Genomic DNA, 121,896 nt, shown 5'->3' on the forward strand with positions numbered 1-121,896 from the left:
ACTCTGTAGCCTCCAGTAAATCCCTGTCCCTGGTAGCGCAAATAGTGACTGCAGCAGTGCAACACGGACGTTGCCTTGAACAGCTTGGCATCCACTGCGGTAGATAGCACACACTGGAATCTGGGATAGTGCAGTATCTCCCTGCTGCATCAGTGCAGGCTAATTGCACTATCAAAAATAGTGCAATATAGCCAGGGCTGCCTCTTTATTTTGTGACCGTTGAATTCCCTATTCAGGCTGCAGCACCGGAAATGTTACTTCCTTTGATCCCCCACAGTATTTATTTACTTTCTTTGGTGGAACAGAGCCATTATTCTTTGCTCTAGGCATGTGCTGACACATTTAAAAGATACATTTGTAAGAACAGAGGACATCTGTAACTTTCTTGGACTAATAATCAACACATACAATAACTCAGAAGCTAAATGAGTATTTAAAATCTTTATACTCCCCTAGGCCATGCTATTGGGGACTCCCCCCACCCAGAGCTGTGGACTACACATCCACCTATTCTATCATTTGGTTATTTCAGCATCAAGATCTTTACTGTAGCTCCCAGCATGCATCCTTTGGAGCTTGAAAGATTGTCTATTCATAAATATACCTATGTTTCACCTAGGGGTAGTGCTTTGATCTAGCGGGAATGCGGCTATTTGACTGCATGCCTTTTCTTTAATCTTATGGTTACCACGTTCTTTCTTGCCTTCCTCAAGCTCCTGATATATCTATGTTTTGTTTCTAGCCCATGTAAAGAGACTTGAACATTTGTGTGCTGACACTGTATTTGAAGACAGGCTGCTTCATGGTGTGTATTTACTTCTGCATGCTCTATGCTCGCCTGGACCATCCAGGGTGCAGTAATGCCACCGCTCTGAGGTCCTGGTCCCGGAGCGAGTTCAGCATCTTTCGGAGTCAGAGCCTTTAAGCTCAGAGAGAGTTCTGGCTTCTCTGGCTTGTTTATTTTTTCCTGTTGACACAATTTTACATGACGTCAGTTCAAGGATAGTGTTTGACAGAGAAAGTGGACAAACTCAACAAACTGCATCGAAAAGACAAAAAGGATGCTTTATCACACAGTTATTGTCTTCAACCATTTATATTCTCTAAATGTCAAGAACTGCCACTTTGGTTTTCCTCAGGAATAACCATTTTCGTACTCACTGACAGTTTTATATTCTTTTTCTTTGTCTCAGTGTAAGGTTTGTCTTACAGGAAAGGCAAGATTGCCTGTTTGCCAGGCAAGATTAATCTGATCCAATATAGACATCTGTAATGAAGACACAGCTGAGCTAATTGTCTAAACTCTCTTTAAAATCAACCTAGAGAAACGTGCACTTCAGGGAGGCAGTTGAGCTCATCCTAAAGTTGACAACTAAGACAGATTAGATGAATTGTGCCATAGGATTGCTCTCTGTCGTGAAGGAAACTAGGGGTGACTGGCACAGGCATAGACGTCTACATAGACATTGAAAGTTAAGAGAGACAAAGCCCAGCCTAGGTGTCTGCTGTGTCCTGGGGGTTTGTGTAATAGCATAGCAATGGCTATTAGTCACTCTGTGTTGGTCCCCTCTTTTCTCCACAAAAAGAAAAGAAGTAGCCTCTATACAAGAGATACGTGAGACCAGGATCTTTGTATATTTCCAGGGAAAGAGGATACCCAAAATACTCTGCAGAAATAAACAGTGTGATAACCATCTCATTCCAATGGGTACCACAGTGAAATGCTGGTGGGTTTTGAGACTCTCAAGGCACGCATAACTGATTTATACAGTTCCGATGATTGATTTGAGGTGAGGATTCTTTGGTTTCGTGCACGGCCTCCTTTTGCGAGTGCTACTAATAGCCAGTTCGGGGGGGCTGCTTATTTTTCTGGCCCTCAAGAAGTTTGTCTGTGAAGGCTTCCTAGCACTCAGAGTTGGTATGTGTCTGTACAGAGGGGATGAGTGTGGAGATGGAGCATCAGCACAGCGTCTTAGACCACAGCCCTGACCTCCGTCAGAGCCACAAGTTCCTCCTGCCCAGTCTATGGGAGGGCTGGAGATAACCCTCTGCTCCTTCAGCAGTACAGCTGCGAGGAGGATCCCTCACTGCACACTGACAGCCTTCGAGAAATTCTTGTTCCCTAGTAGGAATAAAATACAAAAAGCCTAGGATTTGCCCTAATGATTTTGTTGACTTGGACCGTTGGAGTTTTATATTGCACTGGCCACACTAACCTGGGAGAAGAAAAAGTCCAGGGAATTGTCTTTTTCTCTCTTGCTCCCCACCTCCCCTTATTGGAAAATCTGAACCTACTGCCATAATGTGCAACTTTTCCTGGATTTTATTTCCCATCAAACTGTATGAAATGAAGGAAATTAGCCAAATATTTTTACACTAGAGTTCTGGACAGGCAGATTGAATTCATGGAATAGCAACATGGACTCTCTAAAAAGAAATCAATGCAAGCATGACCTGTTGGGGCAAGTAGCCAAACTCAGGATTATTTAATGTACCAATTACTTGATTATTGGAAGTGCTAATCAGCAACATAATCTTTGATGTTAAAGTTTAGTCTCTCCATCAGGATGTGGACTGTGAAGCTGTTATAGCTCGATGCAATTCAAACAACCAGCAAAAGATGTCTCAGTGCCAAAGCCTCACTATGATACAGGAATGAAGCTAAGAAGAAGAATATTTTCTTGAATGTAATTGTTTCAAGTTTGAGCAATGTGAGTTTTCTAAAATTAGCTGTGTTAGTGTTGCCTGACTGCATGCTCTACATCCAGGCAGGATCAATTTTAACCCTCAAGTTTTGCTGTCAAGGTTTTTAAGGCAAGTAAGTCAAAATGCTAAGGGCCACTTGGCTTTGACATAGTAGTTCTGGTAAAATGAAGTAGAAAATTAAATGGCACATGCTAAACTGACAGCTAGGTTCTGTGCCTCTGGGGGTGTGTGTGTGTGTGCTTGAATGTGCGTGTGTTGACTAGTCCTATGTTGAGGGGAGAGGGATAAGAAAAGGAAGGAGGTTTTTTGCCTGTGTAAGCAGAATTTCTCCCAGAAGTATGGAATAGTAGGAATATGGCCACCTACTGAGCCAACCCATATGTCCTAGGGTCAACATCTGCTGAGTTACAGGCCCAAACCTCCAGCTGTCTAGTCCATACATTGTAGTCGTAAAAATATACAATCTGCAGAATGCTCCAGTTCAGAGCAGAAGTAATATATATCCCACTGTGAACTCCCCAGCCCATAACAGTCCAGCACAAAATTTCCTGCTCTGGTCAGGATTCCTGAGGAAAGGAGAATAGCTATTAACCTTCCTTTCTGTCTTAAGAGTTTTTATAGCTCTTGTGTCACTGTAGCATCTATCTACTAGCATCTTACCCTGCCCTCATTGCTCTGATCAAGACAGAATGTGACTCTACAGGTGTACTTGAAAACAGTTTTATATGTTTACACATTCTATGCTACTTATCTTTGTCGATGCAGTGCTATGGGCCAGAGCTTTAGCTAATTTTAACTGGATATAGTTCCATTGGTGCTAAATTAATTTAAATCAGCAGAGTAATTGGACTCATACACTTAACACCTACTCTTCTAGTTCAGAAGTTTTCCTTCACCTGGCTTCTTATGAGACTTCAGAAATTTTCCATTTATTCTAAGGGAGAGAGGAGAGACTGTTAACACCACAAAGCCTTAAACACATTTGCTTGGAACTGAAGCTTTGCCCTTGAGAGCTGCCTGGCACTAGCAGCGTGATCTTACGTTTCAAAATTGCCTGGGTAGCTTCTCAGATATATTAAATTAGAAAAAGGGTTTCCCAGAAAAAAAACCAGTTCTCAAAATGATGAAGTATAAAATGACATACTTCTAGACTAGCTTTCAGCTCCCGCATCTTGCTGCCAGGGTGTGGGAGCGCTAACTTCCGTCTCAATGGCAGTAAATAGCAGGCTTGTGGTACGGTGCTGTAGATGACTGTACATGCTTTGAAATCAAAAGAACAAGTGCTAATTTCTGATAGGATCCTTCTGCTTTTCCATAAAACCTTCCAGGGCATAGGTTTCAAATGTGAAATTTGGTTCCTGAATCCATTTAAAAATAACTATACCTGGTCTGATTTTCAAAACTGCAAAGCACTGAGGGCTCTTTGCAAACAAAATACAGGGCCAGATCTTCAGCTAGCAAAAAAATGCTATAGCTCCACTGACACACTCACAGAAATTTGCAGCAGGTCTGGCTCCTGGAGACTGTAGCCTAAACGGTACCTCCCAAGGTCTCGAATCACCGGCTTCAGAGATCACTTTGGCACTTGCTGGCCCTTACTAGTTTTAATTGTCTTGTGGAGAGAAAATCATTTGAAATAAATATCTTATCCATGACATTCCTTAGGCTGATACAACTCACATTCATATTGAAACAATAGGGCTACTCATAACTGTGAGGCTTTAGAGTCTGACCCTGCACTTTGAGAGATACAAGGCCTATGTTCCTCTCATCTAAGTCAGCATAAAGCAGATTCAGCTGCATTCAAAAGTGTTAAGTGTAAAATGGGCATATAAGGAGATTCTAGCTCTTCATCACATCAGTTTTTTCTTGTGCTATTGTGCTACCAACATCAATGTTGCAGGGAAAGTTTATGGGAAAAAAAGGTGCAACTCATGATTAAATACAGAGACCATAACAACAAAGACCACAATAAAACAGATGAAGACCTTGTAAAAACATCATCAGAGACAATGGTTGCCTTTACATTCAGAGGATGAGATCATGGACAATATGTCTCATTGCCACTGAAATCAGATAAGGATTTAAGCACCTAATTGTCTTTGTGAAGCTTGACCCTGAAACAGCCATGGCCAACTTCAGTGCTGAACTGTGAACTCGGAAGAACTGTGAGGAGCTTATAATTTTAAACTATTTCTAAGTATTAGGAGCAACTCCTGAGAGTGGGCCAGAAAGGAGCAGAACAGTTTTGAGAACTGTTGCTGTGAAAGAGTTGGACATAATCAAGCAGTGAGCAATAGGTTTTAAGAAAAAATTACATTCCGACTAAAAAAGGTATAGGAGAATCAAGCAAAGTAGAAGCAAAGCCATCTGAGCCAGAAATCAGGAAGAAATCTCACTATGGCAAATAAGACTTCCTGAAATATTTTTTATTTCCAGATTACCAGCTGAGTCTCTCCCTGCCTATTTTTAGGTCCCACACAGCAAAACAGGCAAGTTAAGCACATTCCTGAGTGCCTCCATCAATCAAAGCCTCACAGCTCAGGCCTACTCATCATTATGTTTTTGATAACGAGCTGCATTTCACTCACATGACTAGAGGTTGTGTTTGGAAGTGTGTGTGATCATCTAATGAAAGAAGGGGATCAAGGTAAACTCTGACATTTTACGGCACCCTCAACTATTCAACATTTGGATCTACCCTGAAAAATTCAGCTCATTAAATATCTGGGCTAGATCCTGTGAAGTGCTGTGTGCCTTCAACTATCAGTGCCTCTAATGAGAGTTGAAAGCACTCAGCACATTGCAGAACGAGGTCCTGTCTCTGACTCGTTTGCATGGCTTTGCTTCCCCAGACATGATTTTGGTATTTGAAAAGAATGGTATTCCTGTACAACATGTGTCTCAATTTGTAACGATATCCTCCCTGCAGCTGGCTTACTTTTCCAAGTGTTTCTGAAACATTACTGTCTTAAATTTGAGCCAACCTACAATAACAAATTATGTAGACTCAAAGAGGCTGAACTGCATTTGTTGTAAGAACACCCCCCTACCCCCCACCCCCCACCCCGCTACATTTCATCTTCCAGTCCTTGTTTTGGACTTTCGGGCTGTGTAATATAATCATCTCTTATGGAAGCACACATTTCCAAAAAAACAAAAAAAGGATGTAGAGATTGAGTGGTGCAGTATGAAACAACTATCAAGTTCCAACCTCTCTGGGAAGATCTGCATCCCTGCATCCCATCATCAGCCTATTGATATTTAAACCTATGTTTGGAGCAATTTTCAGCTATTTATTTGTAGCCCACATGGTTAAATGTAAAACTCTGTATCATTATGATCTCTTGCATGCTTATGCTTCAAATATTTATAAGCTTTCACGAACCACTTGTGCTGCCACTTTTAAGTTTCTTATCCAAAGGAGGAAAAAAAAGCCTTTCCCACAGGAATTGAGACAAACATCTCTGACTGAGAGATGCTTGAATGTTAGTTATAGAAGAAAATATACATGATGAGATCACTGAAAATTTGAATTCTGAACCTAACTTTCTGAGTTCAATTAAAATGCCAATTCTGTACTATTTGCAACAGTTTACCAATTATTATCGAACCAGTTCTCTTGATGGCAAAAATATTGTTTCTTTTTTCTTGAGGGGGCTGGGATGTGTGGGGGAAAATTCTAAAATATTGACTGGTGCCAGTGTAGTTTGCTTAGACTGACAGCGCTGGGGATGAGGCAGAGACACCTAAGGCACCTGGCACTGCATCTCTGGTATATTCTAGGTCCAACCCACTTGCTCCTTGTATGTTCTGGGTTGATTTTTCCTCTTCCTTCTCTGAATAGTATAATCTGCCTGACATTTTGGCCACCTGAGTCCCCCCTCTCCTTGCCCTTGAGCCTTGAAGCTGGCTGAGTTTGCATCTGCTCTTGTTTGGGTTGAAACGAACCCGAATGTGGCTGTGAGACTCATGGGGACTCCATGCGGATGGTGTTGGACCAGTGTAAAATCAGTGCCCTCCTTGAGCACGATGGGGTCTGACCCGGCATCTGGGGCAGCAGTGCCAGAGTTGGCACCTGTGGAGGCTTTGGGAAAGGTCCTGGGAGCTGCTGGGCTGGATGGGGAGCGATGTGATCTCGGCTGCTGCCCTGCGGAGGGGGAGCCCCAACCCCACGGGGGGGACAAGCTCTCCCTTCCTCAGGTGATCCCCGGGGCCTCGCTGTGAGAGGGACAGTGTCCTCTGCTGCCCAGGCTCAGCTCCAGATGCCGCTGGGACCCAGACCTGAGCACCTCTGCCTCCCCCAGGGGCAAGATGCTGCCTGGCAGCTCAACCATGGCAGCTTGTTGGCTTGTGAGGCAGCATCTCCCCGCTCCTGCTGGGTCCCTACCAGCACATTCAGTCTCAAGCTGGGGAAAAGAAAATATAATTGCTGATTCCTGCCCTAGGACAGCATCCTTCAATGGAAACGCCCCATCTGCAGACAGAGTTGGGGCAGAGTAGCAGAGGAGCGGGCCCAGTTTCAGCCCCTATCATGCCTTGACCTGGTTTTCTGCCTTTTCTTCCAACAAAAGAAGTTGGGATTGCCATATTTGCATATAACTCCAAACTTCGGTTTCTCATATGCCTGATAGGTCTGGAGCGGCACAAAGCTTGACAGGAATAGCCAGGCTGAGGGCAGGCCAAGTGGTCCTGAGCCAGGGGATCTCTACAGCCACCATGGCCCCTTCCTCTCTGCTCCTGCCGCTTCCCTTGTCCTCTCCGACCTGGGACGTGCAAGAGCTGAAGTGTTCGAAAAAGCCCTTCAGCCCCTTCTGCCCAGGCTCCGCCATGGCCATGCTTGGCCTGAAGCTCAGGTCAGCTCTGAACAGAGGGAGTTTTAGTTGGAAAATGTTGATTGCTTGATGATGTTGGACTCTGAAACCTTTCACTAAAAAGTTTCAAGGCAGCTTCAGCAAAGAAAGGAAGATTATTATTTTTTGGGGGTCCACAATGGAATTTCTGATGAAAATGTAAGGCCCATGCATAACCCTTCTGCTCTCCAATTCACCTGAGGAAGAATACAGGGGAAGTATGGCATTCATGATTACCATTGACTCTCCTACAGGTTCAGAGGTAGAACTTCCAACCTGGGCTAGTGTCGCAGCTACTCTGCCTTTTCCCTGCCACTCGGAGTTAATATGCCTGGCTATTTAACTAGATTAACCGGAAAGATCAGCTCTGACAGGAAAACTGAGAAGCCCCTTGGAATAGCCAAAAGCCTGATGGTTTGGACTCACAGGAGGTTGCGAAAATTTCAAGCTAAAGTTTCTCTTCTGAATCAGACAAAATCAGAGACTTTAAGAAGGGCTATCACATCCCCATGGTTTCCTACTTTCAGGGGAAGGCGAGGAGAAATTGTCTGCATTTGATTTCCCTTCTGTTTTAGTTTTTCTGTTTTGTTTTTTGTTTTTTTTCTTTGTTTTTGCAAAAAGAACCGTGAAAAGTTTCAGCTTTATCCCAGAGCAGAATGGGAGAATTAATTGAAAACTTGACCCCTGTTGTTTAATGAAAAATCCTGTCTTCTGCCAGATCTGTATAGGAGGCACTGTGGGGGGGCAAAGCAAAGCTCTTACAGTTCTGCCAAACATGCCAGTGCTGCACTTGGTGCAGGGCAGTCTGCTGCCTTGCTGTTGTGGAGATACGTTCCATCACCCCCAAGGTAAACCAGGACAGGATCCGGCCCAGGCAGGCTCTGTGGTGTGCTGAATGGTCACAGGCAGAGACAGCATGTGGTACAGCTGAGGTTAGAAGTCTGGATTGGTGACAGCATTTTCCACTTTGCAGGACTTGAGTATGTATCTCAAAATGCCCCAAAGGGTAAAGCAGAGAACCCTTGTCTCTGTCTGGGGCTGGGCAGAAGGAACTAGTTGACACGGGTTTTGTCTTTAGTTCAGATTGAAAATGAAGGCAAATTTCATGAACTCATTGAGCATTTGTCCTATAAAGAATAAAAACATGAGGGACTTCTTTGAAAGGGTATAACATTATATGAAAAAAAAATCAGAGTGGTTCTGGGGAGACTGCTACTATACAAAGTGGTATAGCTGGAGAAGGATGACACCAATAAAGAAGCCTGAGAGCAACACTGATGCTGAAATCTGGGGAACTGAACCCAAATGCTCAATTTAGCCTACCGAGAGTGGTCTCCTCTGCCTCCCCCTGTGGTTGGTGGACAAGAGGCTCTTCCAAGGTGTGTTTCAGAGCACCTAACTCCGGACCTGCTGGGCTACTTGCTTCCTGGGAAGGAGCACAAGGTCTCCCCAGGCTGGAGTTAGTGAGCCCTGGTGAATGCTTGCATCCACCGCTCCTCTCTCAGAAACATGAGGCAAGGTAAGGAGAAAGCAGTGCAATTTAGTGTGGCATTGCCTTCACAAAAGGCTGAACAGTGATAGTGACATGGAGCAATGGAAGTTTAAAAATGATGGAGCATGGGATCCTAGTGGCAGTAGTTTTGCCAGGAAAATGTAAATCCGAGGGGAAGAGTATGTGCTCTGTCCTCTGTGTCTGTGTAGAACAAGTCAAACAGCAAAGTTGTGTTGCTGCTTTATGATGCAGGAGGGGCTCTACAGCAGGCCCAGGCCACTCATCCAAGTATGTGGCTGCTCACTGTTAAATTTAGGGAATCCTATTTCCACTGGCTATGAAGAATTGCTGCAAGCTTACCCAGGCCAACACCACTCTCATTTTGGAGGCCCTGGTTGTATTTGGCACCGTCTTTATGGAAATGCATAATGGGGCAAAGAGGCACCTTTTACCTTTGCCTTGTGCTGTCTCTCTACAGCAGATCCTGGCTGCAGGAACAAATGCGGTGAAGAGCAGGCTCTAGACAGCCAGATTTGAAAGACTGCCACAGATTTTGAGTACAGTGGAAGGTTGGATTTGTATCTCATTTCTCTCCAATATCACTGGCAGCCTGGTAAATCTGGGAGCACTGAGCCTACATCCTGTTGGTCGCTCTCTGAGTCTCTTCCACAGTGATGATCACTTTGCTCCCACTTTTTAAGAAATGCATTTCATCTGTGATGTGCAGGAGCACAAAGGAGAACCTGGAACTGTATTTCCTACATTTCCTTGCTACAAAACAAGGGCATGGTAACATACCTCCCTCTTCCTAACTTCAGTAGCTAGTTTCAGGGTTCAATTTAAAGCATGTTGAGAAAGTTTAGTGAGAGATGGTACTAAATGTGCCAGCAAGGGGCCGAATGTAGATGTGAAATTCAGGTGCAATTTCCCTGAAGACTTTTCTAGAAATAGATGCAGGGAAGCAGGAGTCAGTACACAGCAGTCCTTGTACTTTCCAGTTCATGTTTCTCCCTCAAAGTCCTTCCACAATTACAAAGTGACTCGATATGATTGCAAGTGTGGCCTCTAGTGCCTCCCCACCATCATTCAGTCACACAGTCAGGGGATGGCTAAGCTGTCCCCAGCATTTCTTCTGCCTAGACATACAAGGAGGACAAATTCCAAGCCTCTTCCCCAAAGCATTCCTTGAAGTCACAATGTCTGCTCAGATTACATCTCTATTTTCGGTAGGCAGGAGAGCTAGAGTTGCATATCTGACCCAAAGTTAAGAAGGATCCGTAGCTTGCAGGGCCAGAGGAGGAGGAAAATACCACCTTAGAAATCAAGGGAAGTTTGCCTGGAAAGGGACAGTGTATAAGGAGCCAAGTTATTATCCCATTCATGCAAAAGGCTTCTCCTGACTCTTGCAATGCGGCATCCCTTCAGTTAGTTTATGCAGAGATAAATCATTAAGTATTCAGAGGGGAAGGTTCTAATGGGGAAGCCTGAACTGCTTTAAGAATTGCTAAAAAACCAATTAAATTACAGAAATATTACAAGTAACAGATGACTCTAGAGTGTTTCCAGGGCTGAGCTTGCTCCCATGCTGACTTTAGCTGCACTCTTGTGGTTTATCATCAGTGTAGCTTCCCTGAGAAAATAATTGCTGTGTTTTTACTCCAGGGCTATGCGTGTCCCAGGTGGACTAGGCATTTTCTAGCACATCAACAGCTTCAGTATTCATTGTCTAGTTGAATGAAGTGCTGTGCTAAATGATTGAAAACTCTGCTGTGCCAGCCCACATCAACTGTTGCCTCACCCCTTCCCACCCAGTCTCTATATTTTTTCTGAACAATATGTTGCAAATCTGGAAACAGAAATATTCAATGGAGAGAAGAATGAGAGTAACCATGGAAAAAATTGTGCGTGCACACATGCGTGTGTCCAAAGCCATATCAATGGCATGGCACTTCTGAGAAGGTAGGACGTGACTGGGGGAAGGAACCGAATCAAAGCAGCTATTTTCGGGTGTTGTCTCTGCCAGCAGGAGCGTGCTGCCAGCATAGTAACACCCAGCCAGCGGGGCAGTGCTAGGAGTGGAGATGCATGGATTGGTGCTTGGGTGTGTGAGATAAGGAGAAGGACCTACCCTCTGAGGTGAGCTATGCAGCTCCTTGGGCACGGAGGCATGAAGCAGGGAGTGGAGCCTGTTAGGAGCACTTTTAGCAGATGGCTCTACCAAACCGGGCCAAAATTCCTGCTGCACCAATCCCAGGGGCTGCCCAGGAGGGAGGGCTGTAGGTCTGCAGCAGCCACTGCAACTGGAAAAGAACTGGGAAGGTGGAGAAAGGGAAGTGGAAAGCTTGCTGGGGAAGCTTTGCCACAGTCATTAGTGTGCCTTGCCAATCTCTAACTCTGTGGTGTTTTGAGCAAGACAAAACCATAAGTATTTATGTAAGGATTTAAACCTTACGTGTCAGGGCTGAAACCAAAGAGGAAGCTTTCCATTGGTGCAGCTTGTTTCACAGCTGGCTATTGCTCAATTTATGACTAGCAGAGGGCATTAGTGCAGCTCTCACCTACCATTCAGAGGTGCCCTGTGTCTGTATCTAAGTTGCACAGGTGAACCTCCAAGTTACCTGCCTGCACCAGGTCAGCGTTCAGCCAAGTTACTCTCCTCTTTTCCCCTGCAATAACACTGAGGTGGAAAGGAGCCTTTCTACTTTTTTCTCTTCTTGTCATCTCTTCCACGCCAACCTCTGACTTCTAGGTGATCTTCCATCAAACCCCTCTTTAGCTTTGGAAAGCAGACAAAACCCGGTGAAACTCACAGAAGCTCAACTCTATGACTTTAGAATTATGAAAATTACTCTTTTGTGGTGATGCAATCTTTCTGTCTGATAAGCAACGTTTGATGTGTGTTGGGTGCAAGTTCAGCTGGGGTGAAGAGCTCATGTTGCTCTCCTGAAAAGTCATTTGTTTCTGTGGGGAGATATAAATAGCTGACTTCATTGTGCTGGTCGTGCATGCTGGTGTTGCACGAGGTGTATGTCTAACTGTGAAGTGGTGATGACTACAGTGTTCTCATTTCTTTCTAAAATTTTGAATGCTATGCCTGATATGGGTTTTTATTCCTTCACTTCACTACTACAAAGATACATTCATCAAACAAGGTGACTGACATATGGACCAGTCATGGGGGAAGATGCTTCTCTCCCATCTGCTCTGCGTTACCCTGAGTCTATCTGGAGTAGGAGAAAATGGACGGGTCTTACAAAGCCAGCTAACTGCTCCAAGCAGAAAGCATGGAGGGCTAGTAGACATCTTTACGTCCTCCTCCCAAACGACCTATCGCTCTGTGCTGTGCCATGCCATTTGAGACTGATTAGTGAAAGATGGAAATTCATTACTGTTGATGTATGGAAACAGAAGAACAGTCCAAATACCTGAAGTGCAGACTGAGGTTTTATAGAGAGACTGTAGATTTTTTTCCCCTCTGCTTCCCTTTGTAGTTGACCTCAGAACAAGATTTCAAGCTAAGAAAGTGACAGAAAGCAGTCGTATATTTTGTGGGAAGTGCTCAGGAAGTGGATATATCCCATTTCTCAGTCTAGTTCTTGTCAACAATTGTCTCTGTATGCACAAAGCTCCTCATTCCTCTGGGCATATTGCCCTACATTCTAAATGTTAATCTTCAGCCTAGATATAGTGGCCTCCATGCTCTAGGAGTTCACGCTGGTCAACATATTCAATGTGCCTCCACTTTCTGCTTGGAGAAGAGTGGTAGTTTGGCAGGGGATTACAAGCACAGCAGTGAGAGGGATCAGAAGGGAATCAGTGTGAAGGGAAGATCACGGAGCAGACTGAGAAGGATGACATGACCCAAACCTGGCCAAAATGAAGGCTAATGCTGTGCTTTGGAATTTCAGTTTGTGACGTTAAGGGACAGTGGACTCCATCTCAGGAGACAACATCCAAAGCATGCTGCTTGGAGACACAGGACAGTCGCTGGTGGCAAGCTACATGGTCAAGAGACAAGGAAAGCAGGAGCAAATGAGTCATGGTATATCACCCAGTAGCTGCTATATAGAAAAAGGGGTTATGAATTAAACTCTTTGCCTAATTCTGTGATCTGCTCTAGCAGTGAAGGGTTCTGTTCTCTTCTTATACATTGTCCACAGAAGTGCACGCATTTACCACTGAAAGTATCAGATCTTGGTAGCACTCTACCTCTGTGAGAGTAACACTCAGTTCTGATTTGGGTCCTCAGATGCTGTTATTCAAATTCTGTTTGTCAGACTAAGCAGTGTCAGTCACGGTGCTTTGCTGGTTGTGATCCTCCCCAGCACTGCAGCTGCTGTCCTGCTGGCATAAGTGGGAGGAGGCCAGTTGCAGGCCATCCCAAGAGGGGGCTGAGGTTTGGGGAGCTCAGTCCTGACCTCCCTCATTGCAGCTTGGATATGCTGATGCTGAGTATACCTCACTTATCTGCATGACTAAGGATTTGGGGAAAGGCCATAGAGGGATATCTTCAGTTTGTATGCATGGTACACACAGGACATAGCTGAACGGAGTTAGCTCTGTTACTGGAGGATGTGTATTTGCGTGAGAGTGGAGCTGTCTCCAGGTATTGTTCCCAGTTTCTCAGTGAGAAGAATTAGGACTGTCTAGCTGTACTACTGATGTGGCTCTGTTGTGCCTGAGATCCCATCCAGCTTGTCCAGCGTGGGTGTCTCTAGCACCCTGGGATGCGCAGTGTAGACATGCCCTCTTCTGCAAGAGAGGTGGAGGCCAGGCTGTGAGGAGAAGTTTTCCAAGCATTTCTGCGATGCTCCATGATAACTCTAGAAACCTTTACTGTTCTGGGAGCAAAAGTGCACAATTATCTTAAATGACTATACAGCATACACACAAGATGAACAACCAATTTGAATGTGAATACTGATGGTAGTGATGCTGGGAGCAGTCCTCAACAGAGAGCTTAGTGTTTCAGTCAAAGCAAAGGAAAGAAGGGAGAAGGTAAACTCCATTTGTTATTTAGGGGAACTAAATGAAATCTCAGTCCGCTAACTCCCTGCCACTTGAACTGCACTACAGACAGCTTTAGAAACATATAGAGCATTGGAATAAACTGCAGTTTTAATATTCTAAATGCTATTTTCAGCTGCCTTTAAAGGGCTGGAGGAAATCTGGCTTTCTGGGAGGCATCCAGGTCTAATAGCAAAAGCAAGCAACTATGAGTTGGGAGACTTGTGTGCTGTTCCCATCCTCTTACCATCCCAGGTGCTGTGGGATTCTGGCCCAAATGTCTCTCCTTCTCTCACTCCATTTTTCCACCTGGGCAGTGGAGATAGTGGTACATCCCAGATTTGTAACACATGCTGAGATCAAGGGGTGAAGGGTACTGTATAATTGCAAAGTATCATTATTCACCTGTGATCTTGTAGGATGAAAGGCGCTCTATAAAACACAGAGAATGAACTATTATTATATTGGTTTCCAGCTTTCTGTCACAGGAATTCCTCCTCCTTCCTTTCCAGCAGCCTCGCTGCAAAGGAGGCTTCATTTGCCAATGGTCCTTTGCAGCAAGAGGCCCAGCTGAGGCTGAAGCAGCAGGGCCATGCCTGTGCCCAGCTGTCCGTGCTTCCTGGGCTCATGCCCTTGCCCACGTCACCTGCAGTGAGCCACCTCCCACCATCTCTGACCCGCTCTTCTTGTCTGCTCTACAGGAACACGCGCTGACAGGGTACCTTGCATGGAGAACGGGAGCAGAGCAAACCACATCACTTCACCGACTGACACGAGCTGGGCCGTTCACCACCCCCTCCGGCTCCAAGTCCAGCAAATCAAGCTGCTTCCCGTCATGAAGTCCCTCCGAGGAAGCCTCAGTCCCACGGGTGCCTTCGACCCAGAAGACAGCACAGCACGGACCCCCGCCGCGTGCTCAGCATTCCTGCCACCACCCCCTCTTCTCCTCCAAGGAACGCTTTTTCCACTTGGTTTCTTACTGGGGGGAATTTTTCACCCTGGTTTCAAAAACCACATGGACCAACATAGGTACTTTTCCCTCTCTGACTTCAAAGTTCAGATATTTGAGACTGGACAATGATACGGATCTTTTTGTTTGTTTGTTTTGAAAAACTGCTGTGGTTTTGCTGCTACACTAAGAATCGTGATTTGCATTGTATGGTTTTGGACCTATTCAAGTTTTGATGGGGGAAAGGGGTAATACTGGAGTAGCAACACTTCAGAGTCATCTCTGTCCTACCCATGATGCACTTTTAAATGAAGAGTTAGAATATTTTATTGGCTAATATACTTTCCTTGTTATTTTTACAAAGGCCACCTTTATCCTTTCTAATGCCATATTTTCAGTGTTACACTTTTATGGCTTTTAATTTTTGATTTGACAGATGTAAGAAGCAGCATGAATAGTTTATACTGTGGTTTTTCAGAGACTGAATGCCAAGAGAACTCAGTAAATGTTTATTCTTCTCAGCTTTCTCTTTTAATTCCCCTAAATAGCGCCCCATTTGGGAACAGAGCAAGAGTGTTGAACTAAAGACCAAAATTCCCTCAAGGTGTAAAATAATCTGAGAGGAATATTTGCTGGGCGTCACAAAAGACTTGGATGAAATTTCAACCCTGATGGTTTTCAGTGATCCAGGAAGGCAGTGAGACAATCTCTCCATATGCATAGCCCTTTCATGATAATTAGAATGGTATGGACAAACCAATGAAAACAAGGGTAAAGTGAGAAAGATCCCCCATGATTCTGTTTCACTGTTTGCTTTCTCCTGTCATGGTTAAGAGAAATGTGCAATTCGATCCTCAATCAGTGGGTGGAGGATAACAGGGTAGAATTTACTTGTGTGCACTTGTACAGTTGTAGCCAAGAGTCCAAAAGTACACTAGAGCATGTTATACTGGCACTGAATTGGTAAGAGAGTCGTGGAGTATCCCATTCTGACAAATACAAAAAAAAAAAAAAAAAAAAAACACACGAAAAATCCCACAAAAAAAATCAAAAACAAAAAAAATCCAAAAAAAATTCAGATCACCTTGTGATTCAGTGTAACTGTTTACTAACTCGAATAAAGCAATTGTTCACTCTCAAGTGTTCAGAGTACACCTTTTCTATAAGGCTGCTGCTGGGAAGTGAGGAGCAGTTTGCAGAAGCAGTGTCTCTGATAGTTTCAGCGGTATTGGGAGCAGGGCATCAAAGTCTGTTGAACCAGAGCCTTGTAGTGATGGTGCACTATGAGCACTATGTATATACTGTATTTCTATATTTTCCTTTGTACAGATTCACTTAAGTCAAGCTACTGTTTTACAGGTGCTCCTTATTTATTAGAGCTGTGAAAGCTTGGAAAACACACCGGGCGAGCAAGCTCGCTTTTTAAAAAAAAAAAAAAAAAAACCCAAAAAAACAAAAAGGGGGGGAATCCAACAACTCCTGAGCCTAGGGAGAGAGTTCAAAGAGATCCTGATGAAACATATTCTAGAGAACAAGCATTTGAAGCACCCTCGGTGTGCTCTGCTTTCCTTCTGGGCTCACAACACTTTTCTCTCTCCCTGACTGGTGTCAGATTTATTAAAAGAAAATAAATCTCCAAGAAAAAAAATGCACTTAAATGTGCTGTTGTTTTATTTTTTTTTCCTTTCTGTGCATGCAGTTATTCATTCCTCTACCTGACTGGTCACAGATCAAACAAAAGCCAATGCGGAGTCTCGGAAAAGTGTGTGTAAGTGTTCTTGGAGGCTGGATCTCTGTTCCTTGTATATTCTCTCCTTTCCGATCATCTCTCAGCTCCTGCAGTGTCCAAGGGGTGCAGGAGGCAACCCACAAATGGCGGAGCAGAGTTAGGCCCTGATCTTAGAGGGGAGCTCCATTTGCGCTGGCTGGAGCTGCATTCACTTCAAGGGGATTGGGGCGAGGGCGGTTTGCCCGTGCTGCCTTTGGGGCCTGCGTGTCAAGCCCGTGTGATGTGCCTTTCATAAGGATGTGGTTTTTCTGTGCCTGACCTCCCCCCTGAAATCAAGCCCAGGTTCTCTGAAGCACATAACTCCTCCCAAATGCCCCCAAACTTTGTAATAGCAGTATATTCGCCGGTCCTGGGCTCTGAGCTATACCACGCAACAGCGTTTGCTTCCCAGCTCTTGGCCAGCGTGGCCAGCGCTGCTGATGGAGGGTTTTGAAATGTCCAGTGAGCTCTGTAACTTTTTGACTGATTTCATTAACCGATCATGTAAGGAAAACAACAACAGCATACGCATGCCTGCTTGGAAGGGCATGTAGAGCAAAGCTTGTCTCCCTAGTAAACAGCTTGCTGCATCTCTATTTATTCATCTGAACTTGGCTGTAAAATGAAGGCCGTGTGTATTGATTTTGCTTTTGTCAGTGGTCCAGAATTGTTAGCACACATTTTCACTCTTCTGAAAAACAACAGACTCTTTAGAGAAATCTTTTTCTCTCATGAACTGCTTTTTCCAGAAATGGAATCAGCTTGTCAAAAATCATAAGGACAGCAGAGGTAGAGAAAGAGATTTAGGCTGAAGCTGGCTTCACACATTTCAAATGATCGCAGGCTTACCTTAGCTTTCCTGAAAATTTGCCTGCATTACGTTCCCTCAACAAGTTACCCCAAAATTTGAAATCTGAACAACTGATTTGGACAGTAGAATCAGCTCATTGTTTGCTATTTTAAAAATATCTACAGCTGCATGTCTGTGGAGAAATCTCCAAGTACACATAAATGTGTAGCAAAATGTAGACCAAATGGTATGATACATTATGCAAAAGAAACCTGCTTTATTTTTTAGGCCAAATCCATCCCTTGTACCATGCCAACAAAATGAGTGGATTACACAAAGGATATAATAAGGTCCTTTGCAATTAACGGGAACCCAGTGAAGGGTTGCAGAACGGTACTCACTCACTGCTGACATTATTTATTATGCACTAGGACACAGCAGTCAAGCCAAACTCTTTCCTGGAGAACGTACTGTCAAGGAGCCAGACAAAGAAAATCCAGATGCGCTGGGACATACACTGGAAGGTCCCTGTATGCGACAGAAATCACTCCAGTAATATTGCACATGTGCAGTTTTGGGATGCAGAGCATGTCTTCACGAGCAGAGAGGCGGCTTTGCCTCCAGTCTCCAAGCACTTGGCCCAGCGTGCATCCCTTCACGCCTTCAGGGCAGAGGGGGAGGTTGCCGTGATCGAGCCACATAGGTCCCTTCTGCTGGCACCGATTTCTTGCTGTCAGCAAGAATTTTGCCCTTGTGATAAGAGGGGGTCTGCGTGCTGCAAACACTCTGCATTAATTACCTCCTGTGTTGTCTTAGATGGTTTTGAGGGCTTTATTTTTTTCAGAAGAACTACTGCACATTTCAGTATTTGATTAGCCCAATTCCATGAATAAGAAAGTCCCATAAAATGCAAGCCTTTCATGCTTTTTCCATGCTAAATGATAGAAATAAATTTGCTTTGTTCAAATAAGCGCTGTGCGCCAAATTTGCAAGGATGCTTATCCAAGTGAGATATCCCATTCTGAGGTCCATATTTGGACACTCAAATCAACATGCAGCCAAACACATGCATGAGGCATTTCAGTGCCATTTGGAGTGTCCATATATAGAACTGGATGCCCTAACCTCATTGCCTTTGTTTTAAAAATAGGCCTGGAATATGTAAAGGCATCATTTAATAACAACTATGACAAACACGTTGTGCTCAAACTCAGAACAAACTTGCTTATGCTGCTGCAGGTTGATTCCACTGGAATCACTCTGGATTTACTGAGGTATAACTCAGAGGAGAAATGGCCCCTTAAATTACTTTGCTTTCTGCTCTCACCCAAACCTGGCTTCATCCTTCGGATCTGTAAGTACAGGAACATTGGATTTAGGCTTCATCTACACACACACACACACACGCACGCACACACATCGGAGAGAGGGAAAGAGAACGAGAGTGTGAGAAATTGAGTTCACCTGCTTCATACCGAATGTAACAATTGGTCAAGTATCTTGAAATGGGCGGAGCAGCCTTATATTTGCTCACATACATTTTACTTGCCATTTACGTGGCACAGGACAAAGAAATGCAACGCTATGGTGAGCACCCCTGGAATAGTTTCCAAGAAGTATAGGACACGCCAGAAAAATAGGGACCCAGAAGGGCGACCACCTCAGCTGAACAACGGCCCCTGCCCATTTGTTTCCCACGAGGGTGGGAACACAGCCCCTCGGAGGCGACGGGGAGGGAGGCCCTCTTTGCACACAGACACTCCTCATCCCACACCCAAGGCCTGTGGGGACGTGGGCTTCTGCACCACTGCAAGGAACTGATGTAGCCACTAGGAAAAAAAACGAGTAATTTAGGCTGCCAACAGTCTCTTTTCTTGAAGCTGTTCCCTGGTATCGAAATCTTTATCTATCTACCAGAGCAAACGAGTGTCCCAGCCACTTCACCTGTTTCCCTCCAGGACCTGGGAATATTTAGCTCCTTAAGCCAAGTTAAGCACTACTGTTAGGAGAGGACATGTGACTCAAGATCTTGGGCGCAAGGATAAAACTATGCTTTCAATTTGCTATGGGAAGGAAAGCTGCTTTACAAACATAGTTTTCCAAGGATGTAAAAGACTGATAGACAGGTGGCCAGGTACATTGACAGCGATCTTCCCAACAAATGATGTAAGCACCTAAAAGTTGCACATCCCTACATCAAATGTCCAGGCACCTGAGTTTTGTGGGAGAAGCAGCAGCCTTGCACGTGCTTCCTGCGCGGGGCTTGGTGTGGGATCCCAGCAGCCTGCACTACGGGTGGGACGCTGCCCAAACTGAGAAGCAAAGCTCAGGTATGAGTAGCCAATAAGAAAACTGAGGACAGAAATGTGTTTCCAATCCCCCTCTCAGCACAGCTACTTTTTCTTTGAAAGACCTCACTGGACCTATTTAGTAAAAGAAAACTGTTTGTGGAAGAAGTAATGTTGCCTTCTTTTCCAGAGAAGCTTTGTGGTTAGACTTGCTTGCTGAGGGACTGAGAGACTCAGGTTCAGCTCCATTCTCCAGCTGAAGAATTCAAACCCACAGAGACTCATACAAAACAAGGTGTTGAGAGAGACTCTCATCTCTTCCCATGTCCCAGGTCAGGATCGATGAGATTTAATGACCTTCCCAACAGACCACGTGCTATGCCCACAAGGGCAGGAGAAATACTCTCCACTCCTCTCGTTGAAAGATATGAATCCAGCATCCATGGGGCCAGAGAAAGAGCACAGCCCTCCGGTTAGTGTTTGAGGCACTCTCCCGGAAAAGGGAGATTTGTTCCTGCTCCCAAAATGAGCAGAGCTGCTGTAGTAAGCACTGATCTGTTACAGAGCCCATCTTTGAAGCAAAGGCCTGATACAGCCTCCCCCCAGCCAGCTCACGGCCCTAAACACAGAGTGAAGCTCACTTTCCAGTCTCATTCTTTGGCCCAACAGTAGTTCAAATGGTTTCTGCCGCAGGTTTCATAGGGCATGCACAGATTTTATAGGAAGGATGGAGAATGTGAGCTCCCAGCCTCAGTAGGCGACAGTCTGGTCACTCAGGAGCACTGGGAAGGGAGACCTGTATGGGTTTCATTCCCCTCACAGAGAAGTAAAGTCAGCTTGGCTCTCTCGTTTGCTATTATGACACTAGGCTATGAAACAAAAGGGTGGATCAGGACAACTTCAAGAATGTACGGAGGAAGCACCTCTAAAAGCCTTATTTTTTTGCAGACACAATTTTCTGTATAAGCACCTCAATCCTACCCACCAATTCTCTGTGAGGCTTTGCCCTGCCCAGCAGCTTCCAGAAGACCCTTCCTCATGCTGCCACTTCTTCCTGGGCATTGTATGGGGGGCCTGGTCCCCGTCAGAGGGCTGAGGGTCCTGGGAGACATCTGGGGACCTACATGCTCAGCAGAGCACTGCCACCCTGCCTTTCCAGGATAGAGGCTTGTTTCATCCCTGCAGTCCTCCTTGCTGCCATGGGGCACTCCGCAGATGAAGGCAGGAAAGAGCAGGCGGTCACAGAGGTAGCTGGGGCCACAGCGCCAGCAGTGTGAGCTGGTCAGTATTGGAGACCCGACTGGGTCAGGACAGCAGGATTGCACCAATAGGCCTGCTAGGCATCTGCTGGGTTTTGCCAGGCCTTTATATTATCTGCAGTCTCCTTCTGGAGCACCTCAGGAGACACAGTCTTCAATTCTTGGACCTCAATGGAAGAGTTTCTGTGACTTCAGTTAAACTGAAATGGGTTAATAAGCAGGAATATATTCTGGCAGAAATGAATACAACACTTGCTCCAGCTACAGCGAGATTATAACTGCTTCCTCAGAGGAAACTGAGGCATGGACAAGCAAAGCAACGGACCCACACCACCTTGGGAGTGCAGGGCAGGACCAAGGACAACTGACTTATTACCTCCCAGTTGTGAGTGTGGTCCTTGGAACAACACCCCATTGACAGGCATTAATATACACATGAAACGTCACGCTTTGGTGGGGACGCGGGAACAGCCCTCTTTTTAGCTCGCAGGTAGGATTTTAAGCACAAGCATTAGCAGGCGCTCACGCGCCCAGGTGCCTCTGGATGCCGGGGAAAGCTGGCTACTGCCGGCCGGCACGCGCGATCCAGCGAGATGATTTATAGGCAGGGTCAGGTAGAGGAGCTGACACAAAAGGGTCGAAGAGGAAGGGTGCCAGGCCACAGGCTTATTGCCGGTCGACATCTAGAAAACGGGGCGGGAGCGGGGGCCATGAGCCGAATTCCTTAATAATGCGAATTATAAAATCATTTCCTGTGTTATGGGTTAGGAAAGAGAGTGAAGGACCCAGAGATCTTCCAAACAGAAAACAGCTTTTGTTAAGGCTTTTGGCCTAAGGAGTTTGGGGGGGGTGGGGGGTGGGAAGGGAAAGTGCTGGCACATTTTTGGCTTGAAGCCTCAGACAACATATTTTTTATTCTAGTCTTTATTTTTCAAAATAAAATCACTTCAAGGCAGCAACAAAGAGGTGGGGGGAAGAGGATGAAATTAGGGGGAATAGTACCCAAGTATTTCCCCCTTCTTTCTGTTCCTGCCATTAAACACACAGTGTCTCCTTTATTATATACAGTAGCTGGATTAAGCCAGCAGCCCAAAGGCTAGGAATGTAACAAGATACTTTTATACTTATTGATCCTTTTTTAGGGAGATTGTTTTCATGAAAGTTTAATTCACCTTTTTTAGCTTTTTAGTCTAACTGCTACACATTTTATCCTGCTTCTTTGTGAAATGCTAAATCCATCGGTAGGTTTTAGTTTTCCTGGTGTAACTTTTCAGAAATTGTATATCTGCATAGCAACCCCACTGCAGGCAGCTTATGTCACGGTATCACATGTCAGAAAGATGAAAAGAACTCCAAATCTGAGCTGCTCTACAAACTTATGCCCCTGATTCTTGGACATATATCTTCTGTACTTAATGTAAGTGTCAGGAAGGCAATTCCAAGGCCAGGGAGGTGCAAACTTTTATTTTAGAGATGACAAAAAAAAAAACAAAAAAAACACGTGACCCCAGTTCAGCCTTGTGTGGACAATCAGACGAGAAACAAAGATTGTCTTTTTCCTCCTCTGCCCACTCCCCCTAGCCCCCACCCTCCCATGTCCCTGTTGTCTGCTTCCAACTGCAACCTGAGCCTGGATCCTGAGCCCAGTGTCCAGATTAGAGATTGTTGACTCAGATTTAGTGGTGAAACTTGAGCCAGACCCTGTTGATGGCATAGGCTCGAAGGAGCAGGTTTACTTAAAGCCAAAAGAGAGATTACATGTCAGACGAGAGCCTGGCTTTTCTTTATCACAAACTTCCTGATCTCCCTCCGTTTTAATAGTTTCAGCTCTCTCCCCCGCCAGTAATGTGCCCACTTTCTATTCCTTCCATAGGGTGTCGTAAATCAGGATATTAACAAGTGTGTAGCTGGCCTTTGCCACAGGCAGAGACAATGAGCCTTCTGTGTTTTTAACCAGTGGGTAGCACTTAACATAATCAATGGAGAGCTATGTGCAGAAAGGATGAAAAATTGGGGCTTGGTCTGACCACTTACAGGGTATTTCTCATCACCCAGGCAAGCTGCTTTTATGAGAATATGACATGCCCTGGAAGCTTGCTCTCCATTTTGCAGGAGAGTCATTATAAGAAATCATTACATGTTTTTTTTGTTCCTTGGCACACACGCTGCTTTTCCTTGGCTTCTGATTTCATCCATCTTTCAGGCGCTTCGTGCCTTTAGTAATTTATGTGCAAGATTTTTCCAAACCTCCAAATGTTTTTCCATTTGGCAAACTGTGTCCTGAAGCCTCCACAGAATGTAACTAACTGTAGAGTTTCCTTGTACTTCAAAACATGAGCCCTGTTAGCACAAAGATGCATCTAATACTTGTAATCCTGTACATAAAAGCTATAAATTCATATAACACAGTCACAGGCATCATTCCTTCTTGAGAGTCTTTACCAGCCTTGTTGCTGTAACCCCTTACTTAATACACAACAGAAGAATTTCTCTATGAGCATTGTTGTTTTCTTTAACTATAGCTTTTGGAAGCTTTAGGATACCATATGGAGAACTATTTTATTCTGCTGCTAGTGGCTTGCTCAATACTGGCTATAAATTAGATAATTTTCCTTGTGTCTGATAGCCATACACTACCAGTCAGACACGTTAGCTCTTACAGGAAAATCCAGGAGAATGCAACAGAAAGTGATAACCTTTCCATCACATAGAATTTAATAGAAAATTCTGTCCCTGCTATAGGACTTCAAACGGTTGATTTAAAAAAATCATGATTTTCACTCCCCACTAAATTCATCCGTTAGTAGACTCACTTTTATAGACATCGTCCCACCTTGCTCCTGTGCAGTTTCCTGGGGTTCTTCCCAGAGGGATACCCATTTGCAGATAGCCTGGCAGGGTTTTCTGAAGGCTCCCAAGGGTATCAGGCACTCATATATGCAACTAATATGCAATTAAGGAGAATGGGCATATATGTGCCCTTGAGAAACTCGCCCAGCAGGATGAGTACTGACTCAAGAAACAGGTTGATGTGAGCTGTAATCTGGGTTGCTGTGGCTTTCTTCAGGAATGTAAACCCAATGGGAGACTTCATGAAATGTTTTCCACGATGTGGTCCGGTGAGTGACTTCCCCAAAATGGCAGGGCATGTGACCAAAAGAAAAGAGATCCTTCTTCCACCATTCACGCTCACAACAAATTACCAGGCGCTGAGGAACAGAGATAGTATCTCTCCTTGTATTTATTTTTGAAATCCCTACATAATTTACAAGGTTGCATTATAAAACACTTCCATTTGTTGAATAATCCCAACTGCACTAAGTTCCTGAACAAAGAGTCTGTTTTGCCAGTGGAAATGGGTCCAGATCAGGCCTAACATATTATTTTCACTGAGTTGTGCTCCATCACTCTTTCTCGGCATGTGCTGCCTGCTTGCCCTGGAAATAAATGCTCAGTGAGAATATAGAATAACCAGTGGGATAATTCTCTTCTGCAGTTGTTCACCCAAACTACTGCATCTAACTAAATTTACATGGAAAGAACTGTGCATGTTTCATTTAAGAAAGGCTAGATTCTGCTCTTGGCTATCACAAATCCGCTGGCTTCTCCAGAATCATTTGTGACTTACCCTACTGTAGGAGAGAGGCAGATCAGAGCAGCGGTTGGGACTTCATTTTTAAAGAAACGAGCATGAACGCTGAGGGCTCTGACAATCCAGTCCTGCCTCCCTTTACGTCTGTGTCAATCCAAAGTAACTAGATGGAAAGGTCAGTGGAATTCTTCAAGCTGACACTGCTGTGATGGAGAACAGAATTAGTCTTTTATTTTACACGTTTCATTCCTCAGCCTGCCGAACTATGGTGACAGTTCTCGGAGATGCACGACCTCCACATTAACAGCAGAAGACGTCACTGTGATCAGGGCTATTATTGTGAATTAATTGCTATTATATCACTTTAAAATAAACTATTCCCTGACTAAATCAAATTAAGGGTACTTTATCAGTGTAGGCGTGAAGCACATTTTCTTCTCATAATTTACTTCCTCTTAAGTGACTCTAGATTTTTGTTTATCTTATTGGGTTGATAAAGTAACCCACTCAATTGTCAACATGCATTAGAAAATAATATCTAGCCGTCGAGGGAGAGAATGTGTGGGAAACACCAAGGACACTGGGATCACAAGCTTGTGCTTTGCCTAGGATATCAAGCTGCAGCATTTTACTATTTCTACAGCTCTTTTTTTTTTTACCTTGTTTTTATTTTTGACTGGCTGAATGCTTTCCCTGCTTTCTCGAACTCCTCCGCACTGCATCCAGTTTGCTCTTCCAGAACTGATCGACTCGTGCAGCAGGTCACCATCCCAGCTGAAATCAGCCAACAAGCCGACCATAACCCCAGCAGATGTTGGCGGTTTATAGGCCAAATGAGAGCCCTGCAGGCCAGCGAAATACCGGCACCGCAGATGTGGAGCCTGGCCACTCGACGCGAGCAACACGCGGCCCCGTCCTGCCCAGCAGGGCTGGGACTTCCAGAGGAGCAGAAGGTCTGGGAGACTAATTAGCCTGCAGAGCCAACACACCGGCCTCTGCTCCATCATTCTGATGTGCGCACAGCCCTTCAATGAAACGCTGCATGAGCGAAGTCAGACGAGGCCCTGCTGTAACTTCGCCTCTGAGCCTGGCAGTTGCTGGAGCTGGTGACGTGCCCTTGGTGTGCCAGGCCGCTGCGCGGGGGGATGCTGCCGCTCGCCCGGCCGGGCCGGGGGGCTCTGCTCATCGCTGCAACCCGAAGAGGTCCCACACGCCAAATGCAAAACCCAGGGCAAGGCTGAAGCTATCAGCACAGCGCAGCAGAGAAAAATCTTTTGTTTTGTTGTTACAGATACTCCTAAATAATGATAAAAAGAAAAATGGGCAGCTCTCAGTAGGACAGCAGAGAGATGGCAGAGCCAATCCCCAGTGTGGCTCTTTTGTTCAAAGCACGTTATTTTTCTGCTCAAGAAGCCAAACACTGCTTTCTGAACCGGACAAGACGGGTAGTTTCTGTCTTTGTGGTTAACACCAGCACCCGAAATCCCCGCAGCTTGCAGGCTGCCTTGCAGTAGGGACAGCCACGGAGGTGCCAGCAAGGTGCGGTCCAAAGCAAAGCGGGGGAAAGGCAGCGTTTTGGACACATGGCCATGCACAACTGGGCCTTGAACGCAACTCCGTGCGGCTGCTGATACAAAGCGCCATTTCCCCACGTGCCGCTTCTGCTGCTGAACGACGCAAGGCGAAATACGGCCTCTCAGCTGCGCTGGGGCTGAACGGGAGACTGGGATGGGGATGGTTTTTCGTGAATGCCGGGGGGCGCCGCTTCCAGCTCGGGGCAGTCCTCTCCCGGAACTGGCTGCGCTGGGGGCCTCCCCGGCCCGCTCCCTGCGGCCCGGCGCTGGGGGCTGCAGCCGAAAGCCGGGCCGGGCCGGGCCGGGCCGGGCCGCGACCGGGCACTAACCCGCCACTCGCCGCCGGGCCACGCCCTCGCCCTCCCCGGCGCAACCACCACCTTGGCTCCGCCCGCGCCTCCGAGCAGCCGAGCCGGGCCGGGCCGGCTCCCGCCTCCCGCGGCACCGCTGCGGCCGCAGCAGCCGCCAACAAAGCGGCGACGCCGCCCGCCGACCCCCGCGGCCCGGCCCGCCCCGCTCCGCGCCGGCGCTGCGGCGCCACCTGCCGGAGCTGTCGCAGCCACCCCGCCGGTGCCCTCCGCGGCCCGCGGAGCGCGGGGCAGCGGGCAGAGGCGGCGCGGGCTGCGCCCGACATTAAGCTCATCGCGGCTCCGGCTCGCCGAAAGCCGCCGCCGCTCGTGGCCCGACGCCGGGCGAGGACGTGCATGTTGCCTGGTCGCCACCAGGTGTCAGCCGCGGGCCGGGCAGGTGGCGCCCCGCGCTCCCGGGCCCAGGCGGCCGCGGGGGCCCCGGCCCGCCCGCCCGCGGGCTGCGGCGGAGGAACCGGGCCGCGGGCGGCTGCTCGTCCCGCCGGGGCACTCCCGCCCCGCGGGCGCCGGGCGGCGGCGCCGGGGAGAAGATGGCCGCCACGGCCTGGCGTGGGCGCGGGCAGCCGGGGCCGCGCTCCTCGCCAGGGCTCCGGCTGGGTGCTTAAATCCGTAGCGCAGGCAGGTTTCACGGGAGTTAAGTGCTTTAGTACGAAATCAGGCCCTAAATATTGTCAGGGAGGAGGCATAAGTGATGCAGGAGCAGGAAGCAGCTGAATCTCCTGCCCAAGGCCACGCTGCCAGCGCGCTCCAGCTGACACTGGTGACCTAGCAGTCCCGCCGAGGTCCCGCCATGGCGTTTGGCTCCCTTCTCCACCGGGAATTCCAGCCCGGACGACGGCATGCTGGCTCCAGCCGCTCCGGCAAGCCTGGGGCCAGCGCGCCGGTGGACTTTGTTAATGTTACCCAAGTTCTTTTTAAAAACCGAGGTGCTCCGTTGTGGGCCAGCGTGCATAATAGTTAAAATAAGTCTTCTTTTATTGGTAGGAGACAGGAAACAACAGAGTGATTCACTTATTCCTAAAGTATGTGCTTAACTCATGGAAATAAATTAAGCTTTTTTTTTTTTCCCCTGCTCTGTGTAGTTATTTATGATGGCTAGTGAGACGCCAGGTCCCATAGCAGTATTCCTCATCCCCTAGGTAAGGAGCAGGAAAGTGGTTTCTCAGCTGTGCGTTATGAGCTCTAGAGCTCATTTCAGATTGACATTTACCTCTGCTGTCGGTAAACCTGGGGCTGCCCCTTCCAGGGCTATGCATGGCTAACCAGTGCTTTAGAAAACACTGTCTGCATCTAGAAATGCAGACCCTGGAAAACAGGATGTGTTTTAAAGGAAACAGGCCCAAATCTGAGAGATCTTACCTGAGCAACAAATGCTTTGCATATGTTGAAGGTTTGTTAGATTAGATCTGTTAATCCCACATAATTTCCATGTAAATTCTCCACTGTTCTTTTGCGTGTGCTTTGTGTTTGTGTTGCAGGAGATGAAGGCTGCTTCCCCCATTTACGGCCCGTCATGGCTAGAGAGCTGAGGTAGTACTTTTGGCTAGGGAGGCCCCACTGCCATCAACAGTGAGATTTCCCCCAGTTTCAGCTGATACCAAATCAGACTTTTATATAATTGTGTTTGCTGTGTTCTCTAAAGCATCTGTGCACATAGAATGCCTCACTGAGGAAGTTTCCTTTTACCAAATAAAAAAGCATATACAGATTTCCAGCTGAATACATCGTATAGAAACGAATTTATAAATAACCTAAATTTAATGTAGAAAACAACTTGAAAGCTAAAAAATAAACTCAAATGCAGTATTTCTTTATCTCCAAACAATTATCATTTCAAATGTAAATAGAAAAAACCCAGTTATTTCCACAGCTCTAATAAAACCACAGAGGGAACATAGGTCTTTATGCAGTAGGTCCTATTTAATTCTTTGGGATGGTAAAAACTGCTATAAATTTTCTGTATATTTAATGGTATTCCTGCTTTAAATACCAATGGCATTAAATTGACTTTATTACAACTAATTAGCTTTACAATTAATTCACTTTATTAGAATTAATTAACTAAACACCAACAACCATTATCTTTGGGGAGAAAAAAAATTAATGCATGAAATGAGATTCCCAATAGGGAATTGGAAGAGTTTCATGCACCTTTTTTCTCCAGGAATCCTTACAAAAAGTCCTGTTAGCTTCATTGCTTTCCCTACCTTTTTCTTACTAACGGAAGAAAGGCATCTGATATGGTCTCAGGACTACACTAGGCAAAATAATGCCATGACCCATATGCCATATGCACAAAAGTGCATGCATCTTTTTCTGTGTTTCTAGGACAGGCTCTGTTTCATCTAGAACATACTCTTCCTCAGTAGTTGTGAAATAGCTTCAGAGTGCTGGCATAGAGCAGAGCTAATGAATTACCTGTTAATGCACCATCCATGTCTATGACAGTTAGTAAAGGCCCAGGTGACAGGATGATTTTTAATAGGATGAATGATATGTCAGAATACTAATAGGGCACTAAAAGGAGTGGTTTCCAGGGGAGTCACCTCATTGCTCAAGGGAGTGGGGAGGCTTTTCCCTTGGGCCCTTTCCTCAGAACTCCCAAGAAATGTCACATATAATGATCCAAATCCCATACCCTCTTCTGAACTATTGCTTAACTGGGTAAGGGGCTTCAGAGCAGAAATGAGTCAATCCTACAAGCTTCTGAGCTCCCCAAACCTCACTGAGTTTGACTTGCTCAGTTAGACTTGGGGGTATTCTGATTAATGGTTAATTATTTATATTACTTAAATAACCTGTACCAATGACTAAGCCCCTCAGGGTCAGAGACCGTACAAACAGTGCAGAAAGGCAGTCCCGGCTCCAAAAACCTCATTGTCATAGCATAAGATGCATGGCATCCCCTACATAGAGACCAGCAAGAGAATACTCTGAAATAAGAAGTCCATGCTGCTGGGGAGGTGGACCTGCTCACCTGAACAGGGATTCTGGGCTCTGACTGTAAGCTAAACAAACTGCCTTCTCACATAGGCGTGAGAGAAAAAAAAAGGTAACAAAGACAGGTATGAAAAATGATTAGAAGCATGAGCAGGCTTCCATATAAAGGCAGATGTAGAAGAACGCGACTTTGGTTTTAAAGGATGAAGGGTCATAATAGGAAAGAAGCACGAAACAATGGCATAGAAGGGGTAGGTGAAATATCGCTACTTATACCTCACAATACAGAAACAAATTAAAAATCAGTACTAGGTTTTTTTAGCATTACTTATCATTAACCTAAGCATTGCCACAGGACTTTGGAGCCAGAGGAATTTTTAAAAGGATGACACATGTTTACACAGAGAAGAGCATTCAGAGTGATATTTTCCAGAGCAGAAGCCAGCTGTTAGCTGATAGTGACTCGTAAAACATCTGGATATATTCAGGGTCTTTGCATCTTCTTGTGAAGCTCCTGCTGGGTGCCAGCGACAGAGATGTTACAGGCTGAAATGGACTTTGGGCTGCTAAGCAATTCTGCTATAAGACCACTGGCGTGAGCAAAGGCCAGATCAATTAAATCCTTTGACTATATAGTAATAAAACCCAAAAATACTTGCACTCACTTTTTGGCATCTCGTGAGCCTTGTGCACTTATTTTTAACTCATCAGTGCAGTAAATGCAGGACGTGAAAAAGAATGTTAGTGGTATAATTATTCCCTTGTGTGACAGTAAACCCATCAGAACTTACCTGTTGGCAATAAATGTATCAAGGACTACTCCACTGAAAAATGATGCCCGCTATAGATCACTCATCTAACAATAAAAAAGGAACATACTGAACCCTGAGTTTGGAAAAGTTAGTATGTTTTACTTCAAATGTGCCTGAAATATATTGAAAAAAAAATATGTCCTGGTCAGATTTCTTCCAAAGAAACCTTATAGTCTTCACTCTTGCAAGGAACCCCACCAAAGTCAAAGGATCTATTCACTCTTAAGACTTACTAATGTGAGAACACGTTTGCTTTGCAGGAAGCAGCCTCTAACAGTCTTCTCTTAACAACTGAAGATTTATCTGCCTAACAAAGGTTTACTGCTCTGAAGCTAGGGTTGAAGTATGTGCGTATCTGTATATTTGTATAATTACAGTATGTGTCCTTTCAGTTGTTTCATATATATAGGTATGGTGATGAGCTTCATACCCTTATGTCAGGGAGATGTTGTAAACTGATCCTTTAAGAGCCTTTGTACTTAAATGTAATGTTTTTCCAAGAATGTGTCATCACTAATATACCTGTTTTTAGTATTAGTATCATCCTGGTCACAGGTAGGGCTGTTAAACAGTAGCCGGTTGTGCTTTCGCAAAGGATAATTGATTTTGATTTTTTTTTTAAAGTTTCCCTCAACCACTGCCAGCAGCCCCAGCTGGTTGTTCCTAACTGCTCCTGGAAGCTTGTAGCCCTGACTTGGAATAGCTCTGCGAAAGTTGCTTTTGCTATTTGGTTCATCCCGGGGGAGGAAGGGATTTGGAGGAGGCAGGGAGGCAGAAGGGGAAGAGGCAGCAGCCTTGCTCAAGCAGCTTCTGACACAATAGAAACTTTCTCCACCAGTGGTGGATTTGCTGTCAGAAGATCCCCTACTCATTCTTTCCCATGCTGGAGCATCCCGCCCCCTCAGTTAGGTTGGATGCCAAACCAACTGTTTATGTGGCAGTCCTCTAGCTGTGGGGCCAGAAACCTCCATGTGAGAGGAGAGGAGGAGGAACACACAAATGAGCATTGTTTTTACTGCTTTCTTCCAAATCAATGAACAATAGCATTTACAGAGCAAAACTAACAACTGTCATCACAAGTCTGACTCAGACTCCTGATTGATAGGCACCAAAAATGTATGTATATAGATATATATCTACACTCTATGCCCAACACTCTATTTATACAGGGACAAGAGTTACACAGATATATAGGCAATATACGGTACATGCATTTATTAAAATACAAGGGGAGTCCTGGGCAACATTGGGCCTCAGTGATGTTTAGGGGCCAGAGGGCCCAAAGGACAGTATTTTCTCCTGCTCTTCCCCTCATTAGTAGAGTTCCCAGTATTGTTTCCAGTCCTGTGGTGAGATGATATTTTGCCAACCACCTGCTTTCCAACAGGCCTGGTTTTACTTTGGACTTGATAGTCACCCCGAGGCTGTGATGTTTGTACAAATTGCTCTGTGTCTGTATGGCAGCCATTTAGTCCTGGAAAAAATTTCATATTCTGAAGATGGTGAGACCAGAAATTAGTGGTAATGGCTGCTCAGCCCTCTGTTTAGTTCAGGGCTATGCCTGCCTACTTCTGCTTTGTAGTGACTCAGGTATTCAAAGGTATTTATTGCTCTTCTCTTGTGCTGGGAGACCTAAGTTGTTGGTTAAGCCCTACAGGAGGTCGATGCAATGTAGGGTACCCCTGTGGGCAGTCGTGTGTGAGATCTGTCTCCCCACCAAGCTAATCCAAAGCCACATGGCCATGACTGATCCTGAGAGAATATACCCTGCCCTATGATTACCTGGCTTTTGTCTGGCTCTGAAAGCAGGCAGAACAAAATCATATTTACTGCTCCATGTTGTATAGCTATATAGGCTCCTAGCACACCCAAATACCACATTCCAAATAGCTTTGGAAGGTAAGACTTGGGGATAGACCCAGGGCATCCTCATTAGGTATAGTAGCACTCACTGCTACACCATGCGTTTCTTGCAGTCTTATGGGAACGTAGTGATCTTTGAGGATTGGCACCAAGACCCTATGCAATGCTTAGGTGGACCCTAAGAGAGGGAAGGAAGCTACCCAGAATGTACATGGGGCAGCTGCCTAAACTCATCCCTTGGGCATGTTGGCACCCAATGTCTTCCACCCCTTAGGCACTTTGCTAGCAGAAAAGTGTGCTTTCACTCTTCGGAATCACAGTGCTCTGCTCTCTCTTGAAATTAGACACATTATAAGAAAATTACATACATAATAAGAAAATAATAATAAAAGACCTTTTCTTTAGCAACGTGAAGATGAGCAACACTGAGATCCTATAAAAATCTGGGCCCAAAATTACTGAATTTAAGTGATGAGTAGTAATCCAACATCTAGATTGTACGTGAATGAGACTCTCAGGTAAGAGAGTCACAAGTGACTCAGAAGGCAAGTAGAACACTGCTAAGGTTTTGCTCTCATTGGAGACCAGTGGGATAGCATTGCAGAGTTTCAAGACATTGTATTGTATTATAACCAAAAGCAAATTCTGCACTGAGCTGCACTGAGGTTCATGCTCTTGACCTTGCCTGAGCTGTCAGGGAGCAGCATGAAGGGCTGCTCCATGAGGGAGGGTGAGTGGGAAGCCGAGGGCGATGGTGCTACCAGCCAAGGTGATTTTTTTGGGCCCAGCTGAGCATTCAGCAATTTTGTTCACCACTTTTTGGTCGAAGGAGGCTGTGTCCGTTCCATGGAAACTTGGCAGGTAACTGGACAGCAAGTCCAGGGAATTTGTCCAGAGTAGCCCTGCTGGTATTTGGGGAACACGGACAAGATTTGCCGTGAAACAGGAATGCAGAAAGCATTCAGGGCTCGGTCGCTTCCCTGCTCTGTGCCTCTCACTTCCAGACAAGGCAATTAAACTCTGGGCAGAAGTAACTTTCCTCCGATTTTGTCTAGCATTACATATTGAAGTCCCTTCTGATATTGGGTGTCTAGGAGAAAACCTGAATGGTACAAATTATCCCCTTGCCCATGAAATGCCTATCACGTGACTATAAAGAGGAGATGGGTGCTAACTCCCACTGGCCTGGAGCTGGAAAGCTGGTGGGCAAGAGCCTGAATCAGAAAAGTGGGAGCAGTCAAGGTGCCGGACGTGCCGACTGTACAGCGATTTCTATCTCAGCGGGCTCAGGCAGCCTTTAAACAGCGATTAGGTCAGGAAAGGCCCTCTTTGGGTTAATGTGTCTATCCCAGCCTCACTTCAGGAAAGTTTTCATTAGAGCAGGAGTGTTAGTGACAGCTACAGCTAGAGCTGCCAAAGTGTTTCCATTATGTTATATCTCCCTGTTCTCAGTCGCTTGGGACTATCCAAAAGTTTCACCTAAAAGGCTGAAATTTTCCAGGCCTCCTCTCTGCCCAAAGGTGAAGGTTTTTTTTGGAACGCTGGAGCAAAATAATAGAGAAAAAAAACAGTTCATCTCTTTTTAAAAGAGCGCCAAATGTAGATGCTATGATTTTCTGGTAAGCGTGCAAAGCGGAGAAATCTGAAGCTAAATAGGCTATAGCAATTAATCATGCTTTTTAATTCAGTTTACTTCTTAAGCTGGAGACTCTCTTCCCTGGGTTGTTCATTTGGAATTGTTCCTGAGCTGAGCATGGGTTGCGGTTCTAGGTCTACGCAGCTGGTCTATTGAGCTATACAATTGGTTAAAATGAGCGAGTTTGCATCTGAAAACCCACGCTTCACAGTTCTTTGCAAGAAAAACTACCAGTGATCTCACTAACATTTCCAGTAGATGCTGAAGGAAACCCAGAGTAATCCATTCACTAAAATGGAGTTGTTTCTTATGTAACACACTAGCTTGGCAGTTCGCCTCCACTTTGGACAGTTTTTCTCTGGAGAAGGTAGAAGACGACTGCTGCTCATAGCCGTTGGTGCTGCTTCTCACACTCAGGCTGTAATGGGATATGGTTTTGGCTGTGAAGGACCCATTCTCGGTCCCTGCTGATGACTGATGGTGGAGCCAGCAAAAATACCCAAGGCAATAAAATAGTTTCAATTGGATAATTAAAACACAGGAGATAGACAGCTTCACCTGCATAGAAATGGAAAATTGGTGTAAGAAAATTTAGGAAAGAAAAAGGCTAGGAAAAAGCCATCTCTTTCCTGCCTCCCCCCACCATCCACTGTGACTACACTGTTTTCAGGCAAGGGCTTTCTCCCAGCTCACACTACACTTAGCAGACTATATTACTGCTCAGGAGGAGATCTGTAAATGACCTGTTACATTACAGTACTCAGAACTATAAGATCTAACTTTATGTTCCCAGTCACTGCACAAGAACCCGAAACCCCTTCATTTGTGTGTCTATGAAAGCAGAGATACCTGAAGCTTGCTAATACTATAGACAAGGGAAAACCTTAAATTTTATGCCCCTCCAGAGTGGATGAGTTTTATGAGCTGAAGGAGGTGATTTATTTCCATCAGGACTCACAACCTTTTCCAGGGGCTGAAGCTTGTTCGATCAAAACCTGAAAGAGCTCAGTCCTTTTGAAAGACAACCCAGTGACATGGGGGCAGGTCTTTTATTTGGCAGGTCAGTGGCTGAATCACTCGCTGAGGCGAGGGAATAGCAAGATTAAATTTTCAGCCCCAAATGAGGTGATTAAAATCTACATCTCCCAGGAGAAAGCTTTAAAAAATCCTGCCTGACCAAGCCCTGAGACAAGATAAGGCAAAGAATACTTATTTTGTGGATCTGGCAGGATTTCAGTACAAGTAAGGTGCTGAGTTTCACCTCTGTGAAGGCTTAGGCACTGCTGGCCATGCCCAGAAATAAACTGTTAGGGTCTCCAGGGAATTTCGCTGGTGAAAACTGAGGTACTTGCGTCAACTATTGGTGGAGGTGGCATTAAAAGAAAGCTCTGAGGATCACACTTTTGGACCTTCATCCCTAAGGTAGAAGTAGCTGTTCATGGCAATGGAGAAATCAGTCATAAAGACAGAGACGCTGGCTCTGTTGCAGGGAGAGGAACCGTTTTATCAGTGTGAGGACTCCATACAGAAAACTTGAAGGAATTCAGTGCCCTCCAACTAAGTTTTGCCAAGTGGTCTAAGGGTTAGTGGGAAGAGGGAGCACAGAAGGAGACAGAAAGCAGAAGAAAGAAGAAAGAATGAATGCTCTCCGTTCCTCAGGAAACCAAGCTGAAACGAATTTCATTGGCATGTGTGTGATTGAACCTCTATTTGTGCTGTTGCACAAATGGAGACAGTAGTTTAGGAGACCTCAGCACCTAATGGATCACCTCCAGGGTACTCAGGGGAAGGCAGTTATCCCCCACAGCTGCGAGGGGTGGCCATGGGGGCCAGTTGTGCTCTCCTGCCCCCTCACAGCTCATTATTTAGTCTTGAAAGACTTCAGATATGGAACAGGTTCATCCATGGTCCTTTGGTTCACCCCCGGTCTTTCGGGAATGTGTAGTTTGCCATATATGGTGAACACCACTCTGGGGCCAGGTGCAAACAGGCACTCATATGTATGTGTATATGAGGTATGTAAGACTCAATTTGCACTGCTTCACTCGGCCCTAGTCTTAGTTTATAGCATCTGTGACTTCGGGTGGATTCCAGTACTTGAGAAATAACATTTAAAAGGCTTAGTCAAGAGAAAAATTGTTCTTAACTCCCCTTTGCAGGTGGGTAGACTGAGGCAAAATCAAGAAACGTGACTGTGGGAACATCGAGCCTCCTTGGCAGCAGCAAGAGAAACACTGAGAATGGCAGCCGAGGTCACTGGCCTGCTCTGAGGACCACATACCCTTTCATGTTGTACAGCTGCAGCAGAAAAAGCGTTTCTGGCTTTCCAGACCTGCTCCCTGGGACTTGAATTTCAGGTCTGTCGGTATTTCCCAGTTTGATGCAGAAATCTCCCAGCTGAAATCGTGTTTCCTAGAGACAGATCCTGAAAGAAAGGCCCACTCGGAAGTGTGTTTTTCAGGTGGAAAACAAAGTTGTAAGAGAAGAACCAAACTGTTCTAACTAAGGAGAGGGAAAGAGAGGAAAGTAATGATTAAAACAAGCTCAGCAGCTAAGTGAGGGAAGGGTACAGAGGTGCAAGCAAAAATGAAGGGAGGGAAAAAAATGTGGAGAAAATGTAGCAAGTAGAGCACAGCCAAAAAATACAAAGTTCCACCCAACAGGAAACTGTACGCAGCTCTAAGACATACCATTGAAGACAGAAGGTGTATTAACAGAAAAGAAAGCAAAGAAAACACCAGACATCACCGGTCGGCATCATCTTGAATAAAAAATTCACAGGTGAATTTTTCGGTGCTGAGAAAACACAGCAGCAGGAATTCAAAAGGCAGTGGGGTATCAGGCTCTGTCCCTCTCATCCCGTGCTCTTCTCACCTTCCTACGGACACTGCTTACCGGCGCAAAGATATCGTGGTATGCAAAGCATACTGCATATTCTCCTGGGTCACATATACTTCTCCTTCAAAACAATATTTTTAGCTTTTTTCCCTGTGAGGGAGTAAGCTTCCCTTGGACCCAAGCACAGTGTTTTCCATCTGCCGCCCATGCACCATTACACCACCTCTCCTTCCCCAGGGGACCATGTCTCCGTGTGTGGCAGAAAGCCGCTGCAGCGCAGGCTGGGAGTCAAACGGTCTTTCGGTCCCTTGCACAATACCCCACCGGTGCCAAGGCCGAGGGCCTCCTGCCTGCCCCCACCCCAGCATGGAGGCCAACGATTTGCTTCTGAGCCAAACCAGCAAACGCGAACATTAAGGGGGATTCATGGTTTCCCCTGACATGTGTGTGCCCATAAGTGTGCACCCTACACAGACATATTAGAGCAGGGCAAAATCCTGCTCTCGCTGGTAGCAGAACAAATCTGGAGACTCTGCTGAAGATAGTAAGGGGGCACCAAGAGAGCAGAGGTGCAAAGGCAGCAAACTTTCATATGAAGCGGTTAGCAGAAGTGAGGCTGCTGCGTCTCTGCAAAGATCATTCGGCGCTAAAGGAAGGAGCTTTGTCTAAAGCAGCTGAATGTGTATAGCTATCTCTGGAAATGCAGATAAAGAACATTTCATACTGGAAGAAAGCCCTGCCTTCTAGTTAACTATTGGCACACTTCCTCTTCTATTTTCAAGGAAGCGGCCGGATTCTGCATTCAGTGCTACCTGGGACAAGGAAGGCAGTATGAAATGGAGTGGTAATCAAAGAGCCCCTCCAGCTTTCTATTCATAATAAAACAGTTTCTTTTACTCTTCTTTGGATACTTATGGCAAACATTCTGCTCTCCAGTAGGAGAGCTGAAATCTGGAATAACTATTGCATCAGTGGAAGGAAGCCAGATTTGCAGTAGTGTAAGTGTGTAAAAGATTTGGCTGACAACCAAGATGCAACACTGTAATGAAACTTCTGGTTTTTTTCTTTTTTAATTTTGTCCTAGGTGACTGGTCCACGTTCTGATTTCACTTATATCTGGCTGGATCTGACTTTAGGGTGGCTGTCATGCAGCAGCAGTGCGCCTGAGATCAAAGCTCAGCCCTCTAGGTTTCCATTCCCCTCCTAAATATAAATTTCAAGATGGTAATAAATACTGTAACAAAAAAGATATATAATTTTAGTGACAGAAAAGCAAATTGAGGCTGAATGCATATGACACTTTTTCAATTTTCCTCTTGTTTTTTCCTGATGGTGTTTTGTGCTAAACATTACATTTGCAGATGCAAAATTTAAAGAACACTTTATCTTCAGCACTGAGAAACATAACATGTAATTTGCGGCTTCAGCCAAGAGTGATGGCCTTATTAGTAATGGGAATTTACTGATTAACTGCTGTTAGCAAAACATCATCTTCAAACCCATTAGTCTGAAACTGGCAGCCGCTCTGTCGGCAGGAGCTTTTTTATTTCATCTCGGGGGATTTCTATAGAAATATTTCTCATTTAAACAGCTTTAGCCTTGGCCTTTCAATAATTTTTATGGCCTCAACTAATAGGTTAACAATTAGTTAAGAACAACTATCAGCTTAATGTCAAGTCATTCACGGGGAAAAGTTGAAGGAGAGAAGTAACGGTATTTCAAAAGATGGTTTATTTTTCTAAGAAAGCGGTCAGATCATTCTGAAAAGCCAGGGGGATAAAAATGAACATTGGAGAGAAATCAGTAATTGGGAGGAAAGGCCTCGGGCCCGAGTGAGGCTGGAGAGGGGCTGCAGGAGAGAGTGGGGCTGGCAGGAGGCACAGCGCAGCACTGGGGGACCGTGCTCCCGGGGTGCCCTGCCTGGCTCTCCTCTGCACGGGCCATGGGGCCAGACCTGGCTGTTCCTTGCTACCCAATTCACCCCTCACGGTTGCTGTTTTTGGGCCTCCTTGAGTCATGCTGAGCTTGCTCGGAGCACGTGGCCAGTCTGCAGCGTGGCCGGGGAGCAAATCACAGCCTCTTCATGTTCAATGCCAGGCTCAAATTATGTGCTTTTTCCTTGCTATTAGCTCCTGAACATCTTGTCCTCACTCAGACCACGCTCGCCTCCTCTCTCCTTGTCCCTAATTCCTTCACCAGCTGGTCCCAGATTTTCTCTTCTCATTTTTTTGTGTCGCCTTCTGCTTACGATTCCTCTCTCTTCTACGTTCTCCTGGTCTCCATCCTCAGTCAATGCCATTTGCCTTCCTCCAGCTCCCAGTCTCTGATTTATCTCCAGGCTTTTGTCTCAGTCTCCTACTCCCTGTGTCCCTCAGACCCAGATGCCCAGGATGCTTCTTTCTCCTCCGTGCTCTCTGGGCGCTAACAGGCATTGAGCAAGTATACAAGAGATTTATATATTCTTCCTCCTAGCTTCTGTGCCAGATGTTGCAGTGACTGACAAAGAGCTGGGAAGGAAAGTCCTGCTCAGCTGTGGGTGGCCTGTATGCAGTCAAGATGGCACTGTCAGGCAGCTGTGTTCATTAGAACTAGTCTCACTGCCAGGGCATGAAGGGAGGGTTTGTTTTTTTGTTTTTTGCTTTTTTCCCCAAAAGCTCACATACAGGCATACCTTGGCGTTATTTACAGGGTTGAAAAAGTGCATATCATTGCCTCCAGAGAAAATCTCTGCTAAATTGCAGCTCCCTGGTCTTTCTCGTGGATGTGCAGAGTAAGTCAAGGGCATGTGAAGCAACTCCTACCTCCCAACACCTTTGCCCAACTTAATTACTCACTTTGGCTAGAAAAATTTTAATCAGAAGTTTTGTCCAAAATGCAGGCAAATGAAGATCCTTCCTGGGCATGGTCAGTGTAAATGACCATGGCAAAGGTTGGCAGGCTTTCCTTGCAGATATCTGAACAGGCTCAAACACCCTTGGCACATTACACTTCGATTTTATCCAGGAATACTATGGGGTTTGCATAAAACTTAATCACCTGACATTTCCAGCCCTTGGAAATCAGGTTTCTGACAGGTGTGTGAGAGGGAACAGAGCAATAATCAGCAAATGCCTGACTGCTCTTACATGGGAGAAGTCCTTATACAAGGAAGAGCAGTCAGGCTACTGCTGCCATCACTCCAAATACACAGGGAAAGAAAAGAGCCTGCCGTATTTTCATAACAATTGTAAAGTGCATGCAAATCTTCTGCTTGCTTTGGACTACCAGCTCAATCACATAGTGTCTGTGTGTGTGTCTGTGTGTGTGTGTATGTATGTATACATATATATGTGTATGTATATATACATATATTTTTTCCATGAGTTGCCAGAGGTCTAAATCATGACCTGTGAGCTGTGCAAGGCAGGAATACTGGTGTCTTATTTCCTGTGTGATTCCTAGTGGAACTGGGACATGAACCCCAACTGGGATCTTCAGACAGAATAGCAAATGAAACTGCCACATAGCTCTTGCTATTCAATGATCTTCAAGATCAATGCAGGCTTCCTGAAGTCTAGTCTACTCTAAAGACTTCTTATAATCAAAGGAAGGTGCTTCCTCCCTCCTCGCAGTATTTATTACAGACGATGTTTGAGCTTCAAACCAAGGCGACTGAGTGCTTTGCAGACACATAGACCAACTATGAAGTTAAATGGCTTCACCGCAGAAACTGGGCTCTAAACGACTTCAGACAGCTTCTGCATATAATCAGTGAGATGTAAAACTTCCTTCTGGCTTTAAAGGCCAGAGATCAAAGAACTGGCTGGTGAAAAAGGCCAATTTCTCATAGCCAGAAGAGCCAAAATGCTGCAGTCTTTTGGTTAGGGGCACAAGGAAGGTATATGACTGAGGTTGGGCTTGATGTGTGCACATGGTGGCAAAGCAGTGACACACTGGTAGTGTGAGGACCCATGTCAATGGAAAGGACCCTCTGGTCATTGACAGGATTCGGCCCAGGGCATCATGCTGAATTTGTCAAGGGTCTTTGCCTGCTCAGTGCAGGGACATGTAGCATGTACTTTCCTGCTCTCTTGTCCCTTGAAGGGAGGCCCAAGTGACAAGCAACACCTGGAAAAAACATCATTGGAGCAGCTGGGTTACTACATGTCTCACAAGCCTTCGTTTTTAGTCTTCATGTGGAAAGGAATGGCATAAGGAAAAAAAAACTTTAAGACATTTTTTAAGGTCTACCTTAAATTCAGGATTCATAAAGAAGGGCTGGAGTCAGTGAAATCAAGGGATGATCTGAACCCGCTTATTTTTAGGGTAATTTCTTGGACAGATTCATCTACCTTTTCTGTAATGCTAGTTTTTGCAGCTGATTTCTATCAGATGGCAGAGAGCAATAACAAGATAGGACCCAAAGACTATTATCTGGGGGCCTATTCTCACTCTCACTGACGTGGATGGCAAATTGACTTCAAGGGAAACTTCATCATGCTGTAGTGTTGATAGCATCGTAGAGGAAAGTGTAATTAAAGGGCAAAAAAGAGGGAAATCATTCAATGCAATGTATTTCTTGGATAGCTAGGGACGACTCTACATAACAGGGAAAGCATTTCTTATCTTCTAGGGGAAGGTTTTTAACGGTAGTTGAGCTGAGATTTTTTTGGCTCTTTTTCAGGCTTTTATTAAGCCATTGCTAGAGTATTCCACTAGCTGCCAGTGTGTAAAGTCGGCAGATCAACCCTGAAATATTATGGTCTTAGGACAAATTTTGCTCTTGTTTTCTCCCCAGTGTAAATCCAGAGTAACAGTAATGGCTTCAACTGACCCAGGCCAGTTTTACATGAGCATAAATGAGAGCAGAGTCTGTCCACGTAGATGCATCCTGAGGGATTATAAATATTCCTGTGCATTGCACCCTTGCTTCAAGTTGACACCTCCACCCTTAATTCAGTGGAGAATCAAAGAAACCACTTGCCCTGCAAATGAGCATCGATGCTAATGTATTGCAGTGGAGATTTATCAACAGGCTGACACCTCGGTATCCATCTCTTATTTGCATACTAGAGAAATGTGAATAAAAATGTGAGATTAGCTCGGCACTGGACAGGATAGGGGTTAATTCTGGCATGAGTAGAGCTGCAAGCTCAACCACAGGGAATTTAGTAAAAATGCTTTGTGTGTCTATGAACACTGCAGGTGTGTAAAGACTGAGACCAGGCACTTACTTAAAAAATACAGTTTATTAGAAAAAACATACATAGAACCAAGTAAATCCAATTCTTTATTAAAAATACAGAAATCATTTTGCAATAGTAAAAGAAAGTACCGGCTTCTTCTATGAAACATAAATCTGGAGGTTTGGGACCTTTGTGCTTTATCACAGCTGGTCCCCCTCTATACTACATTCTTAAACGTACTGCATCGAATTGTGAAACCCAAGCAAAAGTCCATTGTACAAAGTTAAGAACATTAAGACCAGTAATACTCACTCTAATTAAGATGCAAACAGTAGCATACAGCACACAGAACAGTCAATATACAGCTATACATTAAAACATGCCTCTAAATAGTGACAGAGAATCCACTGGAAGGAATAAGTTACAAATAATAAAAAACCACTGTCTGGAGAAGTAAAAAAAGAAGCACAGTTTGACACTATGTTCATTACATGGCAGTGTATGTGTTGAAACACTGTATATATTAAGAAAGGATGTATTGGACCCACCCATACAGAACATGCTAAACTGGAGATTTTTATTTTGCTTGGAAGTGTGCATATATGATACATGTACATATAGAGGGCAGGTGCATATCTGTGTGCATACATTAGACCAATATGTACCTATACCTGGAAAGGCACACACCTCCAAAGCTGAAGACAAATCACTTCAATAAAACTGTCTGAAGCAGGGCGAGAGTATTACTAAGATGCCGTTTGTCATAATTATGCTGTTCCTGGGATTTAGGACATTTTATTCTCATGCAATTCTCAGCCTATTCAACTTCCAGATCAATTTTTACCTCAGCGCTCCCTTATTTGCATATTTGCAAAGTGAATACAAAACTGTTCAATATAATGCAATGTTCACTACTGGAGATGATTTGTTACAGGAGGTTTTAACATCTCAAAAACAGGGAAATGTTAGAGTCGGCACTGCATTTCCAATGAGTGGAACTAAGGGGCAGGTGTTCTTTTCCTGATTATTGTTATTATCATATGGTAACCCTGGCATAATTAATTATATATGCTATATATCATCTTTAGTAACTATTCCTGATCAAAAATGGAGAATGCTTGCATTAAGAAAAATCATGGGCATCTACGTTGTTTCTGTAACCTGAAATTATTTGGCACCTTCTGAAAATATTACCAAAGTAAAGTAATGCTAAAATATTGCACTCACTAAAATGAATGAACAGCAAGATAAATGTTAAGTGAAAGAATTACTAAGGCTTCACAGAAGTAGATATTACCCAGGTTTAGAAAAGCATGTCTAATGGTCACGGAAACAAAGCTCAAGACACACTGATGTCGATGATACATAGGTGCATGCGCAATGTTAAATGTCACAGAAGGGCCTTGCTGGATTGGGACCTTAAAGAGTTCACAGAACAAGACACTTTTTTGTTTCTCTGTCTTTCATTGAAAGAAAGCAAAACAAAACAGTGCTAAGGCAAAAATGTATAAAATATGAATACAGAAATTCTGACTTTTCTCTCATCAGTGAGTGTGCCATCTCATTGACTCTAGTGGCGTTATTCTAGATTTATACCAATGTGAGAAAAGAAGCAGCCTTGGGAAGGTTTACACCGCAGAACATGAATGAAGCACCCTGGATGGCCATATGCACCAGGGATGGGGGCAGGAGGGACCATCTGAGGGCTGTGGTTGATATGTCGAGCGAGGCATACACTGAGTTTTCTTACTAAGTTGGATAATGTCATAGCCCATGGTGCTACCGTAACAACTTTATGCTCCCAGTGAAATAAATCAAACTGCCTTTCACCATTAAGAAGAGAGCAGGGAGCCTGGTGACACCAGTGTGGCAGCATGGAGTGGAATAAAACCAAGCAGAATGATGAATACGTTTAGGACAATCTGACCAAGGACTTCCAGGATAAATTGACCTTATGTACACCTTACATTGAGCCACAAGACCCAGTACTGCAGTATCATTCAAGCCCATAATCTCACCACTACAGCAAGTTTCTATTGAAAAGGCAATCTCATTATTTACATTTTGTTTTTCATACATACATTAATTGATCGAAGAAGCCTGGTGAGCTAGTGTGCATTAGCTGATTTCTCCATTTAGAGACCAGTCACAGAGGAGAAGCCTATGGCACATGTTGGACAGGCTCCAATAGCTCTTGTGGGGTTTGGATGAGAGCTGTCATAAATGTATTTTTCTAATGATATGAGATGTGGAAATGTTGTGCCTAGGTGTAGTAAGTGAAAGGGACTTTAATAAATTTGGAAGTAACTGAGTGTAAGACTGTGAGTCTAAGATCTTGATTCTAACCAAATTGTTTGTGTATTTAGTTTTTTCCCCCTCCTCTGGCAGATTTCACATACACTTGAAAATCTAAAATAACTCTCTATATATTCACTTGATATCTGATGTCCCTTACCAAATGGCTGTTCCTAAGGTTGTACAGTACCGGGAAAGAGAAGATGTCATTCACCATTCAAGATGGACAGGGTTAATATATATTAGGTATGTAAAGAAGTCCAAGATTGTAAAATATCTGCATGAAGTGATGAAACCAGCCTGGCTTACCCAGTCACTGCAGAATCTGAGGCTTATCTAGCAAATTACAGTACATTAAAAATCAGAACTAACACACTTTGAGCCCAATTAGCAATACAAAAACTGATAATTGCATATACATCAAAAAAATCCAAAAAACCTGGAGCACACTTCACTGGCTTTGGAAGCTACTGCTGAGGAATTGGAAGGGAGCTCAGAGCAGCATTAAAAAAAAAAAGTGTGAGCAGGAGTTGTGCTATTTTGTGGCCTGATTTAAGACTGCCACTTTCCAGCTGGATAGAAACTGTTCTGCTCTCATCCTTCACACTGTTTGGAAACAGAGACCCAGAGCCAAAATCTGATCTCATTCCTGTTGTAGAAGTATGCAGTAGCCCCACAGAAGCTACAGTCATTACTCTAAACTCACACTTGTGCATCCATGTGTGAATCTGCCCTGCGTTATTGCACGTATTTCAGCATGAGGGATGATGCCATTAATATTGCAATGCCAGTTGCCACATGGATTTTCTCACAGTGCTTAATGCAGGCTTATGGACATGGCCTTCCCTCACGGCTGATTTTGTCCATCCCACCGCTTCCCAGCTAGCCATTGCCGCTTCTCTCCCTTCTCCAGCCCAATGGCTCTTTCCCACTTCCCATTGTCCTTATCGTTGGCATGGCCCTGGGGCACCTCTTCTTTCCAACCAACTTTCTGACGCTGGTGGCTGTGTGCTTGGCACACATAGATGCCTGCACCTGCCTAATGGGGTGCCGTTCACAGGGCCAAGCCTGGCCTGTGTGGCCTTGATGTGCACCAGCAACGAGGCAGGAGCCAAGGGTTCATCCCAGTGTGCAATGTAATGGGGACCATTCAAGCCCGTAGGCATTTAAACAACTTGAATATCAAGAGGCAGTAGGGAGGAAGATGGAAGGAGGAGGGGGAAATGGCATTCATCCTGTGTAAAAGTGCTGAGCCTTTTAATGAGGTATTTATTGCAAATAGTAATTAGCCAACCAGTTAAAAACCTTCCTCACAAAGTGCCTTTCATGCTGGTGAATGAAAGCAGTGGAAGGTTTTCTGTGCAAGATAAAGAGGAGGTCAAAAAAATATAGACAACCTAACTCAAAGATGTCAGTGGGGGGTAGTCTTTGTCACAGCAGAACTGGTGCTAGACTTGAAAGGAAAGAAAGGTTTGCAGAAAAATGTAGAGAAAGAGAAAGGAAAAGCAAAGACGGAGGAGGAGAAGAGCTGAGAAGAGACAGAAGATCTGGAAAGATAGAGAAGGATTTGCAAAAGGGGTAAGGAGGACATATATTGTCACTGAGAGATGGAAAGGAAGGAAAAGAAGAGGGATGCTACAAGAAAGAAACTGAGGAGAAAAAAAAGAAAATAATTACAGTGGGGGAATAGGAGTGGGAAGTTCAGGGAGAAAGACTAGAGAGCAGAGGAAAGCCAAGAGGGAAATGAATGAGGACAGGATAAAGGACTAACTGACCTTTCAAGGCCCGTGGTGGCCCTAGCCTTCAGGTTGTGTCAGGTAGTAAGGAAGATGTAGGCAAGGGTTGTGTGAGGAATAAGTCAGATGTGGAGAAAGGCTGGAATACTGTGGCAGCAGGTGGTCTTGTGGATAAGGCACTAGATTAAGACCGAAGGTCTGGGTTCAAACTTCTGGCTTCGCCAAAGGTCAGGATTAACAGAGTTGCGAGGGAGACAATTGTTAAGATTTTCCTGACTGTTCTGACCAGCGTACAGAATTTCCAGTCTTTTCAAAAAAAGTTATTTCTGTGCTTTCATAGACACCCCAATGGAAGTTCTTCTTGATTTTTCTCAGTGTTCTGCTATTTTTCCCTCATGTAGCCATGAGAAATTCATGCAATGGACTTCTGCAACCAGGAAGGAAAACTGCCACTAGGAAACCCTTCTCCTCCTGTTGTTGCTTTTGCCCCATTAGGCTGTCTGCTGTCAAGGGTAGGCTGAGTGTCCCTTGTAATACATCTGCACAGGCCAGCCACAATCTCTACATGCCATTGTAGCACAGTGGTGGATTTCAATACTAGCAGCCTAACATGTCTGTATTTGAAACATTAGTACTAGCAGAGGATCAGTCAGATACTGAGCTTACTGGCAAAAATATGGAATAACTCTATTAAATTTATAGCAGTGAAAATGGAAGACTGAAATTTAGACTGGCTTCTTATATGCATGTGGACTGGGTAAGCAAGAAACTTTCTTTTACTACTGAGTTTCTATGAGGCATAAAAGAAAAGTCAGCATATACCAGTATTGACCTGCTACACAGCTATGGCTGTAGCTGCTCTCTGAACTTTTTGTGCCACAAGAAAAAAAAAAAAATCTTTAAATACTGACTCTTACCAAACTGGTTAGAAGCCTTCTGGATGCTACAACACATTAGGAATGCCATGGAGAAGACAGATAGGTTTTAGAGACAGTCATTTGGTTCCAGTGGAACCTGGACACATGGATCAATTCACAATACTGCCACTGCAGCAAATGTGCAGGGCCATAAAACACATTACAGATCAGGAAACCATCAAAGTGAGGAATAAAATTAATCATTAGTCTTTCACTGGCTTGGATTGACTGCAGTTCAAGAGTCCTTTTTCTCCCTTCTCCTATGTTTCAGCCAAAAGACACTGAGAACTGTGAAACTGCTCCATTCTGCTCATTCTTGTACCACTCGGGCTTGAGGTTTTTCCCATTCCCTGCTCTTTTAGACATCTCTGATAATACAAAGTCAGTGGCCCATATTTCATGTTCACAGAGAAAAGGGCAGCATGATCTCAGTCCTTCAAAACACCAAGGGAAAACTCTGGTTAATAACGACATGCTGCTCTATGCAGGGAGAATTCAATACACACCTGGAAATAGGGCACAAACTACGAGGGACCGCCAGTGAAACCTGGGACTTCCCCCTCGTTGAAGCCTGTCCTTCCTAGCTGCTCTGCCTGGCATTTATTGTACTTGCTTCACAGCCTGTCTGTGCGACCAGGCTGCTTTTTGGCAGCTGTCCATTAACCAAGAGGAGAAAGACGACAGAGTCATTTCTGAAGCCCTGTCAGCTCGTATTGTTTGACCATGACACTACCAAGAGACGCGAGCGTTTGAAGTATGATGAAGTGCCGCGGCTGCTAGAGGAGCCACAGTGTACAGGCTCAGCTTGCTGCTAAGTAAAAAAACCAAACTACCACAGAACTCACAACCAAAATACAGAATTAAATGGAGAAAGCGTCAGAATCGGGTGGATCTGCAGCTAGTAAAACCCTCTACTGAGAAGCTAGTGGGTTTCCTGGGAACGGAGGGAAAGGGGCTATCCGGCAGGCGACTGTCTCCATTCCTTGTAAGGAAGGATGAAATAGCTTGTTAGGTTTTAGTTACTATTGGACATGGCTGAAGCTTGACCTGTTTTATGAGCCAAGTCCTGGTCTTATGGATTCAATAATAAAACATACGTGGACCTCAGTGGGACTGGGGTTTGGCCTGACATGCCTTATTTAGTATCTTATGTGAGGGAAACATTTTTCTTTAGATTACAGTTGAAAGATTCTTGGGTTTCAGTTTAAGAAATATGGTGGCAGTGTATTACACCCTAATATTTCTCTTTTTTTTTCCTTTAAGAAATCATATTTCTTTTGCGCTTAGCCTCTGTAAAACCCCCTCTGCTTGAACTGCAGTGAACCTAACCGGTCAATGGCATCTCTGCTGAAAGCACCCCCCTCTAACCACACTGCACATGCACTGACTTATCTCCAGGGTCCCATGTCCCCACCCAGCAGTTTTGCTCCAAGCACCTGGTGGAGAGCTGACACTCTGGGAACAAAGGGAGACAGAGCCTGTAAATTCAGATTTGCATAGTTGTAATTCTGAGTCAAGGGAATTTGCTGGAGCTGGTGCCAGAATGAGCGAGTTGTACTAGAGTCTATCATATTTGCGAAGTACATATGTGATAATACCACTGCAACCACAAAAGAATCTGCAACAGGAAGCAATGCAGCTGGTGCTTATTAGCATTAGTACAAATTACACAAAGCAAATTGTTAGCAGACATGTTTCCATAATATTTAACTCATGGCAGTGAATAAAAGTGATCCGTTTTTCAAGCAAAATTTTAGATTTCCAAGGGAATCAGTTTCCAATTGTCCATGAAGGGAGTATGGATTAGAAAGCAGCATGTAACTATTGCAAGGAATCAAAGGCAATGTGTGACTTGCCTGCTTTCTCTGGGAAAGATGTGCAAATTTAAGACTGTATTTCTTAGGAAGAGAAGCAAAATTCATACAGCTCCGTATGGCCTGGTTACCAGTGACAAGGGGAGCGATGGTGTGTGGGCCCCGTTCTGGAGCCGCCTTACTCATGTTCTGCTCACAGAAGTGCTTGGAGAGGGACAGGGGCTCTTGCTGACCTGCCATTTCCCTGAATTTTTGCCTCCAAAGTGCTGATTGTGAATTATTTTCCTAGCAACCCCAAGCCTGTTGATATGGAAGTAGCATGAGCCAGCAGAGCAATCCCCTGACACCACGGGCCCGTTTTTCTCTCTCTGGAAGGGGCTGCTGTGTTACTCAAAAGGACACCTGTAACTATCGGACTCAGGGACAGGCTTTCCATCCTTTCTGACTATAAAACCATGTACCTGCTCCTAAACTGCCATTTTCATCTTCCCTTGCATGAGCGGCGCTAACTGAACCAGGATGATGGTTTATACTCCTGCTGCTAATCCAGCAGAGGGCCCTTCTCACGCCAAGAGTTCGTTGACTATTTTCTTATTGTTCTCCTGATTCTTACTATTTTTGTTAAAAATGTTCTCCTTCACTTTTTCCAGCTATTCTTTCTTTAAAAAAAAAAAAGACGGGTAACTCCTGGAGCCTGCTGCCAACCTACAGAAATTCAGCGATTGGTTTAAGGGCAATAGCAGCCCAGAGTGATGCTTTTCGCGCCAGTCTCAAGGGCGCCTGCTGGCTTTAATCATGCTGGACAGCTCTCTCCCTACGTCTTTAGAGTTTGCCTTTTTTTTTTTTTTTTTTTTTTTTAAAGCAAATTCTTAAGAAGCATTGAAACTACCTGAAGCACCAGAATTGCCTTTTGATCCAGCTATGAGTCCTTAAAAAGAGAAAACAGACACATGTATTGCTCTTAAGGGTATGCACACCCACCCACTCATTTGGAACAGTTCAAAAATGCAACATGACTGGCTACAATCCGAGGGGAGGGCTATGAACAGAATGGCAAGCAAAGTAATTTGTACAAGCAATGTCGAAAATAGCAGCTAATTGAGAAACGAGTGGCATGCATGTTCTGACTCTTTAGTGCTTGTTCTGGGGAAATGGTCTGACACACTCTGCACAGCAGAGCTGCTTAACTACCCTCACTGACAAGACTTGAGAGGGAAAAATTAGTTATAATTACAATATTACTGCCATAATTTTTGCCTCCTAATTGCCTTTCAGTTGAAAAACATACAACGAGGAATTTTTGTTATAAGCTTTACTTATATGTAAAAAGAATCCACTAAAAGCCTCCCCTGTAAAAGACAGAGCATTAAATATCATGGCTTGAACAGTCCTGTCATACCTAAAAGTTTAATATAAAATGAAATAGCACCACTGACTGTATGTATTAGACCTGTACATGAAAATTATTTCAGCATATTAAATGTAAGAACATCGCTGCCTCTTAAGAGTATATAAATACTGTGTAGGTATTATCAAGCTTCTCAGCTGTAATGTCTGGAGTAGGGGGGATGAAAGAAAGAGAAGGTGAGAGGTAGAGCTGAATGGGAACATTTCATTTTCAGGAAATTCTGTAGTTCTGATTTTTTTCTACTGTCATCAAAACGAAAATGTGTGGCTACAAGATCTCCAGGCAAATACAGTAAAATAAAAAATCATTTTGAAATAAAAAGTCCTGTACCCAAAATATCAAAATGATGTTCTGACATTACCGAAAAGGTAGTTTCAGTTAGATAGGATTTTATGTTCGAAAACAATATGCTTTTATGAAAAGTTTTGCTTTGACAAAGTGGTGTTTTCCAGCACTGAAGCCATCTGATAAATTCTAACCAACTCTGACTACTGATATACTAGAGTGAGCTGGGTTTTAAGTGGAGGAATTAAAATCACCTTTGTGGAAGAGCAGTTAACTATATTCAGAAGTATGTGGAAAAAAAAAAAAAAGAAAAAGGTTGTTTGAGGACTTTCTGAATGTGACATTACTAATACAGCAAGTTTTTACATATTTAGGGGCTCTTTGTGAGGAAAGATTCATTTTTAAAAAACGAGTGAAAAATGAACTGTACAGTTTTCATGTTGATGTTCCCATCACATGGGTACAAACTGATGCAGATGGGTTTTAAGTTCTAAGAATCAGCATGTTTAGGGTTCAGTGTATTATGTCACTTGATATTATAGGACTTCTCATTTAACACACTCATTCGGCTATTCATTTTAGGGGTGTTTCGATGTGCAGACAGGATTTGCTGAAAGTTGGTCAGTCATGTGAAGATCCAATTCTGCAAGCATATATGGACAAGTTTATTAATTTGGGAGAGTAGTCCCCAAAAGTTTAGTGAAAGTCTTGTGGAATGTGGTTACTCATATTCTTAAGTGTTTTCATGATTGGTTCTTGAACTGATGTCTTTTTGTAGGAGTTTTATTCTAGCAACGTACATCAAATTGAATGTTATTCCATGAGGTATTTTTGGTAATATTCTCTTCTCCACAGACAGAGTCAGATGGTATGGTGCCTTGCATATTATCAGGACTCCATTTCCCAGTTCAGTCAAGGCTTGCTCTAAAATAATCTACATGACTTATAAACACTTGCTACCACTCCTTGCCACCCACTAAGGGTTTAAACTGAATAACTGGGTGTGCCCCTTCATAATGCTTATTTCTGAAAGATGAAAATGAAGGTATACCCCCCCCCTCCACAAGTTACCTCCTTGGCCTAAGACCTGCCATTCTCCTGGCCTGGCTATGTGGAATATCAATGAGCACATTTTGGCTTTGCGTAAGAGGCAAAAGGATATTATTTTTTAATCCACTTGAGACTTAAAGCCTGGTGCTTCACCCTCTGCTGCAGCTCAGCCAGGGAACAAACCCGGAGCATCCATCTGCCCTGGACCTGACCGCTGTTGCAAACGTACAATGTGCCTGGTAGTGCCAGCTCCTTGCGGGGGATGCTTCTGCCCCAGTCTCTTGCTTTTTAAAAACACGAACAAAAAACAAAACCAGAAATTCCATTTTTTTCTTAAAGACCGCCCCAAGCTATATGGCAGAGCAAAATGGCTCAAGGAAGGACTCCAGCACCTGGGAACACCAGCCACGGTGGGAGCTGCCAACTCCTCTTCAGCTTAACGGGAAACATCCTGTCAGAGACGCTTTCTGCTTTTGGGCTTATCTTGAATTAGTTATCTGTAAACAGTGATGGGCTCATCCGGATGGGAGCCTGCGATTCTTTAGTAGTATTAGAGATGTGCCAGATGTGAGAATCATGATGGCCAAAGCTCCTCAGCCAGAAAGCACCGTGTCCTCAGAGCTCCAGCCTGAAGTCTGTTAGGGCTGCTCCCTCTAGTGGGAAGAAGAGTACTTTGGCTTGCAGAAAACCTTTTCTTTCCTCCATTTTCTTTTTTTTTTTCTAATTTTACTTTCTTTTTTTCTTTTTTTTTTCTTTTTTTTTAAACTAAAGAATTCAAGTTTTCCAGATAGTGCAAGACATGGGGTAGTTCCCACGAGACAAGAGCTGACCAAAGTCCGGACTTTTTCCAGGCCCTGTGCATCAGTGGTGGTGTCGGCATTGCACTGTCGCCACAACCCTGCTGATGCAGGCCAGCAGTTGTTCCTCAGAGACGGATGGATGGCAAGTGAGGGACTTTTCGAACATCTTCCAGCAGTCCTCACTATATGCCATAGCTGCATTCGTTTCTGACTTCCCACTTCTGATTACAAAAATAGGACTTACTATAATCATAATAATATTAATGATACAAAATAATTATTGTAATTATATACTTTTTGGCAAATTGTTAACACAAAGCAGCCCGAAAGACCTCATTGGATTAAAAAAAGGTGAAGATGCACAAATGTTAAAAAAGACAAAGTCTCTGTTAAAAAAGAGGGAAAAACGATCTGCAAATGAAGGCATGTATGTAAGGCAACATGTTACCTTTAGTTTGTTGTCTGGATTTAGGTCAGATTATGCTGTTGTTCAAGAACTTGTTAGAACTTGGCTTGCTTGAGTTTATCAATGTGGTAACAAAGTTTCAATGCTGGTCCCAGTTTCAACCCCAGGTATTTCATGATCATGTCACTTTTCAGCAGCAACAAAGCATTGCCATCAATCTCCTGGTTTCAAAAGAGAGAAAGAGAATCAAAATGTGTTAACCCCAGCCGCAACCAGTGCCACGAAAGCCAGAGAGCGGAGCTGTGTCCTGATGCATTAAACAAGGTGAATCAGATACTGCCTTTCTTTTAGACTAGAGCTGGCTGAAATGTCATGCATTTTGAACTTTCATTAAAAAGGTAGGGAAAAAGAAAAATATAAAGGAGGTTTTAATCAAAATTATTTTTTATTTTTCAAGCAATCATAGAGTTTGACTGTTTTCAATTATTCTGCAATAAAAACATGTATTTTTAAACATCTGGGTTGCTGTAAGCCCAATTCTAATTTTGAGAAGAGCAATTTGACCTTGAGAGAAAGAAGGAGAAAGATCTGAAGAGCGAGAGAGAGATGTGGCCTTATGAACCACTAATAATGGACTGCCAAATCTCCATTCCAGCTTTGTCACTAACTGTCTGCATGTTTCATGTATTCCCAATTCACCTCTGTCAAGTAATACATATCTTTGTTTTTGTTCTTAAATTGAAGATAACAGCTACTTACATATTTCGTTGGATTTATTAGTAAAATTTATTCAAATTTAATTTAACCGCCATCTAAGTGGCAGAAATTGCCATCAAATTCAGTTTTTTTATCCCAGACCTGTTAGCTTGAAAACCTTTTTGAAATTACAGGGTTGCTGTTCTGAGCGCAGAATAGCATTCGTTTGCAGGGAAATGAACCTTTTCTTTCACCCACTCTCATACGATTAGAAAGCACACAAGCTTTCAGAGACATTGTCCTTCCTTGGATCCCAAACTTGTCTGTTTTTTCTGACTGTATCAGTGGATCTGCTAAAAAATACTGCCTCTCCCCACAGTCCTCACTTACATTCTTGGACCATCAGAGCTAGTGCTGTATGCGCATGTGTGTATACACACACACACATATACCCACACAACAATGTATTATATATTGTATTCTATGTTTCTGATGGTCAGATCTTTCCCCTGTGATCCACTGCCTACTAATTAAGCAATACCATGGATCCTAATTTGCCCTGATCATCATTATTCCATTCAGTAGGTGATTTAGCTGATGGTCACTTTCTGATTAACTCAATCAATTGATGCTCTTCATTCTGCAACCCCCACTCCATCCATAAAAGAAACTCTCTTTCCCCCTCTGTCTCCTTCCTATCTTTTCAAGAAAGCTGAGGGAAAGGAATAGTAAGTGTTACATATAATTAATATTTGTATAAGAATGGAAAACAAACTCCTGGAACCATGATGCTATAGGGTAAAACCACTGTCAAGGGTCTGGTGCAAATGCAACTGTTTCTAAATGTTGAGTTCAGCATTTTATTATTTCCTTTGTTAGTACTTTGAGGGGTCAAAATTAAACTCCATGACAGGAGTATGCCAGAGGGAGCATTCATATCCAATTAGGTGTCCCACATTAGCTGTGTCCCTGTGCAGCTTGCTGGCTTGACTTCTCTACAGCCCTTTAAAAACATTTTTTTTAAAAAAGGATTCTACAGGCCCACAAGTCTGCAATAGTCCTATCAGAAGATCTTGAACCAGATCTGGAACTGGTGAAATTCAGTGCCATCAGTGCCAGCAGGCCCTAAGCAAACCCTATGCAATGGGACAAGAATTGCAGCCAGCTGTGGATGTCTCCCAGGATCAGGCTTTTAATGAGTAAGATGAAAGATCCTTATAGGAATTTAAGCACCTAATTTCGAGTGAAATCAAAAACTTGAGGATCTGTACAGCAAACAGGAATAAAACCCCCTCTTTTCCACTCTGCAGTCTCATGAATAGGTACTAAGCTCCTGATCAGGCCACCACCTGCAACAGAAGTGCAGCAAGTGGTCACCTAAGGGGACAATGCTAAAACACTTGATATGAAGAAGATCTAGGAAAAGATGCATACTCATGTCTAGCATGGGCAGAGGCAGTTTGTTATTTGAATAAGTGGGATTAATTACGTTAAACTCAAAGGTTTTCCTCTCCTTCATACATGCATTTGCCAATCACTGGCCATAATTAAACTGTCAGACCATAACATTGCTTTGATCCCTTCCAGCTTGAATTTTCTACCTTCTAATTCTCCTTGCAACTCTTTCTCCTCCTGTTTTCCTTACCCAGTCTTTCAATCATCACTTTCTTTTTCCTGAGAAAAGGTCTTGCCCTAGTGGTGCTATGAGGTCTCTGCCAGGCTGATGGTTCCTTTGTGAAAGTCTAAAAGACCTATCAAGTATGGATTAGGCTTTCCTTGGCCCACGCCCCTGCTGAGGGAATAAGGAAACAGCAGGGGGGAGGTAGTGGGCGGTTTCACGGTCTTTGTGGACTCTCAGGAGCTACCTGTGAGAGCTCCTTGGGTGTCGTGGCAAGAAGGAAAGCGTCTGCTCCTGGTGAGAAGAGCAGAGCAAGAACCACAGTGATCCTGTAGTGCATGTTGCAGCTATGGCCTGTGCAGACTACAGCTTTCTACTGCACATTGGGAGACGCTGCTCAGAGACTACAGTCAACACCCAAATTCTAGTAGCCTTTGTTTAATATAATGACATGAAAGAGTACTGTCCTCCTCCAGTATCCCTGTCCCTTTTCTTCCTCGTGGTCCCACCACCCTCTCCCTCCCAGTGTCATAGCTCAGATTAGCTGATGGCCAAAGCAACAATTTCGGGTGATAGCTGGACCTGGTCAATGACAGTAAGTGCTTCTAAGTAAATTATGCACCTGCTTCGTGAAAAGATTGAACATACAGGAAGATATGGCTAAGGTTAATGGACTAATCACTTGTCTCTCACCCCTGGGGTCTCCATGCTAATCCAGATGAGATTTGAAGGCTGAAAAATTGCAGGGATATATATAACTCGGAGGCATAATTGAATTGAGTTGTGTGGTAATTTTACCCAAGTTCTCAGACCTACTGCATATTTTACAAGGAAACCAATGATAAGTAGAACCAGTAGGTGCTGGGTGTTTCACAAAGGATGACAGGGACAGTCTTTAGTGGCAATTTAGCTTGGTCTCTTTGGTCACAGATCATCTGCAGTATTGTGGCATGCTTCAGTGCAACTGGCCCAGTAATCACATAGAGTGTGTCACAGCCCTGGTGCCATATAAAAAGCATGCTGTGCTGTCCTCTGTTAGAAATGCAAACCACACAAACATGGTACTTTTGTGCTGTGTGTATCTTACAACTTTACCTGTGAACTCTTCTTTGGGAGGCATCTGCAAGCCTTGAAGACGACGATAGTTCTCTCTCCCTCACATGCAGATTGTCTCCTGATGCACAGGCTCTCCTGACAGTCTTATGCCAAAGCAAGTTTCTTTAAATCTCCAGATGCTCAGTTGTCTGCCTGGTGTCCTCATGGCCAACTTACGCCACATTTTCATAAGCAACTTACAAGGCAGATCTGACTTATCCGCAGTAGGCAGGGAAAGTAGGTTAGCACCTGACCCATAACCACAGGTTTGGTCCTGGCATACTCGTGCCTTCTTTTCTCACCCTACTGAACTGCCTGCAAAATGGCAAATGGCCTTGAAACCTATGTAGGGTTTCAAACAGACTTGAAACCTATGTAGGTAGACATCAAGACTTGTGTTCATGAGCATATCTTAAAGTCCCTCTGTCCCTGCTCTTCAGCCACACCCGCTCCTCGTCTCTGGAAACCCTACATGGCTGTGTAGCTGGGTGTCCTCAGTTGTCTCCCTAGGCTTTTGTCTGCAGCTTCACCTGCCCACCAGTCTATGCTGGCCGAGAGGGCAAGGAGTGGGACCTGGCAATCAAACCCTCTTGCTTGCTTTACAACCTGAAATGCTGATTGGGGTCAGAACTGGGGAGCTCTTTTCATTTAGAGCAAAGTCCAGACACTTACATCTGAAGGTATGACCTCCAGGTGAACACAGGTGAATCATTTTTAGGGTAAAATCCGTTTTCAGAGTCAGACTGAATTGATCAAGGAGGCATGAGGGGAAGTGTGAAGATACTATTAGATGCAGCAGTGCCAACTCTATATACAGCAACAAAACAAGAAACTCCTGATCAGATGTATTTTTACAGCTTTTCCCTTTACTAACTGAAATGCTAGAGGATAATATCATTTCTACTACTGGAAACTGCCTAGCGAAAGCAACTGTCATATTCTCCAGTGAGTCAGTAGGTCTGTTAAATTCAGTTATGCTGTTATATAATACCGTGAAAAAAACGAAAAGCTTGTCTCTTTTGGGTTTCTCCTGCTAAATATCCAGAGACACATAAGAAATGCTCTTTAGAGGAGAATCATGGGTGCCCTGAAAAATAACTGTCACCAAGGCAAGGCTTTTTGTGCCAATCCAACATTGAAAAATGAGCACCAGATCCTTTGTACTTTCTCTTAGGCTTGGCACAGAAACAATTTATGCTGGCATAGATAGGAACAGATAGTAAGCATTTTCTAAAGACATGATTAGGGTTTTCCTATTAAAGGATAAGTGAACCTTTCTTCACACCAAACCCCACAGTGGTGCTGAACTCCTTGCACAACCTTGTCTTGAACCTGGCTAAGCACAAACACTGCCTACTGCAGCCCAGGGCAGCTGAGGATGAGTGTGTGATGTGTGACAGCCATCTCTTGGGAGTGCATGGGTGCTTGGCATTAATTATGCAGAAACGCAAAGGGCAGCCTTCTACATACGTGTTTTCTGAAGAGCTCCACGTGGGGACCTAAAGCATGAGGGTCTGCATCCTTCACGAACCAAACCACATCATCCACAGTCCAGGTCAAAGGATTCTTGCTTGATGGCCGAGCCGTGTCTTGTCTTTCAGGTGAAGGACTTGAGGCTATCGGTATAAAAAGGCCCACAACAGCGCATTACAATGGCATGCGGTGGTTTCCTTGGTTTGTGAGTATGCAGTGGTACAGCAGCCTTACACTGCCGTGGACTTCGAATCTGCATGTGTGGGTATTGGCCTGAGATGGTGAGGCGGGCAGAGAAGGGGACTTGGCAGTTTCCTATCTAAGCACTTACCAGGAGACACGATCCCAGCTGGTGAATTGAGTTAGAAAACATGAAATCCTTAGATTCCTGCTGGGGAAGCAAAAATGTGCCAGCTGCCAGGCTCTTAAACTGAGCTGCCCCTGCTGTCTGATCTGCAAGTAATGGGGATGTTGGCTCAAGAAGACACCACCCTCCCACCTGGAGAGAAAGCACTTGGGCACTAAACAAAGGAGATCACCACTGAATGCAAAAACTAGAGGATAAAATGGGAATTTTGGAAAGAGTTTTTCTCTTAGCATTCAGATTTTCAGACTTATCTTGGAGCTTAAAGGAGCGTTTCTAGTCAATATCTGCCTAATCTGAGGCTCTCACCAAGCTGAGGGTCCCCATTGAATGCCTATTTGGAGAGCTACTAAAACATGCTAAGATGAACATTGCACGTGTGACTTTTTAATGGTATGAGCCCAGCATGATTTAAGGTCACTTCAGCTTGCTGTAGCTTTAAATCAAGGGAATAAAGGCACATTGGAATGAAAGTGCATTTATGTTTTTATTCTTAGTCTCTGCAGAATTATAAATCTCAGCCTCTATGTGTGTGCAATTCTCTCCCTCTCCCTCCACAACGCTGCTTCACTATTACAAGAACTGTATTATGCTAGGTTTCAGGAAAGCTGTTTACATTTGTTTATATCTACACAAAGCAAACTTTACATTAGCAGAAGGCAGCACACATGTATAAAATGTTATTTGCCCGGACCTACTCATCTCTCTTTGTTAAGGCACAATTTTTAATGAGAGATGCAAATGGTAAGAAACAGACACTGCAGAAGATGATAGAAAAGAAACAGAGGAGTGCAAGTTGAGGGAGATCAGAGATACCTGACCAGTTACAAAACTGGAGCCTGGAGAATCCCCAAGTAGCCAAGAGGGAAATTAGAATGGCTCAGAGCTGACCTCTCTGCGCACAGCCTGGTCTCTGCAGAAATACTGAGCTTATAAAGATAGATTAAAATATATTAGAATACCATGAAGGACTCAAAACATCATAATATATGTGAGCAAATGCACTGGGCCAGGTTTGTGACTTATGTAAATTGTCATTTCAATGACTTCAGTAGAGCTGTGCTGATTTATATTATCTGAGGATTTGACCATATATGCACAATAACTGCTTTATGTGCATATTGGTCCTTTTTTTCTTGCCACCATCCTCATCTTACAGTATAATGTAATGAGGTATATTTTGCAATTATGAAGGATGAACTCCAGTAAGCAGCAGTGCTATGAATGTGCAAATCTGGTCAATGGGTTTCATAATGGGATGTGATGTAAATATGATAATTACACTCTCATTTGCTAAGTCACTGTTCTGGATATAAAGGACAAGGAATAGCCACAGGTCCTCTTAATTAGACAGCTAGGATTGGTGTTTGTACAGAGCCACGCGACCCTGGGCGCCGCTCGCAGAATAAATGCAATACACAATGGTAAAGAGACCATCTGGAGTCTTTGGCATGCAATGACGAAGACAAAGAGTGCAAAACGCACAGGCAATCTCAGCCAACCCCTGGATCATCAGTAACATTGAGCAAGTAAGTTTGTCGGGGCAAGTGGGAGAACTGAGACTTCTCTTGGAGGTGGTGGCACAAGCACCTTGAAAGAGGGTCTTGTGGGCTGGCATGGTAACAGCAGTGTTTCTCCCCCACCAGATCTGCTGGTAGTCCGGATGCCGGCTGATGTGTGGAGATACTGCCCCTGGGCAGCTCAAACCAATGGGCAGGAAGAAAATCAGGCTTTTGCAAAACAGTGGGAAAATAGAGGAGAGGGGGAAGGGCTTGGCTGTGCCCAAAGGATTGCAGAGGCGAGTTTCTACGCTACTGCCATGATACGGTCGAGGAGATGTTGTGCCCCTGCAGAGGGTCAGGTGTTTTCTCCTGGTTTCCTGTTTAAGAGAGAGCAGTCCTTAGCCCCGTGGCTCTTGCCTGAAACACGCTGTTTCCAGAAATGCCAGGAAAGGGCAAAGGGGAGCAGAGAGCCCCCTGAGAGCCTTTACAGGTGTAGGAATATCTGCACTAAAAGGAAGCGGGGTGAGAAGAAAAGGTTGAAATGACAAGGGAATTCTATTCACTCCTTCGCAGTCTAACGATCAATAGCATAAATCTGATTTTTTAAAAGACAAAAATATAAATGACCTTTCTAAAGAGACCACATGGCTAGAACTTTTCCAGGCCCCAACAAGTTAAGATAACCCTTTCAAATCTCTATCTGAGGTATCACGTAGTGATTTAAAAACAAGAATTATGCATAGATATTAACTTTTCAAAGATTACCTAACCTTCATTTACCTATCCAGATTAAATACTGGATTCTCTGCTGCTTTTTCATGAACTAAGATGTGTTATTTTACTTGTGTGTACATGGCTATCTTTAAATTTCATTAGTAAAAATGGGATACCATCAGTTTGCAGACAAATGTCTTGAACTCGGTTCCTAGTCTGAAAACAATCTGCTTTTCCATATCTTTTAAAATGTATTTTGTTGTTTATTTTACTCTGGCTCAGTAGCTTCTTAGTTTACACATTGAAGTGGAATCTGTTTATTTACAAAAGAAAAATAAATCATTTCACATTTACACAAAGGCCTAAGTTTTATGTTTCAATAGCATCACTTTGTTAAAAGACTCCTATATTAAGCACTGAGTGTTTGGTGGCAGTGGAGCAAGTACTATACATTTTTTCTTATCTGAAGGTATTCACACTTAACCTAAGAATTAGATAAATGAGGAAGCCGCATGTCTCCCGGGTATCCTATGCCATCCTGTCATCAGAATTAATCAAGATGATAATGAATACTCAGATTACAAAGAGATGGGAGTGCTCAGGACCAATAATTATTTTTAGAGATCGTAATCTAGGTCAAATCCAATATCCTGTTTCTGACAGGTGGCAAAAAATTTGTTGAATTAATGAAAGGGGATATGGAAATCTAAGTAATCAAAGGGGAGCACTTCTCTGTCCTGCCTAAAAAGGTGCCTGAGAAAAAAGGGGGAGCAGGTTATCCTTGGGGGAGGCTTCATGGGGAGTCCTGATGCCTTGGAAATAGTGGCTGTTCCCTGTATGGGAACGGGAGCTGCGTCTGTCGGAAAGACCAGCTCAGCCCTGAAACACCACGGCCCGGTGAAGCTGACAGAGAGACGTGACTTGGCTTGGTCTGAGCTGAAGGCGCCTTGTCCCATGCAGGTTTTCCTCTGATCCCAAGCTCTAGCTTTGGAGCTGTCCTGAGAAGGAGGCTGGAAAGAGCTAAAGCCAACAGCCCAACTGATGCAGGGACATGCCAAGGAAATGCGATGCTAAAATGGAGTTAAACCTGTGAACCGAGTAAAGATAAATAACAGACTCCTTAAATATGTTCTTGGCAAACAAGCAGTCCCCAGAGGGAGCACGGTCATTGATAGCTAAGAGTGGAAAGGGAGTGACAGATGAACTTTAATATTGCTGCAGGCCTAAATGATTTCTCTGCCTCAGGGGAAGGGGGTGGGAATGAAATTTTAAATGGTTCTCTCTGATCGCACTGGGGCAGATAATAAGGAGAAGCAGATCTGCTGAGAGTAAACAAAACTAGCAGGCCCTCAGAGGCGCGGAGAATAGGAAACTTTACCAAAAAAAAAAAAAAAGATCTCTCTCTAAACAGGGACAGGAGGAAGGCTTTGTAGGAGAGACTTTCCTGAAAGGATGGGGCACAGCAAGCAGAAAAAGATGGTGTCGCTAGCAGAGAAGGCATGAGAAAATTGGGACTATGGGAGACCATAATTACAGAATAGGTACAGGCATGGCGAGATTTGCTAAGCTGCAGTCAGCAGAGAGCTCAAGGTCACGTCTGGTGTGTCCGTGATGCCTACGCAAGCTGGTGGCTGGTGGTTCCTGCAGATGCCACGCGGGGCACGGTCCCTTGGCGCGGGGGGACGGCGGTGGCTGGCGCTGCAGCCCTGCAAGCAGCCCCAAGTCTGGCTGGGGGAAATGCCGCTGTGAATCGACATGAAATAGTCACTTAGGCTTTTCTTTTTTCACCTCTCTTTTGTAGAGAGAAGAAAAAAGGCACCTCACTGAAGTCATCCAACCTTTCAGGCTGTGTATGGCCTCCAAAACGGACATTTCTGCATTTGCTGAAGCAGCAGTGCCCAGCGCTGAGCCCAGCAGTGCCATTGGGACCTCCTTGCCACTGCCTCAGGGAGGTGCTGAACCTGGCCCCTATAACATGCTCGCAGCCCTATTCTGCAAAAAGAGAAATTTCAAACCCTGCACCCCAAAATATTTTCAGGAAATAAATATATTAGAAAGTTGTAATGCCTCGTTGACAAAGGTCCTCAGGTGATAATAATTAACTGCTAATATTGGATAATGAAATCTAAGTAAAAACAACAAGCTGCAGGACAAGGTTAAGGTTATTATGTTGTGGTTAAATATGCAATTCTTCACACTTGAGAGTAAAGGGTTTGTTTGTCTATTATGTAAGCAGGGCTTGGAAAGGTTTGTGATGTCCTTGACTATTCTTTCTCTGATTTAAGAGCTTCAATTTGGCAAATGATGAGAGGAAAGTGCATGGTTATCTGTTAGCAGCCCAAACTGGCTTTCTGAAATGAGATTTTTTTTTTTTTTTTTGGTTTGGAATTTTTTAGCATAATCACAGAGAATTAGGCATTGAGCTTCCGATCGCATTAATGAGAGCTTTGAGGCTTAATCTCATCCATTCCGCTTGAAAAACATGTTCTGCTAGGCACCGCAATATGTTTTATAGTTATGATTTTTCCATGATATTTGCCCACCATGATAAATAAGGCATGCTGTTTTTCAAAAATATCCATAAATAAAGAGGATTGGCTTGAGGTTTCAGAGACAAATTCTTTCTCTTTTTAATGAGCCCTGCCCATCCCTGCCTTGTAAGTAGGCAAACTGAGAAGAACACATTTTAGCATGCACCAATTACTCATCTTTGCTTGCTTATGATTCAGCAGCATATAAATTATCTCTAGAAAGAAGACATACACATGCAGAAGCATCATAGTGAGAGCACAGATTTCTAAGACCTTTGCAGGAGAGATTTTGCAAAGACAATAATCAGACTCTCACATAGCTGCACTAAGGCAATTTCAGAAGGATGCATATTTTAAAAGTCCAGCATTGCCAGTAAAAGCAGAAGGAGCATGTTAGGTGACAAATACGATAGCTGTGAAGAAATAGGGTTTCTACATTTGAGGAGAAGCAGACAATGCTTTGTAAAAATCTGTGGTAAGACTTGCAGCATTATTGAGAAGCACTTCAGAACTGATGCTATCGCAGTCAGAAGAAGAGATGAAACCAGCCTGTTGCTACAAACAGGAGTTTCTTTAACACTAGAAATGATATCGTAATAAATCTGTGGGCACCTTGACTTCGTGGATGTCACTACGTTGCAAATCACAGCCGCCAAGAACTGCCTGGCTATAGTGGAGGACAAACCACCCTCCACGGCCTGCAGGAAACTTTCTGCTGGGGTCTCTAGAAAGCAGCTGAGGAGTTTGGAGGAAATGGAACGGATGGTAGTGGCACAGATGTGCACTAGCCATTTGTGCTTACTTGCAGTGGTGCATACTGGTAGAGCACCTGGAATACAGCAGGAGATTGCTGTTCCTCCTGCTCGAGCTCTTGATGGGAAACCCACCTCTGTATGGGTTTGCATGTGCTTTTATGTGCAGGCCCTAATGTACAGTGGACAATACCAGGACTAGTATGTTGTTAATAATTATAAATAAGCAGCATCAACAAAGTAATAACAGTTTTGGTGGTCTTGAATAACCACCAGTTCTAGAGAGCCCGTATTGTTTCCTGAGCTGGCCAAAATGTCTCAGTGGTCTGAGATGAGCTAGACTTTGCAAGTATCAAATGCGTGAGTCACCTGAAAAAATACTAAGCAGTTTTGGGGGGAGTCCTTTCACCCCCAAGTGTCTTATGTACCAGCTTGAAGCCACTTATAGCTATTTCAAAAGCACTTAAATATCACAGGTGCCTGGGCCCAAAGTAAGCTCTTCCTCTTTGCTCCCCAGCTTGCTTTCATATTTTTCAAGCCAGAGAAATACAGGAACCTGCAAAGCCTATTGTGTGGCCACTCTATGACTTTTCTGTTGGTTCAGTTCTGGAAAAAAAGACCTGCCATCTTTTAGGCTTTCACTTTGTAAAGACTGGAATTTTTGTAACAAGTCCTGATAAAAGAGATGGAGCTGTCCCCCAAAACTTAGCTTCCCACTTCGGAAATTGCTTAGTTTTCATGAGGTGTTGTCCAAGACTGTGAAACAGTGACAGTCACAATCAAAAACAAGAAGGGAATGTAATGCAGCCACGTAAGCTTAAGGAGCTCTGATTTTAAGCTTTAGTCTCTTGGACATGTATTCAAACCCCTGATAATAGGGCTTTTCTCCACCCAACACATTTTTATGCGGTGCGACTCTACCACTCTACTTTGTGGATGCTGAAAACGTGCAAAGTATTCAATAAGCCATTTGGTAATTCAGAGAAAAAAAAAATCTATTGAGGGTTACTAAATGTGAATCTACCGCTTCTGGCTCAGAAAGTCCCTGAGCCATGAACTTTTGAAGGCGGAGAGGATAGAGGGGAAGTACCGCTACCTTTGCGCTTGTCTCTTCCCTGAGCATGTGCTGTCTCGTGCAGGAGGCAGGAGGCTGGGCTAGACAGACCTTTGAATGGACCTGGGATGACCAGTCTATAAAGACATAACAGCTGATCCCAGCAAGAATGGTGAAGACTTTCAAACCAAGCGTGTAACAACGTTGTTAAATCTTGGCTGCTTGCAGCTGCCAACTAGAAAGCTTGACAAAAGGGTCCCAGTTCTCTTAGGAGGTTCTAGGGAGGCAATGGGAGAGGGGAAACGAATCTTCACGTACAGCAAGCCACTTTGCCTCACCCTAGAAGCATTAAATAAGATCTGACAGAAAGTAGCTTTTCATTTTCCTTTTCTTTGTAGCTGAGGCCCCGAGGTTTAGCAGGAACATTTTAAAATTTGCTTGCAGTAGTACATTTCCATACTATGCACTTTCCTTTGAGTAAATTTGACTCTGTAAGTAATGAAAAGTAATGATCAGAGCCAAATGGTTATCAATGTTAGGTATAATAGAGGAACACAGGGACAAGCCAAGGCAACAGGGGTGTGAAAATAATATCAAAGTGACAGCTTTCGGCAGGTATTTAATATTTAGGAAGGCAAACTTAGGGAAACAAAGAAATCCAGGGATAAAAACTGAAAAAAATATTTTGGAAGAATAGTGTTCTAAAATATTAAATAAAGCCAGTAAAAGCTCTGTAGCAAGAAATAATACAGACACTGGGGAGGAGAACATTGTGAAGGAATTATGCAAAGATCTGAGGTTACTGGAAAGAGAGACTGGGGTGGCTACAAAGCAAGAATATGCAAAACCACTTGCAGTTTTCAGGGGAAACACAAGGGCAGAAAGGCAGTGTAATGAGCTAATGCTAGACAAAGGGGCTAAGGGGAACCAGCAAGGCTTCTGCAAATATATCAAAAGAAAAAAAAATGCTAGAGTGACAGTAGCTTCCATTAATAAATGAGGAAGGGAAAGAAATTAATGACTTAAAAATGGCTGAGACTCTCAACTCCTTTGTTAGATCTATCTTCAAGATGACAAATGCATAAATGAAGCTTGAATAATTAGTAAGGGGTGAAGGCACTGTTAGAATTACTACTGATAAAGACCTGTTAATAAAGAACTTGGAAAATGCAAACAAAGTTAACAGAAATTAAGAGCATTAGCTAACAAATTTGATGAACCTAGATCATTTCTGGGGAAAGTCGTGGAGAACTGGGGATATAGCAAAAAGCTGGGGAAACGTGAGTATAATATTGATTTAGAAACCAAAAGGGAAAGTAATAACAATGCGCTGATCACTGCACTCAGACTTGGAAGCCTCTGTCGATTTTCCCCCAGTTCTGTGAGCCCACAGCTGCTGGTTTGTTCGCTGCCTGGTCCTGCAAGCTGTGCTGATGCACACCTGGTTCCCCTTTTGGTCCCACTTGCCCACCAGCTTGGGGGCCCCTCAGCTGTCGGACACGTCTTCCTGCAGGCAAGGCCACCGAGTCCATTTTTAAGATGGGCTTTGCACCAGCAGAGCAGCACAAACGGGCAGAGCAACCAACCCAGTGAACCTAAATCCCAGCAGGACAGCGGGACAAAAATACAAAGACAGAGGAAAAGAAAGGACAGTGGTCCCCGTGGCATCCCTTGCATTCAGTGGAAATACTTGTTGCAGCTTTGCTTTCCTGAAGGATAACAGAGCCTTGAGCAGAGAGAGCTGGATAATTTCTAAAAATACATGTTCTGCTGGGCAGTCTTTTCCAAACAAAATCTGATTCAGTTTATGATTAAAGGGGCAGAGTGGGCTATGCAGCTAGGAAGCAAAAGCTTTTGCTGAAATGATCTGAGGCTGGCACTAATATTTGGGTTTGCTCTGTTATCATACCTTGTGCACAGATGGTATCATGCAGTTAAGCAGTGTCGATCTTGAGGAGCAATGCTTTATATATTAATATTTATATCTGTAAGTCGATAATGCCAGTTGTGATTGCTACATGATTATACATAATACCTCTATTTACATAATTAATAACAACACTAGAAAACATTCACCTCTTTACCTAATGATGAACAGATTGATTTTCTGTCTGCACAGGTTATTATTTCTCCTTCTAAGTGGAATCGTGTGTGGTCTGGATGGATGTTAACCCAAACTCATCTCACTAATTTTCCTGCGGGTTTGGGAGTGAGTAAAGACTCTGGTGTGGCACCAGCATAGCAACATACACTGCTAAAAGCGAAGACGTTATATTACCACTTCTGTTTCCTTCAGGATAGGTCCCATTCCTAGTCGGGCTGGAGGTTGGATGCCGCAGGCCAGTAGAGGGGGATCCCCCTGAAGACATCTGGGCAGGACGATGGCTGCAGGCAGATGAAGAGCCCCCGGCAAGACGCCCGTCCGCAGGGCTCGGCCGCGTGCTGTACATGGAGCCCACGCAGCTGCAGGCCGAGTCGGCAGGGCCCGCGCTGTAGCGCTTCATGTTCGCGGGATCAGCCAGGTAATCCTCAGGTATGACCGTTTCTGCTCAGGAAGCCAAGAAAGAGAAAGAGAGGTCAGTAAAATGGAATCAGTATTTATTTTATTATTTATAACCTTACAAATATATATATTTTTTGCCAATAATCCCTTTTTTTGGCAAAAGGTTGAGCTCCATTTCCAGTTACCCACACAGCCCAGAGGGATCCTTGCTGAACATTAACAAGGGATGAAGGGAGGCACAACCACTTGGAAGCCAGCAGAGTCACAACGGGGAAGCCTTGATGTGACTCATCGGCGTGCATGTTGGCTCACAACGATATTCTCTGTGCAGTCCTAGGGCACTGACTGGCAGGCCCCAAAGGAGGACAGAGACAAGTCTCATTTGCCTTATGCTGCTCCATGAATACCATGGAGACTGGGGCATTTTGTACCTATTGCTTTCTCTGTCTTTCATTTAAAAACATAGAAGTTGAAGGTAGGAAGTAAGAGGACAACAGGACAGACAATTTATCGGTTATTAATGCTTGCCATCCAATCGGAAGAAAAAAGGGTAGTAAACCAAAGTGTTCTGGCTGAAATTACCAAAATTCATCAGAAAATATACTCAGCTCCAGACATCTATCAGGTCCCGTATTCCACAAGGAAAAGAGACGTGATGACTCATGAGCACTCACAAGTTTTATTAGCGGAGGAGATGTATGGCTGAGCTGCTCAGAGCCAGTTCAGGTTCAGACATGCACGCCGGCATCCCAAATGCAAACCACTGCTCTGATCTGTTCCTCTTCAGCTATGTACTTCTGAAATGGTAACCATTTAATCACAGAGTTTCCTTTCCTCTGTGTGGCACTTTTCATATCGAGGAGGTGGGGTAGGTATAATGCTTCCTACACATGGACAGATTTTTAGCTGCTTCCACCTTTGGCAAAATACATCCATTTGGGCTGGGCTGTCCTATGCCTGGTGCCTGCCTCAGGCCGAATTGGTCTGCAAACTTTCAGCCAGAATCATTCAGCTCCTTCTAGAAGGCAGAGAAGGAAAAAGTGCTTTATTCTGTAGTATTAAAATTGAAATTAAAATGCTGCTGGCCTCTCCTTTGTGAAGTGCTGGTGCCCCCCTGACATCAGGGTGAGGTGAGGCAAGTGCATTGCTCATGGGCCTTGTGGACAGGCGTGAGGCTGGAGAGCCTCAGGAGTCACAAGTCCAACCCCAATTTTGCAGTACAAAGATTTTTTTTTTTTTGCCAGTTCCCCTCAGACTTGGGTGCTACCACCAGCTCCCTGCCACTTCCCTTGGCTGGGCTGAGACCCAGTGTCTTCCTTGCACAATCTCCATGTCTCTGTCCCAGTTTCTATGCCTGGCCAGTCCCAGTCTCCTCCCAACAGGGCTTGTCCAAGCTCCTTCTTCCGTTTTTTGTCTTCATGAAACATAGTCATGGCCTTTTTTCCCCATTTTGCTGGGCTCTTCCTTCACCTCAGTCACCCTGCCCTTCTCCCTGCCAAACCAGCCTCTCTCAGGCTCATCTCCATCCCCACCACTGCAGGTGGGAGACACTGCATCTCCCTGCTGCCAGGGAGCTGTGGCCGGAGGTGAGAGGGGAAAGAAAAGCACCCGCCAGGCTCCTCCCTGCGACAACCTGACCTGTCTCAAAGCCTTGCCTTTCCCTTGGGACTGTAATTTGCAGGTTCTGTAAATTCTTGGAGGGGAGCAAGAGGAAAATCAGGCTTCCTCTGTGTCCCCCCCGCAGTGGCACCCCCACAACATCACGTCTCTTTCATTGCCCGAGTTCACACTTTCCTTCTGAGGTATTGCATAGCCTTGTCGAGTGATGGGTAGCATTTATGCTGTAATTTATGCTTCAGACCCCAAACCCTATGGCTAATACACATTGAGGCTGTATATAATATGTTTTTTCTTTCAATTTACATTTTTACTCTTTTTCCCTTAAAAAACCCTTGGCAGTTGCATATGATAGTTGATATTAAACAAACGTGATTTAGGTTGACAAGTCAAATACTCAAAAGTTGGTCCATGCGAGCATTCTTGTTCATGTGTCATGACACGATCTTTTGCTACATGATCACCTGACTTTTCATTTGTTTGCTGCTGTCTTTTAAAGCTTTGTCCCATTTTGGGCCAAGGCTGGATTCACTGTAAAGCAAACATCAGATATGAAAGACAGTCTTAAATATGACGTTTCCTCGCTTTTGGCACTTGCTTTTGCAACTGCAAGCAGCTTTCCTTTGACAGCATTTTTTTGCCCTACATAATTTGTATCCTTACAGCATATGTTCAGGTATCCTGCTGCTTTCTGCCAGGGCTTTCTGAGCGTGATTCTTGCACAAATACAAATATAGTGTAATTCAGTCGAACTCAGTGGAGTTTAGCTAACATAATACTAACGTAAGAGAAATGGGAATCGGACAAGCTGAACCTTTCTCCCTAGCCTCCAACAGATGCCAAAATTGTATAGCAATTGAGCTAAATACCTTGCTTTTCAGACTCCTCCCAATAAACCGAAGAAAATCCAATCAAGCCTTCTCATTCAAAGGAATTTAATTACTGTGTAGAACACTTGCAGTAAAAGCCTCTTACACATAAAGAAGACAGCTCTTTCGGTAGCATCCTGCCTGCACCACATGGAATAATTATGCCTCTTGTGAATCATTACCTCTTTATTCCAGGAAAAGAATGCTCTTTTAATATGATTACAATATGAAGAAGATACAGACTATCAAAACAACAAACAGAACATTAAAAGAGCCCTGCTAAATAAACAGCATACAGCTTTTATTACTATGGATATAAATGACTCCAAAATTTGCAAGTGGACACCGGGGATTTTTTGGCTGATGTCAGACTCCCTCAGTAGCATGTATGAAATAAGTCCTGCACTGATGATTTTCTCCATGGAAGGGCACCTATGAGCTATGTCAGAGACTATGACTAGGAGCCAGATGATGTCAGTTATGTCCTGACTCTGCCTAAGAATATTTACTAGATCTAGATCAGTTTATTCCACCTGTCTCTGCTTTGGGCTCTTCAGGAAAGAAAAATCTGAAGAGTGACATTCATGTTGTCATTAGACAGTAGGGAGAGTCTCAAGCAGGCAGGTTTCCAAATAAACCTTTTAAGAGCTCCTGATCTTCAAGTCGACATGTCTTGTCAGTAGGCTACAAGAGCAACGAACCAGAGAGTCACTTCCCTGACCAGGAGGAGCTCTTGAGGAAATGCAGATCATGGTTAGATTAAGGAAAAATAGACTGTGCTTTGAAGTATGTGTGGTTAAATGTTTTAACTAATATAGTTTTTAGAAAGTGCTGGTCAGCCTCTGTGCTCCCCGCTGAGCACGAGCTGCTTTGTAAAACTGCACTAGCTGATGCATCCCAAGCAACCACATCTTTTTCTAGGTGGGATATGTCACTTAACAGCTGGGGCCATGCTCACATGCTGCTTCGTTCATGGAAAGCCACTGATCTGTGGGGGAGCTGCTGCAGCCTGTACCCAGGCCACACACACCTCAATTTGTTTTTCCATGGAAACAAAGACATGGGGGAATGGAGGAGGAGAGGGTCTGTTGTCTCCCTCTGCTTGGAGTTAGGACATACAGGGTTGTGGACCACAGCCTGGAAAGTGGAAAGCACTCCTAGGTCCTGTAGTCTCGACATTACCAGAGTGGCTGTGCCTCAAAATTACCTAAAACATAATGCTTTGACCAGCATTAGGAACTGAGCCTGGGGAAAGCATTAAAGTGCTTCAGCCCAAAAAGAGATGGAGAGACCCCAGCTAACAAAGTGGGAGGAAGCTGGAGGAGCACCGGTCAGTCAGACAGGAAGGAGAGGATGGGGGTGTGGAAGGGGATCACAAACAGACAGTCCGGGATGGCTACTGCCTGGTAAAGATCCTAGTTTAAAATAGGCTGCTTAGTTGGCAGCCCAGGCCATGACCAGTCACATGTGCAACAAAGTGCTTGGCCTGCTGGCTGCCGCCGGCCTGGCTGTACCTCACAGGCAGGGCTCCCCACAAGCCCTGTGCACTGGGGTGCCCAGGGGAGGGCACCCTGGGGTGGGACATGCTCAAAGCCTCCATGCACACAGCTTAGCTCCACGCACACAATGCAATGTTGGTTCACAGAACTGCAGGACCACAGAAAGGCTGAGGTATAACATCCCCATAGGCAAGCTCAGGAAGTGCAGGCTAGATGAGTGGACAGTGAGGTGGCCTGAGAACTGGCTGAATGGCAGAGCTCAGAGGGTTGCGAATAGTGGTGCAGTCTAGTTGGAGGCCTATAGCTAGAAGTGTCCCCCAGGGGTCAGTACTGGGTCCAGTTTTGTTTAACTTATTCATCAATGATCTGGATGAAGGGACAGAGTGCACCCCCAGCAAGTTTGCTGAGGATACCAAACTGGGAGGAGTGGCTGATCCACCAGAAGGCTGTGCTGCCATTCAGAGAGACCTGGACAGGCTGGAGAGATGGGCAGAGGGGAACCTCAGGAAGTTCAACAAAGGCAAATGCAGGGTCCTGCACCTAGGGAGGAATAACCCCACGCACCAGGACAGGTTGGGGGTTGACCTGCTGGAAAGCAGCTCTGCAGAGAAGGACCTGGGGGTCCTGGTGGACAACAGATTAACCATGAGCCAGCAATGTGCCCTTGTGGCCAAAAGGCCAATGGTATCCTCGGTTGCTTTAGGAAGAGTGTTGCCAGCAGGTCGAGGGGAGTGATCCTCCCCCTCTACTCAACACTGGTGAGGCCACATCTGGAGTACTGTGTCCAATTCTGGGCTCCCCAGTACAGGAGAGACATGGAACTACTCGAGCGAGTCCAGTGTAGGGCTACAAAGATGATTAGGAGACTGGAACAGCTCTCTTATGAGAAAAGGCTGAGAGAGCTGGGCCTGTTTAGCCTGGAGAAGAGAAGATTAAGGAGGGATCTTACCAATGTATAAAAATATCTTAAGGGAGAGTGTCAAGAGGATGGGGCCAGGCTCTTTTCCGTGGCACCTAGCAACAGGACGAGAGGCAATGGGCACAAACTGAAACATAGGAAGTTCCATCTGAACATGAGGAAAAACATCTTTATTGTGAAGGTGACAGAGCACTGGAACAGGTTGCCCAGAGAGGCTGTGGAGTCTCCTTCTCTGGAGATATTAAAAACCTGCCTGGACACGATCCTGTGCAACATGCTCTACGTGACCCTGCTTGAGCAGGGTGGCTGGACTAGGTGATCTCCAGAGGTCCCTTCCAACCTCAACCATTCTGTGATTCTGTGAATCTGTGAGGTGAAAAGGGACCTCTGGAGATCATCTAGTCCAGTTCCTCTGCTCAAAGCAGGGCCACCTAAAGCATAGAGCTCAGGACAGGATCCAGTCAGGGTCTGATTATCTCCAAAGATGTGGCTTTACGGTGGATAAGCAAGTGAGAGGTTTGCTCTGACAAAATATCACCCTCCAGCATTGCATTGCCTTGTCAAACTATTGCCTTTCACAGTAAAGAAGTGCAGCTCCAGCAGAGACACTGAAGAGAGATGAATATTTCAAGGCATCAGGTGGGGATGTCTTGGATCTCTTGTCTATGCAGCAGTCTTTGCCCTGACTACAGTGCAGATCTCTAACGAAGGAGTTTGCCTCCCTCTCCCAACCTCCCTGGAGAGCTGTAGCAATCTGCTTCACAGCTTTGTCATTATTGGGCTTATCTACAATCAAAGTAGTACTACTGCCCTTACCCACCAGGGCAATCCTTAGGTTAACCCCCTTTCCAAGATTAAAAGTGCACATTTGTCACTGTGGGCTTTCGCTGCATCTGTGTACTTTTGGTGATGGAGAGAAGTGACACCCATGCATGCTTCCCTCACCCTTGTCCTGCCTCCACATCCGCTCCCCTTTTTGCTCTCAGACAAGGTGGGATGAAGGGCCATTTCCAGAGCACACCTCAGCCCAAGGCCAGGGTGATCTGAATTCTGAAACTTGATTTTTCCTGCTCCAATGGATTACCCAGGGCTGAGTGGGAGGCTTGGAGAAAGGGTTTACAAGCGCCAGTGACCTATTTTTCTCCACACTGTGGAGCAGCAGACAGATGCCTGCCCCACTTCCTTCCTCCCAGCACCACTTTCCCTCGGTTTGTTCAAGTGAGGAGCTCGGGGACCGGACTAGAGCCCATCCCTGCAGGTCTGTGCCATAACGTGGTCACTGCAGGATCCAGCCAGGGTGCCAACTCTGGGTGCTGCTCGCAATCTGCACTGCCATTGCTTGAAGGAAAGAAATCTCTAGACTTCAAAGCTTGACATCATGACCCGAATGCAAGTGACACTGGAACATATGTCTCCATCAGTAGAATAAATGATATTCCTCTGGAATGAATAATTTTCAGAGAGGGACACTGCACAGAGCAGTATGAAAGGAAGGTACTTGCCCTGCGAGCCCTGCTCTGCAATGGCCTTCCATCCCCAGCAGAGCTCCCCACGTGTGGCAAGGAGGGCCAGGGGATTTCGGCTGCACAGGTTCATTAGCCCACCTGCACTTCATGGCAGGAGGAGGCAGGCACATTTCATGCCCCCATCCCAGAAGCAGGGAGAGTGTGGGGATGTGAAGGAAAAGAAAGTGTCTGGGAACCATCGGTATGCATTTACCAAGGTATATTATGCCTGACCAACCTGATTGTGCTCTATTGTAAGATTACTGAGTTTGTGGGCAGGGGGAGAGCAGTGCATGTCATTTACCTTGATTTTGCCAGGTTTTAAACACTGTCTCAGGCCCTGGGGGTTGTGGCACACAGCGAGCTGTGCACGAGTCAGCTGGGGGCCCTGGCAGCGGGGGCCAACAGCATCTAGGGCTGTATTAACAGGAGCACAGCCCACTGACTGAGGGAAGTGATTATCTCCCTGCACTCAGCACTCATGAGAGTGCATTTAGGTACTGTGTCATTTTGGTGTCCCCAATACAAGACAGACACTGCCAAACTGGAGCAAGTTCAGCGTAGGGCCACCAGGACAGGCAGGGGCTGGAGCACGTGTGCTGCAAGGAGAGGCTGAGGGAACCTGGCTTGGCCAGCCTGAGAAAAAGGCAGCTTCAGGGGGACCTAACAGCAGCCCCCCAACACCTGCAGTGAGGTCACGAAGAAGATGGAGCCAGGCTCTTCCGTGATGCATGTTGGAAGGACAAGAGACAGCAAGCAAAAACTGAAACAAGAGTGATTCAGACCGATATAAGGAAAAATGTTTTTCCCCATGAGGACAGTGAGGCAGTGGAGCAGGTTGCCCAGAGAGGTTGTGCAGCCTCCGTTGTCGGAGGTTTTCAAGGTCCAACTGGACAAAGCCCTAAACAACCCAGTCTGATCCCATGGCCGACCCCACTTGAGCAAGAGGTTGGACTAGAGACCTCCTGGGGTCCCCTCCAACTTCATTTATCCTCTGATCCTATGATCAATGTCTTCTCCACTCTGAGAAGCAGCCCCATGGGGTGAGGGAGGACTGTGGCGAGGGCGCATGCAACAGGAGCCCAGAGCCTGTGTTACAGCGGTGCAAGAGGCAGTAGGTGGGACAGGCTCTGCTGTTCATAAAATTTCACAGAAAGTTCACAAAAGACTGTGGAAGATATTTTGGGGTTTGTATTTTTCTATCTTCCTGTTAGTTTGCATCTCAAAGAAGCTGCACGAGTCAGGGCTCAAGCAATAATCTGTATGAATGCATCTGCATTTTGTAAGCTCCCAGAGGGCCTTGCAAAGTGCATGGCTTTCACAGCTACTAATCCCACTTTGACCAATTAGGGAAAAACATATTTTCTGAAGACAATAGAAGAAAACATAACTCTCTATTGAGGTTTACAATGCAACAGTTTCATAAATCTGTAGCTTAGCCCTTCTGTATTCTGTTGCACTTCTGTATTTTATTTTCTAAGTAGTCAGCAGAAGAGCACACACTACTGAAAAATTAGTATGCAATGTCTTATAGCAGGTTATATGAAAGAGCTGCTTGAGCCTTTGCTTTGAGCACAGTAGTCTCCATTACAATTGTTCACCAACCTGAGATGATCAAGCCATTTTGAATTAGTTTTTCTTTCCGTAAAAGGCCCAAAGGTGGCTAGTTTGGAAAGTCCAAGGCTATTATATCCAGCATACCTTAAACTCAGCAAAGGAGGAAAGAAAAATGACCTGCTTTCCCAATCTAAAATACAAGCTTCCTTAGCTGGGATTCTTAAAGTAGCAACTTCTAGGTTTCCCAGTAAGGCTTCTGAAGATGGACCACTCAGAGTTAAATGACAGCCTGAGACCTTGGAGGGAGGACCTCAAATCCCAGCTCTGCTACAGACCTCTGGGGTGACCTTGGGCATGCTAGCCATCATTTATGGGCCCTGGCTCTCCCTATGGATGAAGAATACATGTTCTGTCTCTCAAATCTATGACATGGAAGTCCTTTGCCCCTGGAGCATTTGTATGTCGCTACGGTGTGCCACATGGAGGTATACTGTATGTGTGTATAGAGAACATATATAATGGACCTTTGATAGCATCTGGGAATAGGGATGCTCCAGAAACACAAAAAAGTTATATCTCACATTGCGCATTAGAAAATCAATTTCAAGTTAAGCAGGAAATGGAGAGGAGAGTATACCCAGGAAGGATGATTCTTAGCTGACAATTTCTTAGGCAGATCTAATCTCTCACTTTTCTTTTTTAGTTTTTCTAAAATAAAAATTAAATCAACTAAAACCGTTGCTTCCTCCACTAGGCAAAAGCTTTGTCTGCACTCCAGAGACACTGGACACTCCTTTCTTCTCCAGTCTGTCCTGTCTCCTCCCAGGCCAAACACAAGGGCTCATGCCACTTTCCTCACCTGCTCCTGCTCCCATGTTTCTTCTTGTGTTAAATCCTTCTCTCCTTTGACGTATCAGACTCCCTTAGCTTCCCTTATGTCCCCCACCTCCTGTTCCTCCCTCTGCTCTTCCCCATCATCCCTTCCCACTGCTTCTTCCATTGCATTCCCACATCTCAACCTTGCACCAACTTTAATATTGCTTTACATGCCAGCAACATCACCCTTTTCTATTTTACCAATTCCTTTTCTATTTCTCTTTTCTGTTTTCCCTCCTCCTGCTGTGCTGACTTGCATATCCATTTCTTCCACAGGCTGTTCCTGTCCCATTCATCTCACCTGTTCATTCATCCGGCTATCCTTTTCCTGATGCCTTCAGGCCTATCTCTGGGTTTGCCTGCAGATAGCTGCTTGGACACCAGAACCTGAGGTTGGGGCAGATTTATCAGCAAACTTAGACCAGAGAGCCCGTGGATGCCCATAACCAATTAACAGGGTATCTTCTGCGCATCCACAGAAAAGCTGCACCCAGGTAAAGCTTGTTCACGCCTTGCCCAGGAAGGCTGTGCTGAGGATAAATCCTTTGCTTTCACTATGTAACCTCTCCCTGACTTTGCTCCCACCACCCTTCCCATGGTGGGACATGCAGGTGAGCCCACGTCAGGGCATGCAGAGGCTGGATGTCAGTGGCTGCATGTTGCTCAGGGAGAAGGAAAGAACTGATCAGCTTACTCATGCATACTTTTATAGTTCACATGTTACAGCCATGTCTTAACTCCACATCCTGAGCCTCCAACAGCGCCTGGGGACAGCTGGTGGGGGCTGTGCTGAGGCAAGAGGTAACCTCTGTGGATCAGCATTCACAGCAATGTTAGCAGTTTTGCATGGCATACAATTACCTTATTTTTAGTCATTCTTAATAACAATGATGAATACCCCTGCCTGCAACACAGCTCAGAAACCATCTGCCTGAGGTCGCCAACCCAAGTATTACAGCTGGATTATAAACTGCAGACATCAGGAGCGAGGCACCCCTAAGCCCAGAGACTAGGGCATAGCGCTCGGTCTAATGAGTTGTGTCTAGACTTGGACATCTTCAGTCTGCCTTTCTGTCTCCACAACACCAGTTGTTAATCTACAAATGCTCTGGTTGAAGCCACACAGAACCTCTGCCAGGAAGTCCCAAGCAAGGCTCTCAGAAGCAAAACCCTTCAGCCAGGCTTCTTGGCAACACCATAACCCACCATGGTGCTCCAGGGCATGGGGCTTGCGCCTCCTTGTGCTGTCCCTGCCGCACGTGCTGCACAGGGAACGCTCATGGAAACCCTCACCAGTGCTTCTGAGATAAACCAGAGATTTCCTCTTAAATGCACCAGTAGCTTCCTGGAACACCTGCTCTTTCTTCTAGACTAATACTTCTCTCTTATGTCATTTCATAACCCCTTGCTCCACCACCTGCAAAGCTTTATCATTTTATTTGCTCTAATTAAATTCCCCATTAACGTCTTTTCCTCTCAGCCAATATAGATTTCTTCCTTTCTTTTCTCCACCCGCACTCTTCCTTTTTTTATCTTGTCTCATGTTCCTCATAGTGTTTAGTGATGGACTTTGCCCTCTGACCCTTCCCTGTACCTTTTTAAGTGCTGCCATATTTTTCCTATAATGGGTTGACCAGATGTGAACTCTATATTTTAAGCAGCATGATATCATAGCTTTCTCAGACGTCTCTTCCATTGTAGCTGGGGCCAGTCTTTTCTCATCTCCCAGTCATTTTGAGAGGAGCCAACTGCAATGTCAAAAATCCCTTTAAAAGACTCCTTATACATTTTTACCTTCACCTGTATTTTTCTCTTCCCAAGCTTGGTTCCAGCTCCCTGCATGAGGATGGCATTTGTCATATTCATATACCATGGAGGGGACAGTTTTAGTCAGCTTCTGAAAGTCTCTGAAAAGAGACTGAGTCCCACTGGCCAGTGTCAGCCATTTCACCCCCACTCTGAACTTTAGTTTACTGTTTTGCTCTTGCAAAGAAGTGAGTAAAAGAGATGCAGAGTCTGGCCCAGGAAGTTTCTCACTCTGGTGTTTTGACAGAGAGAAACACTCTAATCGTTATGGTTCTTGTTAATAGGCTCCCTAATTAGCTCTATTTCTCCTCCTTTCATTGAGACCACTAGGAGCACAGCTTTACACACTTGTGCAACTCTTTCATCATACCTCATGCCCATTTCTTTTTTCTTTAGTTACGAACTTTGGCATCAGTCGCCAGATGCCCTGTGGCTCACTAAGCAATACACTTCAAGGGGGAGCACCAAGCAAATGCCTGCTTTTTTGATGTGCACTGGGGAGAGGATCCCAGTTATAGTAACTGTCCATTCAGAAGCTTTTGATACAAAACATGTCCATATTTAGAAGACATGTGATGTTTTTGTCTAATGAGTTGCAGTTAGCAAGAATTAGATAACCCACATCTCAGCCTTCATGTAAGAATTAAAAATAAATGTGGGAAAACATAAAAAGCAAATGCAAAAATGCAGAGAAATTACTTCAGTGGAGTTTAACGATTGTTTCCAACTCATCTAAACCTGAGATGATGGAGAGGGAAAGAGCAGCAAGATCTAAATGGTATTTACTAGACAGACACGCTGTGGTTCTGAACTGCTGTCTTCTGTTTTAACCTCAAATCTTGAAAGATTGAAAAATAAGTTTTTCTGTCTCTGTCAACCACCCTCACACATTTCTGTCCAGTCAGAAATGGATCATACACCTTATCTTCCTTGTAGCATACGCCTACATGTATCTATCCAAAGATAAGAGCCTCCTGTGATGGATTAAGATTTCCAGCTCTGCCTGCTGTGATTTACTCTGGGATTACAGCACCAGCCCTTTACTTTTAGCTCCATTGCCAGTCCAGATGTGCAACACAATGGAAATATGATGTGGCCCCTTCATAGGCATTTCTGCGGGGTATCAGCACCATGTGCTTGCTGGTGCACGTACCCCCGCCGTGCGCAGCCGGCCAACAGCCAGCACTTGCACCCCCGTGTCTGTCACTGGTGCATACAGACGCTCGTCAGCGCTATACTGAAACAGGCATCGTCTTGCTATGCCCTAGCTGATTAAAATTATTCTGTGGTAATTGAAATGCAGAATCCCCCCAAGAGAGGCTGCCAGTCGGTTCACATCAAGAATCTAAATTTTACAAAATCCAATGTTGTCCTGATTACAAAGACTTCAGCGTAGGCAATTTTTTTTCATTATTTAAACAATTCCCCTTGTGTGTTTGCAGCCTAGACAACAGCCACATTGTGTTTAATGCAGTAGAACCGGGAAATGAAACTGTCTGGGAGCAGATCAACATGGTTTTATTGTCCAAACTGAGTAAAAAGGTAGAGCAAATTCACAAGCTGGCTGGTGACAAATAAATCAGATTTAATAATAGAAGGCGTTTGTGTGTATAAATAACCCATAGAGGAGCTTTTTAAAGTATTTGAGGATGATTGAATAAATGCCTAGTGTTGCAGTGGAGATATCTGAGTCCTATTTACAATGTAAGGAAATTGTTGATACTGAATATCCATGAGTGAAGGCAAAGAGACTTCAATGACCTAGGGATTTGGCCTTTAAAGAAATTATTCCTTTCGTCTCTTCCTCCTGATTTCAGCCCTGCTCCTTCATTCTCTTTCCTTCTCCCCGACTTTATTTTACACCAAAGTGCACATCACGAAAAAGAAATTTATCAGGATCGTATAGTTTGGTGTCTTAGCATAGCAATAGCCCTGCACTGACAGAGGTAGACAAGAGAGGCTGCAATCAATCTTTGCTGTCTTCAGCTTCCAGCAGTACCTAGAGGTGCTTTTCTATCCAGGTAGTTTGTAATGTACCCCATATGCTTATTAATCAGCATTGACTAGCAATGTATACATAGTAGCAAAAAAAAATGTATATAGAATACACTATATGAAAACTACTGTGTTATGTGGAAATTATGCATTCCTGTGTATGCTGTATGCTAGGATTCTGTGCAGATTAAGTATTTAATGCATTTTTGTTCCATTATCAGCATGATGATTTTTCCTGAGTTATACTGGTCAGTACTGACTTAAAATATTTAACAGTGATTTTTTGCTTGAAAAACAAATTATCTGAGACATTAACTGAGATGTCTGGAGCAAAGCATAGTAACTGCAAAATAAACTGTTACCCATTATTTGCCCATTAATAACTAACAGCCTCATCCAGAAATTAGGCAGTGTATGTATAAAGTATGGGCTTGTGCATGTGTTTATATGCAGGCATAGGATTTTTTATAGTCTTTCTTCATTTATCTCTGTCCAGTGCTGCAGCTCAGCTGGTCTTTCTGATATTTCCTCTGGGCTTTCTCCTATCATATAGGTACTACACGGCTGGGCTCTAAAGCCTTCGCTCCCTTAGCTCCCACAGCTACCTGTGACTCCCCTGTGCTGCCGGGGAAGCGGGGCTTGCCCGAGTCTCAGCCCCAGCACCGCTGCATTTTCCTTAACCTCTGCTTCCCCGCTTAAGTCAACTGAGCCGCTGCCTCCTTTTCATTTAAATCCCTCCTGCAACCTCCTTCCTTCCTTCATGCCCACCATAAAAAGCTTCATTGCTTGAAACTTGCTGTTGCGGCTTATTTTCAGTGAGAGACGAAGACACATTTGACTCAACCCACTCCGGAGCAGTAACGCTGATCACCTCACACCCTTACCTTCCTCACCGCTGCCGGCAGCATCTGCCCTCCCAACAGAAACACCGAGCTCCCTGCCTTCCTAGCCACGTGATGTGCTCCTGTGACCCGCTTAATTGCTTTAATCTCCTGCTCTGCCCTCGTTTTGCCAACAGATGAATGTTCTCGAGGCAGATGCTGCACGTTACTATGTTCCAAAAAGCGCTTTGATGCACTCTGTACAATTACTGCTAATAAATAAATCCTGAGGAGCTGGGGAGCACTGTTGATTTAACAGGGGCCAAGACTTTTCAAGAAAAATTGGATTTTTTGTTTCCACAGAACTGGAAATGCAGTGATGTTGGAGTTTCCACTTGCTTGGTATCAAAATGGGAATGGAAAGACAGAAAAGGTAAAGGAGGAGGAGATTTTTTATCTTTTAATCTGAAAGGCTGAAAAAGAGGGAAACATGGGGGAGAAACTGAGCTGAAAAACTGAAGAACACCCAAGAAGAAACCAGTAAGCTCCCCTGAAAAAAATTCAAACTCCACTTTGAAACTTGTCAGATAAAAATGGCTTAAATACAACACTGCCCTTTAGCCCTTATCAACTGGCTCCACTTCTTTCTCATGGAGATGCAAATGCAAACCCTGCTGCAGGTTGCACATACAAAGCAGTCTCAGAAACTAGAGAATGTGCAGTATGACAAGACCCCTGAGCCCTCTTATCCAGACTGATGAAACACAAGCAAGCCTGTATCTCTTGTCCAAAACATTCCTAGTTCTGTGTTTTACTTAGCAAGCACTGGCTTTGGTGATCCACATAGCTCCCCTACACCCCCAAATCCATTTTTTCATTATCTTGGCTGCAACAGCAACCCTGAAGCAAAGAACTACATATCTAATTGCCTGCAGATTTCATGGACCGTCAGAGCATACAGTGACACATAGCATGCAGCTCACAAGTAACATTATCTAACATGGCATGAACTGGCACAAGGTAAGGGTCTTCAGGATCATCTTTTTCTCCCTCACATCTATGAAAAGTCTGGTAGGTCATACTGGCTAATATACATTGCATTTGGACAGGTAGTAAATCTTTAATCATCAGTTGTGGCCTGTTGCCTGTCCTGCATCTGTTGATCTGACTGCCTGAAATATAGCTGTATTGGATCCGAGATATTTGTATCAATATTTAACATTCTAAGAACAAGTTTAGGAATGGAAATTCATGTTTGGACTTTCATTTAAACCATTTTAAATGAAGTCATTGGTGCTAACTCCTAAATTTGGACACTTCTTAAAGGACTCATATAGAGAAGACCTTTAAAGAAAAGGTCTGTAAAGACCTTTTTCTGTAAAGACCTTTACAGAAAAGGTCTTTACCATCCTGTGAAGCGAACACAGAGTCTGAAACACGTGATTCACCAACCAGGGCTCTAAATGGCTTCTCTGCATGCTCCCTGTGCATAGCTGGTCCCAGGTTGGCCCTGCTCTGCACAAACCGTTGCTCTGAAAGTATCACTGGTTGAATAAAGAAGGGCATTTGTGCTTTGCCTCATCTGTTGTTGAGAGGAGAGTGTTTAACCACTTGACTTTAAAGAGGAGCTTTTCCAAAAGTGATTCCCCCCCCCCCAAACTGAGGCGGTAAAACAGCCTGAAGGAGGCTGGGAAGAAGGGTTTGGTTTGGACTGACAGTTGGAGCGATATCTGTTCACCTGAGGAAGCAAGACAGCTTTATTCCTTGGGATCCACAATTTTATAAACTTAAAGGGAAAGAAAAGGATTTTTTTCTTCATTTGAGGGTTAACAAACAGTAATCATACAGCTCGAAGATCAGAAAGGCCAGCGTATCCAGTTCTGACAGTTCTATGGATTTAAGGCAAATTGTACCATAGGTGAACTACATCTATCCCATATACTTCTTATCTTCCTTCTTGCCAGGGCAAGATTTCATTACTGTTTCTGTTGGTCTAGATTTAAGGGGCCCAAATGCTAGACCCTCTACTACCACCTTTAGGAAATCACATCACAGCTTAACAGATCTCACTGCAAGGAGCATTGCCTGACTCCCTTCCCTGAACCTGCCGAGGTTGAGTGTGGGAAGAGCTAATGCAAGGAAGAAAGGAAGGAAGAAATGCCTGCAGCCACCCCACCCTTCTGCTGCCCCACTGCAAGCTCTGCAGTCAATTCAAGTGCCCCAAAGACGAGACAAACATTTTATATTAGACTTGGCTGTGGCTGAATGGCTCGTGCAGTTCCTCTGCTCCCTCTTTAAGTGTGACCTTAATATTTTATTTATTGTTTAAGGGATAATGTTCATGGTAGGGGAATATATGAGGCAATAAATGGCCTTTGAAGGTAATTAAACGCTGAAGAGAGCAAGCTATTGATAGCCATAAAAGCCATTTATTCTGAGTGTGCTGTGAAGCCAGGAGCACTGTTCCTCATAGCATGCAACAAGACAAGATTAAACAAGCCACAGCACTAGGAAGGGGAAACACAACGTTTTTCTTGCCCTCCTAGGGCCTGAAATTTCTGAGCTGCTGTTTATTTGGTGCTTTGAGCAGAAAATATTGATCCTAATAATATATAGTTTTCTATCATGTTATTCTTTTTCCTAGCGTAGTTTTAGAAGGGCTTTGCACTTGGTGGCAAGAATCATTGTCCTCATTGGACAGATGCTGAAAGAAAGGTACTGACAGTGCATTGCTATGGCGCTTCTCATACAAGCTTTTCAAGTGCTTATACACATGAGGAACTCACCCTCCTACATATATTGAGGCACTGACATAGCACAGAGTGCCTCCACCTCCTGCTATGTTTCTGCTCCATATGGGGGCCCTACCTCCAGCCACTAGCAGAGGAAGAGGTGCTTTCCGCTGCAGACAGAGGTAGGGGACACCATATAGTATCTAAGCATACAATAGTTCCCTCCAACATACACATTTGACGTAGCCTTGGGGAGAGGAGCAAGCTGCTTCTTCACAGACCTTGCTGTCTTCTCCACTGGTGAGGACAAGGATAGGTGGTGGCCACATGAGTCCTTGGGCAAAGCAAAGGATTGCTGCAGCTACTGCTTAAATGCAGCCATGCTCTCTGCCTGGAGCACAGCAATTGTCTAACAACACAATGGAACCAAAACTCAATGTTCAGGACAGAAAGAGCAAGGGGAGGATTGACTGACAAGAAAAAGCAGAAGATGTTTGTCAAGTTCAATGCTTCCCACGTGGGACAGCACCCTAGATTTTGTGAGAAACCTTGCTTCAGTTTCTGTGCCCGTCATCAGAATGGCAAGAGGAAGTTTTGTAGCAAACACAGCTCCCTCCAAAAAAAAGAACAGTCTAACATTGCATATGTGTGTGTCAAGAGTAAGTGTGTGCTCCAGAAATGTTGCTTTTCCATGTATGCACCCAATCCTCTGTCAGTTCAGCATGGGAAGACTAACGAAAGCTGAATGCAGAGGGTGTAGATGGGGGCACTTAACAGGATCCCTGCCCTGTTGGCTTCCTATCAGTGTAGCACCTGACACACTTTACAGCAGTAACTGTAGAGTTAGTCCAGATCTTGCTGCCATTTTAACTCCAACTTCACTGCCACTCACACATATAAGTCTGGGGAGCAGGCCTGGAGGTGCTTGGAATCCAGGTGCCAGGTGACATCTCAGGCACCACTGAAACTCAGACATGAAGCCAGGCATCCCCAGGGACGAAGTCCTGGGAGTCATTGCACAGCTGCTCCCCACCATTGCTGTCACAAGCCAAAAAGTCCTCTCACAGCTGACAAAGCTGTCTGGGAGAAGGAGCCATAGGATATGTCCCCAGACACACCAAGTCAGTGAAGCCAGTGCCTTTGGGAGTGGGTTAGAGAAGGACACTCACACCATGTGTAGGGTTGCTGGATTGCAACACGTTTGCAGGGCACACAGAGCACAGGAGCCTCAGGTACAAGGAGGGCAACATGCCATCAACAAAAATAACTGCAGAGGCTAGTGCTTCATGCAGTCTGGTGAGTGCGTCGTTCTTAGACATGCAAAACATCATTCTAAGTGATATATGCATATATCAACAAATCCCACCTGGCCTTTATGTAGCAATTAGCATTTGGCAGTTTACTGTGAGCATAGCTGAGTAATGGCTCAGGGGCATGTGCTTCAGGGCAAGGTTAAAAGGTGCCTACTGAATGGTGTAAGTGGATTAATATGACTGGACACGATGCCGGCTTCTCCTTTCACTCCTGCCAGTGTAAATCAAGAGTAACTGCACTGAAGAAGTCAATACATATATTAAATTCATTGGCACACAGAGGCTGAAAGGCACATGATTTTGAAAGAAAGAACATCTCCATTACAAGCTGGAGAACAGCAACAATGAAAAATGTGGCAGCTTTGCACAGTTTCCTGAGGTACTTCATTATGGCACTGCACTTTCCACGAGACCTACCCAGACACAGAGGGTCTCCCAAACTCATCCGTGTGAAGAGCTCCCAGGGTCCTGCTTACTACTACAGCTACAGTGAAACCGCCTGTTGTGCTGGCCCCACGCCGCTGGGGAGGGGGCCTGTTTCTTCCTGTGTGACCTTGCTGCAGAGAAACACCGGCTCCTGTGGAGATGGGAAGGGGACTCAGGCAATGCAGCATTGATGATAAACTCAGTGGTTCAAGCCCTAAAATGGAGTTATTCCACTGGTGTCAATGGAGCTACTGAATGTCCTTATGAAAAGGAACATAATTTATCGGGCTGGCTCCTGGTGAGTGCCACGTGAAGGGTGGTAGGCCAGTCCCTCTGCAGCACAGCCATGGACAGACAGCTCCTGAGCTGGGCACAAGCTCCCTGGAGGAGAGATAGGTTTTCCTCTCTCCAAAATTCCTTGTGCCAAGGGCTTTACATGGCGGAGCTAATTCCTCCTTAACTGCCTTTGTGCCTGCTCTGGGGCTGGGCAGCAATCTTGCAAATTGCCCAAATTATATATTAACTGACTGTACCAAAACCAGCCCCCAACCCTCCAACCTACATCCTGGGGCACAGTGCAAAATGTTCTGCACCCTGTAACCAGACTGCCCCCTTACTGACTTAAGCCCCCTATCCTGCTCATGTTAAAACACCAAATGAGACTAGCACCCAGTCTGGGATAAGCTGCTATGTGAAGTGTGTATGATGGCAGAATTTGACACTCAGCAGTCCAGAAACTTGGACATGTCGGGAAGCTTTTTCAAAAGGAAAGTCTAAATTGTCTAAGAAAAGATAAGTGCAAAACAAAACAATAATTTATAACCAGTGACTTCTGGAGCAGGATTAAAGTACACAGGCTCACTAGCTGTCCCTCATGTCTCCTGTATGAGTATGATGGTGAGGTAAGTGTGTTTTTTGTGAGCTGTTCAGTTCTAAAGAGCTGGAAATGATTCATGTGGAGCTGCTACTATCCATTTCAAACTAATAGCAACAGGTTGCTGTATAATAGCACTACACTCTGTCAACCGCCTGTGTTGCATGGGAAGTGCCAGGGCTAATGCAACCGCAGATGAAAGATGAGGATAGCGGAGTAGACACAAGCGCCCGTTGCCTCACACACGGATGTGTCCAAACCACATAGAGGCAGACACCTAGGTAGCTGGTTAAGCGGCCAGCCAGTCTCTCCAGCCTGCAGTCAGGCTTCTGCAGAGAGCAATGCAGAGCACCTCTGGTCTTTCCTCCAGAGGTGGCTCCTTTCTGTGCCAGCTGAAATGGCAAGCTCAGTTTTGGGCTTCATGTGTTTGTGAGGGTGAAATCCCCATAACCCATTGCCACCCAGCAATGTTGGGCTGTGTGAGAGCTGAGGACACATCCCAGCGTGGTCCTGAGGACACAAGTATCTCCACCACAAAGGCTACCACTGCGAGTCCCTCTGAGGCAGCCTGAGCAGACTGCGCCTGAGACTCACTCCACCTGGAGGACGTGTCTTTAGGCCAGGAGAGGGAGGGAAGGGATCCAGCATGAGGAGGACATCTCACCTTGCCAAAACACGCTGAATTTGGAAGGGAACTTCACTTTGCAGCTCTGCTCCCGGCTCTTGCACAAACATTAAAAGCACTTGAAAAATCAAAGGGAAACCAGGGAAGTCACCAGTGGTAGCAAAAGTGCTGTGACATTCACACGAGGTGGGTACAGCAGAGCCAGCCTATGACTGCCTTGGGGCTTAGTTGCAAGCACAGGCTGTCTAGACCTCGGTCCTGTCCTGCTGTATTTCTATTAACCTTTGGTGAGAGGAGAGTCACTTCTTGGGGCCACTGGCTCAGCGAGCTGCAGGAGCCGCTGGAGCTGCTTTGGGAACGGCACTGCTCATCGCCAGCCAGCAGCACTGCAGCCGACACAAGCGGCAGAGCCGGGATGCTCCGCTGCGTGGCTGGGGCAGGGAGTGTGGCTGAGCTGCCAGCAGGACAGATGCTCCCCTGGGAGGTACTCTTGCAACCATCCAAATCCTCACCCCTCCACGGCAGCAAGGCTGGCGGCTTTACACTAATAAGGGTTTGGTTCAGGAACTGTCGCTCAGCCTTTCTGTGAGAGATCACTTTCTAAATCATGTGTGTGCTTGCTATTATTTTCAGCAATATTTTCCCCACTGGTGCTTTGCTCACTGCGGGACCAGGCGTTTCCCCCGCCCACGTCCCTGGTGCAGCAGGCAACCCCCTGTCTCTGCACTCCTGCCGAATCACTGCAGGTTGTGCTGCCCTACCACTATTGCTCTCCCCAGAGCAGGCCAGCGCGTCTCAGACCACTTCTTCTACCCCCAGGGATTCGACTCAGTCTCTTGCAGAGAAACTGCACTTAAAGGTAGCGAGCTGGAGCTTGGAAGAGCTAGTGTTAACCCCATGTTTGGCCACTGCCTGCAGCTGTTTCACAGATCCAAAGAGCCGCTGCCTCTTCTCCCATCCTGCTCCCCAGCAGAGGGAAGGGAGTCCAGGACAGCACTAACCATGAGAAGGGCTGCCCAAGCCCACACTGCCCTGAGAAGGGCTAGTAACTGCCTCTGCAACAGCAGCAGGAGAGTCCAGTGAGGAGGGTCCTTCCCTGCATCTACGTCTCCTGCCTGGTCTGGGGCACAGATAGTATTTCTTCAATGGCTGAGGCAGTCAGTGTGAATGTTTTCAGTTAAATTGCATTGGGAAGGAGATGCTCGGAGTATAACGCAAGCATAGAAAATAGTAGGAGAGTTGCCTTCCCTCACGCCCAGCCTGGCCATGCAAATGCAAATGCCTCCTGGGCTGCAATCACGCAGTGCTGCAGAAATCCCTGGGCCTCTCATAAGCATCCAGTTTGCTGCAAATATCATAGTCTGAAGGAGAACAATGTCACTTTTCAATTTTCTTCCTTTTCTCCCCTATAATATATGTTCATAGAGAAGAGTGGCAGCTGGATTGCTCTTCACAAGTAGGCTATTTTTGCACTGTATGCACAACTCACTCACAGCTTTGCAGATCATAACTGTGGACACGCAAACATCTTCTTCTCAGCTGCCAGCATATAACTGCCATTAAACTGTATGGGAGTTGTATGCAAGCATCAGAGAGAGCGTGTGCTCCCCAAAACCCAGCATTCTTGTTAATAGAAGAGAAGGCAAAATAAACTAAGTCAGGGGAAAGACTGCAGGTGAGGTGGAGGTTCAGGGCCTTGATTTTGCATCTTTCAGCGGCTCTGCTTCAAGCAGCTTTCTGGCCTGGTGAGACCTCCCTCTGGCAAAGGCAGACCGCTCTGCTTTGCATCCCATCTCCCCAACAAACGACATGCGTGAGCAGGGGCACACCACTAACCAAGCACTGGGGCAGTACCAGACTGGAGCCCAGCAGCTGTGATGGTCGTTCCCTGCTCATGCTGAGGTAGCCCGTAGAGCGTAGGCTGGGCTGTGCTCACCGACACACACGTGCGCTGCAGGAGGCCTTGCTCGCCCAGCCTCGCCACCTCCCATCAGAGGCAAGGCAGCAGGCCAACGCAATGAACAGCCTCCTTGGGGAGCAGGGAAAAGGGCGAGCAGATGGGGAAAACACCTGGCTGGTGCGGTCACATCCCAAAGACCGCTCTGCAGTAGGTCTGTGGGCAGAGGAAGCTTGGTAGTCTATGGGGATTCTCTAGGGTCTAATACAGGGGTTGAGTTGCATGGAGACGGCGATTTCCCCTCTGCCTACCTGCCTGCCTGAAACCTGTGGGATCTTAACCTCTTTGAGAGTTCTGCACTGGGTCAAGCATGGTTGAGTAGGTCCAAAGTTATGGGGAATACTGATAGAAAGATGGACAATGTGATCACACAAGCCTTGTTTACTTAGGAAAAGAAATAAAATAAACAAAGATATATAAAATCATCAAAAAAAATTACTGTACTGCTGGGGCTCCTCAACACAGTGGATCTCAGCTGAAACCCTCCTCTGTAGCCACTAGGGAAAAATACTACAAATCAGACCTGTAGCTCTCTAGGATATACAGTATAGGACCAAAACAGGACATCATTTTTCAGCTGTATTAAACCCTGAGCACAAGTTGATCAAGCTGCCTACCTGCCTCCATCCGTCTGTTTTCATACACCTCTGGGCCTTCTGGTACAGTGCTGTACTGCTGGAAAGGCTGGTTGCTGAAGAAATTGTCACACAAGAGGTTGCGACAGAGCTTCTTCAGGAAGCGCAGGACATACCCAATGCTGTTCACCACCAGCAGGCTCAGGAGATGCTGCTTCCCCTCAAAAGAAGCTGAAACTGGAAAGTAAGCAAGAGCAATTCAATACCCACGAGTGCGTGGCAGGAGAAAGAACAGGACGGGTGTCTTCTGAGAGCAGGGAAAAAGATTTAACACAAATATTTGTTTGCATATCTTAAAATATTTCACATAATTACCCCACCTGAAGTAGAAACAAGCTGAGAGAGCTTGAGGAGCTGACTTTGCATGACCCAGATCACCTTCCCCTGGAAATGCTGAAAGATGCAGATTGGCACAGCCAGCAGTGCAAGGATTTCTAATACATGCACTCAGCTGAAAACTGTGCTGTATGATGGGAAGAAAGCAATTACAACATCCTAGTCTAAGGAAGGGGAAAGAAAATGTTCTGCCAATGGCAGGTTATTAGGCTGACTTCAACAGTGCCCAAGGTGTTAAAAGAAAATTGGGAGACAAGAATGAAAGACATGACTGTGAACGGAATAAAAGGCACCAGGGTTTTACCTAAGAGAGGTCTGTCAGACTAATCGGGGATCTTTATTTGCTGAGATAATTGCATTTACAGGCAAAGAAAAGCTGGTAGTTGTAGTTGTAATTCCTATCTGGAATTTAGTAAAGCATAAGAAATCTTTTGTTAAACTGGAAGATTACATATGAAAGGTGGGTCAAGAGAGGAGAACAGGTTCTGCCAGCACGAGTCAGCCATAGTGTTGGAGAGGAGCTAGCAGTGGAAATCTCTGCTGGCCTCACAGCTAGAAGGATGCAAAAGGATGTTGTCAATGCTGTAAACTGGAAGGCATTATCAATGGAGAAGAGGATCGAGATATTGCACAGAAAGTATTGGATGATCTCGAGCACTGGAATAGTAAAAATGGTTTGAAATGTAATAGTACAAAGCACAAGGCTATGCAAAATTACTGGAGGGAGGAGGCTTCTACAGGAACTGATGGGGAGAGAAAGACACTCAGAAGATACTCATGGTGCATCAGGATGGCACAGTGATGAAAAAGGCAAATGTATTTCTAGGAAACATCAGACAAGGCATCTCCAGGACAGACAAGGGAGTGTCACTTGCAGGATAAGCAGTCCTGGTGAAATCAGTTATGGAACTGTGGGTACCATTCTGGTAATTCATGCTCAAAAAAGGTGAATTCACACTTAAATAGGTGCACAGGCAGCTCACAGAAGTGTTCAGGGAACACCACATTTCCCTTACAAGATCCTGCACTGCAGCCGTCAGGACCTGAGCCGCTGTCTCTGCTCTGTGGTGCAGTGGGAAGACACTTGCACCCAGGACTGTCACTAATGCAGCAGTGATCTTCACAGTGCAGAGAGGGCCTGAGAGAAATTGTCTATTGAAGCCTAACAAAATGAGGTACTGGACTCTATCAATACATCTAAGGGTAAAAACAAGGTTTGGAGGAGGGAAATTAAAATTCTTGGACAAAGCAGGCAGCGACTACATTTAGCCATGAATCAAAAAGGGCATAGGTCCCAGCCGTCAGAAGGGGCAATCGTGGCAGGACAAACCCTCCTGCTCAGCTGCCAAACAGTTTGCAGAGGACTACATGACATGGCTGCCTGAACTCCATCATCCAGAAGGTTTTTTCCTGTCCTACATCCTCCAGCAACAATGAGTCTAAATTGCAACCTTAGGCTCATAATCTTTGGGAAAGCTTCAGAGATTTCCTGCTGCCCTGAGTTGCCGTAAGGGATTATGCTCCACATCCAGCCAGGCTGACACTGGCAGCGATGAGACCTAGCTGGGAGCTTTGCAAGTCAAGCCATGGAAAGAGGTGCTCTGACTGGAAAGCCCATAGCAAAATCTGTCTGTGCTGCTGCTGGGCTAGAAGGGAGCTGTAATCTCAGAGCCACACTGTGACCAGAAGGTCGTTCTTCCCTTCTAAATATTTAGGGTCTTCCTGGCTGATTAGAAAACATGTGGAGTTCGGAGCAATGTAGATCAGGTGATTTTAATTCTGGTACTTGAGGCCAAGCCAGCTCAGAGGAATTGAGACAACGGGGTCTGGCAGTCCCGTGGTTCTCCTGATGATAAGGCAAATCATATATGCAACAGAGAGAGAGGCAAAAATGAAGCCTTGTGCTATGCTGCATCAGTCACATATTCCTGTGAACAAATTTGGATTATTCTTAGAATATTTCTGATGTTTCCTAGGAAAGGCTCACCTGGGATTAGAGAGGGCAAAAGGGAAATAAAGGCAAAGGAGGAAACATCATTTATATGTTGCACAGCAGGCCAGAGCCTGTGCTCCTACCCAAAAGGGTCCCAATGGCACAGCAAAGCTGATGTGGGCCCTGCAAAACTGATTGGACTTGCAGTGCTTAGCTTCGTGTTTGTGCCTGACTCATCCATGGCAGCTCATTGGAGAGCACTGTGCCCGTCTTCCCACCAAAATTTCATTTCCACTGCATCCCCCCTGTGCTAAAACAGTGCTGTGATGCAAAATTTGCTGTGATTAAAAGAAAAAATAATGTTAGCATTTGCTCTGAGAGTCTGGTCAGGGCATCCCAGCACAGGACATGGGAGACATGGGACATGGGACACTCCTCTTGATGCAGCGAGGACTGTCCCTCCAGGGGGATGAGAAGCTTCTGGGAAATTCCACCTGCCCTTTGTCTCTCCTACTTCTGTTTCCCATCGTTCCCTCTCCCCTGCCCAAGATTGTCCTGACAGCATTGTGTTTTTCACATTTTACTTTGAGCAAGACGGTATGGGGAGAGGGCAGGTAAGCAGGCTGGGCTCAGCGCTGCTGGAGCTGGAGACGTACGGCTTTGTCTGGCAGGAACAGAGGGCGCAGGCTGACACAGACAGGAGTGGGTGGACAGCCAGACCTTGGTTCACAGCTGAAGTCTGGGATGTCCTGCATGTTTGAGGGACAGGGTGGGGGGAAGCAAACGAGCACAGAAAGAGAGGGGGGCCAGAGAAAAGCTTGAGAGCTGCAGCTCCAGGTCACTCAGACCTCCACCTCTGCTGCCCCAGGGACCAAGTCAAAATCTCTCTGACATATTTGTGTAGTCCTGCTGCATGGGGAGTTGCTGTAGGACTTCTGCAGTTCCTACAGCTGAGACCAGATCTGGCTCATGAATGGCAGGCAGGGGGCATATGAGCAGCTTAGCTCTGTGAGTTTTCCTTTAGAGCAACGTGTGGCCTTCATGCAGACTTGTAATGCTGCTTATTGTTGTACAGTGGCACTAAAAACCCAGACCACAGGGCTGACCTGAGCATCGTTTCCAAGAGCAATAGCTAGTGCAGGACTCTGGAGCCAGCCATATTCCCACCTCGAATCATGGCTGCTCTTCAATATAGCCTCAGCTCCCACCTGACACCAGTGCAATGCCTTCAGCAGTTCATTTTACAAGAGTGTAGGCAATGTTCAAGGCTGGTTGCCATCCTGCTCATGTGAACAGGATGGATAGGACAGCCAAGATTAGCTATCAGGTTAAGATTTCTGGCGCTTTCTGACTGGTCACAAACTCTTCACAAAAATGCTTTACCTGACACCATCTCGCCTCCATAGCCCTGCTTGATGAGGGAGAAGACAGCCTTTTGCTGGAGTGCACAGTCGATGCAAGCCTGAACAGCCTGCTGCAGGACCGCTGAAGGTCTCTCGGGCCCAAAGTGCTCTGGGAGCTGCTGCACCTTTTTTCTGTCAAGGTACGGCCCCAGGTTAGCCTGTTTGTTGACGTAAATGCAGACTGTGGACACAAAAGCCCGACAAAGTTATTACAAAGAGGCCCTCAGAGCATTCCAGACAATGCTAACTTTATACATTGACATTTATTTGGTGTGCTCTTTCATTCATTTGTGAATTGTTGCCATTCGCGACGGCACAGTCCAGCCATACTCTCTTCCAGGCTACCCCCATGCATGCAGCTGATGGCCAAAGATATCCCCAGGCAGCACAGGGCAACAGCTAGCAGGGGTGACCCTGCAACAGACTGGTAAGCTCTAGCCTGACAATTTTTTTTTTTCTATGTGGTTTTAGATTGATTCCTTGAGCCCCCTGCTCTGAGCTATAGTATAGGAGACAGTGGTTCCTCTCTGCATCCCTCCTTGGTGTAGCTGCAATTTCTGGAGGGTGATACTTATGCACTGAGCTATAGTATAGGAGACAGTGGTTCCTCTCTGCTTCCCTCCTTGGTGTAGCTGCAATTTCTGGAGGGTGATACTTATGCACTGAGCTATAGTATAGGAGACAGTGGTTCCTCTCTGCTTCCCTCCTTGGTGTAGCTGCAATTTCTGGAGGGTGATACTTATGCACTGAGCTATGCCGTGTGATGCCAGAGGAAAAAAAAGGTCCTTGGGACCTTCGTGACCCTCCCTGTCCAATCCAGCACCCTGCAAACTGCATCAGATAGAGGGAAACTGTACATCATGTGCAGTGCCAAAACCACAGCTACGTGCCCATGCATGGGGTCCATGGGGGGGTGCCCCAGCCCCTCAGCTGTCAGGTCCTACCTGCTTCTTCTCTAACGGTGCTCCTTGACCAAGACACACATCAGCGTTATCATATGGCTACCGTGAACTGATTTTAAGCTTGGCTGAGGCTACCTCCACCTCCATCTCAGAGGAAGTGGAGATACCACTGCGGTAACTAAGGGTGACTAAGACAAAGCCCTAAAGTCAGGCTAAAGTGAGACATATTACAATAGCTGGCTGAGTGTGCTTGAGCTGTCATCTCCCAGACAATATAACATTGTCCTCTGACAGAAATCAGATATGTGACAAAAAACATCAAGCACAGTGGAGGACATGATGACAGCTGTGTAAAGTTGGAAATAATTTACAGTTTGCATCACCATAATGAAAATCTAGTACGAATGTCACAGCACACGCTGTTACCGCATCTCTTACTGAACAGCAGAAGGGGCCCAAGCAGTATATCCTGGGTAAATAGGAGTATAATAGCAATCATACTTATCAATACATAGCACTTTACTCCTTCAAAGTGCCAAATAAACAAAAGGATAAAATAGCTAAAAACAGCAGCAGCACGCATGAATTGTAGGGAGCTGTCAGGGTGCAGCTTTCCTGGCATAACACCATGCAAAACCCAGCCGAATTTGCAGCATGTGGCTTCTGTCGTGGCCCCTCGGACGGGCCGTGTTGTGGTCCTCCCCTCTCGAAATAGGGAGAGCTGAACCGCTGGGAAGGGCTGCACGGTTAATGTTTGACAAGTGGTTTGCAGTCTTTGAATGAAGAGGGATAAATGAGAAGAGAATATATTATTATTATCGCTACATTTAGTATCATTTTGCTAGCAGAGCAGATGGAAAACTTCACCTCTATGCATCTCAGCTAAGGAATAATGGGGTTTATATGTTATTTTAGTTCTTAATGTTATCGAATCCATTTCTGTATTGAAATTTCAGGGTTAATCAAATTTCTTATGAATTATGTGCTGATTTTCTTCTCATTTACATCAGTTTAACCGCATCAACATATGTTACTTCTGGTATACCCTTCCCTAAATGCAGTTTGAAATGATCAGGCCTCCTATTGCTGTAAGTCATTGGATTTTAGGTGCTGTTAACCCTGGCTACAGTCTGACCATGGGTCTTCCACTCTTCTTTTCCCCGGATGGTTAACAGACACTTCATGTTCACACCAGTGTTTAGTCTGGCCATTACTGCCCACTTTGCAGCATGAGTGTGAGTTAGCATTCCTGAGATGTGGATGTCCGTAACTCAAGAGGCATGGATCTGAGGTCTCTATAGGATAGACCTGAGTCTATCCTAACATGCGCAGTCAAAACACAGGGTCTTGCAGAACGTCTCTGCTCTGCGTGCCTGGCCATCGGTCCAATTTGCAAACATCCCACTTCCATGAGCTGTGCCTGTTTGGAAAGCACGTATCTGTATATACCGTATACCCAGGTACCTGCCCACTCCTTTGCCAAGGAGCGCGTGAGTGTGCATACCTGTGAGAGCTTGCGGGACAGCCGAAGTGGGTATTGTAGCTGCATCCTGAGGGATTGAGCTAATATCAGGCTCCGGTGTGCTTCGTGGAGGAGAGATTGCTAACGGTGTCATCAGCACACGAGACTTCAGCTGCAAAAAGTAACCAGGTTGGGTGAGGAGGCTATACGCAAGGTATTTCAGTGCTGCTGCATGTATATCACTCGCCACAAGCTCCCGCTCATTAGCAATTTGCTCTTGTATGGCTTTCTTCCAGGCCAGGCCTCTCCTTCCTGCTCCGTGGAGGGTAATGGGAGCTGAAGGCTGACATTGATTTGCAGCAGCGAGCAACGCCCTAAGTTACAGGATGCAAATATTATGCCACCCAATGGGTAGTTATTTACACCTGAGCAAATTGGGTGTAAAACTCTAACAAATCAGAGCAGTGGCATTTTACAACCCATTTCATGCAGATGTAAATAATTTTACAGGACTCGGAGCAGGGGGAAACTGCAGGTCTTTAACTACACCATAATTTAGGGCCAAATTCTGCTCCTGGTTACAAAGGTGTAAATCTCATGCAAACCCAACAGCACCAAGGGGCTACTTTGGACTGCCACCCGTGTAAGTAAGGAAAGGATTCAGCTCAGACCATGGTCGATGGTGTGTTATTACCAGGTAGTAAATACAAACTGCGGCACTGTTGCACACAGTAATCCTAGTGGCCTGCAGTTTGGATTAGAAAAATGAAACACAGTGAGAATTTACTGTGCGATACTACTATGTCTTTACACTGCCAATATCTGGCAATGTCTCACCAGTAAATGATGTTCGGTTCCTCATAATTATACAGGGCTGACGTGATGAATGCGACCCAAAAGTATCACCCTCATTTTTCCTTTTGCCGTGAAAGCAAGTGAGGGGAAAACGGAGTCAGGCACACAAGTGAATATTTTATATATTTATATATTCCACACCAAGCCGCTCTGCTGGCAGGTGATATTTTTGTTGTTCTTTTTCAGTGGCCACAGGTAAAATGCTGCAAGTGACAAGCCTAAGAATGAGGATGAATTTTTAGGCCTGCTAAACTTACAAAGAGCATTGCTTCTCCCAGTGCTTACACCCAGGCTGGAAATAACGTAGAAAGTATATTTTCAGTAGAAATGAAGCCAGACCATTAGCTACAAAGCCAAACCTTGAGCAAGTCCTGGTGGAGAGTAGAGGTAATTTTGGATAAAGATTTATGTTGTCCAAAGATTTATGGTTATATTTCAAATAATTGTCATTCCGTTTCAGTCTAACAGTGAAATTTGGAAGCTGAGGGAGGGAGAGGCTGTTGGATTTAGCAGCATGCATATTTCTACAAGAGTTTTTTTCATCATTAAATTTTGGGGAGTTTGGATCATTCCCCTGACACCGCCTTATTCCAGCAAGGGTTCAAAAAGAGAGAATTCAGGGTCTCTCTTGCTTGCAGTAGCATGATAGCCTGTGCTGGGATGTTACCCCTCCAAACAAACAAACAAAAATGCCCTCTCTGTCAAGGCAATTTTGGGGATCGATGGGATTTTTGCCCACCAGATCTCCACCAAACCCTCCTCAAACTTGCAGCTCTACATGACAGCCGCAGCCTTGAGTGTGCCCAAAGCAGCATCTGCTGAGCGGTCGGTACAAAGTGCCCCAATGGATATAAAAGCTGGACTCTTCGTCCAGGCACCAACCCCTGTAGGACCTTGTTAGCTGTCTGGGGCAGACTGTTTCTGGATTGTCTTAGAAGTGCTGGGCTTTCTGGTACCGGTCAAAAAAGACTCCATGCACTGTTTATTCAAATCCAATGTGAGGACACTCAGCAAAAGTCTCTGCATTTGGTTCTCTGAGTGTCTTTTGGTATCAAACCAGGATGACGAGCAGGACACAAAGGCAACATGGTCTTTAAGGCACATTTCCACCACCACCATGCAGTTCTCCAAAGCAAAGGCAGCCTGGACTCTATGGATCCCCTATAAATCTTCAGTGGGAGTCTGGCAAAATAATCATAAACTGGCTTTGCTTTCTTTCAATCTATTTGCAATTGGTTCCAGGTGGTCTGCCCAAGGCAGGCAGGGGCTGAGAGGGTGCTCCCTGCTTTCTGCCTCTGCCATCACATCAGTTCAGCGTCCTCAGGCCCCTCCACCCGCACCGGGAATCAGCAGCTCGGGCTGGAGTGACTGTTGGGCCCAGGCTCTGATTCTCCTGGGAAATGGAAGGGGATTCAGGATAGCTTCTCCTCCTCTGAATGGGGTGCAAACTGCCTCCGCCTCCCTGCCGCTGAAAACTAAAAGCCTGAAAAGGGAGCAAACTTTAAATAGGTGTATCTGAGATGAGCAATGGATTTTATTGCCCTCATGGGTGTAAGAAATAAGGTGGGTGCAGTGGTTCCTAAATAGTTAAGGTTTATAGTGCAGAATGATGGGACTGGAATACTGTGTACCAGCATTTGGGGAGGTAGCTCAATTTGTTTACTTATTCAGAAGGTAGGTGTGATGTTAGTACACACTGCTCACTCCTACTCAGGATACTCCATATTGTGGCAAAAAAGACCTAGAAGTTTAAGAGATCCAAATCAGGAAAAGACAAGAGGGGACTGAATATGTTTAAACTTAATATTTGCTTAAATACTTTGCCAAGCCCATGGTGAACCACTCCATCCATTATTGAATTATGCCCAGTTTGTTTTCCTAAAGACGGTCAATGACATGGAGCTCTGCAGGCTAAATGTTCATGGTTATTAAAAATTCCTCTTTTGCTTGGAGCATTTTTTAAATATCCATTTTGCTTTTGGATCAGCTGTAGCATCACACTAGAGATGTGGCATCTGCCAGTCAAACGCAGCAAAGGCCGAGGGGACCGAGGTAGGCAAGGTGATTCATGCACATGTGGGCGCCAGCACGGAGCTTCTGCTTAGGGGGATGTGCTGGGTAAGTCCCCACAAATGAGCAGGGACGCCCAAAATAACATGGCCATGCTCAGACTGACTAGCCGCAGACCAGCTGCAGCCAGGAGTTGCAAGGCTCTGTGGAAATACATATGCTTAGGCACAGGGTTGCAGTATGGCAGCTATACGGGACTGGAGATCCTGAGCTGATCCCTGGCTGATGTTGGTTCAACCTGCCCATGCTGCCATGGCCTGAGAGAGCTGTCTGGTCTTCAGATTGGGGTCAGGGCAGACCGGAGGCAGAGAGGTGGTGTTGGTTTGTTTTTAAGCAATTAAAGTAAATGTGAGGAAAAAGGTTTTATGAAAATCAAGGTCTGGATCCAGTTTGGGTTTTATCACATATGAGAAAGTGAGAAGCAGCATGACATGTTTTTGTCTGTAGCAACATTCAGTGACTCATATTTTAGTAGGGAAGTGGACTGACACTCTGAAACTTTGGGTAGCTCTTATGCTGGGCTTCTGGGCTCACTTTTGCTTACAAACATATATACATATACAATACATACATATATACCTACGTGTGTTTATACATAATATATACATATATACATGTATATACATCTACGTATGTCTATATATTATATGTAAATCTATCTATACCTATATAAATATACACACACTCACACATACATGTAGATAATATTTTGGAGATAGAGCCCCTAATAACTTCTGTTTCGCTTGTGCGCCAGCTCCACATCCCACTTAGTGACTCGCAGTCCGGTGGCCCAGCCTGTCTCCCACACCTGCCCATCTGTCGTCTCTGCAGAGTTCAAACCTCTCAGCCCCGCCGCGTGTGAGCTGCTCTGTCGGCACATTCGGCCGAGGGGAAGTGCAGGTTTGACGGCGTCCCCCTAGACTGCTTGCTTTCTTCTGTTTCTTGGCTCTTGGAGGCACAGCCAGGCTTATGCTGAAGAGCAAATAAACACAGGGCAAGACTTGTGTAAACTCTCCAGCTTGGAAGCCCCTTCTTGGCAGTTTGCTGTTTCAGTGACCAGTTTACTGCAAATTTAATTGCAACAGTATGTGCTCTACAGCCTCTGGATACAGCTAAATGCCATTTTTATTAGGGGTAGCAGGGAATGTGCCTTTATTAGATCAAAATAAAACAATGCCTGATTACAGAAGATAGTACAGTAACAAACACTGCTAAAATACCTTCTGGACACTGAAACCCTGGGTAGTCACTGAATATCACTAGGTGCAAACTGTTTAATTTAAAGATGTCTTTTCTTGGACTGCTTCTTCTCTATCAAAAAGTAAACCCAATCATCCAGCACTGACAGAGAGCTTGGCAATAGAGAACATATTCACCGAAAAGTGAAAAAAGCAGGGAAGAAGAGAGAGAGGGAGAAGGAGTCAGAGCAAATCTGTCAGCGCACTGCGGGGCACCCTCGCAGCATAGCATTCAAATCAGCTTTTGAATGTCAAATGTCATCAGTTTTTAATGCACACGGCAGCAAAAAGAGGCAATGGTTGGTTTAAGATGAGGTATGCACCCATTCACCCAGTCTTATGGACCTTCTACCATGGAAAAGAGATCAGAGAACACTGATCAGGGATTTTGGGAAGAAAATAAGTGTGCCTACTTCAGCAAAGTCCCAGCACGTTAGATGCAGAGAGGACTTGGGCTGATGTGTCATTGATGCTGCCTGGCTGCACTATTTGAGTATGCAGCTGCTGCAAAAGGGGAAGGCACCTCTGGACTCATGTGGGGACTTCTGATATGATTCGCACACCCTTGCTGAGGACCCAGGAAAAATCTAGCTGGTATTTCTATCATCCTACACTGAAAAATGTGAAAGAGGAGGAAGAATATTCTCAAAACAGCTTTTTTTTCTCTGAACAAGTTCTCTGCCAGCTTCTGAAACAATGTAAAAGAAAAGAAAAAGGAAAGAAACAAGATAAGTCATGAAGTGAAATGTCCTGGTGATTTTTTTAAACCATACAGATTATTGCTCCTTGTCTTTATGGCTCCCATTTCCTCTGCTTTCCTTGTCCCTTGTCCTGACAAATTCTGCTAGAAGAAGCTGGGGTTCACCCTGTCCCCTTGGGCTTGCATCCTTCCAGGCAGGAGGGCAGAGGCACGTTCAGGCCGTGCTAACTTTTGCTGTTAGACAGAAAACCACCTCAAGCCACTTCAGCTGTGAATGGAAACACATACAGATATGAAAATCTGGGCCAGTCTGGTGCAGGGTTTCGACAGCTGAGCAGACAGGTAGCACTAAACCTTGTTGCATTAAACCTTCACCCAGAGAAGTGCAGATTTCCTGCCACTGACTTGATCGAAGCCAGAAGAACTTGTTCAGCACCGAGTCCTAGCTGTTCGGGATGAGCAGTTATCACATGGTGGAAGTCTTGGGGGAAATCTTCCCAGCAAAGATCAGATCCATGATGTAAAATGTTTCAGATCTGCAGCTGGGCCCACGAGGTGGCAGCCAGCACCCAACCGCAGCGTCCCTGCAAGCAGTGGGACCCGTGCACCAGGTTTGTCCAAGGGCTCAGCTTCATACTTTCCCTGTGGGATGGGGACCACCACTGGCCTGGGGGTACGGTGAAGGTTGCTGGTCAGAAGGGACTCAAAACAAGCACTGCAGAGCTGCAGAGCACCCTGTGCTTGCTGAAAAGGGTCCGTTTTCCCTTTAGATCAAGCACCAAGGATTGTAGAGGTCTTCGTAACTTCAGGCTGCCCCACTTTGCACCTTCCCATTATGGTCAACTTTATGATGAATCTTCAATCCGATAGTTTCATATTGCCTCTCCCACCTCTCGGATCCCTGCGTTGTTCTGACACGGAATTTGCTGATCCTTCCTGCACCCCCCATGCAGTCCCATTCGGGGTGAGCTTGACTCCCCACCCAACCCAGCAGGGAGCTTGCAAGATCCCAGTCGACTGTTCATCCTGGGCTTGACAGGCGTCTCGCCAGAGGGATGGTCTTATTGTGAAATGGGAGTAGCCTCAGCGGACAAATAGCCCTTGGGCTGCTCTGATGGGGCCAGAGTTTAGTTGCACCTTGGGACTGGGAGGGATGTGGTCTGCTTCGCTGCAGCGCCAGCCCCGTCAGCTCTGCCCCGCAGGTGTCTCTGTCGCTGTGATGTCCTCTAACACGACTAACTCCTCTAACGCTGCTAATATGGCCCTAATACTATGCTAAGCTCGGCGCAGCCTTCCCTTGTACAGCTGCAGCACTTTTCCACAGCAGTTCCCAGGTGCCAGGTCTTGCCAGGCAGCTGTTAGGAGCTGCCCCTTATTTACAGCCAGAGAAGTAAAACCAGTCCTGGTTAACTCTATCCTGGGCTGCCAGCACGGATATTTTCCTAAGGAGATTTAGACAGTCAGAAAGCATGATGTATTTAAGGAAAATGTAGGATTTTATGGCAACAGCTCTACATTAGATACAAAACATTTTTTTGGAAAAGCAGCTGATGAAATTTTAAAACCACAGCTGTGAAAAAATAAGTGGGATAGCTGGGAAAAGGTCTTTACTCTGGTGTGAAGCATGATGAAATGCCATTTGTTGATGAGCACCTTAGGAAGACACAGATATTTGCTTATAAAATCAATGAAAACAGGCAATGGGTCATCTGAGCATGTGATTAAAAATGTCTGTTATTCACATCTCGGTCAAAAAAATTTTAAATCTAGGCTATATATTCCTAGTTTGCTTAAAATTCTGAAGTATTTTTCCATCTGTTCTGTAATAATTCAGCTATCTGGTTGCTATAAAGAATTTGGTTGTCTGCCATTTGGGCATGGAGTCATTTTTTAAAATGCGTTTAAGTCTCATGGTATCTGAAAGTCATACAATTAGTGAGCTAATTAAATCAAGCTAGAGTTACCCATGAAAAAATATAATCTTTGACTCACACTCAGAAATTGTTTTTTATGGAGAGCGAGTCACTTCAGCTGAGTGCACCGTGCACAAAGACTCCTAGTGGAAAATGTTGCCTCGGTGTACAAATGCTATAATGCTAATAAACAGCACAAGGCTAGATGTCTCAGATGTTACAGATCATGAGTGTCAGGTTCAGAAACTTAAGCCATCATTTATGAAAGGATGCCTTTTTTTCTAGCTTTCGCTCACCAAGAAATAACACCGTGCCACTGAAGATGCCATTCACACATGCAGGACACCAGAAATTGTAATCTTAGAGCAGGCTCCGTCAATAGCAGGTGACCTCGACTCCCTCCTCTCTCCCCCTTCCCCTCCCATTGCTGCTGAGCGTGGTGCCACCGCTGACCGCAGATGGGGCCGCGCTCCTGCAGAGGTGCAAAAGTGCTGCAGCACTGGGCAGCAGGTCCTGACAGAGCCGGCAGCAATGTGATGATTTACACCGTGCAAACATCTTGGCCGGGAAAATCGACCTCCTGCTCTTGGAGAGCGCCAAGCACTGCAGCCAGGCGGGACACGCCGTTGCCCCTCTGCTAAATCTCTGCAGCCTGAGAGCAGAAACCAGCACAGCCCCTGGCATGGGGACCGAGCGCTGGGCTCCTGCTGCCCGCCAGGTGCCAGAGATATGCCTGGAGACACATTAATCAGTTAATTAATTAAAGTCTAAAAGAGACATGAGTGATTCAGACCACCGACTACCAAATCCCATTCACTGAAGACAGGCAGACTTGGTCTGTGACGTCGGGCGCGTGTGAGCGTGGCAAAAAAAAATTCTTGAAAGAGGAAGGGGGCAGTGGAAATGACACCTTCCAGCTGCTTGGACTGCTGGCACTCTCTAGGTCCAAGGAGCAATGATACTGCAGCGCTTTAGCAAACTTAACTCTCCCTTTTGCTTCTCCGGTGTACAAATAATGTGGTGTTTGGTGAAAGGCTTCTTCACAGGTGGGTGAGTGCAGCTGAGGTGGAAAAGAGCAAAATCCCCAGCTTTTTTTTTTTTCAAATTACAGATGAAATGTAAATGCAGGAATAAGAAATGGGGGGCAGCCAGACAAGCATGGGCAGAAGGGCTGGGGTCTGTTGAAACTCTATGTGCGAGCTCATTGTGATATTTGGCAAATCACTCAAGCATCCCAGGGACTCACTTTCACCATATCTCCAAAGTATTTTTATGGCAGGCTTGGAAAGCATTCGGACAGTTTTGATCTGAAGATCCTGTAATAATTTAAATTACTGGTAAAGAAAAGTAACTAAGTAAAATTATGCAAATGTTCCTGTACCAGAGTTTTAATCTAATACTAAAGTGAAAAATAATTTCTTAGTAGGTCCATATCCCATGTTTTATAAAATACTAGAGTAATTGCCCCCAGTCTTAGCCTGGGCATGCAGTCCAAATAGTCCAAAATAGGACTATTGCTATAAATCTTTGCAGTAATCCCATGAGAGATATCTGAGCCTTCTGTCAGATTGGCTCTGCTTGGCCACTGCTGTTACATCATTCATGTTACTAAAGCTAAGGTTTTTCAGAAGAAATGGGAAACTGCTGCTCGAGCAGTTCCTTAGTCATGCGAGATCTGCTTTCAGCACGTGCAGAGCTCTGGGTGGATGCTTCCACCGTGTGTGGTAGAGAGTGAGAAGAGAGAAGGTGGAGGATGGGAGGAAGAAGAAGGTCTGGCAAAGGGTGAGAAGGAGGGACAGGCGAAGAGATAGTAACAGGCTGCAGGTAAAGCCAAGACCCAAGGAGTAGAGAAATTCGGTCCCTGCGTCTGCAGCTCAGTGGGCAGCGCTGAGCACGGTGCCTTGCTCTCTCCCATGACCTGGCTATTCCAGGAAAGGGTAAGGCACTTCTACAGCCAAGGGGTTGGTTAATTCCCCCTAGCACTGCATATACGGGTATGGTTTTGGAGAAAAAAACTGGGAGATGAGCAGCAGCAAGGCTTAGGGTATTGCAAGTTGCTGTCAATAAGGCCAAGTACCAGAGGACGAAATGCAGATTTTAGCAATGCCCAGGGTCGAGCCCTTTTTTAAGGAAGGCTGGGGAAGGCTCTATACATGCATCATTTGTGCTTTTGTATTTCTGTTTAGACATGGGGAACTTAAGAGGTTGTTGTTTTCTAGCATTCGGCAATTTGCCATCTTTGGGAAACAGACTGCATATCTGTAACTGTTCCCATTAAAAACAAAGACTGTGAATAACAAGCATACTATACACCTACCTAGCTACAGAAATAGATGGGGAGAATAACAAAGCACTTTAGTCACAGTGAAGCACCTCACTGCAGTGTAACTCATTTTCACTAATATAAATTAATAATAAATTAGTTCCTAATAATAAATTAATTCACTACTAAATTCCCCTCCTCCCAGCAGCACAATCACTTTTTTTGCCAGGTCTGAGGATCAATGATGGTCTATGCTGTGCCCTGGCTCATGTATCCCACAGCCTCACACAGGCTGGCGCTGAATTTGGCCTCTTATCTTGACAACGAAAGCTGAGGATGACACTTTCCTCACTAAGAAAGTTGTTCCAGTTCACTGCTGGTGATGGCTTTCAAATCTACATGCCTGGCCTAAATTAAATGAGGTTTGTGGTCTTTGTTCAACTCCTGCTGGGCAGATGTCCCCATGACACTGATTTACCAGCACAGCCAGCAGCGCTGTCAGCTCTTTCAAGGACATAGAGCAAACTGTCCTTCGACCTTCAGAGAAGGTTCTCTCCGAGGAGACGTGGGTTTGGGAGATGCCGCCTTTACTGAGGTTGCCTCCAGCCCCCCAGCAGTGCAGCCTGGCATTAGGATCACGGTTTATTTATTTCTTCAGTCCTGCTTCCCTGCCCGGGTAGTATGGAGAGCTGGTCACAAATTTCCACCAAAGTTAGCAGACAAATAATTAAAATAGCCTTTCCTTCGGTAACAGTAATCTCAGCACTTTCTAAAATATCCAGTTTTTTTCTGTGAAAATTGGCTTTGCTTTCTCCTTTCTTTTCACCATTTCCCACATTGTCCTTTTCTTTTCTTTCCATTTTGTTCCATTTCCCATCTTTTCCAGTGAAACAGAAGAAAAAAAAGGGGGCAAGTGAAAAATCAAAGGGAAACACTCCCCAGAATACATGCAGACACCTCACAAAACACAATGGGAGATGATTTATTTTCAAACACCTCAAATTAAAACAATTTCAATGTTTGTTTTTAATATTTCTTTTTTTCGGCAGCTTAAATAGAAGAGAAACCAGTTTCTTTTCCTTTTGCTGCATTGCTCTACCTAACACTTCCACAACTTTACCTCAATGCTTGCATTTCATCTGAAACTCTAGGAAAAAAATTCATTAAACACAACAGGAGACGGAACAAGTGTGTAAAAATATATCTACCTTGTACCCAGGTTTTCTCCCTCTCTTCTTTGGGATCTTCACTCCTGGCAAAGAGCCAGCTGGTGCTGCGTAAAGATTGTGAACAGCCATTTTCATGGGAGCAGACTGGAGCGGGGGCCGTCCTCGTTTCCTCCCTGGTATTCTGGGAGACTGCATGTCAATGGGGTCCAGCCTCGGTGGCAGGGATGACAAGTGACTCATCTGCCCAGATGCTATGAATCAACCAGAAGAGAGAAAAAAAGAGCTTTATTTTTTGTGGTTTTTCATCTGAAGGTAGAGCAACACAAGCATTTTCTCATGTTAGCTTTTTCTCTTTTACCATCTCTCATAAAGCAGCAGGGAATGTGCTGTAGACACACACTTCTGGGTGTGATCCACCTGACCACACTCAGCTCAGCTTCTCCAAAGCAGGACAAAAGCTAGTCATGGTCATTTCTCTCTGCTGACTGCAAATATAGTACAAGGAAGTAGCTCAGGTGGAGACGTCTTTATTGCAGATGTCTACTAGGTGACTCTCAAAGTTGTCTTAATCCCACATCCAGCAGGTTGGCTCAATGAAGGAACAATCTGGTGCTGATCAGGATCAGTGGGAGTTTTCTCATTGCCTTTAGCTAGCACTTCCGTGTCTCTGGTGCATGCTTATTTTCTCACGGCCAAAGAATTGGTGAGCAACCACAATGATCACCGATTGACCTGGTCTGAATTCAACATTTTGACTCTGCTTTGAGGGGGGGATTGGAGGAGATGACCTGTTGCAGTCCATCCAGACCTGAATTATTCTAGGATTCGGTGATTCTGCAATCATGGGTCTGATCCTGCAACCTTTCCTCACCTTGGAAGTGCTACTGATACCAAAATGGACTTCCCTCCATTTCCTAGGCCTCCCTCCTGAGTTGGGAGCACAACAGGGCCACAAGGCTGCCTGTGCAAGGGGAGCCGTGTTAGAGGAGACCTGCCAAACACTCGCTCTCTGCAATTGTCCTAGCATCTGTTCCCATGCGCGTTAGTGGTGGGCTTTTGGATGAATTCCATCAAGAGCTGTTACTTCATCACAGCTCCATGCAGCTGATGAAGTCGAGCAGGGGTAATGGAGTGGAATCTAGTCCATTTTCTTCTGTCCAAGTTTTAATAAAAAAAAAAACAAATATACAAACATACACAGAGTATCAAGGCAATATACAACATTCTTCACAGCTTCTGGCAAAGGGCATACGCTAACAAAGGACAAAAAGAAAAACCTGGATGTTTTCAAATGTTCGTTTGTCCGGGCATCTGCTTTCCTGACTGTGGACAGAAGACCAGTCCCAGCAAATGCATACATTGCTAAACATAAAGGTGTTGCCAGTTCTCTTGTTTTTATGATAGGCCTTGCAACAGCTGACATTTTCAATTTCATGCTCCCTCAGGCCAGTGATAACAGAAGGCTCCTTGCCCTCCGTTTTTACAGAGCAGGTTTCTAGCCCTCTTGGTTACAGAGAAAAGCCTTACGATGTGATCCCAGAGCATCCCTGAAACCCAAAAAGCAGGAGGCAGCTAAAGATTTATTTATTACTCAAAAAAATTACAAATATTTGCAAGATCTACAAATTGCAAAATCTACAAGTTTATCACCATATTTTAAAATCTCGTAATTTCAGAACTCAATATGATTGGACTGATCAGCCCTGACATTGCTGGTAATGAAAATTAAGCTCCCGCTTACTGTGGAGGGATACCTACCACTTGATAGGAGCATCTACCTGGAGAAAAGTATCTGTATTGGGGGTGTCTGTGGCAAGGTTTGCCTTGGCAAACGTGCTTTGCCTAGGCAAAACTTTGCAAGCGTGACTGACTGACAAGCGACTCATTTCTCCAGTCTTCAGTAGTATCCACAGTCTGCTGTCGGATAAGAAAACTAAAGCACTTCTAGCCCTACCCTCCAGTAAATGCATGTATTTGCAGTATGTTGAAAACTGATCTTTTAATAACATTAGAAATATCCACTTCACACAGATCCATTACATATGGCAGGAGTTATAGATTGACTATAAAGTGCCTGGTCTTTAACATCAGCTATCTAAAACGCTTATGCAAACGCCGAATGTCTTATTTGGGATCAGAGTAAGTGCCGCATGGTAAATCTGCAGTGACTAATTTACCAGCGTGCCTGGGGATGCTGTGCTTAGGTTGCCTAGATGGACTCAGCCAGCTCAGCGACGACGTGAAAGCCTGCCATGTGGGTTTGATTTCTACCGAAGTAAAAGTCTTGTGACTGTGTGCAGATGACACTTTCAGGGTTAAAAGCAGCAGGCTTAACACAGCGGGAGTCAAACGGAAAGGCTCTGCATCTTCTGAGCATCGCGGCTTACCTTCTGTCTTGAGTGGTGTGTGTTTTCCTCCCTGTAGTGCTTTCCGAGGGATGCTTGCTGTGCGTCTTCCACCTCCCAAAACCAAAATCCCCCGGGGGGCTACCACCTGGCTGTGGAGAGCGAGCTCAGCTGGGAAGTGCAAGGATTGCACTGGATTTGATGCAAAAATAAGCTAGTGCTGGGAGTGTGACTTTTCATTTTGCTTTCCTTTAAACCAAGCCTGGCAACGTGAGCTTTTGCAGAGGAGCTTCATAGAGACCAAGGAAGGCAAAACCAAGGAAGGCTGCTCCTCCTTGTGTGGCACATTCTGGTGCTGAGGGGACCATAAGTGACACTCTTTGGGGCTCGCAGCAGAGTCTGGAGGTCGCCCAGCAGCAATACCTGCTCCCTGAAGGACAGATCAGGCCATGGAGTTGTGCTTGCAGCTGCACCCTGGCCCGTGCAGTTTGCCATTTCCCTCCAACACTCCCTGCTTCTGGAAAGGACAGGAAACCTTTGACCTCCTGGGCACGGCTTCATTGCTGAAGCACGGGTGCCTGCTGGCATTAAGGTGCCTAGCGCATCTTGCCAGGCCTCCAGCTGCTGTTTGAGAAGGGCACAGCTCCCCTGCTGGTCCCTCTGCCAAACCTGCCAGCCCTGTGCAGGCATCTTGCATCCCTTGTGCTGCTTCCACAGCACCAGACATTTACATTTACAAAACCGAATCTGTGCTGGTACACCTCCTGCTTTGGTTTCCTTATATATAGCCCCTGCTGTGTGAGCTCAGATGATGCCAAGGTGATCCTACATCCCGCATTACAAAGGCATAGGTTTTCCCTGAATGGAGTTGGATTTGAACAGAAGCAGTGGTTCCCAAACTAGTCAGCTGGTCACAGGCTGGGGGCTATGACCCACTGGTGGGACTCGGGAGCTGCAGGGACCTCTCAGCAGGGTTCACCTCCCTGCCAAATGGGGAGAGGAGCAGGTCACCAGCCCCTTTGGTTTCCCAAGAGCTGGTTCTGCATTTTCCTTTGCCCAAAGATCACAAGGGCTGTCAGTGAGCATGCTTGTTTCCTGGGTTGTTTTTAGGGAATATTATTCCCTTTGGGCCAGCCAGGGACGGACCGTGTACAAACTTGCCTCCTGTCTAGGTGGTGGGGGAGCATGGGGAGGTGGCTGCACGGCTGGGTTTCACAGCAAAGCTTGCTAAGCAGTGCCATGTCAGTGCACCGTGATCAGTGAATAGCACGGATGGGAGTCCTGGCCCACAGCCATGGTGGGACAGGCACATAGTTCAAGAAACTAGCATTCCCCCTCCTCCGACCCCATAGGGGGCTGGGGGATCTGTGGAGATGTCTTGCTTATCAGTAAAACGAACCAGCAGCATGTCAGTGGCTGAGCCAAAAACCAAAGGTGAATGGTGGCAACTCTTAGCCAGAGGGCTAGTAGCTAACAGCTGAGCGGTGGCAACCTCCAAGGCATTTGAGTAATGCCACAAGAGCTTATGTAACTGCACCTCAACAAAGCCAAAGTGTCATCCTGGCAGGACTTCACAAGTGCCAGAGGCAGCTGGAATAGCTCTGACTTGTGCTATACCCACAGCACAACTTCTGGAAAGCTCGGTGGCTTCCAGGCAAGTTTAGAGAACCTGATACCATTTAGAGATGAATTCAAGGAAGACAAATCACAGGCTACTAACAAAGACACCACCTCCAGTTCAGAAAAACGTTGTGGTACAAATAGGCTGGGAAAGTTTCTTGGGAGGGAAATCCCTACATTCTCACCCTGTCCTTATTCTCTTCCTGAGGCATTAGCTTTGGCATGTTGACCTTTCAATCTAACCTAGTCGAAAGCTACACTTTTGTATTCTTAGTTTAAAAATAACAGCAGGAAACTGCCTTAGGTTTATGGCTTCTTTCCACTTAATGTAGGACTAGACATAGAGTAACTTTTCCTTACTTGTCTTTCAAACACTACAGTTTGACAATTTTATTTCTAACCCTGCCTTCCACATACCCCTATTACATCCCAGGCAGGTGGTAGCAGAAAAACACCGCTCCCTACTCTGCCCCTCAGGTGAGCACTGCAGAAAGGGTGAGATCTTGCCCCCCCAGGCAGCAGAGGCTCTGCTGGTGCCTGCAGAGGAGCCAGAGGAGCTTGCGTGCCTCCGCTGGTCTCTGCTGGCGGAAGGCCAGAGATGGAGAGAAAAATACTCCCTAGACCAACACTGATGAGTTGTAGGGGTTTCTAACAGCACATGCTTTGTGTTGTGCATGCCTTGCATCATGTGTTAGCATGTATACTGTATGACTAACACCACAACTTACTGACAACTGTACCTGATAGCTGAAGGATCTTCAGTGTATCTCCTCCTAAGCTGAGTATGTTTGATGGACTGCAAAGACCCTTTCTTAATAAAAATAAAAGCCTGCAATAAATACAGCTTTTAACCTGTGCTCCAGTAACTGCAAGGGCTGAAGGTAAAAATATCACGTTAAATTTTATATTGGTAATTCCAGAGAATGACCATTTAAACCTGGTATGCACTAGGTCTCACACAGACCTTTGCCTGGATTGGCACAGGGATGATTCTGGCACAGGGAAGAAACAAGTTACCTGTGCTGTAAGCCAAAGAAAGCTGCAAGGTCAAGTAGAAAATATGCCCATTTCACAGTAGCTGAAGGAGAATTCCCTACACTCCCAGTACAGTCGCTGCTCTCAGCTGCAAAAGGCTCTGACCCAGGAGTCCCCAGGTCTGAGCTGAGCACGATGGGAAGCTGTGTGCAGAAGCCTTCTCTTGGCACTGAGATCTTGTTAGGTGGCAGCACTTGCAGCCCTGCCTCCAACCCTTGACCCCTGCAGAGCTTCTCATTGCCCAGGTCTAGGTGCTCAAAGGTATAAACTTCTCATAAATCTTGTGTAGATTTCCTTCAGCTGTTGAACGGTTCAGGAAAGCACACTCTGCACGAGGGGGGGATCACATTATTAAATGGAAGGGAGTGAATACCTTTCAGCTAGAAGGGGAATATTTGTGTGCTTCTCTGTGCTCAGCAGGGCAGCTCTTTGACTGTGACTGTTTGGAGAGGATGGCCTGCAGAGCAGGTGAGCAAAATGAGAAGTACTGTTTGATCTGGAAGCAAAGCTTTATACCTGAGTGCTCCTCTTGGACAGCTTTGAGGAAGATGAGGCATTACACGTCTTCGTTATGGTGTATGCTGAAGACCAAAGCAGCATGGCACGGTACATGAAAAGCAGAAGTTTAGTGAAGCAGATAGTAGGAAATTCTGCTAAGAGAAGCACTGAACCCATATCCCCTGCCTGTCCAGATTTGCTTGCCCAATGGCATTGTATGGAGAGCAAGCACCCATCTCACAGTTGCTTAAAGAGGAAAAGGTCTTGGCATGAGGTTCTTCTGTGGTGAGGATGCAAAGCTCCCCTCTTTTCTTGCCCGTTGTCTTGGGTGTTGAAGTGGGAGGAAGCCATTTCTCTGAGGGACTCTCCTGCTTTCTTTGACCCCGGCAAGAGACTCTCTACAAAAAGACCTTGAGACTGTCCACCCAATAGGATCTGAGTAGAAGGGCTCATTTTCCCAAGCCAAGCATTAAAGAAACAAAAACCACAAATATCTGTGCTGGCTTTGGGAATGGAGAGTGGGATTCATCTCACCTAATTTCCAAGGTCAGTTCATCAGTCATCCCAGTACAGGTGCATCCTCTCATTTCAGATGTGATCTCCCTCAAACCCTGTGTCACATCTGCCAAAACATCTTGGGGAAGTCAGGCCAACTCAGATGGCACTGGGTGACTATTTTAGGCGACTGGATTTAACCATAAGGAAGAATTCAGTTACAGATTAGGACACCTAAATGACAATTTTAGACAATTTAGACAATTTTAGACATTTAGACAATTAGACAAAGGTATGACATACATTGCATTGCAGTAGGAATCCCAACCACTACCACATGCTGATTCTCAAGGAAAAGTGGGCAAAATATCCCAGAACCTCTAATTTGGACAAAACAAGTTTGGACAAAACAAAACTCTTAGTTTCTAGAGTGTTTGAATTTTGCCAGCTATCTCACATTTTAAACATTCTCACAAACAGTTTAGAAAAGGTTGGAGAAAATACAACTCCCTTTTTTCTACTGGAGCCACTCTCAAAGAGAATGATCCTTATAGCAAAGAGGTATTTTTGAGTACTTCCTTCCTACATGGAGCAGTGCTGCAGCAAAGCCTGCAAGTGATACAAGAAGGAATGAATGTGGTTTTGTTCTGGCTGTTCACAGGCTGTAAAAACATAGATTTCTAATGAGCTGTAATCTTCTGCTGGAGCTGGTAGCCATATATCATTTTCTCCCTGCAGCGCAGTAGAGATTTAACTCTCCTTGATAGAACTGAAAGTATTAGCAGCATCCGAAACAACATATACCAGCATCCGTTACTGTGTAGACTCTGTCTACTTTGCCCGGGAGCCATCCTTTTGGACAGCGAGACAAGGGGGGATGGCAGTGCTGCTGAAGAGTGCGGTGGGGATGATTTCCTTCAGTGTAGCCCTTCTGTGCCTGAAACACACCGAGCAAAAAAGTGGTGTGCATTTTTTCAGCCTCCTTTCCTGCAGAATAAGAATTTATGCAACCACAGTCTCATTCTCTCATTTGCTCCCGATATGACTTTTGAACATGTTGGTTTATTTCAACCAAATCTCATGGGACATGAGAGGAAGGGGTGCAAAGGTTTGTAGGTTTAGTGGAAATAGGTGAATAGTAGAGATGTGAGACTCACACTTGGGCTCCCTCAGATTAAGCCTCCTGTCTTATTAGATGTCGGAGGATGCACAAGTGAGAGCAGAAGACAGAATATAAAAGCTTCAACCCTGGGAAAAGCTGTTTTCAGACCTAACACCCTCTTTGATGCCACAATCAGGCAGCTACAAGGCACAAATCTATAGAAAAACCAACTTCCTCCATTCGTCTGCTCAGGAAAATGCTTGCAGTTGGTTTTCTAATTGCTCCATGTTTGTTTGTCACCTGCTTCACAGCTACTGAAGTCACAAGCCAGTGTGGACATGGCTTGCACACCACTGCTTGGAGACTTGGACCTCTGGAAAATCGCATTTCTCCTTGCAGCTAGCTTCAGCCCATGTTTACCCACGTCTCCAACTACAGATTGTATTGCAGGTTACATTGCAAGGTTGATCACGTGGCACTTTAAATAATTTGCCAATGGATCAAAACGGAAAAGAGGTAAAACAAGAAAACAACTGCATACTCTTGCATTTACTTTTATTTCCAAATGCGTCCAAATGAAGCAGAAAGCCTGGAACATTTCTGCTACAGTACTTTGCTGGCTGCTTTACACTTGCAAGCCACAGCGCTCATGCAGAGCAGGCCCTGCAGCAGGCTTCCTTTTTAGCTGCTATAAACAGATCCTATATGGGTGCATTTGGTACTGTCACAGTCACTCTGCTGGGGCTGGGAAAGGACCAGGCATAATATAATTAGACCCCGGTGCTCTACACTTCCCTCATCTTTCTCTCGTGGTCTGTGTGCCTTAACGAAGGGATAGGGAGACAGCAAAAAAATAGCACAGGATTCCTCAAAATCAAGACGAAAAGTACTGGTTTCTTTAAAATCCAGACAAAAAGGACCAACGGTGTTTGCCCCGTCCTTGTTACTAGGAGCAAAAGAAAGAAAAAAATGGTTCCCAGTGTCATCCTACAGCAAGAGGTTTTTTTTTGTTTGTTTTTTAAGTTAAATTCAGCAGTAGTGACAGTGCTGTCCTTGTGGAGGTGTTCTTTTGAAGGATAGCACCCTGGTGACAGCAGGTAGAGCAGTAGCTGTCTGCCCCCTCTAACTCAGGTTTGCTTAATGAGCCAGAAGAACTTGAAAACCCTTGCAAGAATGGGACCCCCAGGAGTAGCAGAGGCCAGCCTCTCCTCACAAGCTTACCTTTCTTCATTTGGCCTGACATTTCTGTTGCAGGCTAGTAGCCTGTGGCGGGGAGTTGAGGAAATGAAACTTTAGTGAGAGACAGACCACAGGAGAGAGAAAACCAAAGGAAAGATGTGAAAAATGGACATGAGAAGGCCATGTGAGTAGCAAGGGTTGCTCTGCTGCAGTGCTCAAACCGAATGTGTGCAAAACAGTCTCATACACAACAGTGGTGAAGAAAACAAAGGCAATTCCTTGCTTGTCTCTCTTATGTTAAACAAATATGTGCAAATGGTAGTGCTGCTTGTGATATTGCAGAGAAATGAGAAGAAAAACAGTGTCTGGACTGAGTCTACAACTTCGATGAGCTGCAGAGAGGGTGGAGTTCCTCTGAGGTCTTCGCCTTAGACGGTGGTTTACGACTTGCAAGACAAGGTCCCGGCAAAACAACCGGGTCCCTTCCCTCACTACCCCAAGGCCTTCTGCCTCAATTTCTGGGCATGCAGAGGTGCCATTTTGGTTTGCTAAAAAAAGCATCTTAAAATCCTCTGTGCTGAAATCCTGGAAGGTGGTAAAATATAGGCTACTGGTTGGCATGGAGGAGTAGTCCAGAAACCATGCAAAATTCTCCGTGCAAACTTGGTGGGGCAGGATGGAGAGCTGAGGCTGAAGGATGAGTATTAACAGTTTGGTAATTACTATAAAAGTAGTTACCCTGCAGACTACCAATGTCAAGATTGTTGTTTGCCAGGCCTCCCCACTAGCCTTCACTTCATCTCCCACCTGCCCTATCTGAGATGGGAGTATTCCTCTCCCAGCTGATAGCTGCAAAGTTGCCCAAGGAGGTAGGTCCACTCCCTGCTGCCTCCACTGGCTGTTACCTTTCCTCCATTCAGGAGATAGATGGGACACTGCCACCTGCATCTCCTCAGGTGTAGGGAGATACTCACATGCAAGTGAGTGCTGCAGTCAGCTGACATTACCTCCTGAGGGTCAACCTCACACTTCATCACTCTTGTGCCTCTGGCCATCTTCAGTGTGGGACCAAATCACTTTTCCAGTAGCAGGGAGGATAATAATGTAGAGCACATCTCTCTTTTCTCCCTGAACTACCAAGTCTGATTTCCAAAACCAAGATCCTCCAGCCCCAATTTCCTCAGATCAAACCCTGAATGCTGGAGATGCAAACATGCCCAGGACATCTGTTATTCATTAGTTAGATGACATCGTAACAGATCTTTTCATAAATACATGAGTGTTTGTCCTTATGGGACTTCAGCTTATAAAACTGAGACTGAATGATTCCGTACCAGAGGCAATTAAATCGAAACGGGGATTTGTATTTTAGCAGGTCCAGTTTTGCATATTCAGTCAAGTGACGATGCCCTTGTTACTGGTCACACACTTTGCCTGTGTAACTTAGAGGTTGCTTTCCAGAAGTCCCATCCTGCCATTAGCTCTGTTACTAGAGAGCTCACACAGCTAACAAGCTAACCCTCCTTAAACTAAAGGCACCCGAAGCATTCTTATTTAGCCAGCAAAGAAAGCACCAACGTCTCTTTTTAATGCAGTTTCTTTCTTTCTCATCTTCTGTATGTTACACAGAAGCCAGATGCTTTCACCACCGATAAGCCACAGTGTCTTTCTGCTATCTGATAAATTTTCAGGAGCAAAGATTTGGAACAAATGAATGTGAAATGAACAACATTTATATTATGGCCAATTCAGTTCTCCAGCTGAGTCTGTAATTGCCTAATACTCATATTTTTTCCCTCTTGCCTTGTCTAGCAATGCTCTTCTTTTATAATGGCTTGACTTTTTTCTTCTTTTTTACAATTTTCTATAGTTTTTACATTTATGGGACGTCTTCAAGCAGTGTCTGCAATAAATGGATAAGCCTCACAAAGCTGCCAGCTCACTTCAGAGAAAGATCCAGATATGCAGATAATTTCCCTGAACTGCTTCCCATGCTTCCTTGAACCAGCTATGCATTGTCCTTCCTGCAGGGAAAGGGAATTTGACATTTATATTTAGCAGGAGGAAGGACTAGATATTGAACTTGGAGAGGGACGATGCGTTCAAGTCAGATGGTGATAGACAGACAGGGAAAAGAGGCAATGTCCCAGCATGTCCCCCTCTGTCTCAATCCTCTTTGACCTCTCACCACACAGAATCCCCCTTGGGTGCACTTGGCACAGAAAGAGTTGAGGAGGGATTTTCCATACATCTCTGGGAAGGTCATGGAGGAGGAAAAATAGAAATAGGCAATGGAGAGGAAGTCTTACCAGTGTGCTACAGACAAGTGGATATGCAAGCATGTGGGATGGTTACACTGACTTGTTTGGTGCACACTGCAATAGGAGCTGGCTGGGAATTTTTGGAAAATACAAGGTATAAAAATTCTTCTAAGGGAACATTTTGCAAGGGAGTGCCATGTTCAACAAAATTTTGTTGGGAAAGCTACCTTGTGTCAGGATGGACTGGCTGGAAAGCAGAGAAAAGGCAGACTCCCCAGCCAGGTCCCCTCACACAGGGTGACCACCACTTCCTGCCAGGGCACTCCCTGGCACACCGGAGCTCCAAATCTGGGTCCCCATCACACTTAGGATCCAACAGGATTCTCTCCAACTACAGCTACACTACTAAACAAAGAGGACTGCGGAACTAACCCCCATTTCCAGGGCTCGGGAGCACAGCATAGCTGGTGTCCACACTGCTAGGGTTGGCCCCATGTAACAAATTTGCCTTGGGGAGGGCTGGATGGAGCAGCCTGGAAGAGAGCCAGGGAGGATGCTAATATTAAATATTAAGGTTGAGAGTACTCTCCCTTTTCTATTTATTAAAGGGGGCCCTCTTTTGTGCTCATGTGGCCCCTCGATGGCAGACTGTTACCTGACATGAGGTCCTAGTTTCTCATCATCACAGCAGTCCCACGTCATGTGTATTTATTACAGGGAGATGCCATCCCGATCTCTCACACTGGATACAGGTGCACTAACTAGATGACTTTCTCATATGCATATCCAAAAGGCTGTGATTTAAGCCCAATGAAGAAGGAGAAAGAACTTTCCATCTCAAAAATGCTGTCAAGACAACAGTCTACTTCCTATCCAGCCCTGCCTATCATGCCCTCAGCCTTTCTGTAATACTTGCCATGCCAGGGCCACCCTGGGTCGTACGAGCATTAGGGAATTATGCCCATAAGAAACAGAGCCTCTGCATAGGTGGGCTGAACGGGGCATGAGGAGATGATCATAGTCCTGGTATTTCCTGCCCTGGGGCTTTATAAGCTTCACAGCTGCTCAATGCAAAGGGGATTCACCTCCCTCAGTAGCCATCTCACCAAGTCTGACACTACCAGTGAGTCTTCCTATGTGAGGGCTCCCAGTCCAGTCCTGAGATACAGAAACACAGTATGTGAATGTTCAATTAATCACATAAAGGTTCAGAAACAAATGCCAGCAATTGTCCTTGCCTGGAACTTGTCTGGCCATCAACCAGCAAGATCGATCCCTGAAATGATCTGGAATTAGTAGAAAAAGAATCACTGAAGGCAGAAAAACTGGAGTCAAGCTGAAAAAGTCTCTCTTTTCCCTTGGAAACTCTAACGGACCTCCAGCAGTGTGACAGGGAATATGAGCAAACTTTATAGTAGAAAAGAGGAAATTGTCACTATGAGGAGCTTGAGGTAGTCTGGATGCTCTTTGCTGGCATATATTGCCTCCTATGCTACTCTAAGCATTTCATTATTGCTTACCTAGTATCAATCTCAATTACTTTGCCAACTCAACATGTTTTTAACACAGAGACAGCCCTAGTTCTAGGTACAGCTCCCATCATCCCTCACCTTACTTGAGTTATGAATATGGAATAAAACTTCTGTGCTTCCTTCCTTGTCAAATTTTGCCTGCTGAATGAAATCACCAGGGCTAATCTGTGCATTTCAAAAAAAAAGAGGTGAGAAAGCCCTTTCCCGCTAAAATTTACCCTACAAGCAGTCTGAGCACTAAGGCAGCAGTCCGCTACTTCAGCCACCCTGCAGGAACTGTACCCACCTGTATACGCAGCAGTGTGTTGGTTTGCATGGGTGTAACTCTAATTACGCCCGTGTCGCTCCCGGTACAAAGCACACCAAGCCACTTCGCTTTCGTCCTGAAACACTGGCACTGAGCGAGGTCCCGAGCTGCTGACTCCAGGGCTTTGGTTTCTCCCTCCAGGTCTTCAGCAGGCACAAAGGAGTTTGGACTCCTGTCTGGGTCTATTCCCCTGCTGTACTCCACCAGCAGGGGTTTCACAGTATACAGAGCAACCTTTCAAAAACAGGTCAACGTCTATCGGTCAACGTCTATCAGTCAACTTAGATGCAGTATTTTAAGATCACTGAGATGAGGGTGGAAAAGCAAAGCTCAGAGCCTCTTCCCCGCTGGCCAGCTGGTGCCCAAGGTCAGGTCTGGCCCTGAGACGCTATCGGCAGTGAGCTGTGCTGCTGCGGAGGGTGGTGGGGTGGCCAGTCCCTCTGCTCCCACACTGCCACGCGGTCTGCCTCCCCTTGCCGTCTGGCATTAATATCCACCATTGACTTCAGGATGATTGCTGTCCTATGCCAATGTGCTTGGGTAGATCGGTTACAACAGCTACTGCAGATATCTGTCCCAGGAAATAAATTAACTCTCTAAATCTGAAGAAGTGATATTACAAAAGTCAATAGGGAAATATCTTTCCTTAAACGTAGGGCAGGAATTTCACACATTTCTCACATAAGGTTATCCTTATTCCTCAGGGACCTGATATACTTTTATATTATATTTTGAGATATAATACTTATAAAAGATTCATTCTTTTCTCACATAAACTGGAGTAGCTCTTATGCTTCTGTCTTTAGAGACTTCAGGGACTGCAGTTTCTGAAGATGCTCAATGGTTTTATTTCCATGCATAGAAGAGATGTTTATATTCAAACTACATTTTAACATTGAGATTGAACAACATAACTTAAAAGGAAAATGATTTAATGATTAAGTTCAGAAACAAGAAAAGCACGTGTATCACTTGCTGGAGTCTGATGTGTTTTACAGGACTGCTAGGGAACTGGTCACACCACTGCCATCACTTTCTACTTCAGAGGAAAATCTCCAGCGCTATTGAAATTTGGGGCTAAACTCACAGTGACCTCAGGATGGAAACACAACATCGCCTGACTCTGTAACCTAAATTAACCTAACTGCCTGACAAGGGCTCTCTGAGATACTTTTTACACTCATTTCACAAGCGAAAAGGTGAGGCCATGCGCTAGCGTCATGCCCATCACAGTGGCCGGGAGCAGAGTGAGGGCTCGGGCCACCGGCGTGGTGAAGTCCCAGCTGCTTCACCGTGCTCAGCACATCCAGAGGGCAGGTATCATGCAAGAGTAAAGTTTGCCACAGTCAGGCAGTCTGATTACATCTCTAATTCATTTTCTAAATAAACATACTACTTTCGCTTTTCAGAATTGTTTTGATACCTTTTCCCCCACAACGAACCACCATTTCCTGTTTTCTAGATTATTTTTATGCTGTGTTTGGCAATAATTCTGTTTTCATCACCTAGAAACTTTATTCTCAGAACAAAAACACTCCAGCTGGCTTGTGTGTCACAGTGTGCACACCCTAGGCAATACATTTTGCAAAACTTTACTGAGTAAATGTCTGCATTCACTGTTTTGACCTTCTTAAAAAACTACCAAACAGATGAAAAGTATTGTTGAATGAATTTTCAGTTAGTTTGTCCTTCCAAGCACCAATTAGTAGAAGGAACGCTTCCAAACAAGTTCAAAGAGCAGCTAGTGGAAAGTTTTCAGGCACAATATGGAAAATATTCACAAGTTCAGCCCCCATGTAATCCAGAACGAGTTGGTGAGAGCAGTAGAGAATGCCAGCAGAAGGCATATACAGTCTTGCCACCCAATTCAAGCCTCCAAAGCAGTGCTCTGCAGGACCAGAGAGGAGACCATACTGCACACTCACCCCCTGCATGTGGTGCTTTTGTCCCAGGATGCACTGAATTGCTTAGTGGTTCTTGAGACATCATTATTCCACTTTTTTCTATGTCTTTATCATCAGATTGGCAGTATGTATGCAGCACAGATTGGCAATATCTTCCACTCCTGGCTACATTTCTTCTAACTTCTAACTAATTGGGATGACAATTCAAGTCACAAAGACAACTCATCGCAGCTCCACAGAAATACCTGGCGCTGCCCCAAGAGAAATCTCTTCATGCACAGACTCGGCCACGCGGCAGTCATGAGCCTGATGCCAGGCAACCACTTGCGGCATATTCTGATTTACTGCTGAGGTTTTCATCCTTTGTGGCAATGGGGCATCTCTCAGTATCTAAGGACACTTCAGGTATGTGAATCACTGGAGAAGCAACAGCACAGTTACAACTGAGAGCACATAATTTTCTCCAGGAAAAGAGACCTCCACGACCTGCCAAACTCAGCTTTTGCTCATTGAGAAGCACTCAGGGTGCTTACATGTGCCCTGGTGAGAAAGGTGTTGCATTCTCCTCTGCGTTCCTAAAAAAATATCTCTAACCATTTTACACTCAACAGTCTTCAATAAATGCCTCTAGTTTCTAGTCACATCTTTCCTCCACAGAATAATTTCAGAATTGTTCAACAAAATTTTCCAGCTATTAATACCTTTCTTCTGCCAGTGAGAAAACACAGGTGATCATGGGACAGGTAGAGCATTTGTGGGGATTATCTTTGCAATAACATTACAGTTCAGTCTGCCTGCCAATGATGGGAACATTGTATGGCCATAAGTAATCCAGAGCATCTCACTTTACGTTCCCCTTTTTTTCTTTGTGTGTGTACCCCTGTCATTCAGGGACATGTTATAAGCTTTTGGGGACAGTACAGTGCCTAACATGATTAGCACTTATCTCTTGATGAAATCTCTGTGAAATAGCAGAGGAAAAAAACCCAGCAGATTAAAATGCCCATTGTATCCCTCTCGGAAATCAAAGGTATTCTCTAAATGCCAGTGGATTGGATGTGCTCAACACAGCCATAGTAAGACAGGCAAAGTGCACCACTGCAAACTCCTCCCCCTGCATTTTAAAGGCCAGAGTCAGATTTACTCTCTGGCATAGTAATTCATATGGGACCAAAGACCACCAAGGTCATCATTATGCCCCGAACTCTTTGGCTCAAGCTATTTTTTCCACTCAGAGTTTATCCTGTTTTTTCCCCCCAAGCTTTCTTACTGCTTTATCGTCTCTGAGAAGAGATGATTTTAATCAAATTCTCATACTTCATTCAGAGAGATCTTCCACGCTTGCACGGAGCCTGCAAGGGGCTGTGGCACCGTGCCATCCCCAGTGCGTGATGAATGGAGCCCTGCGAATAGCTGGAGGGATTTCAGACTTTTTTTTTTCATTTTCCATCCTTAGTCCCTCTGCTTGCCTCTTACTTTGTGCTCCTTTACAGAGCATGCTCTACTGGCCTTTCCAGTGCATCATACCTCTCTTGATGCTTTAACATCCTTACCTTGACCTGAGTGCACTGCCCTTTCTAGCAGTCGCCAGGCAAAAATCACCAGTGTCAGGCTTTCTACTGCCCCCAAATTAGCATATGAAACCTACACATTGATTATGGCTGGAGGCAAATGTCACCTTTTCAGGGGCTGATTCATGCATTTGTTCCTCTGCTGCCTAGTAATAATAAAAAGTTGCGCTCTGTCTCCCAGAGTTATTAACAATAGTCAGTAAAAGTCTCTGAGCAGTGACACTTTTTAATCTAAGGCTAAGGAAAGCTCTGCTCAGCCTGGGACACAGGGCTGAGCCCATGGCATGCTCAGTCATTTCCAATTCCAGTTCCTCTGGATTTTCACTAGCATAAAAAAAATACAAACAAACCTCAGGTCCTGAGGTCCTTCACCCTGAGATGGGCGAACCAATCTTGTAAATGAAAACAGCAATGTGGTTAAAGAAAAATTTGTAATTTTGATCTTTTAGTGACATCAGAAACAGAGGAGTCAATTACATGGTTAAAAGCAGCATTTTAAACATTCAAAAGAACTAAGAAAAGCCACTGTGAGGTCTCCATGAGCTCTGCCTGCGTGGTAACACGCGTGGCCACATGCTGTCTTTGCTCATAGAGATAACTCAGTGGCAAACACAGGCGCTCGGTAGCAGCTGAACATTATTGTTGCCTACTGGGTTGGAAGCAATGAGTTGCTGTTCTCAGCCCCTCCCCAGCAGCCACGTGCGTCCCCCAGGCCTGTCGCACGTGCAGAGGGCATCAGCTCACAGTTCAAATTCTGGAGTCTGTCTCCTCGCTGGAAATGTGCCCAGTGACTGGACTACGGTTTGGTTAGCACATACTTTTTAGCTTGGCTTTTCCTTGCTGAACAGGGAATTGCCAAACTTT

The 121,896-nt window shown here is 45.2% G+C and overlaps 2 protein-coding genes and 1 long non-coding RNA gene across 5 annotated transcripts in view; 1 reads left to right on the plus strand and 2 right to left on the minus strand.

Annotated features, from left to right (window-relative positions):
* Positions 1 to 14,795, plus strand: part of SOBP (sine oculis binding protein homolog) — a 118,945-nt gene extending 104,150 nt beyond the window's left edge. For all 3 annotated transcript variants that reach the window (XM_026119907.2, XM_026119909.2, XM_026119908.2), the window contains one exon: positions 14,760 to 14,795. The gene's annotated coding sequence lies outside the window, so the exon portion shown is untranslated. The remainder of the gene's footprint in view (positions 1 to 14,759) is intronic.
* A 9,540-nt stretch (positions 14,796 to 24,335) lies between these two features.
* LOC135328017 (uncharacterized) lies at positions 24,336 to 26,549 on the minus strand. The gene is made up of 2 exons (XR_010388743.1): positions 25,364 to 26,549; positions 24,336 to 24,907 (listed from the first exon to the last, which is right to left on the minus strand). It is a non-coding gene; the product is annotated as an uncharacterized LOC135328017 (long non-coding RNA).
* Positions 26,550 to 51,567: 25,018 nt separating this feature from the next.
* SCML4 (Scm polycomb group protein like 4) lies at positions 51,568 to 105,423 on the minus strand. The gene is made up of 7 exons (XM_026119896.2): positions 105,223 to 105,423; positions 95,018 to 95,147; positions 92,592 to 92,792; positions 88,922 to 89,116; positions 66,689 to 66,955; positions 57,491 to 57,636; positions 51,568 to 52,832 (listed from the first exon to the last, which is right to left on the minus strand). The coding sequence occupies exons 1-7, from the start codon at positions 105,421 to 105,423 to the stop codon at positions 52,707 to 52,709; spliced, it is 1,266 nt and encodes a 421-aa protein (XP_025975681.2). The 3' UTR covers positions 51,568 to 52,706.
* Positions 105,424 to 121,896: the final 16,473 nt, after the last annotated feature.

The sequence above is a fragment of the Dromaius novaehollandiae genome, chromosome 3 (genome assembly GCF_036370855.1).
Source record: "Dromaius novaehollandiae isolate bDroNov1 chromosome 3, bDroNov1.hap1, whole genome shotgun sequence".
NCBI lineage: Eukaryota > Metazoa > Chordata > Aves > Casuariiformes > Dromaiidae > Dromaius > Dromaius novaehollandiae.

What these genes read in the sequence shown, in the direction of transcription:
- SCML4 (XM_026119896.2), bottom strand. Translation starts at nt 105,423, where the DNA reads ATGAGTCACTTGTCATCCCTGCCACCGAGGCTGGACCCCATTGACATG. An exon ending in GGAGAAAACCTGGGTACAAG is followed by an intron (nt 95,148 to 105,222) that starts GTAGATATATTT and finishes TACTTTTTGCAG; the next exon opens with CTGAAGTCTCGTGTGCTGAT. An exon ending in AAACAGACGGATGGAGGCAG is followed by an intron (nt 66,956 to 88,921) that starts GTAGGCAGCTTG and finishes CTTCCTGAGCAG; the next exon opens with AAACGGTCATACCTGAGGAT.